Raw genomic sequence first — 144,179 nt, 5'->3', positions numbered from 1 at the left:
GGTAAATGCAGGGACAGGGTAATGCAGCGATTTAAATGCAGGGGTAAATGCAGGGACCGGGTATTGAAGGGGTTAATGGGCATTGGTGGAATATGGCAGGGTAGGGGTAAATGATAATGCAGGGGTAATATTACAGAGAGTAGGGATATATATTGTAGGGGTTAATGCAGGGGTAATATTGCAGGGAGTAGGGATATATATTGTAGGGGTACAATGCAGGGGTTAATATATGTGGGTGGCAGTGGGAAAGGGTTAATAATAATGGGAGCAATACAGGGGTACAGAGGTTAATGATACTCAGGCAATGTTCATAGTCTCTGTTTCTGGAGGGGCTGCTCTGCTCAGCTCATTTCCACTCTTCCATGTGTGAAGTCCTTCCTTTGTTTGTGGTGATGAGCCCTAAAAAAAGAGCCCCTTTGTCATGGCTTGGGCTAATATAAGCCCATAGCAGATTACCTAAGGCGCAGGGATACGACATCATCTTGTGCGTGTGATGGAAGGCATGCACTCAGACTGTAACAGATAACTGCCAATTGGCCCCCAGAAGCTCACTCAGGATCTGTACAGACAAGAGTACAACAGAACAACAGAATTCCTGTCCAATGTGTAAATGAGAGCACCCCCCAGATACACCATGGCACCACACACCCATGTCATTAATCCCTAAACAGAAGAATAACTAGGCTGGTATGTGTAATATATATATATATATATATATATATATATATATATATATATATATATATATATATATATATATATATATTTATCACTCAAAAACGCAAACATTTTTTTGATTGTCATTGTTAAGGGGTGAGGGGCTGTGGAGTTCACTGTTAAGGGGGTGGGGTGCTGTAGAGGTCACTGTTATGGGGGATACGGTTGATAGCTTTTAATGACACACAGAAACATTAAATGAAATAGATGAAATATACCCGTGTGAAGCCTGGTCCTTCTGCTAGTAAAAAAAAAAAATACGTATGTATGTATGTTCCGCGATCACTCAAAAACGCAACCATTGATTTCAACTAAACTTGGTATACACATCCCTTGCTACCTGGAAAGAAATCTTGTGGGGGTCATACGCCCCTACACAGCAGCTGCATGGAGTTTGTATGCTCCAACTGTTTTTGCTACACACACATCAAAAACTCATCAATCAATTTCTACTAAACTTGGTACACATACTATCACTTACTATCTGGGAAAGAATACTGTGGAGGTAACATGCCGATACACAATGAGTTTCCGTCTATATTCTGTCCTATCGTCTTTCTGTTTGTTCTTTACCTAGCGACTGGACCTATCTTCACCAAATTTGGAACACAGGTACATCAGGTGTCCGGTAAGGTTTTAGACCGGGTCTCAGCTCTCAAGGATGTACCGTTCCTGAGATATTCCCAAAAAATGACCTGCATTAGCCAATACAAGCCTGCAAGTCTTTCTCTTCATATCCCAACTGCCATACATACACGGTCACATGTCCCTTATCAGCCAATAGAAGTTCGCAGGCCTTTAGTCTCCACATACACACAGTTTTACTCCAGGTTTCCATAACAACCCAGCCATTTTTCTTCACTGCTGTAGGTCAGCTTTAGGCGAAGGCTACACGACGACATGTGTCGCACGACACATAGGGCAAAACTACACTGCTACATGTGTTGCACGAAATTGATGTTGCGCGACAATTTTTATAATGATATAGTCTATGGTGTTGCACTGTGACCTGTGACATGCTGTGACTACTCAATACACAACGGACCCCATCTAGCCCAGAACATATTAATTCATATTAAGGTTTCAATAGCCACAAGCTATCACATTTCTGTTTTTGGCCTTTATTTTACCATTTAAAATATAAAAACATATAAGAACGACCTATCAGAGCCACATGGAAATTATACCAAACCTACAAACTAGATGTGCATACCCAAGTCATGAAACTACACACGACCGTTTTATTAACAAAAAATCTTTATTGAATACAATTAATAAAAACATATATTGGCGTTAACATGATTCAATGGAATATAACATACAGAAGAGAGAGACCAATTTAAGTGTCACAAAGATTAAATATTTAGTTTTTCAGTTTAACTCATGGATGGCATTGTTTCTCAGGGCTCTTTTGATCACTGTAAACAATCTCGGACACCTGTGATAATTAGATTGGCAGGTGAGCCTAATTTAAGGAAAAACTACTAAAGGAGGGTGTTCCACATTATTAAGCAGAACACCATTTTCAAGCAATATGGGGAAGAAAAAGTGAAATAGTTCAATGCCTTGGACGAGGTATGAAAACATTAGATATTTCACGAAAACTTCAGCGTGATCATGGCACTAGTAAGAGATTTGTAGCTGATTCAGAGCACAGATGGGTTTGTGCAGATAAAGGCACATTGAGGAAGATTTCTGCCAGATCCATGCATCGGATCAAGAGAGCAGCCGTTAAAATACCATTACATAGCAGCAAAACGATATTTGAAGCTGCTGGTGTCTCTGGAGTCCCACAGACATCAAGGTGTAGAGTCCTCCAGAGTCTTGCAACTGTGCATAAACCTATTCGGCCACCACTAACCAATGCTCACAAGCAAAAAATGCTGCATTGGGCAGAAAAATACATGAAGACTAATTTTCAAACAGTCCTGTTCACTGAGTGCAGTGCAACCCTGGATTGTCCAGATGGATGGAGTAGTGGATGGTTAGTGAACGGCCATCCTGTTCCAACAAGGCTGCGACGTCAGCAAAGCGGTCATGTTTTGGGCCGGAATCATGGGAAGAGAGCTTGTCGGCCCCTTTAGAGTCCCCAAAGGTGTAAAGATGACCTCTGCAAAGTATGTGGAGTTTCTGACTGACCACTTTCTTCCCTGGTACAGAAGGAAGAACTATGCTTTTCGTAATAAAATCATCCTCATGCATGACAATGCATCATTTCATGCTGCAAAGAATATCTCTGCATCAATGGCTGCTATGGGGATAAAAGGAGAGCAAGTCATGGTGTGGCCTCCATCCTCCCCTGACCTCAATCCTATTGAAAACCTTTGGAACATCCTCAAGCAAAAGATCTGAGGGTGGGGGGCAGTATACATCCAAACAGCTGCTCTGGGAGGCTATTCTGACATCTTGCAAACAAATTCAAGCAGAAACTGTCCAAAAACTCACAAGTTCAATGGATGCAAGACTTGTGAAGCTGCTATCAAATAAGGGGTCCTATATTAAAATGTAACGTGACCTGTTAAAATGTTGTTAAAAGTTTAATTGAAAAAGCTTTTAATTTCAGTAAAAATGCTTCAAACACAACTAATGACAAATTAATGACAAATTTCTGTTCTTTACAACCCATAAAGTGTTTTGAAACTTCCATAATAATTTGGAACAGTGCATTGTAAGTTTTTCTTTTTTATGTTTAAAAAAAAAAATACTGTTATCATTAGGGGGTTTGTTCAATAAAATTTGAATTGTACTCTTCATAGTTGATAACCTAAGAATTATGCTGTTATTTACATCAATTATTTAGGTAAATGAGAAAAATATAATTTGCATAATAATTCGGATAAACATCAATAAACATAATTTCCACAAAGGTGCATACAAGGTAATCTTTAAAGATATTTGTTAGTAGTAAATAAAATACAAAAACTATCTCCAACACAAACAGTGCATACAGAGGCTTCTAATCAGCTAAAGAGCATAATAATAGTGCCGAGGAGACCACAAGTATCATAAGCCTCCTCCAAAGTTCATGGAAACAGTATAACAGCCAAAACACCCATCCCAGTGTCCCCCACTTACCCAACACGTTTCTCCAGATGGCTTCGTCAGGGGAAGCAAGGAGCAGTGGAATGGCTGCGAGATATATATATATATATATATATATATATATATATATATATATATATATATATATATGAGTTGCAAGAAAAAGTATGTGAACCCTTTGGAATGATATGGATTTCTGCACAAATTGGTCATAAAATGTGATCTGATCTTCATTTAAGTCACAACAATAGACAATCAGTCTGCTTAAACTAATAACACACAAATAATTAAATGTTACCATGTGTTTATTGAACACCATGTAAACATTCACAGTGCAGGTGGAAAAAGTATGTGAACCCTTGGATTTAATAACTGGTTGAACCTCCTTTTGGCAGCAATAACTTCAACCAAACGTTTCCTGTAGTTGCAGATCAGACGTGCACAACGGCCAGGAGTAATTCTTGACAATTCCTCTTTACAGAACTGTTTCAGTTCAGCAATATTCTTGGGATGTCTGGTGTGAATCGCTTTCTTGAGGTCATGCCACAGCATCTCAATCGGGTTGAGGTTAGGACTCTGACTGGGCCACTCCAGAAGGCGTATTTTCTTCTGTTTAAGCCATCCATATGTACTTCTATGCTTTGGGTCGTTGTCCTGTTGCAACACCCATCTTCTGTTGAGCTTCAGCTGGTGGACAGATGGCCTTAAGTTCTCCTGCAAAATGTCTTGATAAACTTGGGAATTCATTTTTCCTTCGATGATAGCAATCCATCCAGGCCCTGACGCAGCCAAGCAGCCCCAAACCATGATGCCCCCACCACCATTCTTCACAGTTGGGATGAGGTTTTGATGTTGGTGTGCTGTGCCTCTTTTTCTCTGTGTTGTGTGTTTCTTCCAAACAACTCAACTTTGGTTTCATCTGTCCACAGAATATTTTGCCAGTACTGCTGTGGAACATCCAGGTGCTCTTGTGCAAACTGTAAACGTGCAGCAATGTGTTTTTTTTTGGACAGTAGTGGCTTTCTCTGTGGTATACTCCCATGAAATCCATTCTTGTTTAGTGTTTTACGTATCGTAGATTTGCTAACAGGGATGTTAGCATATGCCAGAGACTTTTGTAAGTCTTTAGCTGACACTCTAGGATTCTTCTTCACCTCATTGAGCAGTCTGCGCTGTGCTCTTGCATTCATCTTTACAGGACGGCCACTCCTAGGGAGAGTAGCAGCAGTGCTGAACTTTCTCCATTTATAGACAATTTGTCTTACCGTGGACTGATGAACAGCAAGGCTTTTGGAGATACTTTTATAACCCTTTCCAGCTTTATGCAAGTCAACAATTTTTAATCCTAGGTCTTCTGAGAGCTCTTTTGTGCGAGGCATCATTCACATCAGGCAATGCTTCTTGTGAAAAGCAAACCCAGAACTAGTGTGTGTTTTTTTTATAGGAGCAGGGCAGCTGTAACCAACACCTCCAATCTCATCTCATTGATTGGACTCCAGTTGGCTGACACCTCACTCCAATTAGCTCTTGGAGATGTCATTAGTCTAGGGGTTCACATACTTTTTCCACCTGCACAGGCAACAAGCTGAGAGAGCCTTTTCACTGCCCCAGTGAAACAGCTCTTCCTCAGCCCGGGTATACTGCCACCAGTTTTTTGTTTGACATAAGCTCGGTCCACTAACAGGATTATATAGGGTAAGAAACCAACCTGCGGTAGCGCATTACTAGGCCGAAACACGGACGTGGGGATTCGTGATCGAGATACAAGGACAGCACAAGATTAAATTATATATTTAATTGCCTTAAGGGCGCACTAGACCTAACACAATATACACAGAAAATTATATATAGTGGTCTGAGTGGTAAATACAGAGGGCGTGGTACAAACAGGGTTAAGCAGAACAAAAGGTCAGTTTACCAGGTATATGAGTCCTTTGGGTTGTGATGAGTTCTTAGCTGTAGTCACATGGGAAGCAGTAATGTCAGCCGGTTGCAGGTCCCTCTAAACACATGACACGTGTGACCTCCCTTCAGACAGAAGACACGCCCACTTGCTGGCACAGGCCTTTTAACCTGTAGCTGGTCCACTCCCACTCTGCTGGGCTGGCAGCACATAAGCCACAAAACCGATTAGGGTTCATGGCTCCAGACCAGAATGTCTCAGGGAGGTGGTTCTGGGACCAATGGGTCTGCCTGGGTTCCGGCTACCAGTAGAGTCCAAGCATGGTACAGTTATTTGGTTTCTATGGGGAGATATGTATATCTCCCTTCCCTGGCATCCCACCACCAAACTATGACCACGGGCCTGTTCATCGTTGCCACTGGGACACAAATATGCATCTGGTTTATGTCTGTGATGGACGGGCGATTCATAATTCCTTATGAATAGCCGGTTCTATGATGTCTGATAATGTTCATTGAACTAGGGAATGGCCTAGACCCACTAGAGAGGTTTTTCCTGTTCCATTAGCTGGGTTCCTGGCTGGCTGAATGGAGGTGAGAAATTGTAAACAATGGTGGCCTGCTAGAGGTTCTCTGCCATTTGGCTGGGCTTTGAAGCAGGGCCCCCCTGTGGAGTTCACTACTTCTGCTACCTGACAGCTGATGGCTGGTGTGGGAACATGGCTGACATAAAATAATAATCCATATTCCTCACAGTAGCAATTAGAGCATCAGGGATCAATAATCTAAGATGTATCAAATATGTAAATGACTAAAACTATGAACAGACATGCATCAGTAGTTGGATTATTAAAAAATAGTACCAGCTGCTCCTAACCCCTGAAGATGCCGTGTATTCAGCGAAACATGTTGGGGGAGTGTGTATTTAGTTTTTAAATTGTCAGTTTGAGCACCCAGCAGTAGTGGATCGAAGGGACGTACTGCAGGTACAGGATCCAGGCTCAGAGATTGTGATTTAGACAGGGATAGAAGCAAGGATAGGCGTAAAAAAAAACTATATATCAGAATAGGGATGGTCATGTAGCTAGGAAAGTATCAAGATGAGAAATTTCTGAGCCACAAGTGATATAAAATAACAATCTGAGATCGATACGCTAATGTATTTTCTCTATTGCTGGAATAGTAAACTTTAATGAGAAGACAGTTACAATTCATATAAGTAGAGAGGTATGAATTAAATACCCTTATAGACCTAACCTTACCTTGCAATATACTACCATTATAAAAATACATTAATAAAACTAGGTGGTCCACTGAGATTTTTAAATCACAAGAGCACAAAATTTTGGTTCACACAATTATCTTAACATAAATAAGTAATAAAAGTTATATTTTAAATGGTAAAATAAAGGGCAAAAACAGAAATGTGATAGCCTGTGGCTATTGAAACCTTTTTATGCTGCGACTACGGCATGACAGTCTCAGAAAAAAATTTCTTGGGTGGATTTTTGGCGACTTTCGTGTCGCAGTCGCAGCATGTCACATGTGGCAGTGTGACACCATAGCCTATCATTATAAAAATTGTTGAGACAAAATGTCGCGCGACACTTGTCATCGTGTAGCCCTAGCATTAAAGGGGCAGGGCACTGTGAAGGTCACTGTTAAGGGGGCAGGGGCCACTATTAAAGGGGCAACTGCTGTGGAGGTCACTGTTAAGGCAGCAGGGTACTTAGAGGTCTCTGTTAAGGGAGCGGGGTACTGTGGAGGTCACTGTTAAGGGGCGGGCCCCTGATGAGGTCACTGTCAAGGGTGGGGGGATCTAAAACTCACTGTTAAACGGGCAGGCTGCTGTGGAAGTGGTGGGGCACTGTGGGGGGGGTTAGTGTTAAGGGGTGGGGGATTGTGGAGTTCACTGTTGTAGAGATGACTGTTATGGGGGATACTGTCGATATCTTTTAACGACACACACAAACATTAAATTAAATAGATGAAATATACCCCTGCGAAGCCGGGTCCTTCTGCTAGTACACTCACCTAAAGAATTATTAGAAACACCTGTTCTATTTCTCATTAATGCAATTATCTAGTCAACCAATCACATGACAGTTGCTTCAATGCATTTAGGGGTGTGGTCCTGGTCAAGACAATCTCCTGAACTCCAAACTGAATGTCAGAATGGGAAAGAAAGGTGATTTAAGCAATTTTGAGCGTGGCATAGTTGTTGGTGCCAGACGGGCCGGTCTGAGTATTTCACAATCTGCTCAGTTACTGGGATTTTCACGCACAACCATTTCTAGGGTTTACAAAGAATGTTGTGAAAAGGGAAAAACATCCAGTATGCGGCAGTCCTGTGGGCAAAAATGCCTTGTGGATGCTAGAGGTTAGAGGAGAATGGGCCGACTGATTCAAGCTGATAGAAGAGCAAGGTTGACTGAAATAACCACTCGTTACAACCGAGGTATGCAGCAAAGCATTTGTGAAGCCACAACACGCACAACCTTGAGGCGGATGGGCTACAACAGCAGAAGACCCCACCGGGTACCACTCATCTCCACTACAAATAGGAAAAAGAGGCTACAATTTGCACGAGCTAATCAAAATTGGACTGTTGAAGACTGGAAAAATGTTGCCTGGTCTGATGAGTCTCGATTTCTGTTGAGACATTCAAATGGTAGAGTCCGAATTTGGCGTAAACAGAATAAGAACATGTATCCATCATGCCTTGTTACCACTGTGCAGGCTGGTGGTGGTGGTGTAATGGTGTGGGGGATGTTTTCTGGGCACACTTTAGGCCCCTTAGTGCCAATTGGGCATCGTTTAAATGCCACAGGCTACCTGAGCATTGTTTCTGACCATGTCCATTCCTTCATGACCACCATGTACCCATCCCCTGATGTCTATTTCCAGCAGGATAATGCACCATGTCACCAAGCTCGAATAATTTCAAATTGGTTTCTTGAACATGACAATGAGTTCACTGTAATAAAATGGCCCCACAGTCACCAGATCTCAACCCAATAGAGCATCTTTGGGATGTGATGGAACGGGAGCTTCGTGCCCTGGATGTGCATCCCTCAAATCTCCATCAACTGCAAGATGCTATGCTATCAATATGGGCCAACATTTCTAAAGAATGCTATCAGCACCTTGTTGAATCAATGCCACGTAGAATTAAGGCAGTTCTGAAGGCAAAAGGGGGTCCAACACCGTATTAGTATGGTGTTCCTAATAATTCTTTAGGTGAGTGTATATACAGTATATATGCACTCTCCTCTACAAAACCTAACTCTGTATTTTTGCCTATTCTCTCCTTATGTAAAGGGTTTTTCTAGGACTGTAATATTGATAGCGTACCCTAAGGATTAGTGACAGTTTAACTCCCAGGGCATTAATATTGATTGGTGGGGTCCAAATCCCAGTCCCAGGTTATCTCATTGGTGGTGGTCTGTCTACCCAACACAGAGATATACATTTGGCAGCTGATGGGTCTGGTACTGAAAATCACATCGGCAGATTGTAAGTTCTTGCAAACAGGGCCCTCAATCCAGTTGTTTAAGTTATCGATTTAATTTGGCAGTTTGTACTTTTACCCTCTGATTGTAAGTCACTGAGGAATATGTTGGTGCAATATCAATAAAGCTACTTACTGTATTTGTCACTCTGTAAGATGCATCTTGGTTTAAGACAAAGAAAAATAAGAAAAAAAATATATTCTTCATCATACCTTAGATCAGACCCCCAATCTTCATCAGAACTCACATCAGACCCCAGATCAGACCACCAATCTTCATCAGAGCACAGATCAGACCCCCAGTCTTCATAAGACCTGAGGTCAAACAAAAAATAAATAAAACAACTTACCTCTCCTGCTCTGGATGGCGCCGCTACTTGTGAGATTCAGCGTGCACCTACACACACTACGACCTGATGCTGTCAGAACACAGCACAGTGCGGCGCCCAGAGAAGAAGACTAGGGAGCAGTGAGTAAAACCAGCACCATGGGGTGCTATATTCACTGCTCCCTGGACCTACTGTACTAATGACTGCTTTCATAATGGAAGCGCTCATTAGTAATGGATGTTAAAATCCCAGCCCTGGATTGCTCTATTCGCTTTAGAAGATGCACTGACAATCCCCCCCCCACAAACACACACACACACACACACACACACACTTTTGGAGGTGTGTCTTATAAAGTGAAAAATGCAATAATGTTATTTATTATCAAGTGGTTTGCCTTTATAAGATAATTGCAAACTAAAAATAGTTGATGTGACAAACTGCCATTTACCACTGGGCATTATAGAAAACTTATGGCTAGCCTCCTGCCCTACGACTATGGCCCCGGGACATTTACCCTTCAAGAACAGTGTAACAGAACTATGCCGCATGTCTACACAGCGGTGTATACTAAAGATTCTGTGGAACTAAAATCGGATGCGCAAATACACGAACACCGCTGACCCTTACCTTCTTCCATACTGAACTTTCAGCTCCAGAGACTAAGTCCCGTTCGAAGATGGGACTTAGTCGTTTCTCTGCATGAAATTGACCGACCGCACAGCCCAAATCTATGGAACTGTTTTGGGCAGGAAATTGTGCTTGCGGTCGGTCATAAAAGACTTCCACTTAACTTTTGATACGCTGGAGGGATTTGTGTGATTTTTGGAAGTGTTTGTTTGATGTATGCTGAGTTTAAATATGTATTTTTTATGGAGATGGAATGTATGGTTTTAAAGTTACAGTGTATGTTTAAAAACTGTATTTTTACTGTCTGTGATAGTTATGTTAATCCATAATTATATCACAGACAGAAGGGAGGATTTTGTGTATTTGGGTGGTGATTCCTGCCCTGTTGTTCCCACATGTGTATTGGTGATTTCCCTTTGTCCTGAGAGATAATTGAATTGCTCTTCGGGTGTCTCCAGGGCAGAGAGGAGGAAACCATGATGCATTGTGGGGATGTGTTGTATCCTGAGTGCTACGTGTCTGTCCTGTATCACAGTCCTCCTTCTGGGCCCCTAGGGGCGTGTACACCAGATGGGGACCTGCATAAATACGGGCGGGTAGCCCTCAATAAAGAGTTCAGTTCAGTTCCTGTTTTTCTAACCCTTCAAAACGCAGCCTTGTCTCGTTATTGGAGGGAATTGCTGCATCACGCTGGGGATTGCTATGCTCTGCATATTCCCTGGAGGAGAGATCTTTCCCACACGGTCCTGAATGCTGGAGGTTCATTCAGGGTGGAAGGAAGGCGGCGCGGCTCCAGTTAAGCTACGGCAGTTGTGGAGTCTGCGGTGGTTGTGGTGTCCAGTGCGGTGCTTGTGGTCCTCGGCGCAAGCTACGAAGCGTCCATTAACGGAAGGGGATCCGTTACATTGGTGGCAAGCAGTGGGATGGCTTCCCTAGTGCGAGGAGCAGCATCCTGGGAACACCAAGCAGAGCTGGAATATTGGTAGTCACGTACGGTTTGACGCTATGCTGAAGAGGCGGTTGGCTATCTACGGGCCCCACCTAACAGAGGAACTTGTACCGGAAGTGAGGAGAGAACTGGCGGAGTATCTGTAGCAGGAAGCAGAATATCGGGCAGAGATAGCAAAGTATTCCGCCCCAGCAAAAGCGTGAGTTACAGGCGGCCGAAGGTGTCGTCCTTCCCCCCCCCCCCCCCAGCGGCAGTGTGTACCCCAGGGGGCCGAAGGTGTCGTCCTTCCCCCCCCCCCCCCAGCGGCAGTGTGAACCCCAGGGAGCTGAAGGTGTCGTCCTTCCTCCCCAGCGGCAGGGTGTGTTACAGGGAGCTGAAGATGCCCTCCTTCCTCCCCAGCGGCAGTGTGTACCCCAGGGGGCCGAAGATGTTGTCCTTCCCCCCCCCCCCAGCGGCAGTGTGTACCCCAGGGAGCTGAAGGTGTCGTCCTTCCTCCCCAGCGGCAGCCTGTGTTTCAGGGAGAGGAGCGCAGCACCCTCTCTCCCCAGCGGCAGCTTACCCTAACAAGGGGAGACACCAATCGCCCAGACGGCGCAGTTGGGACCGTGGTCTCTGCGCCTGACCTACCGGGATGCTGGACAGCCTGTCCAGATCCCCCACTACCCTCACCAGGACAACAGGAGGAGGGGGTAAATACAAATTCCCCTCCCCAGTTAACTCCTAACGTGGCCTCAGGGTTAACAGAGGTGATGTTAACCCCTACTGACTCCCATGTTCCTCTGGCTACTGAGCCGGACTATGGTCTCAGCACCCCAGCAGAAGAGCTGGCAGCTGGGCAGAGTGCAGTCGGCCTCTGCCCTCCCTCAAGTCCCCACAGCATGTTGCCCCATCACCACAGCAAAATACCCAGGTGCAGTAACTGTTTCTTGTGGGTGGGTCACCCTTGTACCTGTTTGTTGTGGGTGGGCTACTCGGGCATTTGGTTACTGTGGGTTGGTGGATCGACTAACGGAGGCACTGACCGACAGAAGGTCAGGTGCCTGGTTAGTCTTCCCCCCCAAAGGGGAGATGTGTGACAAACTGCCATTTGCCACTGGGCATTATAGAAAACTTATGGCTAGCCTCCTGCCCTACGACTATGGCCGCTGGACATTTACCCTTCAAGAACAGTGTAACAGAACTATGCCGCATGTCTGCACTGTTAATAGGACCGAACGCGGTCAGCGGTGTATACTAAAGATTCTGTGGAACTAAAATCGGATGTGCAAATACACGAACACCGCTGACCCTTACCTTCTTCCATACTGAACTTTCAGCTCCAGAGACTAAGTCTCGTTCGAAGATGGGACTTAGTCGTTTTTCTGCATGAAATTGACCGACCGCACAGCCCAAATCTATGGAACTGTTTTGGGCAGGAAATTGTGCTTTCGGTCGGTCATAAAGGACTTCCACTTAACTTTTGATCCCCTGGAGGGATTTGTGTGATTTTTGGAAGTGTTTATGTTTGATGTATGCTGAGTTTAAATTATGTATTTTTTATGGAGATGGAATGTATGGTTTTAAAGTTACAGTGTATGTTTAAAAACTGTATTTTTACTGTCTGTGATAGTTATGTTAATCCATAATTATATCACAGACAGAAGGGAGGATTTTGTGTATTTGGGTGGTGATTCCTGCCCTGTTGTTCCCACATGTGTATTGGTGATTTCCCTTTGTCCTGAGAGATAATTGAATTGCTCTTCGGGTGTCTCCAGGGCAGAGAGGAGGAAACCATGATGCATTGTGGGGATGTGTTGTATCCTGAGTGCTACGTGTCTGTCCTGTATCACAGTCCTCCTTCTGGGCCCCTAGGGGCGTGTACACCAGATGGGGACCTGCATAAATACGGGCGGGTAGCCCTCAATAAAGAGTTCAGTTCAGTTCCTGTTTTTCTAACCCTTCAAAACGCAGCCTTGTCTCGTTATTGGAGGGAATTGCTGCATCACGCTGGGGATTGCTATGCTCTGCATATTCGCTGGAGGAGAGATCTTTCCCACACGGTCCTGAATGCTGGAGGTTCATTCAGGGTGGAAGGAAGACGGCGCGGCTCCAGTTAAGCTACGGCGGTTGTGGAGTCTGCGGTGGTTGTGGTGTCCAGTGCGGTGCTTGTGGTCCTCGGCGCAAGCTAGGAAGCGTCCATTAACGGAAGGGGATCCGTTACAGTTGAACTTTACACATATTCTCTTGCAGTAATTTAAAAGGCTTTTACAGGAGTACAATATTGATGGCCTAGCCTCAAGTTAGGTCATCATTATTTGATCAGTTGGGGTCTGACTCACAGCACTGCCAACAATCAGCTCTCTGAAGAGGCCACGGAAGCCGACTTGCATTACTTTTCTCATGTGCCCTCACTTCAAAATCCAGATTCAGTTTGGAAAAGGTCTCAACATAGACCGAAAAATTGCATATTTGAATCTGGGATTACCATGTATTTCTTTATGCTTAAAAAGAATGCACTTCTTTGTTATATGAATTATTTTCATTAATTTGGATTTAATAAAATGTTTTTTTCCACTTTGCATTAAAAAAAAAAAGTGTGCCGCAATTTTGTCTAGACAATTTGCGGACTGAAGAGCATTTCGGTGAGCACCTTCCATATTAGATTGATGGGCCATCAATATTGAACTCCTGGAAAACCCTTTCAATAAGCTTCATAGTTATAGTACTAAGATGAGGCACAAAACCTTGATGGTTATATTATACGCAAGGTGCAGCTGTCGCTTAAAGTTGCTAAAATTAAAATAAACAGAATATAACCCTTATTAAGGCTGCTTTCACATGTCGTTATTTTACAGTGTCTTTTGCACTAGTACTTTTTTCCCTTTTTTTTCAATGTTATCTAAAGGTCTGTGGGAAATATGAAACGCAAGACAAACGAGTGTTTTTTTTTTTTTCTACTGGTGTCGTTTTTCATCTTTATGGCTTTTTTTTTTAAACGCTACATGCTGTGGCTCTTGGTATTTTTCAGGTGTGTTTCCATCACCTTCTATATAGAAAAACATGCCATGAAGAAGATGCTAGTGATAAGACAGAGTGGGGGAGATTTATCAAACTGGTGTAATGTAAGCCCATAGCAACCAATCAGAATCCACCTTTCACTTTCCAAAGGAGCTCTAAAAAATTAAAGGTGGAATCTGATTGGTTGCTACGGGCAACTAAGCCAGTTCTACTTTACATCAGTTTTGATAACTGTACCCCAGGGTGTGCAAAAAACACTGTAAAAACTGTGGGTGCCAAAAGAAATGGTTGCACTTATTCTGGTGTTTTTAAACTGCTTAAAAACTTGCTAGAGCCAAAATAATGTGTGTAGGTACTCTAAATGAGTTAATTTCTATATTGGGTCCCTGTCAACTGTACAGGAACCCCACTCTAGGACTGTGTTATTTCACACAAGCCTCCATTTGGAATGGACTTACTGCTGAGTAACTGGTGGATAATTTGGAACGTGCGGTCAAACGCCCTTTCTACAGTGTCCCTTCCACTGACTCTGCACCTCAAGACTAAACTATATAGACCACCCCTTAGGCATCCAGGTATCCATGGCCTCCATCACAGTTCTGAGCTGTTCAACAATGATCTGATCTCTATTAGGGACCCTAAGTTTGAGCTTAACACTGCTCACTGGCTCAATCTAAGCCAAAGTCTCTACTGCCACAGCAGAGTTTAAGGGGTTGTGCCATTTATTATGTAGAGAAAGTTAATACTAGCCACTTGCTAATGTTTTGTTATTATCCATATTGCTTCCTTTGCTGGCCATAATTATTCATACCCCTGGCAAATTTTGACTTAAAGTAACTTTTATTCAACCAGCAAGTTTTTTTTAATGGGAAATGACATAGGTGCCTCCCAAAAGATAATAAGACGATGTACAAAAGGCATTATTGTGGGGAAAAAACACTTCTCAGCTTTTATTTACATTTGAGCAAAAAGTGTCTAGTCCAGAATTATTCATACATAATGACACGGTATACACTTAATTAGATGGGTACGGGAAAATAATTCTAGCCCGAAGTTGCAGGGTTAGAAACAGAAACCAGCTACCCCTAGAATCCCTAGAGGTCTGTTGTGCCCAGGGCGGCCCCCTAATGGTGGAGGTTCCCTGTCCCCGAACCTAGTGCTAACCGGTCCCTAGATATCCCTACATATAAAAAATGCTCCAGGATGAAAAAAGTAAAGAATAAATGGTGCTCTATATGGATAAATGTCACCGTTACTCTCTAAAGATCAAAATCTGACAATCACTAGTAATTCCCAAAATGTAATAGTCACTAGTTATCCCAGACGCGTTTCGCCTAATATTTATTAGGTTCATCAGGGGGTAACATGATTTGTGGTACTTAGCTTTGCGACCAGATATCAAGACCACGATACTTTTTTTGCGCCGATCCCCAAGAGGAAGAAATGGACCTCTTTTGTCCCGCTCAGTGGTGCAGGCGGGAGAGATGGGGGTTTTATCCAGGCAGAAAATCGGGCTTTGTGGGTCCAAGCTTTGGAAATGCATCCGTATGTTTTCCGTATCCGTTCCGTTTTTGCGGAACCATCTATTAAAATTGTTATGCCCAGCCCAATTTTTTCTATTCCGTTTTTCCGTATGGCATATACAGTATACAGTAATTACATAGAACAAATTGGGCTGGGCATAACATTTTCAATAGATGGTTCCGCAAAAAACGGAACTGATACGGAAGACATACGGATGCATTTCCGTATGCATTCCTTTTTTTTTGCGGACCAATTGACTTTAATGAAGCCACGGAACGTGATTTGCGGCCAAATATAGGACGTGTTCTATCTTTGCACGGAACGGAGATACGGAAACGGAATGCATACGGAGTACATTCCGTTTTTTGGCGGACCCATTAAAATGAATTGGTTCCGTATACGGAACGCAAAAAGCGGCCCGCAAAACGAAAAAAAAAACGGTAGTGTGAAAGAGGCCTAAAAGTAACCGAATTATTTTTTTTTTATTCATACTTACCTCCTCCATTTGCTCGCTGCCGCCATCTTGCTTGAAGGTCTTGCACAATATCTCACACAGCCCTGGCATGACAACGTCATTTCGCTGGCGTAGTGACGTCACACGTCACCACACACAGGATTTTGTCCAAGATCTTCCATCAAGATGGCGGCGGCCGGCCCGTTGTGAGAAAATGGAGGAAGTAAGTATTTTAGTTTTTTACTGTATTTCAGGTTAAATCGATTTGCTACCACGAAGCACAAGCAAATTCGGCTTTGTGGCGAATCGAATTTATCCTAAAATTCGGATCAAATTCCACTTTATTGGATTTAATTCGCTAATCTCTACTCTCAGCCAGTATATTTTGATCAAAACTGCACACAGAGGTAACTAGGAGCACCAAACTATATGTGCAGGGTCTGCTCTCCTGAATGTAGATGCCTAATGGCATAGGCAGGTTAACACTCAGTTCACACCTGAGCGTTTTACAGAGCGTTCCTACGCGCTGTAAAACGCACAACAAGGAGAAACCAATGCTTCCCTATGGGAATGGTTCTCACCTGGGCGTTTTACAGCGCGTACGATCGCGCTGTAAAACGCCCGACGCTCAAACAAGTACTTGAGCTTCTTTGGGGCGTTTTGTCGCGCGTTCCCGTACATAGACTTTCGGGAACGCGTGACAATGTGTGTTCGCTTGTCTCTGTATGCGCGATTTGTAAACGCCCGTACAATCGCGCATACAGAGCGCTCCTTTCAGAACGCTCAGGTGTGAACCCAGTGTTAGAGTAGGACCTGCCTGACTGAGACCACCTTGGCACTGGTAGGCGGGCACAGATGTGTATTGATCAAAATATATTGGCTGAGAGTCTCAGAATTTATCATATCAGAATGAGGGCTTAGTCCATATATAATATTTGCATCTATTGTATTAGTACATTATTTTATGTGATTTTTCTTTTATAAATGTAGCCATGAACATTGGCAGATTCATTTATTACATCGTGCAAAATGTTTTTTTTTTATCTTTTTCTGTGATTTTTATTTAGTCTGGATTCATCTTTCCATCGCATTATACACTGCTTGTTTCCATGGTTACGGCCACTCTGCAATAAATCAGCGGTGGCCGTGCTTGCATACTATAGGAAAAAGCGCAGGCCTCTCTGGTGGCCAGAACCGTCGGAGTGCACATAGGCTGGAGCTTTTTCTGTAGCGTGCAAGCACGGCTACCACTGATGGATTGCAATGTGGTTGTAGTCATGGAAACAAACAGTGTATAATGTGATGGAAAAATGAATCCATCCAGCAAAGGAGGCAATATGGATAATAACAATACATTAGTCAGTACTGTGTATTAACTTTCTCTACATAATAAATGTTATTTGCTGAAGTGACACAACCCCTAGGTTGATGACACAGCCCATACTGTGCCAACAGGAGCTGTATAAAGCACCGACCACACTCCTTCACAACCAGATCAAAGCAGCTGTACCATTCCCCTCCGGAACTCTTTCAGACACACCAAGCGACCTACTACATAGCTTCTCAGTAGACCTCCTGGCCTCCAGCCCACCTCCAATTTTTCGGTGGGCAAGCTTCTCCAGCCTTGTTCAATTTCTCCCGATAAATAAGCCTTTAACTGCCTTCAGCTAACCACTAACTCCCAGGTGGAAAGCCCTTCGGCATAATTGTCTAAGAGGCCAAAGCAGTTCAGTTTGAACTGTATGTATACCATCCATAACATCTGCCAATGTTGCCAAACATCTTCCTTCTATCCCGTCCTCTCTGCTCCTCCCAAAAGCATAGTGGCACAGCACATTGGCATGACCGCACTCTTCCTAGGTATTTGGTGGTATTTATATTTCGCCCTTCAACTGACAGCCATCAGCAGTATTTCATGGTGGCACCGCAGGGCATCATGACCTGCCATTTGGAGAACCTGCAAAATAAAAGCAAGAGATATACAAATATGTACAAAGCAGAAACAAATAAACTACTGTGCACGCTATGAAAACTAGTCCTATCCCTAGTGCAGAATGCTTTAGATTTATCAACCACAGAGCCTGTTAATAAATCTGTAGGTGAAAGACAGCAGCAGGATGGACCTAGGATTGTTTTATGCCACTTTTCTAATCAAAGTGCAGATGATGACTCTGAAGTATCACCAACTTTCTCCAATAAATTTGTATGTTTTTTTTTTTTTTTTTTTTTAAAGTGCCACAGAGTGATGTATGACCCAAACCCTATGTTTTTAATATATTTAGGACAGCACTGTGTACTTAGGGATACTGTAAGCAGTATAAAAGCCTGTAAATTTGTGACTTTATTTTTAGGCCAGATGGATTAATGTACCAGATGTTCAGAAGTCAATACCTTTCTTTCTCCATTTACCAAAGTACGTACATATCCTTACAAATATTATGTCTCTGAATATCCATTTATCTGGACCACTCTTATTAATATTCCTTTTCTCAATAGGTTTTGTACAGTTCCTGCAGTACTACTATCAAAGTGGTTGTCTGTACAGATTACGTGCTCTTGGGGAGAGGCATAACATGGATCTGACTGTGGGTATGTCAAAGCCATATATTTATCTGGAAGAATTTTATTAATGTCCCCTCCTGGAACCTGTTATAATTGATATACTGACTTGCTCAAAGTAAATTTTACCTAAGAGTAACTCATAAGTTGTATCCTTTAAAAGTACCCATTGATCTAGGCCTAAGGGCATTATCCTCGTGATCCCCCTAGTATTCACCCTTTAACCCCTATTCAGGGATCTGGCGTTCACCGCAAGGCCCACCAGGCCACTAAGTCTTGGAATTGTACTGTTGTAATTGTCAACTGAAACACTGTGGTCAAAGACATCGTTGTGAAGCACCAAGGGCTCAGGCAAAACTCTTAGTCTGTAAACAAGCAGAGGTCAGAACAGGCAGAGTTTGTGCAATTCCATAAGACTAATCTGAGGTCAGGGCAGGCAGCAAAGGGTCAGTATGGTAAACAGACTAAGACCAGGAAAGGCAGCAGAGTATCAAAGTCAGTTAACAGGTAGAAATTCAGTGCAGGGACAGACAATCTGAATAGCACACCTTCATTGGTAAACAAGAACAGTAAGCACATGGAAAGAAGTGAGGGGGCAGTCCACAATTTACAGCAAAAGCTGATTAACAATTAGAATCAGCCATGCAACAGCACACAGAGCATGGAGAGGAGGGGAGTGGTGGTGAAGGCTAAAATGGAAGTAGTAGTAGTCCAGGGAATAAAGTTCATAATAGATGTAGTGGGGCAGCTATGGACACGGTCCTGAATTCTCAAGTTATAAAGAAAAAGGGGGTAATTTGGGGTCCGCCTTTTCTGAATATCCTCTTAATATGGAATTAAATCTGTGTCCTGTATTTTATATTACTTCTCTTTTCCATATAATCATTTTACATAAATGAGAGGAAAGCGGCCACAGTAATTCTCCTAACTGCTTTCCCTAACTTCATCGGCACGACATCCTTGGTTTTCCCCATTGACTGAATACAAGTGAGGTTGTGTCCAGACACACAGGCTGTATAGTCCCTTCTCTCTGTGATCTGTGACACTCTTGGTATAGAACATTAGGCAATACGTTTTTAAATTTTTGCACCAAAACCATATGCACCAAAACATCTCACTGTGATTAACAGTTTAAATTCTGCTTCTATGATTTACCTGTTTCAGAGGGGTTTCAGTCATGGATGTGGAGGGGATTGACCTTTCTGTTACCATTCCTCTTCTTTGGCCAAGTAAGTCTCTGCACAGCAGTAAATCGATATGATAACCACTGTAGTATTTTACATGAAAAGTGTACACTCTCTATGTCACGAATCTCCAAGATGTGATTTCATGGCTGTCATCTAGTAGGCATACAGGACATGGCAGTAGTGGAAAGTTAGGCTAAGAGCTTAAAGAGGACCTTTCACCATAATAAAACCTCTAAACTACCTATACAGACATGTAGAGCGGCGCCCAGGGATCCCCCTGCACTTACTGTTATCCCCGGGCGCCGCTCCGTTCTCCGGTTATAGCCTTCGGTATCTTCATAGTTAGGCTCCACCCAGGGGAACCTGCCGGCGTATCTTTCTCCTATGCTGTAGCGCTGGCCAATCGCAGCGCTCAGCTCATAGCCTGAGAGTTTTTTTTTCTCTCAGGCTATGAGCTGAGCGCTGCGATTGGCCAACGCTACAGCATGGAAGAATGAGACGCCGGCAGGTTCCCCTGGGTGGAGCCTAACTATGAAGATACCGGAGGCTATAACCGGAAAACGGAGCGGTGCCTGGGGATAACAGTAAGTGCAGGGGGATCCCTGGGCGCCGCTCTACGCGTCTGTATAGTTAGTTTAGAGGTTTTATTATGGTGAAAGGTCCTCTTTAAATATACAGTTGCATTACAGCTCTATTAGGGCCTGCACTGTAAAAGTGCATGAGGTCTCAACTTTCATATGCCTCTGTACTAATCTGAGGGGGGAAAAAACATAATTGCATGTTTCATAGGATGCCATGTGTATGAGGTATTTCCCCTAGAAGCTTTGCATAAAACATGTTTGCCTGCATTATTAGATGTATATCAATTGCCAAAACTGACCCATTCACACATGTTGAGACACTTTAACGATCAATATTTACAAATGGTCCAGAGGATCAATGGTTGTCTCTTAATTACATGTGCTACAAGTAATCACATCCTAAAAATGTAACGTTTTAGGATGTAATTACTTGTAGCACATGTAATTAAGAGACAACCATTGATCCTATGGACCATTTGTAAATATTGATAATTATTAGATGTGACTCAATTGTCTTCAGTCTGCTCTGGCAAGGCATTTGGAAGGTGCAGTAGATTGCCCAAGTTGAAACATTTTGAGTATACACAGTGTGTGCAGAGTATGATTGCTGAAGTATCTCTCCCCCCCCCCCCCCACGAGGGGTTTAAAAAGTATTCAGCGGGCCCTGTAGCAGATCTTAAATTAGGTTGGCTCTCCACCATAATCCTCTTTAGCAGCAAGTGAGATCAGGACAGAAAAAGCATATGATTATTTTGGTCTCCTCTTTGTATTTTCCTTATTTCTCCCGTTTCCTTTTCACACTCTCCTTCCATCTCCAATTTATCACTAACTACCATTTTTTAACAGAGCCAGCTCCTAGACTTCTGGGTCCTGTGGCAGCTGTTATGTCTGCTACCTTATGTCCAGGCATGGGATTCAGCAAGTTCCCTCCAGTTCTCCAGATCCGGTTGTTAAAATTACAACTGGATCGGAGAACCGTGTTACCATCTGAGTCCCGATCTGGTGCTCTGGCGGCGGGAGGGCAGCTGGAGATGTTCACTTCCTTTGCTTCGTGCCCCGCTGATAGTTTAGCTCCTTAGTTGGGTGTTATGTTTGTGTAGTGTATGTATGTGTATCATGTATATGGTGTATTTGTGTGTTGCATATATATGGTGTATATATATGTAAACATGTGTCGTGACGCTGTGTGTCCGCCGTTGAGTAGGGAACCTGTTGAAAATTTGAATCCTACCCCTGTTTGTCCCATATACTGAGGCTCTAAATTTATATTCGTACAAAAAAAAATTGATGGGGATAATGGTAATTTTGGCAACCAGCACAGCCTTGTATGTCTGTCTTTTTATTACAGTTCTGGCAGCTCTATAATGCTATCACCCTGTTCCAACTAGCCAGGCATCCAGAGTGCAAGCAATGGCAGGTAAGGAGCCCCATGTCTACTTCTCCTCAGAACAGCAGTCCTCTGCTGCTTCTGTATCTACATGCCTTTTATCAGTGAAAACATCTTGTAAGTATGACACAAGGCACTTTTTCAAGTAGTTTCCAGTTTCCATGTGTAATGGAATGGGAGATTGGTCATCTGTAGGGATGAGTGAACCCGAACTTTACAGGTTCGGCTTTCGGCCAGTGGAGGAATCCCGTTATGGATTCTGTTATAATGAAACATAACAAAATTCTATGATGGAATGCAAAACAGAAGCCTTTGACCTGTTAGGGACATATGACGTACCGATACGGCATGATGTCCGGGTACTTAAGGACACATGACGTACCGGTACGTCATGTGTAGTTCCAATCACTGCCGCAGGGCGGGAGGTGATCGGAACCCGGTGCCTGCTGAAATCAATTAGCAGGCACCGTGGGACAATGCCCAGGGGGGTCCTGTGACCCCTCCCCATGTCGGCGATCGCAGCAAACCGCAGGTCAATTCAGACCTGCGGTTTGCTGCGTTTCCGGGTTATTCGGGTCTCTGATGACCCGATAACCTGGAAAGGACGGTGATCGGTGGTGTGATACACCACCAATCACCATCAGGCACTGTAGTCTGTAGGGACAGGTAGGTATAGGCGATTTCGGCAGGGATTGTGAGGGGGGAATTTTTTAATTTTTTTTTCTAAAGCACTTTTAGCACCTTGATCGGGTGTCTGGGGTCCACAGCACTTAGCTGTGTGACCCTAGACCCCCCCCCAGGGGTGCTGCAACTTGCCTCCCCCACACACTTTTTTTTTGTTTTTCTTTATTTTTTTAGCTGTAGGGCAAAGTTCACGAACACCCGTGCCCCCACACACACGCACACTGAATAAAGATTTACAGACACGCACGCACACACACACACACACGCACACTCCCCTATGGCCCGCCGGATGTTCTCGGCCGAGGAGGCATACGCCCAGCTTGCCTCCAAGTCCGAGATCCTCAGTGAGGACGAGGATGACCCCACTTTCCTGTTGTCATCCGCGTCCTCATCATCTAGCGATGATGATGAGCCCCCAAGGCGGCGGAGACGCCGCCAGGCGGATCAAGGGGACCTCCATGCCAGGGACTCTGTGGCCCATGCTAGTACGAGCAGCTCTGGGGCTCGTACTAGTTTTCCGGCTTACCGAATCAGTCCACCTGAGCCCCCTGCCGGTGAACTTGTCTGGTGTACCCCAGAGCATTTTGAGCCTGCGATTCCTGATTTTGTTGTCCAACCAGGAATCCAGATTTCCACAGTGGACTTCACTGAATACGACTACTTTTTTTCAGTGACCACTTTGTAAATCTGATGGTGTAGCAAACGAACTTGTACGCCCAACAGTTTGTTGCTCAACACCCGGGCTCCCTTTTGGCTAGGGCCGGTGGCTGGACTCCGGTCAGTGCAGCCGAGATGAGGACATTTTGGGGCCTCATGCTGCATATGGGCCTAGTCAAAAAACCTAGTGTCAGGCAGTACTGGAGTGGGGACGTCCTCTACCAGACCCCACTCTACAGTATGGCCATGACACGTACCCGTTTTGAGGCCATCCGGAAATGCCTGCATTATGCAGATAATGCAGCATGTCCCCCCCCCAAGGTGATCCTGCCTATCACCGCCTGTACAAAATCAGGCCGGTCATCGATCACTTTGGGGCCAAATTTGTGCAGGCCTATGTACCTGGAAGGGAGGTCGCGGTTGAGTCTCTCATTGCTTTCAAGGGGAGACTCCTTTTCCGCCAGTATGTTCCCTCTAAGCGGGCGAGGTATGGCGTGAAGCTGTACAAACTTTGTGAGAGTACCTCAGGGTACAATTACAAGTTTCGTGTGTACGAGGGGCGAGATTCCCATATTCAACCCCCCAGAATGTCCCCCCACTCTGGGTGTTAACGGGAAACTTGTGTGGGACCTTATGCACCCACTGCTAGATAAGGGTTACCACCTGTACGTGGATAACTTTTATACTAGTATCCCCTTGTTCCCTTTTTTTTTAAATGATATTGAGTAAAACTAAAAAGTAGACATATTAGGTACCGCCGCGTCTGTAAGAATCTCCTCTATAAAAATACCCCATGACCTAACCCCCCAGATTAACACGGTCAAGAAAAAAAAAAGAAACGTGCAAAAAAAGGTATTTTTTGTCACCTTACATAACAAAAAGTGTAATAGCAAGCGATCAAAAAGTCATATAGCCCCCAAAATAGTGCCAATAAAACGTCCCCTCATCCCGCAAAAAATGAGCCCCTACCTAAGATAATCGGCCAAAAACCAAAAAAAATTATGACTCAGACTATGGAGATACTAAAATGTTTTTTTTTTGGTTTATAAAAGGATAATATAGTGTAAAACCTAAATAAATGTAAAAAAGTTGACATATTATGTATCGCCGCGTCCGTAAGAATCTGCTCTATAAAAATACCCCATGACCTAACCCCCCAGATTAACACTGTCCAAAAAAAAAATATTTAAAACTGTGCCAAAACAGCTATTTTTGGCACATTTTCCATTTTAATCAATTGTTTCCGGTAACAAAGCAAGGGTTAACAGCCAAACAAAACTTTATATTTATTGCCCTGATTCTGCAGTTTACAGAAATGCCCCATATGTGGTCGTAAACTGCTGTATGACCAAACGGCAGGGCGCAAAAGGAAAGGAACGACATATGGTTTCTGGAAGGCAGATTTTGATGGCCTTTTTTTTTTTTTACATCATGTCATATTTGAAGAACCACTGATGCACCCCTAGAGTAGAAACTCCATAAAAGTGACCCCATCTAAGAAACTACACCCCTCAAGGTATGCAAAGCTGATTTTACAAACTTTATTAACCCGTTAGGTGTTCCTCAACAGTTCATGGCAAATGGATATGAAATTTCAGTATTTCTATTTTTGGTAACCTTACCTCACAAAAATGTAATATAGAGCAACTAAAAATCATATGTACCCTTAAAATAGTCCCAACAAAACTGCCACCTTATCCCATAGTTTCCAAAATGGGGTCACTTTTAGGGAGTTTCTACTGTAGGGGGGCATCAGGGGAGCTTCAAATGGGACATGGCATCTAAAAACCAGTCCATCAAAATCTGCCTTCCAAAAACCACACGGCGCTCCTTTCCCTCTACGCCCTGCCGTGTGGCCGTACAGTAGTGTACGACAACATATGGGGTGTTTCTGTTAGCCGCAGAGTCAGGGCAATAAATATAGAGTTTAGTTTGGCTGTTAACCCTTTCTTAGTGGAAAAAATGGATTAAAATGGAAAATTTGGCAAAAAATTGAAATTCAGAAATTTCATCTTCATTTGCCGATAACTCTTGTGGAGCACCTAAAGGGTTAATGATGTTTGTAAAATCAGTTTTGAATACCTTGAGGGTTGCATTTTGGGGTGGTTTCTATTATGTAAGCCTCACAAAGTGACTTCAGACCAGAACTGGTCCCTAAAAATAAGGTTTTTGAAAATTTTCAAGATTTGCTTCTAAACTTCTAAGCTTTGAAATGTCCCCAAAAACTAAAATGGCATTCCCAAAATGATCCAAACATGAAGTAGACATATCATACTGTTATGCAGGACTTCGTTTTTTATCCTGCATAACGGAAACCAGACGGATGCGTTATGCTTGGCCATAGACTTGTATTATGAGGGATCACACCGGAATGCTTCTTAAAGGCTTCCGTTTTGAATTCCGTCTTAGAATTATGTTATAACAGAATCCATAATGGGACTCTTCCACTGCCCGAACGCCGAACTTGTAAAGTTTGGGTTCACTCATTCCTATCCTAGTTATCTGGCTTTGAAACTCAGATTGTCAAAAACCATTCTGTGTTTACTCCGCTCTGCTGTTGCTTTTAGGGTGTCTTCAAATGTGTCTGAAATTTCTGGGACTGAAAATCTATTCCCTTCATGGAAGTGAATGGGGCTTCTTCATTTCAAATAAATGGAATTCATTTTCAGTTGCAGAAATTTCTGCTGCGTGTGAAGGCATGACTAGTGTACAGATATAGTTCTAAACCAATGAGTTAGGCTTTTTTGACATTTGCGGCACAGCCTTCCTGCAGGAATGCCGGGAATTGGCCGCACAAAAAACGTTGCGTGCAATGGTTTTACTTTTCGGCCATATCCTGGCATATTTGCCGAGTAGTGGCTGGATCTCTGCCGAACCCCTTTATAGTTAATGAGACCACTGGCATTCCGGCAATGCCAGGTCTGGAGAACTCCGGCAAGCTTTTCTCTGCTGGAACAGCCTGCTGGAATGCTGAGCCGCAAATGTGAAACAGTATAGAGTACACAGAAAATAAAATTTTGCATACAAATATCGAGCATGTACTGTATACATGTAGGAGATTTTAAATTGTTGACTCTCAATCTTAACTTAACAAAACAGAGAACAATGGAAAACTCCTCCATAAGATATCGTGGAAGATTTATCACAACTGGCGTAAAGTAGAACTGGCTTAGTTGACCATAGCAACCAATCCGATTCCACCTTTAATTTTTTCAGAGTTCCTCTGCAAAATGAAAGGATTCATCTGATTGGTTGCTATGGGCAACTAAGCCAGTTTTCCTTTTTTACCAATTTGATAAATCTCCCCCATCAAGTCTCTTAATATGTGTTGTGATCCTGATATAACTTATTTTCAGGTTATTATGTGTGGAGTGCCATTCCTTGTCCACTTCATGGGAAATTTCTTCACCACTCTTCGAGTTGTCCAACAAAAATTTCAAAAACAAACAGAAGAGAAAAACGACTAATGCCAATTTCCCAGCACAGGCATCGTGGAACCCTTGACTGAACCCTCACTTTTATTCAGCCTAATAGGCTTTACATGAAACAGAAAAGATGACCTGGAAAGTGGCAGTGGTTAAATGCGCCTTGAGAGTCTTCATACACCGCAAGGGTTCTGTTGAGCACAAACTTGTCATTGGTTCCTTGCTTGTATGTAATAACATTGGTTATATGCAGTCCTGCAGAGATTACGGTTGTCAGCCTTTATAGTGCAGGGTATTAAAATAAAGAGCAAGACCATGTTTAAGGGGAATGGAACAATACTGTCTTTAGAGTAAATGTCTAGCTTGTTTTCTTTAAGCTGGCCAGTTCAGGTTTTGTTCATTGACCTGTATATGTTCACCATTACTGATCTGCAATAAACTCCTTTGAGAAATGATTTGGTTTTACCTTTTGTTTTACAGAGATGGAAAAAATGAGATTGGTTACAACTGGTCCATGGGCTATGTCTGGTGTTACAACTCTCTTCACCCTCTGTTGCATCCTATTCCAGTGAATGGAGATGAGCTACAATACCAGACACGGCCAAGGAGACAAGTCTGGCACAGTTTCCAGAAAAAAAATAAAATCCTTTTTTCCCTGACTCCTGGACAACCCTTTCAGTGTTGCCAAGCAGGGCAACAAAGGAGCAGATATGTTAAAATCCAACATGCCTAATTCTTGTTCATCCTGGCAGAAGACATTAGAATTAGCTAACATCAGTAGTGGAATGGGGCAGGAGCGATCGCTGCTCCTGTGAGTGCCCCCTGAGCTTGGCTAAATCAATGTCCTAGGATTTAGCGGAGCAGAAGATTTAGCTCCTGCGCCTGAGCGTCCTCCACTCTACTGAAAGCTCTGAATAGCATAACCTTACAGGAGAGCTTTGCAAGCTCAGGCAGGGCCCCGCTCCACTAAATCCTGGCATAGCACATTGGGTAAGTGCTGTGCCAGTATTTAGCCAAGCTCAGGGGGCAGAGACAGGAGCAGTACAGTGGAATCTGTAAACACACATACACTGCTGACATGTCGTTCATAGTCAGATGTAAAAATTTAATCTACAATATCACCACACATGAAATAAAGTGCAAGTACTTATTAAAAAAAAGATGAATACTTCCCATAAGAACATTACAATCAAAGTGAGATAAGTGGCTGCACCAGCTGTAAAGCGTAATGTATATCTTCTCATACAGGTGAAACTCAAAAAAGTAGAATATCGTGCATAGCTCATTTATTTCAGTAATGCAACTTAAAAGGTGAAACTAACATATGAGATAGACTCATTACATGCAAAGCGAGATATTTCAAGCTTTTATTTGTTATAATTTGGATGATTATGGCTTACAGCTTATGAAACCCCAAAGTCACAATTTTGAGATACCCTTTGCTCTGGGGGTATGGATTAATTAGCTGACTAGAGTGTGACACTTTGAGCCTAGAATATTGAACCTTTTCACAAAATTCTAATTTTAAGCTGCATTAATGCAATTCCTTTCCATTTGCATTACTGAAATAAATGGACTTTTGCACGATATTCAAATTTTCCGAGTTTCACCTGTATATATCTCAAATGAATTAACAAAATAAGGCTCACTGAAGTATGGGCTCATGATGCCTTCAGGGTATTCAGAACACATGCTCGCACCAAGAACGAGTAAGTGCGCAGGCACAGATGCAGATCTCTTGCCCAAACAGAGTGGAGCATCAGCAGCATACAGCGCATGCGTCCACAGTAACCTACATCTACAATGACAAGGTGGTTACTAAGAAACAGATAAAGCTAAGTAAAATATCACTATCCTGTGGTAACCATGGTATACAAAGTCATAGGTGCGCACTGGCAAACATCAAACTGGTGAACAGGAAGGCCATATAAGCAGACAGTATGAAAACCAGCAGAAAGCTGGGGGTGGGTACTGTAATAAAAGCTATGCAAAAGATCACTTAAATGAACCACAGAATAAAGTTGGCTGTGGAATAGCTGTTAGAGGGGGCACACTCCCCAGAGATAACTGAAGATGGGAGCTCCAACCAGGGCAGGAGGGGATACCTTTAGCCGGCCCCGACACACAGCCGCCCATCAGCTTGTTGTGTAATAACAGTCCATAAGGTGAAGGCGGGCTTGTGGAACACATATGTAAGTCCCACATCACATAGCCTGAACCAAGCATAAAGAAATATCCTAAAAATATTGAAAGGAACTAATGCCCCTAGACTACCCAAAAAATATAAAGTATTGGAAAAATCAACTGGCAATGCTGGCCACCTCTGTAAGGACAAGGAGTCCATGCAGAGTGATCATCAATGACAGGAAGAATGGCAAATCATAATGATACAGAACTGAAATAAAAGTAAAAGAGCCGATAGGTCGGTCAAATATCGTAAAGAAGCAAAGTAATTTTCTTCCTGTGGAAAAAAAGAGAAGTGAGAAGAACTGTAAGTATAAGCTAATACAAAACAGAGTAAAATTATGGCATGACCAAACTCCTACCACATCTGCCAACCAGGAAAGGTCATATATCCCCAACCTTGAATTCAACATTAAGACCATAGAGTTTCAAAGTCTTCAATCTATAAATCCACTGAAGCTCCCTCTTCATTAAGAGTGCCTCTCTATCACCACCTCTCTTCAGGGGAGGGATATGGTCAATGATCCTAAATCTTAGATATGTCTGTTTCCCATGTCAGAAAAATGTTTGGGCACTGGGAGATCCTTCCTTTTCTGTCTGATGGTATATCTATGCTGATTGAGTCTTATCTTCAGATCTAGAGTGGTTTCAACTATGCATAACAGTTTAAAAGGGCATAAAAGCATATAAACAACAAAAGTCGAATCAAAAGTCAGAAAATGTCTAATATACAGTAATACTGGACATCAAAAATCGGGTGGATAAACTTGTCTCTTTTACTCATATAAGGGCAGTTAACGCATCCAAGACACGGAAAGCAGCCCACAACCTTGCTGTCAAAATGTGTTTGTACATTTTTAAGTGACTAAGGCCCTGATTTATCATTCCTTCACTCCAGAAATCTGGCTTTAAAACTTGCATTTTTGCAACTTTTTGCAGTTTTGACATGTGGGTGTAGTTAGCTATGTTAATGAGTTTCACTCCAGACTTATCATTGAGACTTTAAAAAGTTGCAATCTCACTCCAGGACTGGAATGGAGTAGGAAGACTAGAGTAGCTTTTAAGACAAAGGTGTTAGGTTCAAGAATAAGACAGATTTATCAAACAAAATACGACATTTGATAAATCTGGCATAAAGTACAACAACGCAGACTCAAACAAAACTGACTTCAAATATTCCCCTCATGATAAATTCCCCCATAAAAATGTATAGGGTGTGCAGCTGGTTTGCAGTCTAAGGCTACATGAATAGGACCGTATGTGTTTTGCGTTCTGCAAAAAAAAACGGATGACATCCGCATGCCATCCGTTTTTTTTGCGGATCCACTGTTTCCAATGCCTAAAACAGACAAGAATAGGACATGTTCTATTTGTTTTGCGGGGCTACGGAACGGACATACGGATGCGGATAGCACACGTTGTGCTGTCCGCATTTTTTGCGGACCCATTGAAATGAATGGGTCCGCATCCTATCCACAAAAAAAAAAACGGAACAGACACGGAAACAAAATATGTTCGTGTGTATGAGGCCTAAGTTCTGCTCACCAATCCATTTGGAGGAAAGTACTCCTTTAGCTCCGGTTAAAAATGTTTGGTCCTGTCCGGAGGACAATGTATATGAGGGCGGTCTGTACTGTTGGCATAACTAAATAAGTCTGCATTGCAAATCCTAGCTAGATGACTAATCTTGGCTCTTAACAGTTAGGATATTAAAGGGGTATTCCAACATTAACAAATTATCACATATCCTCAACTGCTAGATCAAAAGGGGAGGGGGGCTGTCAATAGAGCCCTCATCGGCAGAATGAGTGTCGTGTGTCCCCCCCCACTTGAATGGAGTGAAAACAAGCATGCAAATTGCTCCAAGTCTGTGCACCGAGTCCCATATTCTTTGAATGGAGCAGCACATATGCTTGACTGTTGTTTCATTGAAACAGGGGTCATACCCCCTCTTATGTGGCAATTGTCACATATCTAGTGTATATGTAATAATTTCATATTACAGCAAAATCATTATGAGCCACCTTTCAAAAGCCAGTATACAGAATGCAATTTTCCTGATGAAATGCAAAAGGTACATGAGTGCAAAGGTTTTTTTTTTTTTCTGGGCCCTTTTAACAAACCATACTCCTTTTAAAGCAGGCAATGAACACTTTATGCAATGCTGTGCCACCCACTTATTGTGTGTTTGGAGGCCAGGACCAAGTTTAATGACGTAGTATCCCAACGCTACACCCATGGGTGTTTTATGGTAGGCTTCTGCAGCACCTGGGAAATTTTCCAGCGCGTCGGGGAGTTCTTGAGTATAACATTGGAGGTCAAGCACCTCATCCCAAATAACGTGTGATGATACGCGTATAGCATATGTGTCTGACCTAAAGCAAGCTATCCATAGGCTATAGTGCCCATACCATGCATTTAGCCTAATGCAAAAAACACATGGAAGTGTTTGCATGTTAAAATTGAGGAAGAAGCAGAGAAAAAAGAGCCCAGGTATAACACAGAGAAAAGATTTGGGGTTGACGTGCTGCGTTCATTTCAATTATGATACAATACATTATTATTGTTAAGAGACTATAGAAACACATACCTATTACGTCTCTTCTGATGTAGACATTCTCTTTCCTCATCTTCTCAATTCGGACCAGACAGCCATGACAACTTCTTTCTGCTGCTTCTTGTCACTGCAGAGTTTGACACACAGACATCTTAGATTCCTCCCCCCTGGGTGCCCCATCATTGTGCCCTTGTAGTACTCTTAATAGCAATAATGCTCCCCAAGAGTGCCTCCATTAGTAGCAATGCCCTCCATATTATGCCTAGTAATAATGCCACCATAGTGCCCCCAGCAGTAATAAGGCCCCTCTCAAAGGCTACATTCCCATCTCTGGTGAACATTCCCGGCAGGCTGTTCTGGCAGAAAACAGCCTGCTGCGTTCACCGGATCTGGAATTCAACAGATCCCCAGCCACTTTTCCACATAAATGTCGGGTTTCGGCCAAACTAATACCGATTTTTGTCTGGCCGACAGCTGGGGTTTATGTCGGATCATCTCTAACAGAGATAAGAATGCAGCCTGAGGCACTTCTATAGAGCCCACAGTAGTAATAAGGCCACCTGTCCATAGTGCTCTGGCCTATATTAATGCCCCCCTTGTACTACCCCCTGTATGAGATTGCTCTTCCTATAGAGCTCTGGCTTGTATTAGTGCCCCCAGTATTATAATGCCTCCCCCTGCCCACTAGGGTGACATAAAAAAAAAAAATACCTGTCTTCTGTTCTCAGCCACCATCTGCGAAGCACGGCGCAAACTGCTTCCAGCCTATGACCTGAGTTGCTGTGTCCCAGCACAGGTGGTTGCCATGTAGGGTGGCCACGTGGAGAACCCCAAAAAGGAGGACATCACACCCTGAAAGGGAGGACATGGTGCCGATGACCGTGGCGCTCAATAGTTCAATACTACAGCATGCAAGATACTACAGAATACATGTACAGATACTATTATCAAGAGAGAGAGACAGGAGCGGACGCTGTATATAATTATATATGTACAGCTGGTATAACCTGGGTATCTCCTGTATTTAATTATATATGTACAGCTGGTATAAGTTATACACTTTCTGGTATATAATATACTAGAAGATGTATAACTTATAACATATAAGTACAATATGTACATATATAATTATATACAGGAGATGCCTAGGTTATACCAGAATGGTTCATAACACTATATACAAGAAGATGTGTAACTTCTACCAGCTGTACATATATAATTATATACAGGAGATGCCCGGGTTATACCGGCATGATCCATAACACTATATAAAAGAAGATGTATAACTTATACCAGCTGTAAATATATAATTATATACAGAAGATACCCAGGCTATACCGGCATGGTCCAAAACACTATATATAAGATGTATAATTTATACCGGCCGTACATTTATAATTATATACAGGAGATACCCAGGTTATACCAGCATAGTCCATATCATTATGTACAATAAGATGTATAACTTATACAATCTGTACATATATAATTATATACAGGAGATGCCCAGGTTATAGCAGCATGGTCCATTACTATATACATGATGATGTTATACGGTATAATATCTTCTTGTATATAGTGATATAGACCACACTGATGATATAACCTGGGTATCTCCTGTATATAATTATATATGTGTATATACAAGAAACAGAACTGGATCGCACATCCTCAATACTATGCTTTTAATCTAACTGCTTCTCAGCATAATAAACATCACTTCTCAGCATAATTAATCGTATACCTACCCCTATGCTGCATGCTAACATAAGAGTATGTGATGGGGTTGGTTCTACACCTGTTCACATGGTGCAGTACTGCACAGCGTGTACAAAAAAAGAGCAAGGATTTAACAAGGTAAAAAAATCTCATTTTATTAATTATAAATCACATGAACATTACAGGTGAGACTCAAAAGGGACAGAACATGGAGACTGGGCCACAAAAGGGCTCTGCAATGTGGCCTTTGGTGCTGTCCTGGTGGGTCGGTGGGGCCCGGTGCCAGGATGGCTTTGTCATACAGCGGGGGCGCTGTTTGACTGCTGGGTCCTGCTGCCTGCTGGGGTGGTGCTGCGGCATCTGCGATCGCCGTGCAGTGCTGCGCCAAATTTAGAATAGGGTCCCATTCAAAGAGGCAACCTTGTCGTGGTGAGTGGGCCTATGCTTTTTGATCAAATTGTATACTAATGCCTCATGTTAGCATGCAGCGTTAGGGGTAAGTATATGATAAATTACGCTGAAAAGCAATGTTTATTATGCTGAGAAGCAGTTAGATAAAAGCATAGTATTAAGGATGTGCGATCCAGTTCTGTTTCTTGTATTTACATATAATTATATACAGTCTTGTGAAAAAATTAGGACACCCTTTGAAAGCATGTGGTTTTTTGTAACATTTTTAATAAATGGTTATTTCATCTCCGTTTCAACAATACAGAGAGATTAAAGTAATCCGACTAAACAAAGAAAACTGAAGAAAAGTCTTTTCAAGATCTTCTGTAAATGTCATTCTACAAAAATGCCTATTCTAACTGAGGAAAAAGATAGGACACCCTTGCCCCTAATAGCGAGTGTTACCTCCTTTGGCTGAAATAACTGCAGTGAGACGGTTCTTGTAGCCATCTACCAGTCTTCGACATCGGTCTGAGGAAATTTTACCCCACTCCTCAATGCAGAACTTTTTCAGCTGTGAGATGTTTGAGGGGTTTCTTGCACGTACAGCCCTTTTCAAGTCACCCCACAGCATCTCAATGGGATTCAAATCTGGACTTTGACTTGGCCATTCCAGGACTCTCCATTTCTTCTTTTTCAGCCAATCTTTGGTTGATTTACTAGTATGTTTTGGGTCATTGTCATGTTGCATGGTCCAGTTCCGCTTCAGCTTTAATTTTCTAACTGATGGTCTCACATGTTCTTCAAGCACCTTCTGATACACAGTAGAATTCATCGTGGATTCTATGATGGTGAGCTGACCAGGTCCTGCTGCAGCAAAGCAGCCCCAAACCATGACACTTCCACCTCCATGCTTCACAGTTGGTATGAGGTTCTTTTCTTGGAATGCTGTGTTTGGTTTACGCCAAACATGTCCTCTGCTGTTGTGTCCAAATAATTCAATTTTGGACTCATCTGTCCAAAGAACATTATTCCAGAAGTCCTGGTCTTTGTCAACTTTATCGCTGGCAAATGTCAGTCTGGCCTCGATGTTTCTCTTGGAAAGCAAAGGTTTCCTCCTTGCACACCTCCCATGCAAGTTAAACTTGTACAGTCTCTTTCTGATTGTAGAGGCATGTACTTCTACATCAACAGTAGCCAGAGCCTGCTGTAGTTCTCGAGATGACACTTTAGGGTTTTTGGATACCTCTTTTAGCATCTTGCGGTCTGCTCTTGGGGTGAACTTGCTGGGGCGACCAGTCCTGGGCATGTTGGCAGTTGTTTTGAAAGCCCTCCACTTGTAGACTATCTTCCGGACAGTGGAATGGCTGATTTCAAAATCTTTTGAGATCTTTTTAAATCCCTTCCCAGACTCATAGGCTGCTACAATCTTTTTTCTGAAGTCCTCTGACAGCTCTTTTGCTCTCACCATGGTGCTCACTCTCACTTCAACAGTCAGGAGCACACCAAACTAAATGTCTGAGGTTTAAATAGGGCAAGCCTCATTCAACATGCAGAGTAACGATCTACTAATTATGTGCACCTGGTGTGATATACCTGTGTGAGATCTGAGCCAATTTAAGAGGGAATACATGTGAGGGTGTCCTATCTTTTTCCTCAGTTAGAATAGGCATTTTTGTAGAATGACATTTACAGAAGATCTTGAAAAGACTTTTCTTCAGTTTTCTTTGTTTAGTTGGATTACTTTAATCTCTCTGTATTGTTGAAACGGAGATGAAATAACCATTTATTAAAAATGTTACAAAAAACCACATGCTTTCAAAGGGTGTCCTAATTTTTTCACATGACTGTATGTACTACTGGTAAGTTATACATCTTCTGTATATAGTGATATGGGCCATGTTTTAACCTGGGTATCTCCTTATATGATTATATATGTACAGCTGGTATAAGTTATACATGTTAATATACCAGAAGATGTATAACTTATACCAGACCAGCTCATATATAATAATATACAGCAGTTACCAAGGCCAGATGATAACTAGTAGTACCTGTGCCTAGGCCCTAGTGCCTAGTGGGCTGGCTGGCTCAAGCTGAATTCTGCTGAATCGACTTGGCAGTGGTGGCTTGTAGTGACTGAGACGCTGAGTGACTCAGAGTGAGTGCTGCCGCTGCGACTGGCTGGCAGAGAGAGAGAGCGAGGGCGATGGGGGCGAGTCCGTCCAGAAGTCCTCCTTTCTTGTTGTTATTGGTGATGGGACGGCGAGTCCGCTTAGGCATAGTCACTTTAAGTACCAATTGGCAAAAGGCAGGGCCTGGCCGTAAGTTCGGATCAACTGCGCGCTTACGTGACGTCACAACGTTATCAGCGCTGCAGCTGCATCCGCCAATTCTGGTTTGTGCAGGTGGGAACAGAGGAGCGTGGGACAGGACCTCACCGCGGTGTGCCACTGCCCAGTGCCCACAGTAGATTCTATACTACACAGTGACTCACCCCCATCGCTCTCTCTCTGCCAGCCAGTCGCAGCGGCAGCACTCACTCTGAGTCACTCAGCATCTCAGCCACCTCAAACCTCAGCCAGCCTCCAGGCTTGTGCCACTGGCCCACTGCCAAGTCGATTCAGCAGCATTCAGCCTGAGCCAGCCAGTCCACTGGGCACTACGGCCTAGGCACTACTAGTTATCAACTGGCCTTAGTAACTTCTGTATATTATATATGAGCTGGCCTGTTATAAGTTATACATCTTCTGGTATATTAACATGTATAACTTATACCAGCTGTACATATATAATCATATACCGAGATACCCACGTTATACAAGAATGGTTCATATCACTATATACAGAAGATGTATAACTTACCAGTAGTACATATATAATTATATACAGGATATACCCAGGTTATGTTATCAGCGTGGTCCATATCACTATATACAAGAAGATATACCGTATAACATCTTTCTGTATATAGTGATATGAACCATGCTGGTATAACCCGGGCATCTCCTGTATATAATTATATACAGGGTATGTATGGCTGGTATTAGGCTACTTTCACACTAGCGGTGTTTGAATCCGGCGTTCAATTCAGTCACCGGAACTGCCCACCGGATCCGGAAAAACGTGTGAAAACGGATTACATTTGAATCCTGATCAGGATTTTGATCACAATGAAAAAATGCATTGGAAAAAACAGATCCGCCATTTATGGACTTTAACTTTTTTCTCACATTTTTCTGGTTTAACATGCAAAAGCCGGATCCGGTTTGACAGAACAAACGGCGCCTGATCCGGCGTTAATGCAAGTCAATGGGAAAAAGGCCGGATCCGGCGTTCAGTCAAAGTGTTCCGGATTTTTGGCCAGAGGTAAAAATACAACATGCTACGGTTTTCTGAAAAGCCTGATCAGTCAAAAAGACTGAACTGAAGACATCCTGATGCATCCTGAACGGATTACTCTCCAATCAGAATGCATGGGGATAAAACTGATCAGTTCTTTTCCAGATTTGAGCCCCTAGGACGGAACTCATCGCCGGAAAAGAAAAACGCTAGTGTGAAAGTACCTTAAGGGCTCTTTCACACCTGCGTTCTTGTCTTCCGGCATAGAGTTCCGTCGTCGGGGCTCTATGCCGGAAGAATCCTGATCAGGATTATCCTAATGCATTCTGAATGGAGAGAAATCCGTTCAGGATGCATCAGGATGTCTTCAGTTCCGGAACGGAACGTTTTTTGGCCGGAGAAAATACCGCAGCATGCTGTGCTTTTTGCTCCAGCCAAAAATCCGGAACACTTGCCGCAAGGCCGGACCTGGAATGAATGCCCATTGAAAGGCATTGATCCGGATCCGGCCTTAAGCTAAACGTCGTTTCGGCGCATTGCCGGAGCCGACATTTAGCTTTTTCTGAATGGTTACCATGGCTGCCGGGACGCTAAAGTCCTGGCAGCCATGGTAAAGTAGAGCGGGGAGCGGGGGAGCAGTATACTTACCGTCCGTGCGGCTCCCCGGGTGCTCCAGAGTGACGTCAGGGCGCCCCAAGCGCATGGATCACATGATCGCATGGATCACGTCATCCATGCGCATGGGGCGCTCTGACGTCATTCTGGAGCGCCCCGGGAGCCGCACGGACTGTAAGTATACCGCTCCCCGCTCCTACTATGGCAACCAGGACTTTAATAGCGTCCTGGCTGCCATAGTAACACTGAAAGCATTTGCAAGACGGTTCCGTCTTCAAATGCTTTCAGTACACTTGCGTTTTTCCGGATCCGGTGGGCACCTCCGGCAACGGAAGTGCACGCCGGATCCCAACAACGCAAGTGTGAAAGAGGCCTAAGTTATACATCTTCTTGTATATAGTGTTATGGATCATGCCGGTATAACCTGGGTATCTCCTGTAGATAATTATTATATGTACCCTGTACATATTGAACGTATATGGTATCAGTTATACATCTTCTAGTATATTATATACCAGAAAGTGTATAACTTATACCAGCTGTACATATATAATTAAATACAGGAGATACCCAGGTTATACCAGTTGTACATATACACTGCTCAAAAAAATAAAGGGAACACTTAAACAACACAATGTAACTCCAAGTCAATCACACTTCTGTGAAATCAAACTGTCCACTTAGGAAGCAACACTGAGTGACAATCAATTTCACATGCTGTTGTGCAAATGGGATAGACAACAGGTGGAAATTATAGGCAATTAGCAAGACACCCCCAATAAAGGAGTGGTTCTGCAGGTGGTGACCACAGATCACTTCTCAGTTCCTATGCTTCCTGGCTGATGTTTTGGTCACTTTTGAATGCTGGCGGTGCTTTCACTCTAGTGGTAGCATGAGACGGAGTCTACAACCCACACAAGTGGCTCAGGTAGTGCAGCTTATCCAGGGTGGCACATCAATGCGAGCTGTGGCAAGAAGGTTTGCTGTGTCTGTCAGCGTAGTGTCCAGAGCATGGAGGCGCTACCAGGAGACAGGCCAGTACCTCAGGAGACGTGGAGGAGGCCGTAGGAGGGCAACAACCCAGCAGCAGGACCGCTACCTTCGCCTTTGTGCAAGGGGGAACAGGAGGAGCACTGCCAGAGCCCTGCAAAATGACCTCCAGCCGGCCACAAATGTGCATGTGTCTGCTCAAACGGTCAGAAACAGACTCCATGAGGGTGATATGAGGGCCCGACGTCCACAGGTGGGGGTTGTGCTTACAGCCCAACACCGTGCAGGACGTTTGGCATTTTCCAGAGAACACCAATATTGGCAAATTCGCCACTGGCGCCCTGTGCTCTTCACAGATGAAAGCAGGTTCACACTGAGCACATGTGACAGGCGTGACAGTCTTGAGACGCCGTGGAGAACGTTCTGTTGCCTGCAACATCCTCCAGTATGACCGGTTTGGCATTGGGTCAGTAATGGTGTGGGGTGGCATTTCTTTGGAGGGCCGCACAGCCCTCCATGTGCTCGCCAGAGGTAGTCTGACTGCCATTAGGTACCGAGATGAGATCCTCAGACCCCTTGTGAGACCATATGCTGGTGCTGTTGGCCCTGGGTTCCTCCTAATGCAAGACAATGCTAGACCTCATGTGGCTGGAGTGTGTCAGCAGTTCCTGCAAGACGAAGGCATTGATGCTATGGACTGGCCCGCCCGTTCCCCAGACCTGGATCCAATTGAGCACAACTGGGACATCATGTCTCGCTCTATCCACGAACGTCACGTTGCACCACAGACTGTCCAGGAGTTGGCAGATGCTTTAGTCCAGGTCTGGGAAGAGATCCCTCAGGAGACCGTCCGCCACCTCATCAGGAGCATGCACAGGCGTTGTAGGGAGGTCATACAGGCACGTGGAGGCCACACACACTACTGAGCCTCATTTTGACTTGTTTTAAGGACATTACATCAAAGTTGGATCAGCCTGTAGTGTGTTTTTCCACTTTAATTTTGAGGGTGACTCCAAATCCAGACCTCCATGGGCTGAAAAATTTGATTTCCATTTTTTTTATTATTGTGTGATTTTGTTGTCAGCACATTCAACTATGTAAAGAACTAAGTATTTCAGAAGAATATTTAATTAATTCAGATCTAGGATGTGTTATTTTTGTGTTCCCTTTATTTTTTTGAGCAGTGTATAATTATATACAGCCTCAGCTCCTCTCTCTCTCTCTCTTCATAATAGTATCTGTACATGTATTCTGTATAATGTATTATCTTGCATGCTGTCCTCCCTTTCGTGGTGTGATGTCCTCCTTTTTGGGGTTCTCTACGGGCCACCCTACTGTGTAGTATAGAGTCTACTGTGGGCACTGGGCAGTGGCAGACTAGTAGTGTGGCGGTGAGGTCCTGTCCTGCGCTCCTCTGTTTCTGACTTCCCGCCTGCCCAAAGCAGAATTGGCCGATGCAGCTGCAGCGCTTATAACGTTGTGACGTCACGTAAGTGAGCAGTGTGATACAAACGTGCTGCCAGGCCCTGCCTCCTGCTAATTGGTACTTAAAGTGATCATGCCTGGGGGACCCGCCGTTCCGTCACCAATAACAAGAAAAAAGGAGGACTTCTGGCAGTCTGCCCTGGCCTTGCGCTGGACCAGGAGTCTAAAAACCGGACGTCTGGCCACCCTATTGCCATGACATCAACGCAACCTACTGCGCCGTGTTTTGCACGATCACGCGAGACCCAGCTCAAGAGCTCTACTGCTCTAGGCTTCAGGCCTAGTGGCCTATAAGGCTGAACGGTGTGGACGGGAGCCATAGGCTCCCATGGTGCGCTGTGAAATGACAGGGTCAAGAGCCGCATTCAGCCTGCATGTTTGAGACCCCTTGTCTATCCTAAAAACAGTAGAATCTTTATCAAATTGGTGTGAAGTAGAACTGCATTAGTTACCCATAGCAACCAGATTCCACCTTTCATTTTTGACAGCAGTTTGATAAATGACCCCATTTGTTTCAATGTTTATAAAGACACCTCTTGAGGGATATTGTTATATTAACAGAGTATATCCAAGCACAGAGACTAGCAGGAGTGCAAGTTATCCAGAATCTAACAGCTGCTTTTCTAGCATGGTATTGGTACAGGGTCTCAGAGGAATGCGGTCAGCTGTAGAAGGAAATTTCTACAGGTCAATAAACAATAGCCAGGTCTTGGTAGTCATCTGGTACTGCAACATCCATGACGTCCCAAAGAAATAATCTCCCAGTACAGGATTACAATAACAAGGGGCCGTTACCATTCCATCTAGTGCACAAATTTGGTGAGGATTACGCACCAAAAGCTACTAGGCAGCCATGTATTTATCTTCCCATTTAGTAACATAGTACATAAGGCCAAAAAAAAGACATTTGTCCATCCAGTTCGGCCTGTTATCCTGCAAGTTGATCCAGAGGAAGGTAACAACCCCTCAAAAGGCGAGGCGGGGGTAGCTGCCGTTCATGTTCTTTCTTGTGCTCTTCATTCTCCATGTCAGTACGAATACTGAAAAAACGAATAAATTTTTTTTTTTCTTTTTATCGCCATATTCTGACCCCCATAACTTTTTATGTCTATGGAGTTGTGTGAAGGCTTATTTTTTGCGAGATGATCTTTAGTTTTTATTAATACCATTTTGGGGTGTTTATGACCTTTTGTAAAAAAAATTTGGGAGGTAAAGAGAAAAAAAAACAGCAAATCGCCATTCACCATACGGGATGTTTTTTATATTTTAATAGAATGGGCGTTTTCGCACGTGGCAATGTCCATGATGTTCATTTTTTTTATGGTTTCTTTATTTTGATTTTGGGGGGGGGGGGGGGTGATTTGAATTTTAATATTTTTTTTGAGATTGCAATTTGTATAAAGGAATGGAATTTTCTCCATTACGCTGTATAGAAATTGCTATATTACAATTCAGTGCTGCTGGCCTGAATTGTAATATACAAGTAATGCTTCTAGAAGTCTAGTACAGGCTTTGGCTAATTACTTACAAGGAACGCCTTCTCAGATCTCCACTCAGGGTTGGCATTCCTGCCCGGGAAGTGCGCGCTTCCAGATTTTAGGCCTTTCAGATGCAGAAGTCACAATTGACCACAGCATCTGAGGGGTTAAATGCAACAGACATTACTGCTGATCACGGACATTGGCCATGGGTGTCTGTTGTGTGAAACAGCAGTCACCTGGTTGCTACAATGCCCGCTCTGCTCTGGAGTGGGCACCATCTTTAAAAAGACTTGAAACCCGCGTACATGTACAGAGGATGTTGGGAAGTGGTTAAAGAGGACCTTTCACTTGTAAAAACAATGTGAACTAAGTATGCTGACATGTAGAGCGGCGCCCGGGGATCTCACTGCACTTACTATTACCCCCGGGCGCCGCTCCGTTCTCCCCTCCGGTACCTTTGCTCTGTAAGTTATAGTAGGCGGTGTCTTCCCTTGTCCTGTGGGCGTCTCCTTCTCCTAGGCTGCAGCGCTGGCCAATCGCAGCGCACAGCACACAGCCTGGGAGGTTGGAGCGGCGCCCGGGGATAATAGTAAGTGCAGTGAGATCCCTGGGCGCCGCACTATATGTCAGCATACTCAGTTCACATTGTTTTTACAAGTGAAAGGTCTTCTTTAAGCATCCATTATGCTCAGTTATGCAGTTTAGCCATTTCCATCTGAGATCTGTTATTTTAGATAGAAAAAAAAAAAGTCCTGTATGCAAATGGCTAAAACAGATGCAAAATGTGCGGAACTGATGCTTAAAATACAGGATTCTTTTTTTGTTCTAACGGATCAGAAGAATAGAAAACTAAATGATAATGTGAACCCGGTCTAAGTATCATTTCCAACTCGAGTCCAGCCACAATGGAGTGGTGTTGGCAGAAAAGGTCCCCAGGGATGAACAACCTCTGACTAAAGACTGTTTTATCTTGTGGTACAGAGGATCAAGGTCTACACCTGTGAATGTGTACACGGGGATAGGAAAGCTGTCAGCCTTAGGCCTCCTGCACACGAACGTGTGCTTCCCGTTGCCGTATTGCGGACCTCATTTGTGGATCCGCAATACACGGACGCCGTTCTGTGGCCATTCCGCATCACGATGCCGACCCATTCACTTCAATGGGTCCGGAAATCCGGAGATGCGTAATGGAAGCAAGGAACGGAACCCTAGGGGAGCACTACAGAGTGCTTCCGTGGGGTTTCGTCCAGTACTTCCGTTCCGTAAAAAGATAGGATATGTTCTATCTTTTTGCGGAACGGCCGGATCAAGGACCCATTAAAGTGAATGGGTCCGCGATCCGCTGCGGCTGCCCCACGGACGGCGTTAGTGCATTGTGGGCCGCAGCACAACCACGGGGCGCACATGTTCGTGTGCAGGAGGCCTTAGAGCTCATGCACACGACCGAATGTATTTTGCTGTCCGCAGAAAAAACGGATCTGCAAATAATATGGATGGCATCCATGTGCATTCTGTATTTTTCGGAACGGAACAGCTGTCCCCTAATAGAACAGTACTATCCTTGTCCGTAATACGGACAATAATAGGACGTGTTATATTTTTTTGCGGAACTGGCATATGGAAATAGAATGCACATGGAGTAACTTCCATTTTTTTTGCGGACCCATTTATATACGGTCCACAAAAAACAAAATAAAAGACATTCATGTGCATGAGCCCTTAGGGTGCCTTCACACACTGCGTATTTGGTTGCAGAATTTTCCGCGACTAAAGATCAGTTCCATTTACATGAATGGGGCAGCAAGCACATTGATTTCTGCAACCCCCATTCAAGTGGATGGAGCCGATTTTCAGTCACAGAAGATTCTGCAACAAAATCTGCACTGTCTAACGGCACCGTTAAGGTGGATTTAAATAGGGCGATATTCGGGCAAATTGTCGGGAACAAACGTTAATGTGTACACTTGTTCGCAACAATCTACCTGTCTAAAGAGGGTCACCCAATGAGTGAAACTGTTGTTAGTGCTTGCAAATAACTTGTTTCTGGGCAACAGATTGTGCCGTCTATACCGTGATCTGCTGCCAAAAAACAATGCAGCTGTATCAGGACGAGCGATCACTATAGGGTTTATTCGTGTTCATACTGTGGAGGTGATCACTGAATGTAAATACAGCGTTTCACCTCCACTTAACGAGCAGCCAGCTAAACAAGGATTGCTTCCTTCCCGACAAGGGGCTTCTAGTCCCCTGTGTCAACAGTATATGAGTTATTAGGGTGGAAGAAACACACAAGACAGACATGAGTGCACATTTCAGGTGTATATTTTATTTCAAAGGTTAATGCATATTTAAAATTATTTACAATCACTGACAATATTGTTTTATTAAACACTCATTTCGAAAAGGCAAAAAAATAAATCTGAATGTACTTTTTAAACACAATGCACACAGGAGGACAAGTTACCAATTTATGATGGAACCTCAACAGACCATAGAGATAGCACAAAAAAAAAAAAACAACCTGTGATGACAGCACCAATAAATTCCCAATGCCGCCTACAATGATCCTGCCTATTCCTATCTGGGATCACCTTTCTTTAAGGTGACTTATGTGGTAGACATTGGTACAGCTCATTGGCTACAATACTAGTAAATGTGATTTCTACGTCTGTAAAAGCAGCATTCACTTCAACATTTCTCCTGGTTTAGGTATGATCTGTACATCCCATCAGGGAGAAGTAGAAAAATAAAGCCACACCTTTGTCAATGATGGATATTCTTTTTGTAAAGATGTGCAAAATCTATGTAGACCACCAAACCATGTGAATGTAGAAAAAAAAAAATCCAAAATTTACTATCAGTTCTGCATAGTTTTCTTTTGTTGAGAGGCCATGCCCCCTATTACAGTGCTATATTCCGACTACACACTGCCCCAATCCATATTATGGCTGCAGATACGTGATATCTAGATCCCTCTGTTGTACACACTGTGCCTGCACTAGTTTTGGTGATGCAGTGTGTTAATACACAGGAGGCAAAATGGCGTCGCTGGTCATGCTCCTCCATCAGATTAGGGCCAGAAGATATGCCAGTCATAACAAGGGTGTAGGTACTCAACGAACGAAAACGGTGCATTAGTTAACATTTTCCTAAAGTGACCAACCTCTAACCAACGATGTCCACCACACTGCAGACGAGCCACTTACGCACTATCTACATTACTGTTGTGACCTCAAAAGTCTCCTGAATCGAGTTACTCAATAGCAAACTGCCTCAAGAATATCCTATTGAAGAGTATTAACTCTTCATCCAAAAGTACTTAAAATACAAGGTTTCATGGAATAAATAAGGTGCAGAGGATGGGTATCTACAACTGCTGGTATTCTGGAATAATGGGTTACAAAGTCTGCTTTTGAGCATTTGATGAAGGACCCGACAATATATCTGTAAAGTTAAGGCATGGAATTATAAGGTCTGTGTATGGTAAAATCTATATGCAGCAAAGGTCAGCATAGAACCCAGCCATTCCCCTGCAGCTCATCTACTTGATCCCATACATCATCTCTGCCTGTTATACAAGATGGACCTACCTCGGCTTCACAGGGAAAATGCTCCAGAGGGGCGGCTATAACATTTGCAGAAGTAATGAACACTGTAAGAACTACTGGCTTGTAATGTAACAAACTCATCTGATGGGCCCATATTCGTACTGAAGAAAAGCCTTGTACATTTAAGGCACATTTTAATGAATTACCTGTGATTTATTTTGTAGGCTGGGGGCTAGAGAACATAGAACATAGGAGGTTCTCTCTCTACGTCCAAGCCACAAATAGTTTCCAGTTCATCTAGATGAACTGGTATCCTCAAGGCTTTGTATTTAACCATTATCAAAGCTTCACATAAAGTAAGAATTGTATAACTATTAGTGAAATTAGCTTAACTAGCAAAAGTCAAAATACAACAGATGCTTCAATGTAGAATATATTGCAGCTCATCCACTAATAACCGACAAATACAAGAAAGCAGCCACATGATATGAGAAGTGAGCAGTATATAAAACGGTCTTCGATGTTAACCATGATTATGCTCCTGCTTGTACCTCAAGAGAAAAGGCAAGCACAAAAAAAGAAAAAGATTTGATTTCCTGAACGGCATATCCTTTGACAATAAAGGCTACAAAGTCCATTTCACACTGACTGACCATGGATATCTTACTGGTTTGGACAGTTTATTGACTGGTACTGTTCAAAACATAATTGGAGAGAATTATATTTGGAATAGTACTACACCTTTGTCGCTGCATCTCTTAAAAACGAATCTAAAAGATAAAGTCTAACAGATTAATCTGAACGGGCTCATGCAGATCTCCAACAGTAGCTCTAGACAGTCCTCTTATTGCAGGCCTTGCGTGCTTTAACTCCAGACATCTTGGGAGTAACGGCCCTTGGTCATTAGCTTCTTGATGTAATCTACTGCCTGACTGTGATCCATCTTGCCATACTCTTCAACAATGTCATAGAAAGTGTTATGCACGTCACGAGCCATATTGCGGGCATCACTGTAAGAAGGAAATAAAACCAATGAATAAAAGGTGACCAATGACCTCACAGGACTGCAGGGTATTAATGAGCAATGGCCGAGAATGTGCACAATGTGAGGGTGCAGATTGGGGCCTGAATGATATATACAGGAGTTGTAACCTCCCTTATTCTCATACAAATGTAAAGAGGAACGGAGGTTTCCATTCACTGTGCTGCCACAAACAGATTGCACGGTTCAATGGGTTGGTTTAATTATAGGTTTAAAAACTGTGAAACATGGTTTCGCCCCAAATATGCCCCCTAAAAAAATAAAACCCAATTATGTTTAGCCCCAAATTCTACTAATTCAGGGAAAAAAAAGTTCTCTTGAAGCTACATCAACTCTAAAAAGAAGTTCTGGCTCTAGGAATGTGGTGATGAAAACATTTTTACTGTGAAAACGTAGTGAAATTACTACATACGGTACATTATATAGAACTATACATTTCTGGTACTGGTGTAAATGTAACAACCCGCAGAATAATGTTACAATGTTATTTATACTGTACGAATGGCATAAAAAAAATTATTCAATGGATGATTTATTCTTTTATTGGTATTCCTTTCTTGCCTCCAAAAAATTAACAAAAGTGAATCAATTGTTTGGAATCACCAAAGATGGTACCATTGAAAAATCTAACTCTCTCTGTAGAAAAACAAGCCCCCATGAACCGACCCAGACAAACATAATGAGATAAATGGGCTGTCCGCTTTATTTATATTGATGACACCTAAGCTGTCCCATTCCCTATGAAGGAGCTATCCTTCAGAAGTGAATGGGACAGCTTCTTGTAGTTACACCTGCTCAGCACTGCGGTTGCGGCGGGCGACCAGGTAAAGAATGAGGAGAAGGCAGCGCTTGAATGGAGGGCAGGCTCCTCTTCAAACAGCTGATCGATAGCTGAGTATAGGTCATCAATATAAATAAAGCGGACAACCCCTTGAAGGCTCTAGGAACAAAAAAAATTTCCTATGAAAAAGGTTGTAACTGAGCAAAAGTAAAATGCTAACAAAACTACACATATCTGGTACTGCCATAGACAACCTGTTAAAATGTTGTTTACAACATACAATGAACACTGTAAAAAAGAAAATCCTCTATCCATCCATCCTTGGCTAAGCGTGCATGTGTTCTCAACAGGGAGAGGGGAGATAGCTGCTCCCAGAATCCTCTGCTTATACCTCCAAGAACAAAAGGATCAGACATGTTGAAACCCAACAGCCCAATTCTCAAATCCCTGACATCTCTGGCTAGGTAGGCTGTCTAGTGGTGCATTGAGCCCCAGGATGACTATGCAGACAACTTTCAATTACAATAATGTGATGAAATGAAACATATCACCATGTGTGTTCCAACATGTGTAAGGACATATCAGACATTAAAATGGAAAAAAAACTTCACTTCAGTGGGAAACCTGTGTATGACAACACAGACACTCGCTTGTGGGATATATAGGAATCATCTCCTACCAAATGTAACCACACAGCACCAGAAAATGGACATGGAAGCAACAGTTCTTCTCTGACTTCCATACGGAATGAAGACGTAGGCATAAGAAACTTACCCGCACACATAGATGTGACCGTTTTCCTCATTTATCAGCTTCCAGATATTTTCCTTGTTTTTCTTCAGAAGATGCTGAACATAAACCTGTAAGATGAGAAATGGATCTATCAAATCCTTTAATTATACAGGCTATACCTGGATTCACCCAATCATGACCTACTAATGTAACAAAGTAAGATAAAACATTTTGAGATCAGCAATACTGAAAATTGATTGATGTCCAAATAAAGAGGCTCCCACATTCATTACTACTGAGGTCATGGTCACTGAAATTACACCAAATGCGTTGCTCAGGATGGACAGATTGTGTGCTGGTTTTGGAAGAAAGCAGCCACGTTCTAATTCTGAGCAACCTCTTTAAACGTGTCTTCCAAGAAGTCTCTGAAGTACCACCAGACTGGAAAATAATGACCTGTGTGAGCCCCTTCTCTCGGAAATTCTGCTATGGTCCCGCCCTACTCTACAGTTTTGTTTCCCACACTATGCGGCAGATTCATGATTGTTTTTATGCTACTTTATGGCATAAAAAAAGTTGCAAAATTATTTTTTAAACTGGCAAGAAAAGTGAGTGGAGCTTAGCAGGAGGAGGTTGCCACCTCACAACCTGACAGATTTACTATACATTTAAGCCAAACACTGTCATAAGTTATTGTTATACTCTATGGCCACTCATAGATGGCGTATATTTGATTTTCTGGTGCCAGAAAAAGCAGCAACTTTATTAAAAGGGCATCTGTCAGCAGATTTGTATCTATGACACTGGCTGACCTGTTACATGTGTACTTGTCAGCTGAAGGTATCTGTGTTGGTCCCGTGTTCGTATGTGCCCATATTGGTGAAAAAAAGATGTTTTAATATATGCAAATGAGCCTCTAGGAGCAATGGGGGTGTTACCGTTACACCTAAAGGATCTGCTCTCTCTGCAACTGCGGCTCCCTCTGCACTTTGACTTGAGGAGGAGTCAATGCCAGGTGTGATGACTAGGGATGAGCGAATCGACTTCAAATGAAACATCTGAAGTTGATTCGCACAATACCTCGTTCCAATACTGTATGGAGCAGGAGCTCCAGACAGTATTATTATGTATTGGCTCAGATGAGCAAAAGTTATTGCCTCACGAAGTCTCGAGAAACTTCGGGTAATAACTTCATAAATTAATTTGTACTGTAAAAAAAAAAAAAAAAACATTTCCCGAATTCGGTAAGATTACTTAACCTGGCATACGGCTGTAGGAATTGTCAATGTGTCCCCTATTGATAATAAATTATCTTCCAGGAATAGGAGGACAGTACAGGATGTTCTGTGTCCAAATAAAGGTCCAACTACAACAGTTATTTATTACCTTTTCTTTCTGGTCCCGGGAGAAGGCAACATGCAGCTGGGTGAGGACGCCATCTTTATGAAATTTAGCAAGTTCTTCCTTGTACAGATAATCTTCATGTTCATGCCGGCAGCCGTAATACAGGACAGTTTCTCCAACCTCCTTACCTATAAAAGGTCACACAATCTCTTATGGTTCACAAAATCGTAAGCCAACTACAGAGACTGTATAAAAGGTACATTTACGCTGAGCACTTTTCGACTGGAAATTTCTGCAAATGTTCAATTCATCTATATGGGGTTTGCAGAGGCCTGTGCACCTGCTGCAGAAATATCCTCATTCAGATGAAGGAAACAGATTTTTGGTTGCAGAAATGTCTGTAACAAATTTGCAGCATGCTTAACCCTTTCACTGCCAGGGCATTTACACTAGTCCTCACGTTAAGTTGCATCACAAACTGACAAATGTCCACGGGGTCAGTGTATGTGTAACTGCTTATTCTCTAAATTCTTTGGTAGAACTAAAAAGACTCCCCTCCCAAGTGTCACTGAGGGAACATATACTGCCAGACTGGTAAAGTTCCTGTATCCCACACCCCCGGGGTCACTGGAGGCTGCACAGAGGAAGTGTGGACAGGGCCAGACGGTGATCTTTGTTCCCGATGTCATTAGCAGCTTCCGCCGAACACCCCTTACTTACACACACAACCAGGGAGTAAAAGTTTTCATGCTGCTTCCTCACTTTAAATGAGTGCTACATCTTCAATATTGCATCTAGAATTCTAAGTTTCTGGGCTTTAATATAATACAAAAATCCAGTCCTAGTAGTCTTGCTGTGGGGAAATTTGAGAGTAATGCTCTTTGCAATGAAAGGGTTAAAAGGGTATTGTGTTAAATTAGTATTTAGGCTACTAATTACTGTCAGTTTTTCATGGACATTTTTCAACCATTTGTGCATCCATTTTCTGGCCTTCTGGCTGTTTTGGATCGGTTTTTCATACATAAAATAGATACATTTCATTGACTTTTTTCTTATTTAAATCCCAACTCCTGCAGTACACATAATGTACTCCAGCAGTAATAATGCCCCCCATAGTGGACCCCAGCTGTAATAAGGTCATCTACAGTGGCCCCCAGCAGTGCTAATGTCCCCCACAATGATCCTCAGCTGCAATGTTTGTTTCTAGCAGAAGACGCTCAGAGTCAGTCACTCCTCTCTTGATTCTGAAGGACCTGCACTCGAGCGTGATGACATCACCGTGCGCTCCCAGCATGATTGAGTGTTGACATCATCACACCCGAGCGCAGGTCTTTTGGCAGGTCCCTCAGAATCGAGAGAAGAGACGACCTCTGTGTGTGCAAGTGGATGAGGTTTGAGATGAGGACAGCCATGTGAATAGCCCCATAGACTGTAATGGTTCTGAATAATTGGCATGTGACATCCGTAAAAAGAAAACGTCTGTCACAAAGCAGTCGTGTCAATGTAGCCTTAGGCCTTATTCACACATGTGGATTTTCACGGACCACGGTCCGTGAAAACCTGTCCTGCCGAGTGCACGGCGTCATTGGTTGCTATGACGCCGTGCGCTTGTGCTGCCGTTGCTGTACTGTGATGCACTTGTATGATCTATACAAGTGTATTACTGTACAGCAGCGGCGGCACAATGTGCATGGCGTCATAGCAACCAATGACACCGTGCGATCGTGCACTCAGCAGGATGGTGGGCTTTATTTTCACGGACAGTGGTCTGTGAAAATCCAGGTATGTGTGAGTGAGGCCTTAACGGATGACAGAAAAGGAACTTTCGTTTCTGTACCAGTCAGACAACTGTCTTGTCAGCATATTCATATACCTTAGATGAGGTCACAAATAAAAAATAAATAAATTAAATAAAAAAAGTATAGCCGTGGCCCACGTTCTAAAAATTAAATACTATGGAACACTGCATCTAGATTGAGACCATCCCTCACCTTGCTGCTTCAGCCATTCTCGCTCTTGGATGAATCCCACAAATGGGGCAATACCAGTGCCAGGCCCAATCATGATAACTGGCGTGGTGGGTTTGAATGGAAGTCGGAACTGAGATTTGCGGACGTACATGGGCACAGACGATTTGTGCCCATTGTCAGTTGGCTGTTTGTTTCTGAGCCAGTTTGTGGTGACACCTTTGTTGAATCGTCCAGTCTTGGTTTCATATTCTACTACAACTGCGCAAATGTGTATGGAATGGGAATGGACCTATAACACAATGCAAAGGGGGAAACGTTGATCAATACAAAAAATAACAATAATACTAATACAATATTGATGCTCAACCAATAAGTCCTATAAATAAAGCTTCATATTTAAAACATTTATTAAAAACCTGATTAACATTTATGAATAAGTTCCATTTTTACCCACAGATGTTAAAGATTAAGTCTAATCTTACAACTGGCAGCCTAACTCCTTAACGCCTTATATACATGGGGTTATGCACCCGCGGGTGTATGTGGGGGTGGGGGGGGCCTCTGCAGTGACGGGACGCCCCCGTCATTTAACCCCTCAGGTGCTGCGGGGCTCCGATTGGTTGCCATGGCAGCCTAGACGCTTCTGAAGCGATCCAGACCTCGCCTGCCATTGCTTTCTCCATGCTGAGCTATGCACAAGGCAGAGCTCAGAGTGGAGGGAGTGAAAATTCTATTCACCCTAATAGATCTTTATTAGGCTGAATAGGAGAGGGGATCAAAAGATCCCATGTACGAGGCCCCTATGGGGGCTAATAGTGATTAAAAAAAAGTTTTAAATAAGTTTTAAAAAAAAATGCAAAACAACTCCAATTATATTAAAAGTTTGAATCACCCCCTTTCCCAATTTTACATATAAAAATACATAACCAATAATAAAATAAACATAATGGGCATTGCCGCGTCTAAAAACATCTGAACTATTAACATATATTTTTTTTAATTACTGTGCGGTAAACATCGCAACCGATAAAGAGAAAATGAAAAACACACGATTTGCCAAATTTTTTTTGGTCATATTGTCCCCCCCCCCCCCAAAAGAAAAAATAGAAGGGTGACCAAAACGTTGTATATACTACAAAAATGGTTTTAAAAACTAGTTTGTTACGCAAAAACAAGTGCTTATACAGCTCTGTAGACCAAAATATAAAAAAAAGTGAAGGCTGTCAGAATATAGTGATGCAAAGAAAATTTTGATTTTTCTAAAGGTTTTTATTTTTTAAAAGTAGTAAAAAAAAAATAAAATGTTAGAGTTTGGTATAGCCGCAGAATAAGAATGTCAGGTCATTTTTAGTGCATAGTGAACGCTGTGATGTCAAAACCCCAAAAACCTTGGTGGAATTCAGTTTTTTTATTTTTTTTTATTTTGCCACACAAATCCTGTTTTCTAATAAAAGACATGGTAAATTAAATGGTGGCATAAAAAAAAAAAATGCATCTTGTCCTGCCAAAAATAAGCCCTCATATAGCTATGTGAACGGACAAATCAAGTTATGGCTTTTGGAACATGGAGGAAAAATCTAAAATTTTTAAATGAAAATAGGCCCGGTCTTTAAGGGGTTTCCTGACATTAGAAGATTGATGGCCTATCCTCAGGCTAGACCATCAATATCTGATATGTACGGGTCTGGCTTCTGGCACTGATCAGCTGTTGGCCGCAGCAGTTGTGCGAGTGCTGCAGCCTCTTCAAGGTTTACCCCAGTCCGTCTACCTGCACCAGTCTACTTAGTGGCGGTGCAGGGTATTGCACCTCGGTTTCACTTACAAAGTTGTAATACCCTGCACCGCCACTACTATATGAATGGTAGATGGACTTAGAAACTATGATTAAGGGCTCATTCAGACGGCCGTATGCTATCCGCAAAAATGCGGATCCGTTTTTTTGCGGATTAGATGCTGACCCATTCACTTCTATGGGGCCCTTTTCTATTCCACAGTTCCGCAAAAAAAATGAAACATGTCCTATACTTGTCCGTGAAAATCAGGACATGGCCCCATTGAAGTCTATGGGTCCGCAAAAATACTGAATGCTATCCGTTTTTTTGCAGATCCGTTTTTTTGCGGATCCGCAAAAAAACGGATAGCATTCAGTATTTTTGCGGACAGCATACGGCCGTCTGAATGAGCCCTAACTCACAGAGATGGACATGAATTGTATTCCTCTGTTTTCAACTCAGGTTTACTGATCTAGTGAGAGAACTGTAATATGCATAACAAATGTACTGAATACATGAAAAAAGGACTGAATACACTAAAATATTCCTAAACCTGGTCCGTATATGCCATAGGGCACCTTCTAACCAGCACTAGTCATTTCCATTGTTCTGCTCTGTTAGAGGAGCAAAACAATGAAAACAGAAGTGCCAGATCCAACACGTAACTGACGTAAACAGACCCCACTGACTATAATGGGGTCCATTCAGAAGGCTGCATACAGGACTTTTTCGTCTGCTCTTTTTAGCAGAATCTGCAACAGAGCCTCTGACCCAGATGTGAACAAGCCCTAATGAGAACCTAGAAAACTAGCTGCTAACAGCAGACATACTTTATGTTCATCCCTCTGGTGTTTACAGAAAAGGAATTATTTCTCTCAAGGCAGCAGGAAAATAGAGGGGTGATTTATTAGGACCGGCGTTTTAGTTTTTAGTAGCCTTGCACTAGCGTTGGGCCTGCCGCAGTTACGTAAAGGCGTCGGCCTCTACAGAACTTCGGCGGATCCTTTGCCACTTCTAAATGTAAGACCGCTTCCTTGCTGTCTTACATTTAGACCATTTACTCCCTAAAACACTTTATTAGACTTGTGTGAGGAGGGAGAAGCCGCAGGTTGCAGCGCAAAGGACCTTTGTGCCAAGATCTGCGCCAGAAATACACCTAATTTAGGCGTATTTCTGTTTAATAAATGATGCCCACAGTGTTTTATGCTCTTCTCAGCTGTCTATCCACCAACCCTGGTGTGCTGCAGGGATTATAAAAGCAGGGACCAAGAAACCCAGGCCTTCACTCCAAAACGGCTAACACTTCTATTACTGTCCGTGAGCTGCCAGCTTGTAATTGATTACCCATCTAACTGCACTGACCCTACATGCCTCTAGGGTTGCATCGAGTACCGCATTATCGATACTTTTGTACTCTAATCAATACGATACCGGGATTTGTCATTTACCGATACTAGGCTGCACTACTGCGCAGCCTAGTATCAGAGAACATGGCGCACGCTGTTCTCAGCACGCTCCATGTTCTCTTCAGCAGCACAGGGGAGAAAGAGAGAGTCTCTCCCTCCCTCCCCACTGTGCCACTGCTGCCACCAATGAGAAGAGAGATGGGAGGAGGAGGAGAGGGGCTGTGGCCACTGCGCCACCAATGAAGATAACTAACCCATTAATTCAAATCTAGGTGGCAGAATTACATACCCGGCACCGACCCTCTTTGACAAGGCGCTGCGATCTGTGGCAATTAACCCCTCAGGTGCCGCATTGGCAGCTTCCGATCGGAGCCCCAGCAGTGAAATCGCGGGACTCTGAGGGGGGCTTGGGCACTAGCAGGAGGCGTGCCTGGGCTCCTTCCTGCAAGAATGACGCCCCTCTGGGCACCTTACTGGCTAATTTGCATACCAAATAAACTGGATTTTCAGAAGATAGAAAACATCTATTGCTGGAGCAAAGGCACATCTGGAAATAAGGTACTAAGTGCTATTAGGCCATGGCTTTACTTCAATAGTGATTATCCTGGTGACAGATTTCCTTTAAGTTTAAATCACCCCCAATTTTACATATAAAATATATAAACAATAAACAAACATATTACATATCACCACATCCGAAAAAGTCGAAACTATTAAAATATATCTCCTATGCGGTGAATGCTGTAACAGAAAAAATAAATATAATAAAAACTGCGCGATTCACCATTTTTTAGTCACCTTGTCCCCCCAAAAAATAGGATAGGACTGTTCTATTATGGGCAGGACGTTCCATAAAATGCGGAATGCGCACGGCTATTATTTTTTCACGTGGTATCGAGTATTGCAATACTTTTCTATGGTATTGAGTATTGCAATACTTTTCTATGGTATCGAGTATTGCAATACTTTTCTATGGTATCGAAATTGAATCAAAATTTTGGTATCGTGACAACCCTACATGCATCTACTGTCAATTTCATTAGAGGTCGATTAACAATTAGTGAGTTGTATAGGTGCCGGTACTGATATTTCCTCCTATTGAATTACCACTCCCTCAGGCTCCTCCAGTCTACAGGTTACACATTATGATGATGCGCCAGTGCAGTACTGGCTCAGATCCTGCGGATAGGCATGGACAGCCCACCATCATCATGCTGCTCGGACACACAGGATGCTGCTTGCACGTCCATGACTTGTCTCCAATTTCACAAGTTAACCAATATAACTTCAGTGATCCCTACAAGGCTAGCCTGTATGGATCGTAGTATAAGAAACTTCAGATGCCAGCTACTATCAATATTAGACCTGTGAGGCCAATGCCAATAGAGCTGGCAGTGCTGACATCAACAAACACTTAGTAGGGTGCCCTTATCCTGATGCAGACTGAGTGATGTGCCGACTAGCGTTTCCTGGGAAAGACAAAACTCATGCCCAAACGTCACCATCACAGATAATGACGTGGGTACATCCCACCTACAGATGCATTGCATCAATGACACAGTATGTCGCTGTCAGATTAAAGGAAATTATATTGCGGCACTAGGAGATTGAGCGCGCTGACTGGATATGATGAAACAGGACTCCAGCTAACAAGGAGCTGGGTACTATGACTCATTGTCCTGACAATCTTCTGCATTCAAGTGGAGTAACTGAAGTGATAAATAGAAGCTCTACATGATTGTCACATTCATTTAATGAAGCAATCATATATGACTCAAAACAGGTCAATGTACTCGCAGATAAATAGGTTAGTGGATGATACATACGCCAGGTATAATCAGTATAGCAAAGGGCAAAAATGGAGCAAAGGAAATTATAGGAGAGTAAAAAAAAAAAAAATTCACTACACGTGAATGCAGTGGGTAAACACCAACATGATGCAACGGTATGGGACCAGCAGTAAAGATCGGTGAGCACTCATGAGATCGTAACACCTTTGGGAAGTCAGTTTGTGAAGACGTCTCTCTACTAAGTGGCAGCAGGGAGCAAGGATTATATTCTTGTGTCTATCTTGAGCACTTAAACAGTGCATACTATTCTAAATAGCATGATTCTGGATCAATAAAACTAAGACATCTGCAGTGATCCATAGAGACAGGTGATCACGAAACTTACTTTTGAAGAGGAGGCAATTGAGTAGTAACGGGCCTGCAGACGTGGTAATAATTCACAAAGATGATCAAGTGGTGGACGCAATGAAGGCATATCTTCTAGAATTGCCAGAATATTTCTTCTTGCTTCCAAAACCCAATTCAGATACAAGGCCTGGAAAGAAGGACATACCATGTGTTGACATAGAATTGAATAGCTGTTTAAGCCAAAAATTCTACAACAGCAAACTATACTTCAATATACAAAGTTAACATTTATCTTATCTACAAAATGCCAGCAGAACGAGATATAGTTTACTTGGCACTTACAAATAGTTTGTCAGCATTATGTCCTGGAGTATAACCGTGTACATTGCGCAGTCTGACCTCAATGCATTCGGAAAGTCTTCAGACTCTCACTTTTTTTAAGTTTTCCCACCATCAATCTGCACTCAATACCCCATAATGACAAAGTGAAGACAGAATCTTTAGAAGCTAATTTATTAAAAAGGAAAAATTAACATTTTGTATGGACATAAGTATTCAGACCTGGCCCTCCCATTTCTCTTGCTCATATTTGAGATGTTTCTACACCTTGACACGAGTCCATCTGTGGTAAATTCAGTTGACTGGACACGATTTGGAAAAACACACCTCTTTAAGGTCTCACAGCTGACAATGCACATCAGAGCAAAAATCAGGCCATGAGGAGGGAAGAACTTTCTGTAGAGCCCAGAGACAGGATTGTATGGAAGTACAGATCTGGAGAAGAGTATACAATGTCTGCTGTACTAAGAGTTCCCAAAAGCAGTGGCCTCCATAATTCTTAAATGGAAGAAGTTTGGAACAACCAGGACTCTCCCTAGAGCTATACGGCCCTCCAAACTAAGTAATTGGGGGAGAAGGGCCTTGGTAAAAGAACTGACCAAGAACCCAACTGACACTTTGGCTGAGCTCCAAAGATCTTGTGTGCAGATGGGAGAAACTTCCAGAAGGTCAACCATCACTGAAGCACTCCACCAATATGGTCTTTATGGCAGAGTGACCAGAAAGAAGCATCTTCTCAGTAAAAGGCACATAACAGTCCACCTGGAGTTTGCAAAAATAACCTAAAAAGGACTCTCAGACTGTGAGAAACAAGATTCTCTAATCTGATGACACCAAGACTGATCTTGGCCTCAGTTCTAAGGTACTGCCCAATACCATCACCACAATGAAGCGTGGTGGTGACAGCATCATGCTGTGGGAGTGTTTTTCAGCAACTGGGACAGACAAACTGGTCAGGTTGAGGAAATGCTGAATGGAGCAAACTACAGAGATATTTTCTTAATTAAAACCTAATTCAGAGTGCTCTGGACCTCAAACTGGGCCGACAGTTAACTTCCATCAAGACAACTCTGTGAATGGCCTTGAGTGATGCAGCCAGAGCCCTGACTTGATCCCAATCAAACATCTCTGGAAAGACGGGAAAATGGTTGTCCACCAACGATCACCATCCCACCTGACAGAGCTTGAGAAGATCTGCAGAGAAGAATGGCAGGAAATCCCCAAATCCAGGTGTGCAAACCTTGTGGCATCATACCCAAGAAGACTGGAGACTGTAATCACTGCCAAAGGTGCTTCATCTACGTACCGAGTAAAGACTCTGAATACTTAAAGACTCAGTGAAATATTTTCGTTTTTCCTTTTCAATAGATCATCAGATTTCGAACATTCTGTTTTCACTTTCTCATTATGGGGGACTGAGTGCAGAACGATGGGGGGGAAAAAACGTGATTTTCTTTCTAATTTTAGCACGTAGCTGCAACATAACAAAATGTGAAAAAAGTAAAAGGGTCTGAACACTTTTCCGAATGCCAACCATGGAGACACAGATCTATATAGATCTACCTAGGAGCTGTAGATCCAAAATAGCAAAACATTTTTAATTAAGGGTACTTTCACACTTGCGTTGTTGGATTCCGGCAGGCAGTTACGGCGTCTCAAATGCATTGCAATATCGGATCCGTCTCTCCAGTTGTCATCCGGAAAAATGGATCCGGTATTTATCTTTTTCACAATTTTAAAAGGTCTGCGCATTCGCAGACCGCAAAACCGGATCCGTTTTTCCGGAACACTAATTAATGCATTTCAATGGAAAATAATGCCGGATCCAGCATTCCAGCAAGTGTTCCGGAACTTTGGACAGAGAAAATACCGCAGCATGCTGCGGTATTTTCTCAGTCGAGAAACTGTACAGTGACTGAATTGCTTTCCATTCAGAATGCATTAGGATAAAACTGATCAGTTTTTTTCCGGTATCAGAAAAGTTTAACGCAAGTGTGAAAGTACCCTAAGACCTACTGTAAAGTTGCTTCATTTCATATTGTAGACTGGGCAATAAAAAACACAGCATGACCGTAAACGAATATAAGTGACGTGTAACGTCTTACAGCCCAGAATCTTTTCATCCACTTAAACAGTAGTAGTTATAGAATATCTAATAAACTACATTGGATTTCTGAGCTAAATTGATCCAGCTCTAAAACGGGAGGGAAAAATACAACTTCAAAGGAGGTTCCCCCCCAGGAACATTTATTAACTAATCATAAATGATAGGTGTTAGAGCTTCAAGTTTGGACACAGAGATAAAAAGTGACTATAAGAGCAGAGGAGATGAATGAAGCTGGCACACATATGGAGTACACTCTGGTCAAAACAGAAATGCTTGAGACTATAGTTGGGCATGTCCAACCTCTGCTCCATTCATCTTCCCTTGTGCCAAACGTACAGTTTTCTTGTGACTGGTGGTTCCACCGCATCCAAACTACCATAAAGTACTATATATGTAGAAAAAAAAAAATATATATGAATATGCCTTTAATTGATGAAAGGCATTTATGAACATTAAATATTTAAGGGAAGGGGGGGGGGGGGGGGTATTTCATCACAGACAACCACTTTAATATGAGAGTCACAGGCAGCTCTGACTCCTGAAACTCCCAGAAGTCGAATTTTGGATTCGGACAACTATACATTTCCTTTGCAGGAGTGTGAATGGAGTATGACATGGTGGTCAGTGGCCTTTCATGTCAATACATCAGGGATGCTCAACCTGCAGCCCTCCTATGCCCTGCTGTAGGTTGATAGCTGTAGGCTGTCCAGGCATGCTGGGCGTTGTAGTTTTGCAACAGCTGGAGGGCCGCAAGTTGAGCATCCCTGCAATACATGAATGCTCTAGCCTGGGCATATGGCAAGGCCCTCTTAATATCGATACATCCACCTATAAGTAAAATTATTTTAGGAACGCTGTGGCGTATACATGCATAATACAAGCAACACACAGTACAATATTACACTGCCAATTATTTCCCAGGATCCTGGCTTACTTTGCCATCAGATGATGAAGAGGCCATTTTACGCAGATTCTCTTGCTCTTTAGGATCGGTGGCATACTGGGCAAGCTCATAAAGTACATTGGTACGAGGTGGATTGGTGATATCCAAGTAATAGGTAAGAGCTGTGCGATAAGAGGTAGGACAAGGGAATGGATGCTTCTTGTTTGATTCCTCTGCAAGAACAATAAATGATGCCAGGATATTAGATCAATTTCAAAGCATTGAATGAAAATGAAGCTGGTTACCATGGTTTAGGAAATTCATCATTATTTCCAGGGGAAGCTGGGGCCATGTATTTGCAGAATGAACTCACACAACAGTGTCAGAATAAGGGCTCATTCACACGACTGTATGAATGAGTCCACATCCGTTTCACAATTTTGCAGAATGGGTGTGGACCAATTTATTTCATGGGGCTGCAAAAGATGCGGACATCACACCGTGTGCTGTCCGCATCCATAGTTCCGTTCTGCGGCCCCACAAAAAATATAAAGCATGTCCTATTCTTGTCTACAATTTCATTTTCTATGATAGCGGACCAGCGGTGGCCATGTGCGGTCTGCAAATTGCGGAACGCACACGGGCCGGTATCCGTGTTTTGCAGATCCACTACTTTTTTGCAGTGTGGACAGTCGGATGCGGATCGCAGACCCCATTCAAGTTCTGCGATCCGCATGCAGCGGCCCCACTGTCGGTGCCTGTGCATTGCGGACCGCAATTTGCGATCCGATACATGGGCCCGGCCAGCACACATTCGTGTGTATGAGGCCTTACATGAACTTTTTTCCACTGCTCCACAAAGAGAGAGAAGCACAAAGTTACAAAGTACCAGCAGAAGGCACAAAGTCTGGGCAATCTATTCTTATCTCAGTTTCACAGAAAAGCATACACCATCCAGAACATCACGTGTAGCAATGTGTTCCCTGCCGGTGTGTTAAGCTATGAGGTCAGGGACAAAGTATACCTTAAAACCGCATTGCTTAGAAAAACGTACCATCAAGATTGTTCAAAGATATCACAGTGTCAAGGTCTACTCCCAGAAGTTCTCCGAGTTTGTTAACTATTGAGGATTCATTAGCTGGATAAACTGCCACGTGATCTCCTGACTCGTACCTAAAGGGAAATGGACAGACTTTAGGAAATCACATTTTGATTGCTTTTCAAATCAGAAATATGATAGCAAAAATACAATAGCAAAGCAAAGTTATAGATGATTCAGGCTTCAGAGCTGCAATTCCTCAGCTAGATCAGTTGCTCAGGTTATTTACATTCTAAGACGTTACATCATCCGATATAGGAAAAACAAATTTATGGAATTAGGTCTTTTTTCAACCGTATTAACTATGTAACTATTCCACTATATTATACAGTCCAAGTCAATGGGACAAAGTTACAGTACCCAAGGTAGCCACTATTATACGTGTACAGCATTGCAGGCTATGGAGCAATGTAAACGACGACAGTCCACAGCACCACTGCCTCAAACGGATCATCCAATTATATGCAATTTAAACATTAGAAGTAAAACATAAAATTACCTGATTTTTGAGTCCGTGATATCAAGTTCCAGATGCATCAAATGCCTCTCTCCACCTTGGTTAAGTTTTCGGTTAGCAGTTACACTGGACAGGAATGGATTTTTTGCATCAAAAGGTCTGTTGGTAAAGGATAATATTCACTCAAATTTTATTTTTAAAGAAATACTGAATACTTAATAAAAATAAAAAAAAAGCCAATCATTCTCCTTTACAAGGGGGTTGTGCCAAGTATCCACAGGATAGAAGTTAAATGATCTCTGGGGACCTGCCTGCTAGAATCCCCACTGATCCCAAAAAACAGGGTCCCATGTCCCTGTCCTGAGGCACCATTCATTCTCACTGCTCAGCTATTTATGGCTGTCACACAGACAATGAATGGAGCGGCAGAGCCAGGACGGGGACATGGGACCCTGTTCTCAGGATGGGTGGGGGTACCAGTCGGCAGACCCCTGGGGGTAACAAAAAAAAACACCGGAACACAGAAAAACACCTTGTTATAAAAAATTAAAAGCATTTAGGAATTTACAATGGGTCATTTTGAAGAATAAAAACTGCTGCTGTCAAATTCTTCAGGAATCCATCCTAATCTGTGCCAAAGTGCACAGCACAAAGGAGCCATATCTAAAGGCCCCTTCACACTGCCTTACATAAGCATTCCTTCCCAGCAATCGCCTGCTCGTCATCGCTCTTCATGATACAGAATCATTGTTTGCTGGCAGTAGAGCGTGTTTAGACAGCACAATCTGCTGCCGGGAAACAATGATTTAGGTGTCCGCACCAACGATCCTATTACCCGATGAACGTTCATCGGGCAATCTGTGGCACCTTCACATCAGCCGATTATTGCCAACGAGTGTACGTACAAACCCTCGTTAGCGATAATCCCAAACGTCGGCAATCTGCAGGGACCTTGAGCCCTGCTCCCATCTCTGCCTGCGTCAGCACTGTGAAGGACTATATTATGTACAGATCACAGCTGAGATAAGAGCTCATCTATGTCCGTCTGCTTCGGTACACACAAGCTGAAGGGACGAGACACACCGCTGTGGGCGAGGTGTGTCATTAGAAAACACTTCAGCTTGTGTGTAGGTGAGCTCCAGGCACACCGACACAGAGGAGCCCTTATCTCAGCTGTAATCTGTACACCGACAGGGAGAGGAAGGAGCAGGGCTCCAGCTCTGTGCTGTGTAATCTAACACAGGCTGTCCTGCTGTGTGATTAGGACAGATTCCATGTTAAGGAATCTGACAGCAGCCATTGTAATAGCTGCCCCCTAGACAAAACAAGCCATTATAGATAAAGGTATTTAGGAATTTATTTATAAAAACCAGTTTTTTTCCTGCAGAACTCCCTTTAGAATTTGTTGCAGACATTTCTGCAACTCTCCCATTGATCTGAATGGGTCTTAGAGGAATCCTTGTGCTTGCTGCTAAAATGACTCCATTCAGATAAATGGAACAGATTTTCAATTGCAGAGATTTCAATAACAAATATGCCTACCCTTCTAAAACCTCTAAGCGCAGCGCAGAAGTGATTATTTTGTAGAGGACCAAAAAGCACAAAGAAAAGGCACCCCAACGTATATGCATGGTACTGTTCCTCCAAGGAAGCTGGCATGTGGCAGAGAGTGCAGGAGCAGATATAAACCCCATCAAACCCCATTTATAGACATCAGCTGAAATAGAGGGAAAAGCAACTTACGGTTTTTGTATCTCATAGCTCTTAAGACGGCCCATCTCTCCGGTGTACACCTTGTTCATATTCTCGTCTGTGTACACTACAAGTTCATACTGACGAATACTGGCGGAAAAAAAGACAGAGATGGCATTTGATAACTTGGTGTACAACCACACATTCCTTCCTGATATAAGATTTCTATGTGTTTTTTTTTCACATATATGTGCCAGTTAGGCTACTTTCACCCTTTCGGCAGAGTGATCCGGCAAGCAGTTCTATCGCTAGAACTGCCTGCCGGATCCGGCAAAACGTTTGAAAACTGAATGCATTTTAAGACTGATCAGGATCCTGATCCGTCTTAAAAATGCATTGCAAGAACGGATCCGTCTGTCAGTTTGTCGAACGGGTCCGTTTCGATTTTTATTATTTTTTTTATTCCGGTATTTTGAATGCCGGAACTGGCACTAATACATTCCTATGGAAAAAATGCCGAATCCGGCATTAAGGCAAGTCTTCAGTTTTTTTGGCCGGAGATAAAACCGTAGCATGCTGCGGTTTTATCTTTTGCCTGATCAGTCAAAACGACTGAACTGAAGACATCCTGATACATCCTGAACGGATTGCTCTCCATTCAGAATGCATTAGGATAAAACTGATCAGTTCTTTTCCGGTATTGAGCCCTTTTGACGGAACTCAGTGCCGGAAAAGAAAAACGCTGGTGTGAAAGTACCCTTAGTAGATTATTACTCACCATAAGTACCTATACAGTTTTTATTAGTATGCCTTTCTTTATCAAGAAAAGCAAATATAGTATCAATCAAAGCCAAGAATCTGTACTTTGCTATTGCTACGCACCTAGACTACAAAGCCACAGGAGACTAAACAAGCAATTAGTGCTGCAACCTACCTGGATTCATCTCCTGTTGCTTCCACGCCAAAATGTTCGCACACTGCAGGCCAAAACTGCTCACGCCAAGTGATAAAATCTTCTTCCAGGCTGCGAGATAAGAGAGCAGATAATTAGCAATAATGGTGAGGATTCATTTACCATCTTTCAAGAAAATCTAACTTAAAGTGGTATTCTAGTTATGAAAAGTTATCCCTTATCTACAGGACAGGGGATAACTATTAGATTGGTGGATGTCCGGTACCCCCATTGATCAGGAGCGCAGTGACCCCGTACCCTGTAGAGCCTGCTGAAATGAACAGAGCAGCCGGTCAGAAATGCATGCAGCCGCTCCATTCATTTCTACGAGTGCTATACTCTGCTATCTTGGGAACTCCCATTGAAATGAATGGAGCAGCCGCACCAATGCCTGACCGGCAACTCTAACAAGACACTGCAACCGCTTCACTCTAAGGCCCCTTTCACACAAGCGAGTTTTCCGTGCGGATGCAATGCATGAGGTGAACGCATAGGACCTGCACTGAATTCGGACCCATTCATTTCAATGGGTCTGTGTACATGAGCGTTTTTATTTTTTCACGCATCAGTTCTGCATTGTGTGAAAATCACAGCATGTTCTATATTCTGCGTTTTTCACGCAGCCCTGGCCCCATAGAAGCGAATGGGGCTTCAGTGAAAAACGCATTGCATCCGGAAGCAAGTGCGGATGTAATGCGTTTTTCACTGATGGTTGCTAAGAGATGTTTGTAAACCTTCAGTTTTTATCACGCACGTGAAAAACGCATCAAAACGCATTGCACCTGTGTGGAAAAAAACTTAACAACTGAACGCAATCGCAGACAAAACTGACTGAACTTGCTTGCAAAATGGTGCGAGTTTCACTGAACGCACCCAGAGCCAATCCGTCACGCTCGTGTGAAAGAGGCCTGAGGATCAGTGAGGGTCCCGGAGGTCATACCACCATCAATTTTAAAGCGATGGCATAGCCTAGCGATTAGAATAACCCTTTAATGGTGCAATATTGAAATAATGGAAATCAGTACTTGCTCTGAAACAGTTCTGAGCTTCGCAGAGCATTGCAACTCTCGAGTAGACAACTGATGGGGGTTTAGCTCACAGACCCCACTAATGGAATCAACTGACAACTTTCTGTGATATTTAGAAAATGCATTAAAGATGGCCTTTCCTTGTAATATGCACATACATTACATACACTATGAAACAAGGTAATCTATCAGTATGTACAAGGAACAGAAGTACAACATGGGGTACTTACTTGCCATCATCATCTCCCATTCCTAGTTCAAAGATTCTTTCTGCACCCAGCTCTTCTAGTCTTTTATCCAAGTATTTGCCCATGGCATTAAAGTGCTCATATGTCTTATTTCCAAGGCCAAATACCTAATAAAAGGAAGGAGAAACCATTGTGAGGTTCAGAGAGGAAAAGGCAAAAAAGGATGAGATTTCTGGCACTTATTCCAGGCTTTACACCCCTTTTTGCATGTAAATACTTCAAAACTCGAGTGCCAGCCCTCCCCACCCCCATGTCACCCTCTATGTAGACAGACCAGAATTTTTGTCGCCAGATTGCGCTCATTAGCACCTTTCACTATAAACAATCGCACTTACTGCAAACTTTAGACCAGACAGATCAACGTCCGCTTCTTGCAACCAATCATAGAAGTCCTGGGCATTATCTGTAGGGTCCCCTTCACCATATGTAGCCATGCAGAATACAGCAAGAGAGTTTTCAATGTCCTTAAGACGACCAAGATCCACCTGCAGAAAAAAAAAAATGCTATAATTTACTGGGCATGCAAAAAACAGAATTTAAATATACTTTTTTGCATTCATCGGTTAGTGAGCAAAAATTGGGGAAATAAAGAGAAAATCTGGAAACCATTTAGCAGAAATGTTCAGAAAAAAAAAAAAAGAGCATGGCGTTCTGCCTTTTGACACAATTACATTATTCCTGGAATACTAAGACGGCCGCAATATTATAAATTGCCAGAATTTGACTGCCCGGCAATCATAACGTTCGCGATTCCCACCGCACACTAATGAAGCATGCCGATTTGGCCCTAAATGTTACTAATTCAGCCCTGGTTAAAATTCAAGCATGAGTGAAGAATGCCTGTGTCTAGCTTCCACCGTCTGGTCGCCTTCTTTAACATGAGAATAGGTTGCTTTTCAGCGTTTGGATGGTCTCTATAGAGAGGCTGTTTTTAATTACTTCTATTAGCTGCATGCACCGTCCATTGGAGGAGCGCTGTAATTGATTAAACATGCAGTCAGTGGCACAAGGAATCCAGGCAGCTCTGCACACAAGACTCAACAGCCGAACAATCCAGTCTCAAAACACAATTACCACATCACAGTCAAGTTACTGGCGGAGATTTAGCAAAATGCTGTAAAGAAAGACTGGCTTGGTTGGTTGAAATGGGCAAATAAGCCAGTTTTCCTTTACACCAGCTTTGATAAATTTGCTCCATTGTGTTACTTATGTAGAAAAAAGTTAAACATTAAATGCATTTAAAGAGGACCTTTCACCAGAATAAAACCTCTAAACTGACTATACAGACGTGTAGAGCGGCGCCCAAGGATCCCCCTGCACTTACGGTTATACCTGGGCGCCGCTCTGTTCTCCCGGTATAGCCTCCGGTATCTTCATAGTTAGGCCCCACCCAGGGGAACCTGACGGCGTCTCTTTCTCCTATGCTGTAGCGCTGGCCAATCGCAGCGCTCAGCTCATAGCCTGAGAGGTTTTTTTTTCTCTCAGGCTATGAGCTGAGCGCTGCGATTGGCCAGCGCTACAGCATGGGAGAAGGAGACCGCGGCAGGTTCCCCTGGGTGGAGCCTAACATGTGAAGATACCGGAGGCTATACCGGGCAAACGGAGCGGCGCCCAGGTATAACCGTAAGTGCAGGGGGATCCTTGGGCGCCGCTCTACACGTCTGTATAGTCAGTTTAGAGGTTTTATTCTGGTGAAAGGTCCTCTTTAAAGTACAAATAATTCACTTAAAGTGTAACTGCCATTTCACTATCATTCCTAACACGTGATGATGAAGGGAAGATATTCATGAAGCTTTATTGTTCAGTTATTTTTACCTTTCTGATGTCTGTATTCAGCCCTTAGCAACCCTATTTCTCTGTGCCTCTATTTCAGCATCTTCCCAAGATGGCCTCTGCTGCTCTTCCTGTGATGATCTTTGCCCTTCCTTGAGGCCATCCTGTATTTCCCTCACTTCCCATAAGCCCTTGCTCTCCTCACATGAACTAGCAGGACCAATCAGAACGCAGATAACTCCCCACAGTACCCAGAGCAGTGTGTATCCTCACATACAGCTAACCAGAGACAAGCCCTGCAATTACATTAAATCAGTAAGCATTTATTTTAACCTCTTAATAGCCAGCTGTCCCTCATTGTCTTCCAGATTGACAGGGAGGGGGGGGGGGGGGAGCTACTCTAGCTGCTTACATCTCTGGTTTGGTACCAGCTAGAAATATGGACATTCCAAGCTTTCAGACAATACCAGAATTACATACAATCCATTTAGTACACGGGAAGATATCAATGATAGAAATCGGGATGCTGTGAATGAAGCTGAAAGTTAAAGTAAAAGCAGATTTTACCCGCGATTATTCCCGACTATTTCTAACAGTGATTTCTCCTCTGTTGCTTGGACTAGTTGAAAATTTTTTAAAAAAATGCAATAAAAAAATGGTTTTCCTACAAAAAGGTGTATATAGCCTTTAAAAGAGAAACAAACAGTCACCATGGAAATCCAGTACAATCTGCTGGCAGTACATTATAGAGCAGAAGAAGTAAATCAGTAGGATATACTTTTATGGGAAAAGATTCAGCAAAACATGAAATTTATTTAAATCTCTGCTCTTTCTGAACACAGTAGCCATGCGGGCGGTGTTACCAGGAATGAATTGATTCCCTGTAGAAGTGCATACAGATAGGGAAATGTAAATCACTGATAAGACGGCCCTCTTGGCTAATGAGCTCAGAAAGAGCAGAGTTAAATAAATTACAATTTTGCAGAATCATTTCCCATAAAACTATCAATCTGCTCAGCTCCTCCTGCTCTATAACATACTGCACCACATTTTCAAGGTGATAACAGGTCCTCTTAAAGATGGAATTTATCAAGAGGGTAGAGCTCCTGATAAATGACCAATAACAATAAGCTGGTAGTAGATGCTGGTGCCCACTGTATCAGGTGGCGGTAACAAACAGCGTCTGGGCAGGAGGAATTATAAAAACCATCTTGCTACTGCATTACTAGAAACTATCTGTGGAAATGTTCACAGGAACACTCTGACCTCATGAAGAGGAAAGGGCTGCAGACCACTATAAGGATACTATACTAATACTATACTACTACTCATACTAAACTCACCATTTCAAATTCTTCAGGGTCAGCAGACATACCACGCATACCGTAGCGGTGAGCATCCTTAGCAAGACGATTAGAAAACTCTTCTCCAGTTCCTGTCTGAGATCCATAGAATACCACTATATTTTTGCCCTAAAAAAAAAATAAAAAAAATGTTTATTACCGGCAATAAAAGAATGTCTCCATTACACACAAGTTTTCATTTTTAAATATGTACAGGTAATGTGCGGTCAATCCACATTAATTGGTGCGGATTTGTGTGCGTATTCGGTGCAGATTTTCCACATGCGGATTTTACTAAGTGAATGAAGAAAATCCGGTCAGGAAAAATAAAATAAATTGACATGCTGCAGATTTTAAAATCCGCACGCAATCCTGATCGTGTGCATTTAGCCTTAGGGTCCATTCACATGTCCGTGTGCGTTTTGTGGATCCACGGATCCGTGAATCCGCAACACACTGACATCGCCGGCACTTAACAGAAAATGCCTATTCTTGTCCGCAATTGCGGACAAGAATAGGACATGTTCTATTTGTTTTCGGGATCGGAATTGCGGACCCATTGTGCTGCCCCATAGAAATGAATGGGTCCGAAATGCTTTGCGGAACGAAATTGCGGACGTGTGAATAGACCCCTATTGTGACTCCATTCCCTCAGGCTATCTTATCTCCACTTACCATTCTGCTGAATGTTGGGGCCTGGAGGAGGCTAGATCTGCTGGAAAGAAGCGGACTATAGTCTTTCTCAATGGGATTAGAGACTAGAAGAGTATCAGCACCCATAATCACCAAATCTAACATATCTTGCTCCTGGCTTTACATTTAGTGTTCCTTCATGGTTATATGCATGTGGCGTACGTATCTATGCCCACTCATGAAACTTAAGTGTCTAAATTATAATCATTATTACAATAAATGGTCTCCCACTTTCCAGGCTGAATCAGACTATTGACATCACCAGAACTTGAGAACCAGATGGGCTGGATATCCATAAGATTAAGGATCCATTCATACGTCCACAAAATGGGTCCGCATCCGTTCCGCAATTTTGCGGAACAGGTGAAGACCCATTCATTTTCAATGGGGCCGGAATGTGCTGTCCGCATCCGCAATTCCGGATCCACAAAAAATAGAACATGTCCTATTCTTGTCTGCAATTGCGGACAAGAAAAGGCATTTTCTATGAAAGTGCTGGCGATGTGCGGTCCACAAAATGCGGAACGCACATTGCCAGTGTCCGTGCTTTGCGGATCCACAAAACACATACGGACGTGTAAATGGACCCTAAAGGGGTTATCAGGAAGTAATATTGATGCCCTATCCTTTAAAAGGTCTGTTTACACAGACCGATATAACTGGAAATTATAGGGAATAAACTAAACGTTGCCGATAATTTCCAGATCATCACAGGAGGATTGGGCTGCATTTAAATGCAGCAATCGCCTCCGGTGTGTGGGGACAAGTGATCGACACAGTGATCGCTTGTCCCCATAAAGAATTATTGACAACACGATCTGCTACATAGGAACAATCATTTTTGGTGCCAGCCAAAAGATATGATGCTCGTTCATCGGGTGATCGCCGGCCAATTATCTGGAATGAGCCAATAATCGACCTGATTATCCGTCCGCGTATAAGGACCTTTAGTATTAGGCGACAAAATGGACTGTGTTATCATGATTAGACCACTTCTACAACCGTTCAGCTTACCGTCTTTTTCATCTTTTCCACAAAGCTGCTTTCTCGGGAGTTGGATGATGCTCTGCAAATAATAAAATAGCAATGGTTATTGGAGAAGAAACTTTCTTTTGCACCAGTCAGGACTCAAAAAGATGCAGACATTTGGTCCTCAAGAGCATTTGTGGCAATAACCACTGTCCTTATGGTAATAAAACTGGTGTGTACAGTCAGCATCTATGCATCAAACACCCAATAATTCTTCATAACCCGAATAGGATTCAACATGCAGTCAGATATTATGTGTTGTCAATAGGAAACTGTCTCGGCAGAGTTCACATCTGGGTTGGATGAAAGCGTCAAAAATGCAGGATAAAAAAGCGCAGCATGCAGCACTATTTTGTCTGGTAAAATGGCAGACGCCTGGATGGACCAGATTATAGTCAAATCAGATCAGTCATACGGATACTTGTTTTTCCTTTGCTTGCCTTCTCTTTTTCTGTTCTTATGATGGAGAGTTGAGCGAAGCCCAATTCAGTCACACAGAAATACTTTCTTGGTGAAATCACCAAAATGAGTCTCCTTCGAGGATTTAGTCTCTATTCACAGCATAACCTTCCAGGTAGCGAGGACAGTCAGACTGCTGCAGCAAAAAGCTGAATATTGGCTGCAATCTTTCACACTGTATTTATCCTTTGTAATAAGTGGCTGCATTCTAGGGAATTGTACTGAAGTGCACAAAGCTCCATAGGAGGAAGGCATGGTTTTCAGAGACCAGAGAAAGTCAGAAGTTCTGCAACCTTCTACCAAACTTTGTGCATTTTCCTGATCTCTGCTTTCCATCAGTGAATGGAATAAAAGAAACAAAAATATCTAAAAAGCATAAACAAGGCCTAAAAGACATAAGTGGTTTAATTGTGTGGTTGCAATCATAATTCTCCATTTTATGCCTAAAAGACATATTTGGTTCGATTGTGTGGTTGCAATCACAGTCCTGGTGTTTTTTTTAGCTTTATTATATTACGACAAACCTTCTGTACAAACACTGTGGCAGACACATCAATCCGATAAGTGATAAAAGCAAGAATCTCGTTTGCAAAAAAAAAAAGAAAAACATTACATAAAAAGGGGAGTGCAGTGACTGGGCATGCCCGAGCTCAACTCCCAAAGAGAGGAAATATGAGCCTTCTGTTCTCACGAGCAACAAGTTCAAATGGAAACAAAACCAAGAAAACCTGCCCCGCTCCAACTTTCTCAGCTGTATCAATGCCTTCTCCCCACGTTCATACATTATACACTCACCCTACTACAATGACATCCTCCTGAGGGACGGAGCTTAAGCATCCCATCCTTAAAGAGTCCTTCTTGGTTTGCTACTCAAGTCAGGCTAGATTAAAGAGAAGAATCTCCCAGATGCCGGTAGACGGCAATGCAGATGTTGCTTCATTTTCAAGTGCTCAACTTAGTCCGGAAAGAATGAAAAAAATAAAATAAAATCTGAAGACTACACCGAGAAAGCAAATGTTGTTCCAACCATTTACTTGAGTTCTGAGTGCACCCCTCCAGAGAAAAGAGGTCTTGAAAATCACTCTGGCAGCACACAAGAAACACTGGAGGGGGGAAAAAAAAGAAAAGCAAAAGAATCCTTCACATCTGGCAAGAATGAAAAAAGAATGGGAAGGGAGAATGAAAGATCCCAAGAACCACTGCTTCTCAGTTCCCTCTCTACCCCTCCTCCTTTCTTCCTCTTCTCGCTCTTTATCTGTGTGGAACAAGTAAGCCCACACTCCCCTTCCTTCCGCCACCATCTGGTTTCCCAGGAAACTGCTTTGTATCAAAGACGGGATCCTCTTCTTGCTTCAAACACACAAATGCTACTTTCCAACCTGACTTCCGAACCTTAGGGCTGGCTGAAGCAGAGAGAGGTGCACTGAAGTAGACCGCCACAAAAGTTCTAGTGGAAAGCCTCCAAAGAAAACCTGACTGCCGGAAGTTTAACGTGAATGACTTGCTCAAAATAAGGGCTCATGCACACGACTATGTATTTTGCGGACCGCAAAAAATACAGATAACTTCTGTGTGCATTCCGTGTGCATTAAGCTGGCCCTTAATAGAAAAGTACTATCCTTGTCCGTAATACGGACAATAATAGGACATGTTCTATTTTTTGGTGGAACAGAAGTACGGACATACGGAAACAGAATGCACACGGAGTAAGTTCCATTTTTGTTTTGCAAACCCATTGAAATTAATGGTTCCACATACTGTCTGCAAAAAACAAAACAAGAAAAACACGGAACGGACGCTGAAAGAAAATAGGTTTGTGTGCATGACCCAGGGGCGTAACTACCATAACGGCAGACCATGCGACTGCTATGGGGCCCAAGGCAAGAGGGGGCCCAGTTGGGATTATCTCCTCGTCTACTGGGGGTGAAAACTTGGTCAGGACTCTACCTTCTAAAGAAACAACTTTTTAGCAAATAAGGTAGTGGAATAAATGGCTCAAGGGTCATTCAAAAGGGTTTAGGCAGAAACCCTTCTGTCTTGTGTGGGGGCCAGGTTTGATCCTTGCTATGGGGCCCTTACTTCTCTATGTACGCCACTACATGAGCCCTAAGGCAATTTTCACATTTGCGGCACAGCTCTCCGGCAGGCTGTTCTGGCTCTATAAATATATCACATAATCGACCCAGTCCAATAAACACCATAAAAAAAATTTAAAAAAATAACGGTCAAAAAAAGCAATTTTTGTCACCTTACATCACAAAAAGTGCAACACCAAGTGATCAAAAAGGTGTATGTCCCACAAAATGGTACCAATAAAACAGTTACCTCATCCCGCAAAAAATAAGCCCCTACATAAGAAAATCTCTCAAAAAATAAAAAATAACTATAGCTCTCAGAACATGGACACATTAAAACATAATTTTTTTGTTTCAAAAATGCTATTGTGTAAAACTTTAATAAATAAGTATACATATTCGGTATCGCCACGTCCGTAACAATCTGCTCTATGAAAATGTCACTTGACCGAACCCCTCAGGTGAACGCTGTAAAAATAAATAAAAACTGTGCTAAAACAACCAATTTTTTCGTCACCTTGCCCCATAAAGTGTTATAATGAATGATCAAAAAAAATCATATGTACCCCAAAATAGTACCAATAAAACTGGCACCTTATCTCCTCGTTTCCAAAATTGGATCACTTCTTGGGAGTTTCTACTGTAAGGGTGCATCAGGGGGGCTTCAAATGGGACATGGCATCTAAAAACCATGTGGAGTTCCTTTTCTTCTGCGCCCTGCCGTGTGCCCATACAGCAGTTTATGACCACATGTGGGGCGTTTCTGTAAACAGCAGAATCAGGGTAATAAATATTGAGTTTTTTGTTTGGCTGCTAACCCTTGATGTGTTAAAGAAAAAAATGGATTAAAATGGAAAATCTGCCAAAAAAGTAAAATTAAAAAATTTGATCTCTATTTTCCTTTAATTCTTGTGGAACGCCTAAAGGGTTAACAAAGTTTGTAAAATCGGTTTTAAGTAACTTGAGGGGTGTAGTTTCTACAATGGGGTCATTTATGGGGGTATCCACTATGTAGGCCCCACAAAGTGACTTCAGACCTGAACTAGTCCTTAAAAAGTGGGTTTTGGCAATTTTCTTAAAAATTTTAAGAATTGCTTCTAAAAGTCTAAGCCTTCAAACGGCCTAAAAAAATAAAATGACATTTCCAAAATGATGCCAACATAAAGTAGACATATAGGGAATGTTGAGTAATAAATATTTTATGAGGTATCACTTTGTTTTAAAAGCAGAGAAATAGAAACTTTGAAAATTTAGAATTTTTCAAAAATTCGGGATTTTTTTTCATAAATAAAGGTGAAAACTATTGACTCAAATTTATGACCATCATGAAGTACAATGTGTCACGAGAAAACAATCTCTGAATGCTTTGGATAAGTAAAAGCGTTCCAAAGTTATTACCACATAAAGTGAGATATGTCAGATTAGCAAAATTAGGCCTGGTGAGGAAGGGGGCAAATGGCCCGGATGTGAAGTGGTTAAGGCCGTAATTTAGACCTTAAGGCCGAAAGCACACGGCCGTGAGCGGTCCGTGGTATCCCGGCCTGGCATCCTGCTGACAGCAGGAGCGCACGGAGTCATTGGTTGCTATGACACCATGCGCTTCGTGCCGCCGCTGCACTACAGTAATACACTTGTATGATCTATACGAGTGTATTACTGTAGTGCAGCGGTGGCATGAAGCGCACGGCGTCATAGCAAGCCGTGTGCATTCGGCCTAAGGGTAATAGGCCTCAGACAAAATATAATGTCCAGCAGTATTGATCCCTTTAAAACATAACTTTTACTATTCAATTTGTAAAATAATACCACCGTAGTGGTTCACCAGTGAACAATGATAAGACGAACAACAATAATCAAAAGATACAAAATGCTCCTGGGAGCCAGCCGTGGATACACCTGTAAAGTGGTGAGTAAACACAAGGCAGCTAGGGGGAGCAGTGGGTGAAACTGAACTTTCCCTACGCTCGCCCTGGCTAAGACCTCAGCCCAGGGACGTCCCCTGATGGTGGAGACTCCCTGTCCTCGTTCCTGGGCTGACTGCCCTGCGTTTACCCTCCTCTCCAACAATAACAAAATATGCTCCCCAGGAAGCTGACGGGTGTAGTAATGCGTCCCTGGTAACTAAATACCCTCAGGGACACCGATCGATAAAGACCAGATCAATTTGCAGGTGAATTGGATAGATATCACCTATATAAATGTGGGACCAAGCACAGGGGCATCATAACGGTGCGTTCCCAGGCTGGTTCCACAAAAGCCCCTACGCGTTTCCCCTATTGCTAGGTTCATCAGGGGGCATTCACAGTCAGAGATACAACCATCATCAAATGATAAATCAAAGATACTTAGGATATAGTTGAGGCAACAGGACCAGAGACACAGATGATATTAAGCATAGGACCAAGGGACCCGTTTGATATGTCCCACTTAATGTCCTGTGCAATCAGGAGGCTAGAGGGCCCAAAAGATAAGGGCCAGCACTTCACCCAGGAAGATTTGAGCTGCGTCCTGGTAGCGTCCTGGTAGGCCTCAGACAATTCTAGTCCATTTTGCAGGAAGTCTAGTATCTTATTAATCGGCAGAGAAGAAGTGTTCGGATGATCCTCTCCCAGCCAACTGCAAAATCTTTTCCAGACTTTAAGATAAATGGCTGATGTGATTCTCTTCCTGGTTGCCTTAAGGGTAAGGATTACTCTGTCTGAGAGCATGTTCTCCCTAAAGGGTATTTTCCAAGGCTCCTCTAATGCCAACTGTCTCAGGATTGAGAACCAGCTTCTCTTTGGCCAGTGGGGAGCTACTAAGATTACTGTTGTTGTTTCCTTCTGTAATTTTTGTAGTAAGCGATGAATCAGCGGAAAGGGTGGAAACGCATAGATTAGGTCCTACTCCCATATAATTGATAGAGCATCTATTGCCCATGGTCTGTCTCTTGGATTTATTGAACATTAGTGTCGGACCTGGGCATTTTTTCCTGGTGGAAAACAGGTCCATCTCTGGTAGTCCCCATCTGGCGGTGATGTCGTGAAATGTCGCAGTATAATGTCCATTCTCCTGAATCTATTTTTCTTCAGCTTTGGAAGTCCGCCTCTAGGTTCTCTGACCCTTTTAGGTGGACCGCTGTTAAGGAGAGAACATTAGTTTCCGCCCAGGAAAATATTCTTTTTGCTACTTCCACCAGCGGATCAGACTTCATGCACCCCTGGTGTTTCAGGTACGCCACTGTAGTGATATTGTACGAGAGGACCTTCAGATGCCTGTTTTTGAATAGGTGTACTGCTTCTGTGAGCGTCATAAGGACTGCATTCAGTTCTCTGAAATTTTAGGATCTTTCTCTTATGCCGTTTGGCCAATCTCCCTGAAAAAAACTGGTTTGCACCCCAGCCTGAAGTGCTGGCATCGGTTATGACCTGAGCTTCTAGCATTCTGAGCCATTCTATACCCTGGAGCAGATTTTCCTCTTCCTTCCACCAGTCTAGGTCTATTTTGACTTTTGAAGGCACCTGTATCATCCTGTCTAGGGATGACTGCTTCCTGTCCCATTTCTTCAAGATCCATGACTAAATGATTCTTGTGTGGGCCTGACTCCATAGAACAGAGTCTTATCTGGTCTCTGAGAGTTCTTACTTTGTCCTGGGGTAGATAGATTCTGTATCTCAGAGAACCTAACTCTACGCCTACCCATCCTAAATCTGAAAGGGTACTTATAACTTCTTCTGTAGTCCTGGAGGTTTCTTCTTTTCAATTGCCAATTATTAGAAGATCGTCTAGGTAAGGGAAGATATTGGTTCTCTTCCTGCGTAGAAAGGCGATCATTTCCACCATCAGCTTGGTGAATGTTCTTGGGGCAGATGAGATACCAAAGGGGAGGGCTACGTACTGGAAAGGATGGAGGAGTTCCCCAGGATTTCTTATTGCAAACCTTAGATATTTCTGGGAGGCCTGATGAATTGGTATGTGATGGTAGGCGTCCTTTAGATCCAATGACGTCATAAAGGCACCTTTTGAAATCAGCGGAATCGTAGATGCGATTGACTCCATCTTGAATCTTCTGTATACTATAGATCCGTTCAAAGGTTTTAGATTGATTATTGTGCGGAATGTGTTGTCGGGCTTTCTGACTAGAACGAGGCCTGAGTACAACCCTTTCCTCTTTTTGGAGTCTGGTACCTCTATGATTACTCCTGATCTGATTAAGTCCTGAGTTCACTGCCAAATTTTTTCCCGTATACCTCTGTTGTGGGTGGTAACGGATAATTTTTCTGGAGGCGTTGAAGAAAATTCTATTCTGTATTCTATTCTCTGGGCTACGATGTTTAATGCACATGGATTGGACGTAACCAGATTCCACTGGTTTAGAAAAAACTTCAACCTGTCTCCCACTCTGGCGTCATTGTCTATTGTTCCAACTTTTTGGGTAGCTCCAGCGGTCCGTTTTACCTTTACCCCTGCAGAGCTTAGATTGTAAAGGGAATTGACGAAAGGGCCTCTTAAGTTTCTTTCTCCTCCGGAAACCCTTTCTTTTTATCAGCCGCCTTCTCCAGTATTTTATCTAACACTGGGCTAAAAACAAACTCCCCCGAGAAGGCAATAGAGCATAGTTTAGCATTGGAAAGGGATGCATCTCTCGCGGCAAAACGTACAGATTCTGCTGAGGCATCTGCCAGAAAAGCAGTTGCCGATTTGAATAGCGTATGGAATTTATGATATCTCCCCTGGGAGTTTTGTTCTTTAGGTGATCCTCTGACAACCAGAAGTAAATAGCTCTTGCCACGGATGTAGCCGCAATGTTGGTTTTTACACCAAACATAGATGCCTCTCATGCTTTCCTTAATAAAGAATCTGCTTTGCACTCCATTGGATCGCTAAGTTGTGACGCATCCTCAAATGGTAAGGCTGTCTTTTTGACTACCTTTGCCACTTAAATATCAATTTTGGGTATCTTAAAGATTTTACATTCAGTCTGATCAAATAGTAATCTGTTCCTGAACTCTTTGGACACCCCTAGTCTTTTTTCAGGATCAATCCACTCATCCAATATTATCCCTTTGATATGCTCATTAATGGGGAATACTTTGGTTCTTTTAGTACGTAAACCCCCGAACATCTCATCCTGTACCGTACGAGGTTTGGGAGTATCCTCTATGCCCATGGTAGATCTAACTGCTTTCAGTAAATCTTCCATTTTATCCTAGGAAAAAAAGTACTTTTTTATCACCCACAGAAAAGTTCTTCCTCAAGTACTCGTCTAGAGGTAGAGGTATCCTCATCAATGTCCTCAGTATCAGAGGAGGATTGAATGGATAGTCTCGGTTTTTTGGCAGGCGGGATAGGCGTATGAGATGCTAAGGAAGACTTGATCTCATCCTGGATAAACAACTTCATTTCGGACAGGATAGATGGTTGCTCCTCTTAAGACGTCAGAAATGCATTGCTTGCACAACTTCTTTTTATAGTTATCAGGTAGTCTCTTGGCACGGGTAGCGCACTTTAGAGATCTTGACTTAGACTTAGTATCCCTTGCTCCCTAAGGAACAGAGAAGAGCAACCAAATATCAGCTTTTAAGCATTATATCTAAACAAAAGATAACCATACTCCCCATAGGGGAACTCACGGTAGGAGCAGCCGGAGAGGGGTCAGAACCCTCCTGACGGGATCCGGGAGCCTCAGGAGTAGACATAGTGGCGGTGATGCACAGCTCCACGCTGCATGAGCGGCACTTTTAAATATTTCCTGGCATCTGACGTCATCCAGGAGCGCCACCCAGATCTATGCGCTCTGGATCCGCTTCCTCCCGCCTGCCAACCGTAAGTTCAAAGGGACGCCGCTCTCCCAGCTCGCGTCCTAGTGGATCAGGCATCAGCGGTCTGTTTCCGACCCGCAGTGGAAGGGAGATCGTGATATGAGAGGGAGCACAGGTCGGGCATAAGCCGGGGCGAGCGTCCACGTTGCCCACTGCTGCCCAGCCTTAGCTTATGCCGCAGGATGGCAGCAGGGGATGAAGGTAAATTCTTACGGAGCTTCTTTGCTAAACTTCACCTCCCCACAGGGTGGACTCTCTCTGCGTGCTAACCCCATAGGGGCAGGAAACACTGAGGGGGAGGAGGGGTGGGGGCAATTTAAACTCTCTCCTGTATTCCTGCCCCTACAGAGGTCAAAGGTCATCTCTCATTGTGGCCATCATGGTGGATGGAATGGAAATAAAAGATTTGACAATTACCTATTCTGAATGGTGGATTCTGTCTCATCTATACATGGAGGTGATATCTAGAGATGAACTAATTTCATATTTTGAAATTCGTTCACACTTCGTTTGGTAGTAAAAGGTGAATTGCGTTATGGATTCCGTTACCACGGACCATAACGCAATTCCATGACGGAATGCCTTTAGAGGCATTCAGTTATTGATTCTGTCATAATAGAAGTCTATGGGCTGCAAAACGGATCTGTCCCGTTTCAGTTATGCAGGCGAGTCCTCTCCTGCATAACGGAAACGGGACAGATCTGTTTTGCAGCCCATAGACTTCTATTATGAGGAAATGAATAACGGAATGCCTCTAAAAGCATTCCGTTATATAATTGCGCTATGGTCCGTGGTAACGGAATCCATAACACAATTCACCTTTTACCACCAAACGAAGTGTGAACAAATTTCATAAGCAGAAATTCACTCATCTCTAATGTTAAACATAAAAATGGGATTTAAATAGGTCATTTTCTGCTCACACATTCCCGTTACGCCCTCAGGAGGAGCAGGTAAGTTCAGCTTGGTACAGTTTACACACACACCTCCTGTCCCCGCGGGCACAGAGAGGCAACAAGCTGAGAGAGCCTAACAGCATGTTCTCAGCCAGGGAAATCTTCCACCAGCTTCTAGTTTAATATAAGCCCGCTTCGCTAACAGGATTATATAGTGTGAGAAACCAACCCGTGGTAGCTTAGGTCGAAACACGGACGCGGGGAGTCGTGATCGAGATACAAGACATCACAAGATTAAATTATATATTTAATCGCCTTAAAGGCACACTAGATATAACACTATACACACAGAGAATATATACAGTGGTCTGAGGTTACAGATACAGGTGATATAGGTACAACAGAGTTAAGGGGAGCAAAAGTCAGTTACCGGGTAGATGAAAGTTCCTTTGGGTTATGAGGGTAGAATAGTCCTTGGCTGCAGTCACGCGGGGGCAGTGATGTCAGCTGGTTCCCGGTCTCTCCAAAAACATTGGCACGATGTGACCTCCTTGAGAAAAGATACCGCCCGCTGGCTTGCATGGGCTTATGACCTGTAGCCGGCCACTAGCCATCCCTGCCTCTGGGAAGGGTCCACCCCTCTTTCTCTGGTGCTGGCAGCAAATGACCCATAAAACCCCTTAGGGCTCATAGCCCCAGACCAGAATGTCGCAGGAAGATGGTTCCGGCTACAACTAGAGTCCAAGCACGGTACCGTTATTTAGTTTCTGTGGTGAGATATGTATATCTCCCCTACCGGGCATCCTAGCATCAAGCTAGGACCACGTGGATGTTCGGCTTTGCCCCAGGATCGCAAAAAGATAACCGAATTATGCCTGGGATGGACGGACGATTCATAATTCCTTATGAAATGTAGGTGCAAACATGTCTGGGAGGTATCATTGATCCTGGGCAAGGGCTGAGACCTACTGCTGGGGGTTTTCCTGCAGGATTAGCTTGCCTCCAACCTGGCTGGTTGAGGTGTGACTTTATCCACCTAGGCCTCCTTGAAGCCTGGACCCCTGGGGCTTCCTCCCTTGCTACCTGACATCAGATGGTTGGGGGGTGAGAACATATTTTGCATGTACACCGACTGTGTACATGCCAAAAGGTGAATCAAATGACAATCAGGGCTGCCAATAAATGATAATCCATATTCCTCACAAAGTTGTCCCACGAAAAATATTCTACAGTTTTAAAACCAGCTCCTTAATCTAAATACTTTTTTAATTGGATGTAATAAAATTTTTTGTAAAGCTACTAAGATGTTCAATAAAAATGCATCTGTATAGCGCCACCTGCGTTTTTTTTTTTTTCTTATTTCTTTGTCCGGCTCACTGAGAAGGCCGCACATGCTCAGTTTCATCGTTCAATTGGCTCCTGAGCTGTGATAGGGAGAGCATGGACACGCCCCCTTAGCTGCAGCAGAAAAGACACTCCCCTTGAGCTGTCAGCTTGATATAAATCTAGCAGAGCAATGAATGGGGATCTCTCTGGATTTATGTGAGGTACAAGGTGGGTTCTAGCATTGTTAGGCTACTTTCACACTAGCATTTTTTGCAGATCCGTCATGAATCTGCAAAAACGCTTCCGTTACAATAATACAACCGCATGCATCCGTCATGAACGGATCCGGTTGTATTATGTCTTCTATAGCCATGACGGCTCCGTCATGAACACCATTGAAAGTCAATGGGGGACGGATCAGTTTTCTATTGTGTAAGAGAAAATGAATTGGTCCTCATTGACTTACATTGGATCCGTCTTGCTCCACACCACATCACAGACAGAAAAACGCAGCTTGCAGCGTTATTCTGTCCGCGATGTGAGCGCAACCAAATGGAACGGAATGTATTTTGGTGCATTCCGTTTCGTTCAGTTTTGTCCCCATTGACAATGAATGGGGACAAAACTGAAGCGTTTTTATCCGCTATTGAGATCCTATGACTGATCTCAATAGCAGAATTGAAAACGCTAGCGTGAAAGTAGCCTTTAGAAGGAGGGTGTCGTGTACAATAGGATATCTGATTTTCATTTTTTTACATTATTCATGGGATAAACCTTTTAAGGGAATTTAAAGACATGTAATAATCTGGATTATACAGTGAATGGATGAGGTAAAGGAGAGTGACGCCTGCACTGGAAACTGCATGTGAATGCTTTAGAAGCCAGCGTTCCCACATCCTGTAACATGAGCTGCCTTTTGTGAGCAGTTTCTCCCATTCGGCTCAGAAGTTCACATCTGAGCCTTCCCCGCTGGGCCTCCTCGCCCCGAAGGAATCCCTTACACAAACATCTAAAGCTGTGGTGCTCGGCAGGAAGGCCAACACATCTGATCTGTTGACAGGGCTCTGTAATACAAGTACCTTCACAGCTCAGAAACCTGATGAATGCAGGTGAACACAATGGCAGCCAGCAGAGATTAGCTATGGAGCCATTAATAAAAGAGCATAGGCATCAGATCAGCTGTCCTGCTTTGTTTTCAGCCTGGGTTACAGGGGCATTGAACAGAACTGCGCTAGCCTGGCACAGCAATTAGGGATGAGCAAATATACTTCGGATGCTTCATCCAAAGTCAATTCGCATAAAACTTTGTTGTAATACTGTACGGAGCAGGAACTCCGTACAGTATTAGAATGTATTGGCTCTGATGAGATGGAGTTATTACTCGCGAGACTTTGTGTAATAACTTTGTGAATTACTGTAAAAAACCTTCATACCAAGTTTGGTATCAAGGTTTTTTACAGTAATAATTCACAAAGTTATTACACGAAATAATAAACTTTGGCTCATCACAGCCAATACATTCTAATACTGTACGGAGTATTAGAAAGTTTTATGCGAATCCCTAAGATTCGCTCATCCCTAACAGCAATATTTCTACTGGAGACACTGTGTTGGGGCTGGACTGGCTACAAAGACCACTATACCAAGGAGCTTACTATGGAGGTTTATGTGATTTACGGTCGATCGTTTAGCTACAGGATTTGCTCCACTACAATGTACCCTAGAGCCACGTGTGTCATAGGACTTGCTTAAGGGGGTGTCAAACAAAGCTTCGTGTGGCAGTTTTTGAGGCCAAAGCCATAAATGGGTTGAAGGGGACTTGAGAAATATAAAGGAAGGATTTATACTACTTTGCTGGATCCATTTCTTGGTTTGGCAAAAAAAAAAAAAAAAAAAAGGGCACAAATAAAACTGTGTGGTACCCCCCTAATGTACTCCCATTCTATTAAGTAATGGGAATACCCAACTGCACGGAAAACCAGTGAGAGGGCAGCAGAGATCACTCAGATCCACAGTTCCTTCATTCTCAGGATCAGCAGAGATCTCATCAGTCGGATACCCAACAATCATAAGGTGATGCCATAGTCCAGCGCCAAGTTACCAATTTACAAAATGGGAACAACCCTGTTACGCCTCATGCACACAACCATGTCCGTATCGCTGTCGACAAACTACAGATCCACAAAAAACGGACCGTTTCAGTGTGCAATGCGCATTCTGCTCACTCTCCTCACTAGAATAGGACATGTTCTATTATTTTCAGAACGGACATATAGACGGATCACATCCATATGCAGTCTTTTTTCTTTCTTTTTGGAGCTATAGAAATGAATGGGTCCATGTGCTATCTGAAAAAAAATGCGGATTGGACATGGATGCAAAATAACCCTGTACATGAGACATATTATACACATTAAAATTTGAGAATTTCGTTATGAGGGAGCTTGAATGTGTCATATGCTGTGCCTTCTTCAGAACAAGTGTATTTCACATAGAACCAGTTTTTAGTCTGTAATACAAGCAAAAAAAACATAACCTTTCAAGAGCCCCTCAGGATGCTAGAAATTTCAGGCATTGTAACAATTTCTACTAATGAGCAGCTGTAAACATCTTCTGGAGAGTCTCATTAGAATTACCTACAGAAGTACCATGCCGGCAAACAATTACAGGAAGAGATGACCATCTTTGTCTGAACTACCTTTAAAGGGAATCTGAAACTTTCTAACTTAACCCCTTAAGGACCGGGCTCATTTTCACCTTAAGGACTTGGCCATTTTTTGCAAATCTGACCAGTGTCACTTTAAGTGGTGATGACTTTAAAACGCTTTTACTTATTCAGGCCATTCTGAGATAGTTTTTTCGTCACATATTGTATTTCATGTCACTGGTAAAATGAAGTCAAAAAAATTCATATTTATTTACCAAAAATGTTGATAAATTTGCAAGTTTCAATTTCTCTACTTCTATAATACATAGTAATACCTTTAAAAATAGTTATTACTTTACATTCCCCATATGTCTACTTCATGTTTGGATCATTTTGGGAATGACATTTTATTTTTTGGGGACGTTACAAGGCTCAGAAATCTTGACATTTTTCAGAAGTTTCCAAAACCCACTTTTTAAAGGGCCAGTTCAGGTCTGAAGTTACTTTGTGAGGATTACATAATAGAAATCACCAAAAAATTACCCCATTTTAGAAACTACACCCCTCAAGGTATTCAAAACTGATTTTACAAACGTCGTTAACCCTTTAGGTGTTCCACAAGAGTTATTGGCAAATGGAGAAGACATTTCAGAATTTACATTTTTTGGCAAATTTTCCATTTTAATCCATTTTTTCCATTAACAAAGCAATGGTTAACAGTCAAACAAAACTATATTTATGGCCCTGATTCTGTAGTTTACAGAAACACCCCATATGTGGTCGTAAACTGCTGTACGGGCACACGGCAGGGCGCACAAGGAAAGGAATGCCATATAGTTTTTGGAAGGCAGATTTTGCTGGACTGTTTTTTTGACACCATGTACCATTTGAAGCCCCCCTGATGCACCCCTAGAGTAGAAACTCCATAAAAGTGACCCCATCTAAGAAACTACACCCCCCCAAGGTATTCAAAACTGATTTTACAAACTTTGTTTACCCTATATGTGTTCCACAAGATTTATTGGCAAATGGAGATGAATATAGAGTTTTGTTTGACTGTTAACCCTTGCTTTGTTAACGGAAAAAATGGATAAGCCCGGATCCGTCGTGCACTCCATTTGCCGGAGGTGCCCGCCGGATCCATAACACCGCAAGTGAACTGAAAGCATTTGAAGACGGATCCGTCTTCAAAATGCGTTCAGTGTTACTATGGCAGCCAGGACGCTATTAAAGTCCTGGCTGCCATAGTAGTAGTGGGGAGCGGGCTAGCAGTATACTTACTGTCCGTGCGGCTCCCGGGCGCTCCAGAATGACGTCAGAGCGCCCTATGCGCATGGATGACGTGATCCATGCAATCACGTCATCCATGCGCGTGGAGTGCCCTGACGTCACTCTGAAGCGCCCTGGGAGCCGCACGGACGGTAAGTATACTGCTCCCCCGCTCCCCACTTCACTTTACCATGGCAAACAGGACTTTAGCGTCCTGGGAGCCATGGTAACCATCCAGAAAAAGCTAAACGTCGGATCCGGTAATGCGCCGAAACTACGTTTAGCTTAAGGCCGGATCCGGATTAATGCCTTTTAATGGGCATTTAATTCCAGATCCGGCCTTGCAGCAAGTGTTCAGGATTTTTGACCGGAGTAAAAAGCGCAGCATGCTGCGGTATTTTCTCCGGCCAAAAAACGTTCCGTTCCGGAACTGAAGACATCCTGAACGGATTTCTCTCCATTCAGAATGCATGGGGATAATCCTGATCAGGATTCTTCCGGCATAGAGCCCAGACGACGAAACTCTATGCCGGAACAGAACAACGCAAGTGTGAAAGAGCCCTTAAAATGGAAAATTTGGCAAAAAAAATAGCTGTTTTGGCACCGTTTTTTTTTTTTTGGACTGTGTTCATTTGAGGGGTTAGGTCATGTGGTATTTTTATAGAGCAGATTCTTACAGACGCGGCAATACCTAATATGTCTACTTTTTTTAAATTTATTTAGGTTTTACACTATAATATCCTTTTTTAAAAAAAAAAAAAAACATTTTAGTATCTCCATAGTCTGAGAGTCACTTTTTTTTAAAGTCTTTAGCTGATTGTCTTAGGTAGGGGCTCATTTTTTGTGGGATGAGAGTTTTTATTGGCACTATTTTGGGGTGCATATGACTTTTTGATCGCTTGCTATTGCACTTTTTGTGATGTAAGGTGACCAAAAAATGGTTTTTTTAACCCCCTTTTTTTTTTTTTTACTGTGTTCATCCGAGGGGTTAGGTCATGTGGTATCTATAGTTCAGGTTCTTACGGATGTGGTGATACCTAATATGTATACTTTTTTTTAGTTTTACAAAATAATATTTTTGAAAAATAAAAAACTTATTTGTTTTAAAGTCTGCAAAGTCTGAGAGCCATATTTTTTATTTATTTTTTTATGGGCTATTGTCTGTGGCCAAATAGAATTAAAATTGGGGAAGGGGATTATAAATTTAGTACTCCATGGAAGTGTGGTACTCCCTGAAGCAACCGTCAATACAGAGGCCCGGATGATTGGGGAACGTGTCACACTGAGTGGTGGTGTCCTTCCGTATCCCCCTCCTGTGACACACTATGCACCTTTTTTGGGTCTGTCCCTTCTTTCCAGTGTGGGGGACCACACCTGGAAAGTGTTGGCCAGGGACGATCCGGGTGCCTCCAGTTCCCGAGGTACTCCAGCCTGCTCTTTCCCAGTCAGAAAAGATCAGGGCCTTGAGGACTGCCTGAAAGAACTGCAGGAATTTGCCTGTGTTGCCAGCACTCCGGGACAGCACAAAAGAGTTGTACAAGGCAACCTGTACCAGGTAGACCGCAACTTTTTTGTACCATGCCCGGGTTTTGCGCATGGCGTTATATGGCTTGAGGACTTGATAAGAGAGATCAACTCCTCCCATATACAGATTGTAGTCGACGATACAATCGGGCTTGAGGACAGTTACCGCGGTACCTCGCACAGGGACAGGGGTGATGCCGTTACCATGAATTGTGGAACAGGTTTCCACTGGTAAGGGCACGGGTCTCCCCCCTGGGGATAGGTACCTGGAGGGGGTGGGTAGGGCGTTTATTTTTCCGCACGGTCCCACAAGCGAACGTGGATCTGGCGGCGAGGGACTGGAACAAGGGGATACTAGTATAAAAGTTATCCACGTACAGGTGGTAACCCTTATCTAGCAGTGGGTGCATAAGGTCCCACACAAGTTTCCTGCTAACACCCAGAGTGGGGGGACATTCTGGGGGTTCAATACGGAAATCTCGCCCCTCGTACACCCGAAACTTGTAAGTGTACCCTGAGGTACTCTCAAAGTTTGTACCGCTTCACGCCATACCTCGCCCGCTTAGAGGGAACATACTGGCGGAAAATGAGTCTCCCCTTGAAAGCAATGAGAGACTCATCAACTACGACCTCCCTTCCAGATACACAAGCCTCCAAAAATATGGCCCTGAAGTGATCGATGACCGGCCTGATTTTGTACAGGCGGTCATAGGCAGGATCACCTCGGGGGGGGGGGGGGGGAGTACATGCTGCATTATGCAGGCATTTCCGAATGGCCTCAAAACGGGAATGTGTCATGGCCATACAGGAGAGTGGGGTCTGGTAGAGGACGTCCCCACTCCAGTACTGCCTGACACAGTTTTTTTTTGACTAGGCCCATGTGCAGCAGGAGGCCCCAAAACGTCCTCATCTCGGCTGCACTGACCAGAGTCCAGCCACCGGACCTAGCCAAAAAGGAGCCCGGGTGAGCAATGAACTGTTGGGCGTACAAGTTCGTTTGCTCCACCATCAGATTCACAAAGTGAAAAAAAAAAAAAATATTCAGTGAAGCCCACTATGGGAATCTGGATTCCTGGTTGGCCAACAAAGTCAGGAATCACGTGCTCAAAATCCTCTGGGGTACACTAGACAAGTTCACCGGTGGGGGGCTCAGGTGGACTTATCTGGTGGGCCGGAAAACTAGTACGAGCCCCAGGGCAGCTCATACTAGTGTGGGCCACAGGGTCCCTGGCATGGGGGTCCCCTGGCTTCGCCTGGCGGCGTCTCAGCATCATCACTAGATGATGAGGATGCAGATGACAAGAGGAAAGTGGGGTCATCCTCGTCCTCACTGGGGCTCTCGGAGTCTGAGACAAGCAGGGGACGTATGCCTCCTTGGCCGAGAACGTCTGGCGGGCCATAGGGGAGTGTGTGTGTGTGTGCAGCACCCCTGGGGGGGTCTAGGGTTGCACAGCTGAGACTATCCCCCTGAAACTATCCCTCAGTCTCCCTGCCTAATCTAACCTTTCCCTAAACCTGTCCCTGCGAACTTTGGCACTATGGTGGCTCACGTGGGGGTCCTGGGGATGCTGGGCGGTGGACGGACGCTCCTCTCTCCTGGCTCCACGGAAGCAGTGTGGAGGAGGAGAGCAGAGCTGGGGGAAGTTAACCCCTGCCCGCCCATCGAGCCAATAGGATGCGATCCTGAGAGGTGACGTCACCGCCACCTCTCAGGATCAAAGGTTGGTGATTGGTGGTGTATTATCACACCACCGATCATCATCCTATTCCGGGTTATCGGGTCACCGGAATGACCCGGAAACACAGCATATCGCAGGTTTGAATTGACCTGCTGTTTGCTGCGATCGCCGATATGGAAGGGGGGGGGGACGACTTCCTCCTCCCGCTGCTGATTGTCACCTGGATCTGTAAGCAAATAATTCAAGTGCGTAAGGGATGTAACAGGTTCCCTTTAAGTTTTCAAGGTGCCCAAGATTCTTCAAGACCAATCTAAAGAGTGTAATACTGAAACAACATTATGCTTCTTTAAAAAGGACAAAAAAAAAGCCATTTTAAATGATAAATAACAATAATATGCCACCAAAGAAGTGAAAGCTCAAGCTAATAATACTGAAAAAATAGCATGTGGGAAGGAGACCCTTAAAGCGAACCTGTCACCATGATTTTGCGCATAGAGCTGGGGACATGGGCTGCTAGATGGCCACTAGCACATCTGCAGTACCCAGGTCCCATAGCTCTCCGCGCTTTTATTGTGTTAAAAAACAGTTTTGAGTGATATGCAAATTACCTGATATGAGTCCTGTAGCCGGAGATGAGTCAAGCGTCAAGGAGCCCAGCACCGCCCCGCGTCCTCCGAATCTCCTCCTTGCCGGCTGACGTCACAGAGCTGGTGCGCCGAAATCTCGCGATGCGCGAGCTAGCGCATGCGTAGTTCGTTCCCTGTGCTGATGCCAGCACAGGGAATGAACATGATGCCGACACTGCGCATGCGCTAGCTCGCGCATCGCGAGATTTCGGCGCACCAGCTCTGTGACGTCAGCCGGCAAGGAGGAGATTCGGAGGACGCGGGGCGGTGCTGGGCTCCTTGACGCTTGACTCATCTCCGGCTACAGGACTCATATCAGGTAATTTGCATATCACTCAAAACTGTTTTTTAACACAATAAAAGCGCGGAGAGCTATGGGACCTGGGTACTGCAGATGTGCTAGTGGCCATCTAGCAGCCCATGTCCCCAGCTCTATGCGCAAAATCATGGTGACAGGTTCTCTTTAAGCCTCCTGCACACGAACGTGTGCGCCCCGTGGTCATGCTGCAGCCCGCAAAATGCGGGCCGCAATGCACGAACATTGTCCGTGGGGCAGCCGCAGCGGATCGCGGACCGATTAACTTTAATGGGTCCACGGTCTGGCCATTCCGCAAAAAGATAGAACATGTCCTATCTTTTTGCAGAACGGAAGTACAGGACGAGACCCCATAGAAGCACTCTGTAGTGCTTCCGTAGGGTTCCGTTCCGCACTATTCCGCATCTCTGGATTTGCGGACCCATTGAAGTGAATGGGTCCGCATCAGTGATGCGGAACGCACACAATACGGTGCCAGTGTATTGCAGATCTGCAAATGCGGTCCGCAATACGGCCACAGAGCGCACACGTTCGTGTGCAATAGGCCTTAAAGGGGTTCTCCAGGACTTAAGTACTGATGATTTTAGAATAAATCATCAATATCTGATGGGCAGGAGCCAGACTCATGGAAACCCTGTTGATCAGCTAATTGCAAGAACTCTGGCTCTGGAACTACACAGCTCCATCCAATGTGTAGTGGCCATGCCACTGACAGTTACAACTAAAAGAGAGCTGTGCTGCTGTAACCAGCATGGCCACTACACAGTGGACGGAGGTGTTAAGTTTCAGTGTCTGGATCCGGAGCTCTTGCAAACAGCTGATCAGCGGGGGCTCCAGAAGTCAGACCCCTGTCGATTTGATATTGATGACACCTATCCCAAGGACAGCTCATTAATATGTATATTTCATGTTTTGTTTTTTGTGCGACTAGATGTTTTATTTAAGGAAATAGGAATCAAACTACAAACAGTTTTATTTCATATAGTCATATTTTTCCAAACATGTTCTAGCTATGGTGTTTTCACTGGAATTTATCTCCATAAACCTCTCTATAGGAATAAAAAAAAGTTACAGACTAAAAATTTTAAATTCATGGCATTTTTTTTTTTTTTTTACAAGCAAAAACAAAATAACGCTGAAATAAAGTGTGTGAATGAGGACAAAAGCTGGCTCTCTAGTGCCACCTTTTGGATGTCTGTCCCTTTAAAACAGGCCTTGAAACTTTAACTTGGGATATAAGCCAAAGCCAAAATGGTTTCCGAAATATAAAGACATACCCAGAGAGCTCTTTTGGGGGTTTTGCCTCCTCGTTTGCGCAGAAGATAGCAGTCTGGCAAGGTGAGAGGACTTTGACAAGGGTTTGGGGGAATGAAGTTTATCCTCGCAAAGACTGCCAAGTTGGCATAGCGAGTCTTATAGTCCAGGAAGTAGGACAGGCATTTCCCGCTACATGCTCTGCTCTTTCTGGATTCACACAATGTGTAGCAAAACGTTTTGCAACTGTCCCATTCAGCTAAAAGAGGCATGCAGAAATCCAAGCACATTTTTCAGAAACAATTTTCAGAATAGAATGGATCCAGAAAGAAGAAAAGTATAAGGGCTCCTTCAAGCATGTGATGTCAACCTGGTCCATGTACTGGCCACAAAAACAGATGACATCCATGTGCTGTCTGTTTTAATCTCGCACCCATTCAGCTGAATGGGCGATTCCCGAATAAGAATCAGACCTAAATGGAGTGTGCTATGGAAAATCATTCATTTGAATTGGCCCATTGTTCAGTCCATGTGGTACCCGAGTCTAGCCAAGACAGCACAATGCTTGTTTGAATGAGCCCTTAAGGAAAATCGGATCCTGCTCCTCTTTTGTATCCATTCCAACATCAAAACTGTATGTGTTATTCCAGCCTAAGGCCTCTTTCACACGGGCGTTGCGGAAAAAATGTGCGGGTGCGTTGCGGGAACACCCGCGATTTTTCCGCACGTGTGCAAAACATTGTAATGCGTTTTGCACTCGCGTGAGAAAAATCGTGCGTGTTTGGTACCCAAACCCGAACTTCTTCACAGAAGTTCGGGCTTGGGATCGGTGTTCTGTGGATTGTATTATTTTCCCTTATAACATGGTTATAAAGGAAAATAATAGCATTCTGATTACAGAATGCAAAGTAAAATAGCGCTGGAGGGGTTAAAAAAAAATATATGTTTAACTCACCTTAGTCCACTTGATAGCGCAGCCGGCATCTGCTTCTGTCTCCTTTCTTTAGGACCTGGGTAAAGGACCTTTGATGACGTCACTCCGGTCATCACATGGTACGTCACATGATCTTTTACCATGGTGAATCACCATGGTAAAAGATCATGTGACATACCATGTGATGACCGGAGTGACGTCATCACAGGTCCTGTAACTGTATTTAATGCTCACCACAGGTCCTTCAACAAAGGAGACACAAGGAGATGCCGGGCTACGCGAGCAAGTGGATTAAGGTGAGTTAAATGATTTTTTTTTTTTTTTTTTAACCCCTCCAGTGCTATTTTACTTTGCATTCTGTATTCAGAATGCTATTATTTCCCCTTATAACCATGTTATAAGGGAAAATAATAATGATCGGGTCTCCATCCCGATCGTCTCCTAGCAACCATGCGTGAAAATCGCACCACATCCGCACTTGCTTGTGGATGCTTGCGATTTTCACGCAACCCCATTTATTTCTATGGGGCCTGCGTTACGTGAAAAACGCACAAAGAGGAGCATGCTGCGATTTTCATGCAACGCAAAAGTGATGCGTGAAAATCACCGCTCGTGTGCACAGCCCCATAGAAATGAATGAGTCGGTATTCAGTGCGGGTGCAATGAGTTCACATTCCGCATCGCATCCGCGCGGAATACTCGCTCGTGTGAAAGGGGCCTAAAGGATTTGATCTTAAAATGGCTTTCCAGGATCGGACAAACATTACCCAAGAGAAAAGGGGACACTATGGAGATCCGCTAATCTAACAAGTGAAAATAACTGGCTGAAATATCCATAAAATCATAGTTTACACATGTTGAATAATGGACAGAGAGTTCAGCAACATAGGCAAAACAGAAACACTTACACAGGGGTCTGAACTTTAAACTCAATCGTCTCCTCTTTCTTCTTGCGGAAGAAGAACCAATAGGTGAGTAGGCCAACGATGAGCGATAATAAGAACATGTCTGCCATGCTGAACATGGCCTCCTCGGCAACACTGCTACCCTCCTCCGTATGGCACCCATCTTGGTTAACACAGGAATCAGCCATCTTTATACTGGACTCTAAGGTGGTGTGAAAAAAAGAGAAGAGCAAGATTATAATAGAATACAAAAATATGAAAATCTCATCAGTGCGTTACCATTTTCTCTATGTTGAAATTAAGGAATGGAAAATCTCCAGAAGATACCATATGAAGTGAGTAAGGCCTTCACTTCAAGCAGCTGATCGGCGGGGGTGCCAGACTCCTGCCGATCTGATATTGATGACCTATCCTGAGGAAAGCCACTGCGCCACCAATGATTATAGTACTGGGGTGGGGGCGCACTGCGCCACCAATCAATATAATTAAGCCGTTAATACAAAATGTAGGCAGCAGGTGCCGGTCTTATCACACAGCCGGCACCTGGCCTCAATGACAGGGCACGGCGAACCACTGAACCCCGTCCACTAACTCATCAGGTGCGGCACCTGAGGCGTTAATTGACACGGTTCGCGGGATCCCTGTAATGGAGGCTGCTTACATTAGTATTAATGGGTTAATTATATACACTGGTGGTGCAGTGTTAACAGCCCCAACCCCTCCTCTTCAGTACTATCTTCTCACTGGTGGCAATGTCACAGTGGGGAGGGACTCTCTCCTTCTCCACTGTGCTGGCTCAGGAGAACATGGTGCGCGCTGAGAGCAGCACGTGCCATGTTCTCTAACTCAGTGTTTCCCAACCAGCGTGCCTCCAGCTGTTGCAAAACTACAACTCCCAGCATGCTCGGACAGCCTTTGGCTGTGCAGGCATGCTAGGAGGTGTAGTTTTGCAACAGCTGGAGGCACGCTGGTTGGGAAACACTGCTCTAACTGATAGTAGACTGCGCATTAGCACAGCCTAGTATCAGAAAATAGCAATTCCCAGTATCGGATCGATCCGGGTGTAAAAAGTATAGATTGGGTATCAAAAGTTTGATACCCGGTGCAACCCTATTAGGGACTATATATCAGAAATAAAAGATCTCAGACTACTATAAAGATGTATTAAGAAAAGAACCAGCACAAAATGATGGCCTTAAAAACAACATGGTTAAAGCTGGATGGTCACTTTAACCTGATCGTACAAGTTAGAGATCAGTCATAGGGTCTCAATACCAGGAAAAAATACTTCCGTTTTTGACAATGAATGGGGACAAAACTGAATTAAACAGAACGGAATGCTCCAAAATGTATTCCGCTCCATTTGGTTGCGTTCCCATACCGGTGAGCAAACGGCAGCAAGCTGCGGTTTTCCTTCCGTCATGGGATGCAGAGCAAGACGGATCCATCATGACCCACAATGCAAGTCAATAGGGACGGATCCGTTTTCTCTGACACAATAGAAAACGGATCCGTCCCCCTTTCAATGGAGTCTATGACGGATCCGTCTTAGCTATGTTAAAGATAATACAACCGGATCAGCTCATAACGGATGCAGAAGGTTATATTATCAGTGACGGAAGCGTTTTTGCTGAACCCTGCCGGATCCAGCTAAAAATGATAGTGTGAAAGTAGCCTATGAACATTTTTGGTATCTACACTTATTAAAACAATGCTTATATCCCAGATATGCCAGTAATATGGTAGTATAGTGCCTCCTGATGTTTCTAATGAACAGCCTGTTTACGTCCACCATAGTAAGAGTGCTGTGGTGGTCACATGCTCCGTCTTCGCTCTCTCTCTCTCTGTGGAGGAATCCCTGGGGTGGAGAGTCATCTGCTTCTCTACTCATCAGAAGAGATGCTGAGCAAGTGATAAGAGAGTGATATAACATTACTGTAACAGCAGATGTGGCTATTCTAACATTATTCCTGGAATATCTGGGGATTGAAGCATTTTTTTTAATTGTGCTGAATTTAGCTGTAAACAATATTCTTTGTGAGATAACCAGTTTAGCCCAGCAAAACAGAACATTGCAGGGAGCCAAGAAAAAAAAAAATATTATATCACAGAAAATAATGCACTAACACAATAGATGCAAACATTATATATGGACCAAGCCCTTACTCTGAGACTCTCATCCAATATATTTTGATCAAAACACATCTGTGCCCACCTACCAGCACCAAGGTGGTCTCAGTCAGGCAAGTCCTACTCTAAGCCTACCTATGCCGTTAGACATCTACATTCAGGAGCGCAGGCCCTGCACATATAGTGTGCTGCTCCTAGTTACCTCTGTGCATCCAGCAAGGAGGAGCCTGCGCACACCTTTATGTACCACCTAATCAAGGTCACCTGTGGGATAGGTGGGGCAGAAGTGCACAAAAATGCTACTCCCAGAATAGAAGAGCATTCACACCTGAAGGTGCCACATACATTTATCAAAAAGCACAGAAAAAGATACAAAACATTTATAAGGAAAGGCAGGTAAGTTAGTCAGAACCAAGGGCCAGTTTAAAATCCAACCAAGGGGACTTTAGTCGTGACATGTCAAAGGTCAGAAGCAAGGTGGCCATGCATGTAATATACAGCTATGTACACACTTGCACTGTTTTAACCCAGCCCCCAACTCTTTACAATAACAACATACTAAAGGTTGGGGGGGGGGGAATGCCCATCACATAAAATATAAAAATACTGACAGTAGATCAAAGAACAAATTAGAAAAACAAACAAAGCACAAACATAACTCTAGATTAATAGAGCATAAATAGTCACACACTGACTATTCAGTGGCAGATTGAGAAATGATCCTGAAACGTACAGAGCAAGCAAATTGTGCTCAAGTTCAAGGTAGATCACGATTGAAGCAAAGTGCGAAGGTCAGGGTACAGTTCTAGAGAAAATAATCACAGTCAGCGGAGTACGGGCCATCTGAATCATCCGTACTTTACAACCTGTATTATAGCACTTCATAGGCATGGACCTTCTCAGAAAAGCATTAACGAGCCGATACAGGACATGAAGCACATGCAACAAGCCAAAAAGAGGGCAGATCGGATAAAACAGAACTACTGCACAAGGCTACAAGCACACCAACGTTGTTGGTTTCCGTTCCGGTTTTTTTGCGGATAGGATGCGGACCCATCCATTTCAAGGGGTCCACAAAAACCGTATGCTGTCCACATCAGTATGTCCGTTCCGTTGCCCCGCAAAAAAAAATAGTGCATGTCCTATTTTTTTCCTAGTTTGCGGACAAGGATAAGCATTATTACAATGGATCCTCCAAAAAAAAAAAAAACTGATCCGCAAAAAAAATTTGATGCAATACGGAACGTCATCAGTTTTTTTTGCGGATCCGCAATTTGCGGACCGCAAAACACATACGGTCGTGTGCATGTAGCCTTAGGCAATGGAAAGTAAAGACACACACCACAAGAGATCCACAATCTAGTGACTGCTGCCAGAGAAACGTTCAAGATCCCAGCATCCATACAGTAACATTAAGTCTTTATTTCATCCATTACAGGTACACTGTGAATAAGGCTACTTTCACACTTGCGTTTGGTGCGGATCCATCATGGATCTGCACAGACGGATCCGTTCAGATAATACAACCGTCTGCATCTGTTCAGAACGGATCCATTTATATTTAACATGGCCAAGACGGATCCGTCTTGAACACCATTGAAAGTCAATAGGGGACGGATCCGTTTTCTATTGTGCCAGATTGTGTCATAGAAAACTGATCCGTCCCGATTGACTTGCATTGTCTGCCAGGACGGATCAGTTTGGCTCAGTTTCATCAGACTGACACCAGAGCGGAATGCAGACGGAACGGAGGCAAACTGATGCGTTCTGAGCGGATCCTTTTCCATTCAGAATGCATTAGGGCAAAACTGATCCGTTTTGGGCCGCTTGCGAGAGCCCTGAACGGATCTCACAAAGGGAAAGCCAAAACGCCAGTGTGAAAGTAGCCTAACCTACGCGTTTCAGGTGCCCTACTCGCCCTTCCTCATGGTTATAAATAACCCCATAATTACTATTATGCAAGCAAGCCAATGAATTCATCTTGTCACCAAAATTACATCCATCAATTAACTTAACATTTTAGCTTTTTTCATTGATATATATAATTTTAGTTTTAATAATTTTTATACACGTGTTCACATTATACTGCTTGTTTGTGTGGAGTCTTTATAGGGCTAGTTTTCTCTAGAACTTCCTCGACAGTCATCATGTGTGTGATTTGATATGTGACCCCACCACAAGATGACTTACTTGAAGCCCATGCTTATATGAAGTTGTAAGGTTTTCATTCATATTTAGAACCATGAGGAAGGGCGAGTAGTGCACCTGAAACGCGTGCAGGCCCAGTGTACCTGTAAGGGATGTTCTTTACTGGATAAAATAAATACTTCATTTTACTATATGGATGCTGGGATCTTCCATGTTTCTCAGTCTGGGCCCACAGTAGTGACCCCCACCAATATCATACCAGATCTAACAATGCAATCTTTGTTGCTACAACTTACAAAAATCGTCAAATTTGGGTCAGTGATAAATACGGGAAAACAAACGGTTTGTTCACAGCTCCCACACAAAAGCCATGGCCTGCCAAGAAAACCCTGAAAATTGCCAGCTTGACAGCTCCCATTCACTGGTGGTCATCGCTGTGACCTACCTAATGTACTGACACTGTATTACGTGAAAATGAAATTCACCATGCCGCCCTCAAAGGACACTGCAGAAGTACTGAATCATGCTGCATCTTGTAGAAAAATAGGGAAGGGATCCACATGACCACAGACCCAGCACGATTTTCTTGCTGGTGAGACAACCGTTAGAGAAGGATGTGATTTCTGACTGCAACCGTTACTCAGCAAAAGCGTAAAATCACCAGCATTTACACTGATCGTGTCTGACTGTGCAAAAAAGAAAAATCTCTGAAAATCCAAAAAGTACAGAACCAAAGGGGTTATCCCAGGACAAAGATTGGTCACTTGATGGTAAATGTATGATCGGGGGGTTCAACTGCAGGGGGGGGGGCTCCAAACCCAATGTTCGGCGAGCATTTGAACGGAGTGGAGGTCGGGGGGGGGGGGGGGGGGGGGGTCAAGAATGCATCCTGATGCTCCATTCAATACCTATGGGACTGTCCGAAATAGAGATCAGCGACCACACACTTCTCACGTATCCTTATAGGAAAACCCCCTTTTATACTACCTGCATGCAGTGCGGATTTGTATTAAAACAGCATCAGAAATGCAATAAAAACCATAGATTAGGCTGTGTATTTATTGCAGATTTTTCTTTCTATTTTAAAAAACTCCATTGAAGTCGATGGGGAAACTACGCTCTACATAAAAGGTGCAAAATCGCAGAAACAATTGACATGCTGTGGATGTTAAAATCCGCAGGTCAATTTCCATGTGTATAAAATACAGAGGGGGTAATTTATTAAACAGATGTAAAGTAGAACTGACTTAGTTGCCCATAACAACCAATCAGATTCCACCTTTTCTAAAGGAGCTGTCCAAAACGAAAGGTGGAATCTGATTGGGTGCTGTGGGCAACTAAGTCAGTTCTACTTTGCACCAGTTTGATAAATGACCCCCATGATGTGCACATAAGACCTGACATCTCATATAATACAGTATCTGTGGTTCTTCTGCAATGTGTGTAGGTAACCTAAAGCCAAGTCTACATGTGACGGAAAATACTGAGGAAAATGCACTGCAGTTTCTGCTGCTGCATTCACGCAGAAAAAACTGCAAAAATAAAACCCTGTATGTATTACATGCCGTTTTGCCACAGAAAAGCTAGCGGACCTCACGCTCTCTATTGCAAAGGATGAAGTCCACGGAGGAGAACCGCAGTATAAGTTGACATGCTGCAGATTTCAAATCCACACTCCAGGTCAATTTACGCTGCAGGTTTTGTATACAACGTGTGGATAAGACCTCTGAAAATGTCATCCACTTCACTGGTACTGTACGCGCTGAGGATTGGCATCAAGTCCACAGTCAAATCCATGGCTATCGAGTCACATGTGAACCTAGCCTGAGGGTGCTGCTACACAGGTGTATTCCCAAAATCAGGTGCAGATCATAAAAGAGAAAAAGTATTAGGGCTCTTTCACACGAGCGATTGTGCCAGACATGATGATGTTTACACTGCCTGGCCCTGTCAATCCAAGTGCAGAGGGCACAACAGATGCAGAGAGAGCAGAGGCTCTAGGTGTTACCGCAAACCCCCCGTTGCACCTAGAGCAGGGGTGGCCAACCTGAGGCTCTCCAGCTGTTGCAAAACTACAACACCCAGCATGCTCAGACTGCCTACAGCCATCAGTAGGGCATGGCGGGAGTTGTAGTTTTACAACAGCTGGAGAGCCGCAGGTTGGCCATGCCTGACCTAGAGGCTCATTTGCATATATTAAAACATTATTTTTCTCAGCAATGCGGGCACATATGAACATTAGACCAACACAGATGTCTTCAGCTGGCAACAGGTCAGCCAGTTTCATAGGTACAAATCTGCTGACAAATGCCCTTTAAGAAATTATACAACTTCACCTTTTTTGGTGGAAATCTGCTGTGTGAACAATTCCATTTACGGCTACGGGATTTTCAAAAATAGCACAGCAATTTCAAACTTACACATTTAGCGCAGTGTGAACATAGGCATATGGCAATGGTTCTCCACATTTTGTGGTTAAAGGGCTTCTGTCACCCCACTAAAGTCATATTATTTTTTTTGGGCTACTTAAATTCCTTATACTGTGATATATCAATCTATAATGCTCTTACTCATTTTCGTTCAGTAGTTTAATAAAAAAAACGGATTTTTTTAATATGTAAATTACCTCTCTACCAGCAAGTAGGGCGGCTACTTGCTGGTAGCAGCCGCATCCTCCTTTCATAATGACGCCCCCTCCTCATGTTGATTGACAGGGCCAGCGAACGCGCTCGTCCTCTGACTGGCCCTGTCTGCAATTCAAATCCCGCGACTGTCTTGATTCGGCGCAGGCGCTCTGAGAGAAGGAGGCTCGCCTCCTCAGCACTCCCTCAGTGCGCCTGCGCCAATGACGTCTTCTCTTTCGGTGACGTCATCGGCACAGGCGCACTGAGGGAGTGCTGAGGAGGCGAGCCTCCTTCTCTCAGAGCGCCTGCGCCGAATCAAGACAGGCGCGGGATTTGAATTGCAGACAGGGCCAGTCAGAGGATGAGCGCGTTCGCTGGCCCTGTCAATCAACATGAGGAGGGGGCGTCAGGGCAAAGGCATTCTTTGGCGATCCGGTGATGTACCAGGCTCTCCATAGCGACTGCTAGGCAGAGGCTTCCACCTAGCAGTGAGCCCCGTGACATCACCGGCACTAATGGGTGAGCTTTAGCACTGCCCTAGCCTGTAAAACCAGAGTGGTTAAGATGGAGATATGTCTGGGTTCAGCTCTGAACCCAGACAACCCTTTTAAGTAGAATTTTCCAATATGGAATCCAGGTACACACCAGAAAATGTATCAATTCTGTCCTCCAGTATTCAGGCACACACCGGAAAATGTATCAATACTGTCCTCCAGTATTCAGGCACACACCGGAAAATGTATCAATACTGTCCTCCAGTATTCAGGCACACACCCGAGACTATCAAAGGAAAACATTAGTCAAAACTGGTTTAAAAGGAAAACTGGCTTAGTTGCCCATAGCAAACCATCAGATTCCAACTTTCATTTTCCACAGGAGCGCAGAAAAATGAAAGGTGGGATCTGATTGGTTGCTAGGGGCAACTAAGCCAGTTCTACTTTACGCCAGTTTTGATAAATCTCCCTCTCAGTGTTTGGTCCGTGACCAGTTTTTGCTCTGCATGTGTCCTCTGTGTTCCACGAACACTGTACAGCTTAGAGTTAATTTTCAGAATGTCTCCTTTTAAAGAAGTACTCTCGCAAAAAAAAAAAAAAAAGTTATTCTCTGACCTGTTAGAAAGGTACATGATGTAAATTGTAGTGAAGGTACGCGACTGTATTTGTGAGTTATCCCCTCCCTTCTGCTCCTCAGCTGTCATGTGATCAGCACTGACTTTCCAAATAACACAGCATCTTATGTGTGGAGAGGAAGTCAGTTTCTCTATGTATTTCTATGGAAGGCTCAATGTCCGTCTCATAGGAACAAATAGAGAAGAAGGTGCGGAATAATGCCGTTATAGAAGTGCGTAAAAAAAAATAATACTGATTTCCTCTCCTGTGTCAGTTGAAGAGCAGATAGTTGGTCACATGAAAGCTAAAAATTAGAAGGGAGGAGATAACTCACAAATACAGTCACTGGTAAGAAGAGTACCTTCACTACAGATTACATCAGGTACCTTTCTAACAGGTCAGAGAATAAAACATTTTTTTGTGGGAGTTCTACTTTAATGGTCCGTGAAACACAAATGGAATCCTTGTTTTTCACAGACCCCTAGACTACAATGGGCATGATGGATCCGTAAAAAGACAAATAGGGCATGCTTCTATGCTAAAACCACAGATGCTTGAATACACACATTAAAATGAATGCATACGTGTGCATGGAGAACTCAGATGTTCACTGATGTTCGAATGAGGCCTTAAACTGCATGTATAGTCCATTCCAGGCTTTAAACCAAAAAGGTCCAAACTCCTACATTAGGGCACCAAGCATTACCTCTATGCCTCATAAGATGTTCAGTGACCTCCAAGTCCATTCTGTCGATTTATGGCAAATATATCTAGAATCCAAAAAGTCAAGGCTGATAGCAGACACCAAGTCTCCTGCTCCACGGTCTGAGGGATGCGCAATTTCACTTCTACTTTTTCTCCCTCCCAAGATTTATACACAAACCCAACCTCCAAAAAGGAGTGACCAAGGATTACCATACACTAAAAATACAGTACATGTGCTACTTGCCAACCTCACACACCCATGAAACTGATTTCCTAAGTACACTGTCATGATGCTTACTTGGCAGGTCATCTTCGGTTACCTTTGGTCTAGAAGAGCACACAGCCTAACAATCTGTTCTATGCAGCAGAGGTATTATGGAGAGGACTTGGCAATATTACTTGTCTAGGTGCCAAGGACAAGGCTTCTAAAAGGCAGAGTAGAAGACATCAGTGGGTACATTTCTTTCTGGACATTTAGTAACTTTCACTTTGAAGTCAATGGCCTTAATTCAGGGCATCATGCGTGCGACCGTATGCATTTTGCAGCCCACAAAAATACGGATGACGTCCGTGTTGCATCCTTTCTTTGTGCGGACCCATTGACCTCAGTGGGTACGTGCTCTGCTTTTTGCAGCCAACAACAAGACATGGTCTATCTTTTATGGAATGGACATCCAGGGTAGAGTAGGAGCACATAAATGAGTCTAAAGATGTAAGCTACCATGATGTAGACTATGTGAGGCCCCATAACTGACCAGTCAGCTACTAAACCCTGTCTAGATACAAAGATAAAACTGAAGGCAGCAGTAGTGGACATCCATATATGTTTGATAAGGAGCCCCATGGCACAACCATTCACTACCAAGCAAGTTCAGAAAATAGCTTGCTTGGTTAGTTTGAGAACTCCCATATAAGCAGGTGACCACAGTAAACAACTGGCTCTGATTTTTTTTTTTTTTTACAAAAAGTTATCCCACTGGACAACCCCTTTAAATCTGTGCAGATTTTGTCTGCTGCATGTGGGCATTTTCTTAAATCCAATTCATATGCATTTTACAGTAGCAATGTGCAACGTGTGCACATTCCCCAAAATGACTTCCCATGAAGACTATCCTAGTATCTGTGTTTGAACGCGACTGCGGTGTGCGGCGACAGCAGAGGAGAAGTATGGAGATCAGCAATGCTGGAGATTTCAGGAACCTAACCTGCTAAGATTTTTATAAAGGTACCATAGTGACGATTCAGCCCATTTAAGAGAAATTCTATGTCTGTCTATATGTCTATGCAGGGTTACTGCAGAGATAATCTCTGCACCTCATCCCTACACTGAGCATAGGGCAGATTAGAGAGAAGCTGAATGCATGATTACACAACAGCAATCTGGCACAGAATAAGATCTCTGCTGTATGTCACAATATCACTTGGCCTTAAATAAACTGTGTCCAGGCCCCATGAATCACTAAAATATGGAGATATCCAGATACGGGAACTTTTTTTCATTTATTTGAATGTACCTAGCCCTGTACAGTGAATAATCGGTTTCACCACCTTTAGCAGCATGTGCTGCGGAGGAATTCTATAGAACTGCAGACATAGGCGGTTTTTGTGGATGGACCGCTCCGGAGCCATAGCTAGGGTCACTTCAGTGCCCTCCCAGCATCCCGCACCCAGAGCAGAACAGGTCCAGGTTACCAGCAAAGCTACACCCCTGGACTGCGCATTTCAGGTCCTTCTACATCTTATCTACTGGGTTCATGTCAGGACTTTGATTAGGTCAGTGCGCAACGTTTACGTGGTTGCTCCTCACATTCCAATGAACATTTGCTTTGTGGCCTGGATCACTGCCTTGCTATACAAGCCAAGTTTTAGTCTGCATACAAAAGACAGTTTCTACCATAGGACAGAATTTACAGTTTTATCAGTAATGGCAAACTGCACAGGGCCTGAAGCTGGCGATACACATAAGATAGCTGCTGGTCTAACCCTCTCTTCCCACCCCCAACACACATGCATGCTCAGCTCAGAGTGTGCATGTGTCCTGACCGGTGTCAGATTCCTCTGGCAGTGGCTTATCTCCCTGAACACAAAAGGGTGGGGTAGCTGAAATCCTCATCTCTCCAATAACTGAGGCCTCTTTCACACGGGCATGTGCGCCCCGTTGCCGTATTGCGGATCTACACGGGTGCCGTTCCGTGGGCATTCCGCATCATGGAATGCGGACCCATTCACTTCAATGGGCCCGCAAATCCGGGGGGTGCGGAATGGTGCGGAACAGAAAGCATGGAACGGAACTCTACGGAAGCACTACGGAGTGCTTCCGTGGGGTTTCGTCCCATACTTCCGTTCCGCAAAAAGATGAATGAATGGGTCCCCGATCCGCTGCGGCTGCCCCACGGACTGTGCTCGTGCATTGCGGGCCAGACCACAGAGAGTCAGGAGGCCCCCATACACATTACATGGTCAGCCAATCTTGTGTATGGCCAGCGACCCCCACCACCAAACTACCACTATGATGTTACGACTGCCAGCTTAATGCTCACACAGAAGGCCATCTACTTAGTAGTGACTGTGAAATTCATTACTTTGGCCAAGGACATTAAATATGCAATGGATTGAAAAAAAAATATGATGATAGTAGAGAGTCTTACACAGGTTCCCGCCTTGACTGTTCCAGGTCTGCTCAACCTGGAGATGATGGCTCTTAGTAGTGTTCCTAAAACATCAGATGTCTTCGTAACCTCTTCCAGACTGACAATTTGACAAGTTTTACTCATCTCTGTGTAACTACAGTAATTGGTATGAACGTATCCATAAGTGAGGCTTAAAAAATGCTCCTGAGGGACAGACATACAGTGGATATAAAAAGTCTACACACCCCTGTTAAAATGTCAGGTTTCTGTGATGTAAAAAATAAAATAAAAAATGAGACAAAAATAAATCATTTCAGAACTTTTTCCACCTTTCATGTGACCTATAAACTGTACCACTCAATTGAAAAACAAACTGAAATCTTTTAGGTGGAGGGAAAAAAAACTAATAAAAACTAAAATAATGTGGTTGCATAAGTGTGCACACCCTCTTATAACTGGGGATGTAGCTGTGTTCAGAATTAAGCAATCACATTCAAAATCATGTTAAATAGGAGTCAGCATACACCCGCCATCATTTAAAGTGCCTCTGACTAACCCCAAATAAAGTTCAGCTGCTCTAGTTGGTCTTTCCTGAAATTTTCTTAGTCGCATCTAGAGTTGTTGCGATACCAAATTTTTGATTCGGTTTCGATACCATGAAAAAGTATTGCGATACTCGATACCATTCGATACCACGCGAAAAAAATAAACAAAAAAAGCCACGTGCATTCCTCATTTTTAAAAATGGCGAATCGCGCAGTTTTTATTTTATTTTTTCTGTTCCGGCATTCACCACCTAGATTTTTTTTTTATATTTTAATAGTTTGGACTTTTCTGACGTGGCGATGTAATATGTTTATTTATATATTTTATATGTGAAATTGGGAAAAGGGGGGTGATTTATACTTCATATTTTAGTGTTTTTTTTTTTTTTCACTTTTTATTTAATAACTATTTCCCCCCTTAGGGGCTAGAACCTGGGATCTTTCATCCCTTTTCCTATTCACCCTGATAGATCTCTATCAGGGTGAATAGGACTCCACACTGTCCCTGCTGCTCTGTGCTTTGTGCACACAGCATCAGGGATGTTACCATGGCAACCAGGGCTTCTGTAGCGTCCTGGCTGCCATGGTAACCGATCGGAGCCCCAGGCTTACACAGCTGGGGCTCCGATCAGAAGCTGCCACTGCACCACCAATGAGGGGGAGTGGAGAGGTCCCTGTGGCCACTGCCACCAATGATTTTAATACTGGAGGGTTGAGAGGGGCCGGCGCACTGTGCCACCAATGATTTTAATGGGATGGGGGGATTGAGGGGGGGGGCACACTGCACCACCAATGATTTTACCCCTTTATACAGGAGGCGGGTACTAGCAGATCAGCGGCAGTTAACTGCCGCTGATCGCAGCTCCCTGTCAGGGGCAGGGTGCCGGCAATGCGATTCTGCTGCCGGCACCCGCCTCCTGTATGTGTTAAAGACTGACTACTGTATATGAGTCCAGACTTTCACTATTAGGCCACACAGAGCGGCGCCCAGCGATGTCTCAGCACTCACCATTTAGTCCTGGGCGCCGCTCCGTTCGCCCGCAGTGCCCCATTACTGTCTCCTCTCCTGCTCCACATGCTGCTGATTACTATCGGAGCGATGGGAGGAGACATCAGCTTCACTAGTGGGCGTTCCTTCTCCCTGGCTGTAGCGCTGTCCAATCGCAGCGCAGGGAAAAGGAACGCCCACTAGTGAAGCTGATGTCTCCTCCCATCGCTCCGATAGTAATCCTATCATTGGGGGCGCAGTGCGCCCGCCCCTCCTCCGCCCCTCTCTTCTCATTGCCGCCCCTCCTCCACCCCCTCTCTTCTCATTGCCGCCCCTCCTCCGCCCCTCTCTTCTCATTGCCGCCCCTCCTCCGCCCCTCTCTTCTCATTGGTGGCAGCGGCAGCAGCACAGGGGGAGGGAGGACAGCTTCCTTCTCCCCGTGCTGCTGAGAGAGAACATGAGCGCGCCGATAGCAGCGCGCTCATGTTCAGAGATACTAGACTGCGCAGAAGCGCAGCCCAGTATCGAAAAAACGGAAATCCCGGTATCGTATCGATACCGGGACAAAAGTATCGATTGGGTATCGAAATTTCGATACCCGCAACAACCCTAGTCGCATCCCACAGCAAAAGCCATGGTCCACAGAGAGCTTCCAAAGCATCAGAGAGATCTCATTGTTAAAAGGTATCAGTCAGGAGAAGGGTACAAAAGAATTTCCAAGGCATTAGATATACCATGGAACACAGTGAAGACAGTCATCATCAAGTGGAGAAAATATGGCACAACAGTGACATTACCAAGAACTGGATGTCCCTCCAAAATTGATGAAAAGACGAGAAGAAAACTGGTCTGGGAGGCTACCAAGAGGCCTACAGCAACATTAAAGGAGCTGCTGGAATATCTGGCAAGTACTGGCTGTGTGGTACATGTGACAACAATCTCCTGTATTCTTCATATGTCTGGGCTATGGGGTAGAGTGTCAAGATGAAAGCCTTTTCTTACGAAGAAAGACATCCAAGCCAGGCTACATTTTGCAAAAACACATCTGAAGTCTCCCAAAAGCATGTGGGAAAAGGTGTTATGGTCTGATGAAACCAAGGTAGAACTTTTTGGCCATAATTCCAATAGATATGTTTGGTGCAAAAACAACACTGCACATCACCAAAAGAACACCATACCCACAGTGAATTATGGTGGTGGCAGCATCACGCCAAGGGGCTGTTTTTCTTCAGCTGGAACTGGGGCCTTAGTTAAGCGAGAGGGAATTATGAACAGTTCCAAATACCAGTCAATATTGGCACAAAACCTTCAGGCTTCTGCTAGAAAGCTGAACATGAAGAGGAACTTCATCTTTCAGCATGACAACAACCCAAAGCATACATCCAAATCAACAAAGGAAAGGCTTCACCAGAAGAAGATTCAAGTTTTGGAATGGCCCAGCCAGAGCCCAGACCTGAATCCGATTGAAAATCTGTGGGGTGATCTGAAGAGGGCTGTGCACAGGAGATGCCCTCGCAATCGGACAGATTTGGAGTGTTTTTGCAAAGAAGAGTGGGCAAAACTTGCCAAGTCAAAATGTGCCATGCTGATAGACTCATACCCAAAAAGACTAAGTGCTGTAATAAAATCAAAAGGTGATTCAACAAAGTATTAGTTTAAGGGTGTGCACACTTATGCAACCATATTTTATTTTTATATTCTTTCTTCCCTCTACCTAAAAGATTTCAGTTTGTTTTTCAATTGAGTGGTACAGTTTATAGGTCACATTAAAGGTGGAAAAAGTTCTGAAATGATTTATCTTTGTCTCATATTTGTTACAGCACAGAAACCTGACATTTTAACAGGGGTGTGTAGAGTTTGTATATCCACTGTATCTATCATTAGCTTGGTGTTCTTCAAGTCTAATAATTAGGCTGCTCAAATGTAAAGCCACGTAAGAACTTTAGTATACAGGGTTTCATATCTATTGGGCGAGGGGCACCAAAGTGAATCTTAGAGATGGAGATAGACTTTCATCCAAACACATGGGATCAGGCACTCCACCAGATAAGATGAATCAGACTTACAAAGCTCTTCTAAGGCTACTTTCACACTTGCGGCAGAGAGATCCGGCAGGCAGTTCCGTCGCCGGAACTGCCTGCCGGATCAGGCAAAATGTATGCTAACTGATGGCATTAGTAAGACTGATCAGGATCCTGATCAGTCTTAAAAATGCCTGATCAGTCGAAAAAATGCATTGAAATGCCGGATCCGTCTTTCCGGTGTCATCCGGCAAAAACGGATCCGGCATTTATTTTTTCACCTTTTTTTCAGTCTGCGCATGCGCATACCGGAATGACGGATCCGGCATTCCGGTATTCTGAATGCCGGATCCGGCACTAATACATTCCTATGGGAAAAAATGCCTGATCCGGCGTTCAGGCAAGTCTTCAGTTTTTTTAGCCGGAGATAAAACCGTAGCATGCTACGGTTTTCTCTTTTGCCTGATCAGTCAAAACGACTGAACTGAAGACATCCTGATGCAAACTGAACGGATTACTCTCCATTCAGAATGCATGGGGATATGCCTGATCAGTTCTTTTCCGGTATAGAGCCCCTGTGACGGAACTCTATGCCGGAAAAGAACAACGCAAGTGTGAAAGTAGCCTAATCCCTATTCAGGGGCTAAACAATTGCTTGATTTAATGTTGGATTGTGAATGTAAAGAGGGGGTGTGGATAAGGCCTCTTTCACACGACAGTATGTCTTTTTCAGTGTTTTGCGGTCCGTTTTAAACGGATCCATTGTTCCGTTTTTTGTTTCCGTTGTGTTTCCGTTTGGTTTTTCCCGTCCGTTTTTCCGTATGGCATATACAGTGTACAGTAATTTCATAGAAAAAAATTGGGCTGGGAATAACATTTTCAATAGATGGTTCCGCAAAAAACGGAACGGATACGGAAGACATACGGATGCATTTCCGTATGCATTCCGTTTTTTTGCGGACCCATAGACTTTAATGGAGCAACGGAACGTGATTTGCGGCCAAATATAGGACATGTTCTATCTTTGAACGGAAAAACGGAAATACGGAAACGGAATGCATACGGAACACATTCCGTTTTTTTTGCGGAACCATTGAAATGAATGGTTCCATATACGGACCGTATACGGACCGCAAAAAACGGCCCGCAAAACGGGAAAAAAAAACGGCCGTGTGAAAGAGGCCTAAAACAAACAAAGAAGTCTACCTGATAGGCTGGTTTCACACGGGCGTTGCGGGAACATGCGCAATTTTTTTGCGCGAGTGCAAAACATTGTAATGCCTTTTGCACTCGCGTGAGAAAAATTGCGCATGTTTGGTACCCAAACCCGAACTTCTTCACAGAAGTTCGGACTTGGGACCGGTGTTCTGTAGATTGTATTATTTTCCCTTATAACATGGTTATAAGGGAAAATAATAGCATTCTTAATACAGAATGCATAGTACAATAGGGCTGGAGGGGTTAAAAAAATAATAATAATTTAACTCACCTTAATCCACTTGCTCGCGCAGCCGGCATCTCTTCTTTGCTATGTACAGGAAAAGGACATATGGTGACGTCACTCCGGTCATCATGTGATAGACCATGTGATGACCGGAGTGATGTCACCACAGGTCCTGTTCCTGCACACAGCTAAGATGAAGACAGAAGAGAAGCCGGGCTGCGCGAGCAAGTGAATTAAGGGGAGTTAATTTTTTTATTTATTTTTAACCCCTCCAGCGCTATTTTACTTTGCATTCTGTATTCAGAATGCTATTATTTTCCCTTATAACCATGTTATAAGGGAAAATAATAATGATCGGGTCTCCATCCCGATAGTCTCCTAGCAACCGTGCGTGAAAATCGCACCTGCTTGCGATTTTCACGCAACCCCATTCACTTCTATGGGGCCTGCGTTGATTGAAAAACGCTGAATATAGAACATGCTGCGATTTTCACGCAACGCACAAGTGATGCGTGAAAATCACTGCTCATGTGAACAGCCCCATAGAAATGAATGGGTCGGGATTCAGTGCGGGTGCAATGCGTTCAACTCACGCATCGCATCCGTGCGGAATACTCGCCCGTGTGAAAGGGGCCTTAGGCTACTTTCACACTGGCGTTTCTGGGTCCGCCTGTGAGATCCGTTTCAAGGCTCTCACAAGCGGACGAAAACGGATCAGTTCAGCCCCAATGCATTCTGAATGGATAAGGATCCGTTCAGAATGCATCAGTTTGCCTTCGTTCAGCCTCCATTCCGCTCTGGAGGCGGACACCAAAACGCTGCTTGCAGCGTTTTGATGTCCGTCTGACGAAACTGAGCCAAACGGATCCGTCCTGAATTACAATGTAAGTCAATGGGGACGGATCCGTTTTTACTGACACAATATGGTGCAATTGAAAACGGATCCGCCTCCCATTGACTTTCAATGTAAGTCAAAACGGATCAGTTTTTTTTTTTTCATGGTAATGCAAACTGATCCGTTCTGAACGGATACAAGCGTTTGCATTATAGGTGTGGATCCGTCTGTGCAGATACCAGACGGATCCGCACCTAAACGCAGGTGTGAAAGTAGCCTAAAAGTAACGTTCTCTTAGGCAGGTCAACATTACGCCATCCTAAACCACAGAGGAGATGATCGTTTTCTGCACACTTTAGGCTACTTTCACACTAGCGTTTTTGCTGTATCCATCAGGGTTCAGCAAAAATGCTTCCGTTACTGATAATACAACCATCTGCATCCGTTATGAATGGATCCGGTTGTATTATCTTTAACATAGCCAAGACGGATCCGTCATGAACTCCATTGAAAGTCAGTGGGGGGCGGATCCGTTTTCTATTGTGTCAGAGAAAACTGATCCGTCCCCATTGACTTGCACTGTGGATTATGATGGATCTGTCTTGCTCTGCATCCCAGGACGGATCCCATGCTGCGGTTTGCTCTCTAGTATGAGAACGGAATGTATTTTGGAGCATTCCGTTCTGTTCAGTTTTGTCCCGATTGACAATGCATGGGGACAAAACGGAAGCGTTTTTTTCCGGTATTGAGCCCCTACGACGGATCTCAATACCGGAAAACTTAAACGCTAGTGTGAAAGTAGCCTTAAGCAGCTCAGTAAATACCAAAGACCAAACTAACAGGATTACATGGTACATTCAACTCAGTGGGCCTGGGAGGAAAGGTTGATGTCAGTCGAGATAACATGATATCATACATTCCATACATTACATTATTTCTAAGTACACTGTGGCCGAATGCCGTCTAGGGAGTCAAAATGTCACGTTGGCAATAGATGTAAGAGATCAGTCCCCACCCCTCATACTGTACATGTTTCTTTACAGGGGTGAACAATAAGAGCGTTCCTTAACCTCTTAAGGACACATGACGTACCGGTACGTCATGATGTCCTGGTACTTAAGGACACATGACGTACCGGTACGTCATGTGTTGTTCCGATCACTGCCGCCCGGCTGGCAGTGATCGGAACCCAGTGCCTGCTCAAATCATCGAGCAGGCACCTAGGCTAAATGCGCGGGGGGGTCCCGTGACCCCCCCATGTCGGCGATCGCGGCAAACCGCAGGTCAATTCAGACCTGCGGTTTGCTGCGATTTCTGCAGTTTCTGATCCCTGCGGTCCCTGACCGCGGGGATCAGAAACTTTAGTATTCCTAAAATAGATCTGTATCCCTCCCCCTGCACCCCCCGAGTGATTTTAGCCCGGTGGGAGGTGCAGGGGGAGGGTTGCGGGCAGTGCGGGCGGTGCGGGAGGCGGGCGGTGCGGCAGGCGGGATCGCGATCCCCCGCCCGCCTCCCCTTGTATAATCGTTGGTTTCTAGTGGGTATACCAGGGTGCCAGCACATTGCTGGCACCCTGGTATAAACGGCTGACATCTGCGATGCGATGTCAGCCGTTAACCCTTTCCATACAGCGGTCCGTACGGACCGCTGTATGGAAAAGGTTAACAGCGCAGGGAGCTCCCTCCCTCTCCCATCGGGGGGCTGCTGTGCCTTTGCAGCCCCCCGATGGGAGAGGGAGAGAGCCCCCAGAGAGCCCCCCTCAGCCCTGTGCTTACCCTTCCCCGTCTGCGCAGTTCTGAGCAGACGGGGAAGGTTCCCATGGCAACAGGACGCCTCTCAGGCGTCCTGCTGTCCATGGTGCTGAACAGATCTGTGCTGAAAGCATAGATCTGTTCAGTATAAGTAAAATACAGTACAGAACAATATATATTGTACTGTACTGTATTATACAGACATCAGACCCACTGGATCTTCAAGAACCAAGTGGGTCTGGGTCAAAAAACACATTTATCACTGATTAAAAATGAAAAAAATAAAATTCCCTACACATGTTTGGTATCGCCGCATCCGTAACGACCTGATCTATAAAACGGTTATGTTACTTTACCCGAACAGTGAACGCCATAAAAATAAAAAATAAAAAACTATGATGAAATTGAAATTTTGCCCACCTTACTTCCCAAAAAAGGTAATAAAAGTGATCAAAAAAGTCGCATGTACGCCAAAATAGTACCAATCAAACCGTCATCTCATCCCGCAAAAATCATACCCTACCCAAGATAATCGCCCAAAAACTGAAAAAACTATGGCTCTTAGACTATGGAAACACTAAAACATGATTTTTTTTGTTTCAAAAATGAAATCATTGTGTAAAACTTACATAAATAAAAAAAAAAGTATACATATTAGGTATCGCCGCGTCCGTATCGACCGGCTCTATAAAAATATCACATGATCTAACCCCTCAGATGACCACCGTAAAAAAATTAAAATAAAAACGGTGTAAAAAAAGCCATTTTTTGTCATCTTACGTCACAAAAAGTGTAATAGCAAGCAATCAAAAAGTCATATGCACCCCAAAATAGATGACAATCAAACCGTCATTTCATCCCGCAAAAAATGAGACCCTACTTAAGATAATCGCCCAAAAACTGAAAAAACTATGGCTCTTAGACTATGGAGACACTAAAACATTTTTTTTGTTTTAAAAATGAAATCATTGTGTAAAACTTACATAAATAAAAAAAATAGTATACATATTAGGTATCGCCACGTCCGTGACAACCTGCTCTATAAAATTACCACATGATCTAACCTGTCAGATGAATGTTGTCAATGACAAAAAATAAAAACGTGCCAAAAAATCTATTTCTTGTTACCTTGCCGCACAAAAAGTGTAATATAGAGCAACCAAAAATCATATGTACCCTAAACTAGTACCAACAAAACTGCCACCCTATCCCGTAGTTTCTAAAATGGGGTCACTTTTTTGGAGTTTCTACTCTAGGGGTGCATCAGGGGGGCTTCAAATGGGACATGGTGTAAAAAAAAACTGTCCAGCAAAATCTGCCTTCCAAAAACCGTATGGCGTTCCTTTCCTTCTGCGCCCTGCCGTGTGCCCGTACAGCAGTTTACGACCACATATGGGGTGTTTCTGTAAACTACAGAATCAGGGCCATAAATAATGAGTTTTGTTTGGCTGTTAACCCTTGCTTTGTAACTGGAAAAAAAATATTAAAATGGAAAATCTGCCAAAAAAGTGAAATTTTGAAATTGTATCTCTATTTTCCATTAAATCTTGTGCAACACCTAAAGGGTTAACAAAGTTTGTAAAATCAGTTTTGAATACCTTGAGGGGTGTAGTTTCTTAGATGGGGTCACTTTTATGGAGTTTCTACTCCAGGGGTGCATCAGGGGGGCTTCAAATGGGACATGGTGCCAAAAAAACAGTCCAGCAAAATCAGCCCTCCAAAAACCAAACGGCGCACCTTTCACTCTACGCCCCGCTGTGTGCCCGTACAGTAGTTTACGGCCACATATGGGGTGTTTCTGTAAACAGCAGAGTCAGGGCAATAAAGATACAGTCTTGTTTGGCTGTTAACCCTTGCTTTGTTAGTGGAAAAAATGGGTTAAAATGGAAAATTAGGCAAAAAAATGAAATTCTCAAATTTCATCGCCATTTGCCAATAACTCCTGTGCAACACCTAAAGGGTTAACGATGTATGTAAAATCAGTTTTGAATAGCTTGAGGGGTGTAGTTTCTTAGATGGGGTCACTTTTAGGGAGTTTCTCCTCTAGGGGTGCATCAGGGGGCTTCAAATGGGACATGGTGTAAATAAACCAGTCCATAAAAATCAGCCCTCCAAAAACCATACGGCGCACCTTTCACTCTACGCCCCGCTGTGTGGCCGTACAGTAGTTTACGGCCACATATTGGGTGTTTCTGTAAACGGCAGAGTCAGGGCAATAAAGATACAGTCTTGTTTGGCTGTTAACCCTTGATTTGTTAGTGGAAAAAATGGGTTAAAATGAAAAATTAGACAAAAAAAATGAAATTCTCAAATTTCCTCCCCATTTGCCAATAACTCTTGTGCAACACCTAAAGGGTTAACAACGTATGCAAAATCAGTTTTGAATACCTTGAGGGGTGTAGTTTCTTAGATGGGGTCATTTTTGGGTGGTTTCTATAATGTAAGCCTCGCAAAGTGACTTGAGACCTGAACAGGTCCCTAAAAATTGAGTTTTTGTAAATTTCTGAAAAATTTCAAGATTTGCTTCTAAACTTCTAAGCCTTATAACATCCCCAAAAAATAAAATATCATTCCCAAATCAATTCTAACATGAAGTAGACATATGGGGAATGTAAAGTCATCACAATTTTTGGGGGTATTACTATGTATTACAGAAGTAGAGAAACTGAAACTTTGAAATTTGCAAATTTTTCCAAATTTTTTGTTAAATTAGGTATTTTTTGGTGCAAAAAAAATAATTTTTTTGACTTCATTTTACCAGTGTCATGAAGTACAATATGTGACGAAAAAACAATCTCAGAACGGCCTGGATAAGTCAAAGCGTTTTAAAGTTATCAGCACTTAAAGGGACTCTGGTCAGATTTTCAAAAAATGGCCTGGTCCTAAGGTGTAAAAAGGCTGTGTCCTTAAGGGGTTAAAAATCCGAAGCAGTTTGTAGGAAGATGTCCATGTCATCACCCCTTGAGAAAGCGGACCACCAAATTTGCGTTTGGGCGCTGAGATGGTGGTCAGGTTTTGTGTTCTGCCAGGTGACAGGTTGGTATTCAGTGTGACATCATCACTATGGAATTTTTATATATCTTTTCATTCCATTATAAAGTTGTGTACTTTCGTGATAACCACTGTAATCTATTGGATGTTTGGACGGTTTGGGCTTTATATACTTGCTATGTTTTGTAACCTGTCTCTTTGCACTTTAACCACCACTTCTACCGAGCATGTTTTAATTGGGATTATGGTGTTTTTATTGTGATGGCCTCTTGCCCATACTGAATTTATCGCATTAATAAAGATTATATGGTTATCCCGACCACCTAGTGTATTGGTATTTTTGATATTATACCGTGAATAGGTGAGCAGTTTTTGGAAAGGCATTCCCAAAACTTGAAAGCCGGGCACACGTGCCAATAGTCATATGCCTCAAATATAATAGTAGAGCGAAAGCACTAAGGTAATAAAACTTTTGACTTGCACCCAATAAATGTTCTAACAGAACAGGTTGTTGTGGCACAGGTCAGGTCTGTTCATGACATATAATCTCTTACTCAACTGCTCATGAACTCTGTCACCAGTCTATTATCAGGGTACACACAAAAATTGTCATGAACAACTCCACAAAAGTAAAAACACACCTAACCGGCAAGTCGTACATAGTTTATAAGGCTGAAAAAAGACATCCGTCCATCCAGTTCAGCCTGTTATTCTGCAAGTTAATCCAGAGGAATATATAAAAACATGAGGTAGAAGCCAATTTTCCCCACTTTAGGGGAATAAAAAATTCCTTCCCGACTCAAATCAGACAATCAGAATACTCCCTGGATCAACGTCCCCTCTCTAGTAGCTATAGCCTGTAATATTATTATGCTCCAGAAATACATCCAGGCCCCTCTTGAATTCCTTTATTGTACTCACCATCACCACCTCCTCAGGCAGAGAGTTCCATAGTCTCACTGCTCTTACCTTAAAGAATCCTCTTCTATGTTTGTGTACAAACCTTCTTTCCTCCAGACGCAGAGGATGTCTCCTCGTCACAGTTCTGGGGATAAATAGCTGATGGGATAGATCTCTGTACTGACCCCTAATATATTTATACATGGTAATTAGATCTCCCCTCAGTCGTCTTTTTTCTAAAGTGAATAACCCTAATGTTGATAATATTTCAGGGTACTTTAATGTACTTCCCACATAAAATATTTCTGGTTTTGGCTCACAATCACTCATGGAAACCACAGAGCAAACACTGAAGTGTGAACTAGGCCTAAAGGCTCTAGACCTCAGATACGGCCAGACCAAGTCTGTCTATACACATTAGGTAGGTGTCAGCTCAACTTATTCAGGCCAGATAATGTCTGATCCTATCTAGGGTTGTTTCGATACCAAAATTTTGATTCGGTTTCGATACCATAAAAAAGTATTGCAATACTCGATACCATGCGAAAAAAATAAAACACCCAAATTTTTTTTCAAGCGTGCATTCCGCATTTTATGGAATGTCCAGCCCATAATAGAACAGTCCGATACTATTTTTTGGGGGGACAAGATGACCAAAGAAAAAAAAAATGGCGAATAGGTCTGTTTTTTTTTTTTTTCTGTACCAGCGTTCACCGCATAGGACATTTTTTTTATATTTTAAAAGGGAACCTGTCACCGGGATTTTGTGTATAGAGCTGAGGACACGGGTTGCTAGCACATCCACAATAGAACCAGGGCTAGAACCTGGGATTTTTTTCATCCCTTGTCCTATTCACCCTAATAGATCTCTATCAGGGTGAATAAGAGCTCACACTGTCCCTGCTGTTCTGTGCTTTGTGCTCACAGCAGCATGGAGCTTACCATGGCAGCCAGGGCTTCAGTAGCGTCCTGGCTGCCATGGTAGCCGATCGGAGCCCCAGCATTACACAGCTGGGGCTCCGATCAGAAGCTGCCACTGCTACCAATGAGGGGGAGGGGACCCAGTGGCCACAGCCACTAATGATTTTAATACTGCGGGGGGTTGGGGGGGGGGGGGGTGCACTGCACCACCAATGATTTTTATATTGGGTAGGAGGTGGAAGGGCGCAGTGCGCCACCAATGATAATATAATTAACATTTAATACATGCGGCACCTGAGGGGTTAACTGCTGCCAATTGCAGCTCCCCGCCAGCACCCGCCTCCGGGATTTGTATTAAAGAGGACCTTTCATCTGGCAAAAAAATCTGAACTAAGTCCCAAAGCTGGGGGAGCGCGGCATCAGGTGGTTACAGCTGACTCTCTCCTCCGCTGTAACTCCGCCCCCTCATCAATATTCACCTCCATTCATTCTAAAGCTCCTTGCCTGGTGACATCACCGGACTGGCGGGGCGCGATGTCGGCCAGCCTAGTTACCGCCTCTCCATCCACTCTGCATAAATTACTTATGCTGCCAGTGACGTCACCGGGCTCCCTGAGCAGCGGAAGAGGAAGCTTTGCTTGCCTGCCAGGGAGCCGGTACGTCACTGAGGAGAAGAAAATGGGGCTTCAGAAATCTGTGCCAAAGGTACTATATGCTTGTATGTAATGTGTACGCCACACATATATACTGCTATTCCTTGGTGGGAGCTTAGTGAGGAGCTTCACAGCTCTTTGTGCCCACTATTCACATTCAGATTACGGGCATTCTTCCTTTGATAAAATATCCATCATTAACAAAGTTCATGTACTCACTGTTGGTGGATAGTGGTATACCAATCGTGGCGTCCCACGTGATATTACTGCTAGTTACCGCTTGCTCTGCACCACATTGCGGAGCGTTTTTCTGTCCGCGATGGGGACGCAACCAAACGGAATGGAATGCATTCTGGTGCACTCCGTTTCATTCAGTTTTGTCCCCTTTGACAATGAATGGGGACACAACTGAAGCGTTTTCTTCCATTATTGAGATCCTATGACAGATCTCAATAGCGGAATTGAAAACGCAAATGTGAAAGTTGCCTTAGATAAACCAGTACTCACCTGATAAATCCACCACCCACTTTGGTGGTCCTCAAAGTCCTCGTTTAGTCTCCTGTCTTGCATAGGTGATGTGCTGCATATCCTTATGACCTGTCTAAACAGTGCCGCTAGCAAGTACGGCATGAAACCACTGAGACCAGCGATTGGCTGCAGTGGTCATATGGATGGACTGCACATCACTGCTGCAGGCCGGAGAGACCACCGGAGAGGCAGGGGTTTTAATAAGTGAGGTGTTTTTTTTTCCCCATTTGACAATATTTCTTGTTGCTAGCGTCATTTCTTATATTCCTGAACTTCCCCTTTAAGAAGATTCACAGTGTATGGCCCCAGCGTTTTTCATGTAATATTGTGCCTGGGTGAGGTATACAGCAATGGTCATGTAATCACCATCATGCCCACCCAAATAAAAAACACAATATGGTTTTAGGCCAGGGGTGCTCAACCTGTGGCAAAACTACAACTCCCAGTATGCCCTAATAGCTGTAGGCTATCCAGGCATGCTGGGAGTTGTCGTTTTGCAACATCTGGAGGGCCACAGGCTGGGGGGCATCCCTGTTTTAGGCCATTTTCATACGTATCTTGATTAGTGAATGCGAGCCAAAACCAGGAGTGGATCCTAGGTCTAATGGAAAGACCTGCACCAGCCCTGTGTGTCTGACCCTCACCTGGTTTCAGCTCACAATCGCTGACCATTTGGTGACTGTGTGAAAGCGGTCTTACGCGGCTTGTGTCCTGTTGTGCCCGTTCACACATAACCCCCATTGTATCTATAGAAACTGGAGCTCCGGTCCCTGAACAGTCCAGTCGTCCCCAGTTCTCTGCCTTCGTCATCCCAGAAGACATGGTCCCATCGTGAAGGCATGAGGTGGAGAAACCGCCTGGGTGACAAGCTGAGGTCACAGCCAGGAACGGGCCTCCCCTTTCCCACACCTGGTGCCTTATCCTACTGTTTGCATAGGTGCAGGCTAAGTGCAACAGGTGACACTGACTGGTGATGCCCTTAGGCGACATGTCACACTGGTACAGATCGACTGCGCATGGATTCTTAGGGCTGTGTCATGGAATAGGACAGCACGTAGGCAAGCAATGAGCTGTACCGGAGACTGCCTGTAGCGCGCTGGCTTCCAGGTAGGTCTATACAGCAACGAGGCCGCCAAGTACCCCCTCACATACTTCTGCTATGCTTCTAGCATTACTACAGTACCTGAGGAATAAGCAGGAATGCTGATAAGTTTAATGAAACTGGAAAATAATAGTGTAAATCAAAGCAGCCCCTAGGCATGTGCCTAGCTCGCCCACGACAGTGGATGATGTGGGTGTATGCATACATATAGGGAGACTTCACCTGACAATCCCTGCTCCAGTCCACAGTGGCTTGTTATAATAGCTTCTAGCTGCACCCACGGGACTTGTCACACGTCCGCTCACCACCTGACAGCAGTCTGTAAAATCTCAGAGGAGTCGGTGCTAGGACCCTGCAAGGACACGTGAGGTCGTGTCTCCATGACAACGAGCACCGGTACCTCAAGTTACACAGTAAAATATCGCAGTGGAACTTACCGGTACCGGTCCTCTCAGCGGCGCCGTTTGGTAGAAAGGGAACAAGGACCGGAGCTCCCCGGCTTGACACCACAGGCACGTCAGGTGACTCCGGGCCACTGCCAAGTACGTAAGGGAAGAGGCGTATGGGGGTGTCCGGGATTAGCTTAATGCAAAATATTAAGCTTCGTATCGCATTGGAAGGAAAACTTAATTAGAAAAGCAGACTTTATATTAACAGAAGTCCATGACTGGTCAAACAAACTGACCTCCTGCTAGAGACAGGAAGGACGGACGAAATGGTACCCACCCGTCAGAAGCTGTGGTACGGTCCTAAGGCAGCCCACTTCTGTGGCCAGACGTACGGCGCCGAGAGCCTATAGGTGTGGAGGGGCTGGCGGAATGGGGGCGGTGCTTGGGAGTGACGTCATGCTGGGAGAAGTTGGGCAGGGGTGAGGGTTTTGTATAGACTGAGAGGAGAAGACCTGCAATACCGTGCAACCGGGAGTGTGCCCCCATGATGGTGATGGCACTGATTGCCTCAGCCTCACCATGTGTCTGGCTACCTAGCCTTCTCATATTGCCATAGGGACACAAGCAGAATGATTTTCCCATTGACACTCTCCTGCTATGTCACCAGTTCTTGTCCCCATGCCCAGTGAATAAACACCAGCACATGCCCGTACACTGTGTCCTGGCTCCTTACAGCAGCTTGAATGGAAACCGCCCTACGGTAACCAGGCATGGCGGCACACAGTGTACCGTGCTTGGTATCAGCCCCACGGCTTATCGGCGGGCGTGCCGGGATGTCGATTCGTATCCGAAAGATAATTTCACATGAGCGTGTTCAGTCCAGGAAACATTCTCTGACCTGAGCTCACAGCATCATAAGGACTTGCTGTGCCATGTGTTTCTGCCCGACGGTAGGGCTACCGTACTGTACTCAGTGTATTACATTTAGCGCCGTAACTAGAAATGACTGGGCCCCACAGCAAATTTGTTAGCGGGGCCCCCAACCCGAGCAAATTCTTTGCAACCCCCTCCTCCCGTGCAACCCCTCCACTCCTAAGTTACTCTCAGACGAGGCCATCCATTTCCTATAGGGTCACTGTATATAATGTCATTGTATAATACTGTTGAGGGGCCCTGACAATAAAATCTTATAGTCCTCCTCCTGGGTGGGCCCCTTGTGAGTTTGGCCCCCAAAGCAGCTGCTTCCCCTATAGCTACACCTCTGAGTATAGTGTAGTAGACACGCAGGAACTCTCAGCACTATAAGGCCCCTTGCAGACGAGCGTGTCCGGATGCGTTCAGTGAAAACTGCGCGATTTCACAAGCAAGTTCAATTCGTTTTATTTGCGATCAGTTTTTATCGCGCGGGTGCAATGCGCAATGATGCGTTTTTCACACACGTGATAAATAACTGAATGTTTACAAACACCATCTCTTAGCAGCCATCCGTGAAAATCACATCCGCACTTGCTAGCGGATGCTTGCGATTTTCACGCAGCCCCATTCACTTCTATGGGGCCTGCGTTGCGTGAAAAACGCACAATATAGAGCATGCTGCGATTTTCACGCAACACACAAGTGATGCGTGAAAAATAACACTCATGTACACAGACACAGTGAAATAAATGGTCCGGATTCAGTGCGGGACATTGCACCCGCACGGAATACTCGCTCGTCTGCAAGGGGCCTTAGACCTACAGTATTTATAAAAGAATCCACAATCACAAACCTCCTCAATTTCCCTTCTATATCAAGACTACAAATTACTGACAAAACATGGGGGAACCACCTTCAAACTATCCTCCACCTCATCTTTTCTCACTAGGAAGAGTTCACGGTTGGCAGAAATTCGGCTTCCAGTATCGGAACTGTGGTGAGAGCCACCAGTCACGGTATGCAGACTGAATACGTCACAGCTGGTTATCAACCCTAGATGCGAGCTAGCGCATGCGCAGTGTCGTCATCGTGTTCCTTCCCTGTGCTAGCATCACCCTCAAGGAAGGAACTGTGCATGCGCTAGCTTGCGCATCGTGAGATTACGGTGCTCTAGCTTTCTGACATCGGGGAGCAAGGAGAAGATTCGGAGGATGCGGGGCGGTGCTGGGCTACTTCACGCTGGACTCATCTCAGGGACAGGACTCATCTCAGGTTAATTTGCATATGTATCAAATCGTTTTTTTTTACACAATAAAAGCACACAGAGCTATGGGGACTGGGTATTGCGGATGTGCTAGCGGCCATCTAGCAACCCGTGTCCTCAGCTCTATACACAAAATCCCGGTGACAGGTTCCCTTTAAGTCAAACAACCCCTTTAACAGAAAAAAAGTATACTGTGGTGCACAATCAGTAGATTGGTGATGAAATAGCCTTGAAATCATCCTTGAGCTTGAACTCTGTAGGAAAGGAGATACACACCTTAACCTGCCATGCAAAGTCTCACATGACTGTAATGACACATACCTTCTATGGGCAGAGTTCATGTTTGCTCTTCATTCATATTCAGTAGTATATGTCATGTAGATTTAGCAATAAAGCATACAGAGGGATTTCAGTGAAGCATACATAACCTTTCCTCAGGATAGATTATCAATATCAGATCAGTGGTGGAGGTCTGAAAAAACCCTATAAATGGGTTTTCCACCTACACTGTGCTTTTTTCAGACCCCCGCCCACCAACATGGCAGTCACGTGTCACCCACAGTGATGTGACACATTACCGCTGCAGGCAGTCATTGGTTGCAGCGGTGACGTGACGTAGATGGTCACGTGACATGAAGGCACCAGCGATGCACGAGGGGGAGCAATGGAGCTGGAACGCAGCAGAGGGGATCAGGCAAGTATGCTCACCACATTCTTTCCACATAAGGTATACTCATTGCTCCTCACGCTGAAGAAACCGTCAGCCATGGCAAACAATATTCAAGGATATAGACTTCAGCAGTAAAATCCAAAAGGCTTTATTTCATATCACATTGAAAACGGGTACATGGTCTCCCGTCTACGCGTTTCTAAGTACACTTAGCCGTGAAAAAGAAACAGTTTGTTTCGAAACGCGTAGACGGGAGACCATGTACCTGTTTTCAATGTGATATGAAATAAAGCCTTTTGGATTTTACTGCAGAAGTCTATATCCTTAAGGGTGCATTCACACGACCGTATAAATGGATCCGCATCCGTTCCGCAAATTTGCGGAATGGGTGCGGATCCATTCATTTCAATGGGTCTGCAAAACATGCGGACAGCACACCATGTGCTGTCCGCATCCAATGTTCCGTTCCGTGGCCCCGCAAAAAAGATAGAGCATGTCCTATTCTTGTCCGCAACCGCGGACAAGCTTAGGCATTATACAGCGCTGACCATGTGAGGTCCGCTATCTGTGTTTTGCGGATCCGCAGCAGTTTCTCGCAGCTTACCAAGCACAGCGCCGTACATTGTATAGCGGCTGTGCTTGGTATGGCGCTCAGCCCCATTCACTTGAATGGGGTTGAACTGCTCTTAGGCCACGTGACACAAGAACGCAGCGCTCACAGGAGCTGGGTGTCAGTCCCCCACCAATCTGATAATCTATTTTGAGAATATGTCATCAGTATAAAAAACCCAGAAAACCCCTTTAATGCTTAGCGCTGTAATAGGATGGTGCTGTGTCTGCACCATTGCTTGCGGGTGCCAGCTGTATTATGCAGCTAGCACCTTGCTATCCTTCCTGAGATCGGAAATAACTCTGATACCAGCAGCTTAACCCCTCAGATGCCTCAGTCAATAACAACCCTTGCTAAGCAGTTACAAAAAGTGGGCAAGCTCCCTCTGTCTTTTGATCAGCACCCTTACAACACAATTGCGGGGTGCTGAGTGGGTGTTATGGCCGCCCAGAGCATGCCACATTGTGGCAACTATTACACCCTGCCATGATATATCATGTTATATCCTCTAATACCAGAATTGTAATTTTTTGTGGGTCACTTTGCGTTCCCCAAAAGAATGGATAAAACATTATCAAGCGGATGCTTGTATCCTCAAATGGCATCCATAATAACTACAGCCCACCCCACAAAAAATGAGCCCTCAAACAGTTAGGTCAGCTGAAAAATAAGAATATGGAAACACAAAACATTTATATTTTTAACTGTTAAAAAAATAGTAAAACAACAAAGACCATATAAATTTGGTATCTCCATAATCATAATTTTGAACACCGCCAAAACGAAACCCATTCTGTTTCATGAATGCAAAAATTTGTAAAAGTTATATAATTCATTAGATGTAGTCCAAAATGGTGCCATTAAAAAATACTTGCCCTGCAAAAAAGAAGTTAATTTGGTTATATTGACAAAAAATTTAAGAAAATATATCTTTTGAAATGCAGAGATGAGAGAAATGACGGCATCCTGAAGTCCAAAGTAAACTTCGTCCCATTGAACATCTAACCCTAACCTTTCTTGCAGTTGTGTATCCCTGGTTTTCTGTTGAAACACAACTGGGAGAAAAAGTCATCTACTGTACTTACCTGCCTTTCTTAGGTAGCATAAGAACATAGAAATTACTGCAAGTCCGGAGATAAGAGTGGCATGGGGCATATGCTTGTTGCGCACATGAAGCAGATTACAGTACAGTGGTCCCTCAAGATACAATATTAATTGGTTCCAGGACGACCATTGTATGTTGAAACCATTGTAATCTGTTCCAAAGCCCCAAAATGTCATCCAAGATGAGAGAAAATTAAGATTTAAAAAAAAAATGCAGATAACTAAGACAGATAAAACATGTCCTTCCATATAATTGTCATTATATACATGTATACAGTCTGAGACATTGTATGTTGAGTCTGATTTCAACTTATGATGGGTCGGTACTTAGTCCCATCTAGCCATGAAAACAGCGAGATGGAACAATCCTTTTAATTCACATAGATGTGTTTGAGAGCTATGGAATAGGTGTAGAACAGTGAGCTATACTGTTTCCTTAAAGGGGTTCTCCAGGCTTTGGTGATAATCCTTGTGTCTGCTGACCAGTACTTAACCCTCCGTAATGCATGGATTCCACCATTACTGTTGTGCTTAGTTGACCACTGGGTGTTCTGTTCAGGTTCCAACCAGATGAAATCAGGTTAAATCACAATATACACAGTTTTAAGCGCTCCCTAAAAACACATCTTTTTATGGCGGCCTATCACATCACCTGATCTAACCCCTCCTTCATAGATAGACCATTTATCATTTCCTGAACCTGATCCTTCACCAAACTCTCCACCGCACCCATAAGCACTTCATATATCGGCTGGTGACTGGCTCGTGCAGCTTTATATCTACTCTACTATTTAAACATTAGAAACATAGAATGTGTCGGCAGATAAGAAGCATTTGGCCCATTTAGTCCGCCCAATATACTGAATACTATGGATAGCCCCTGGCCCTATCTTATATGAAGGATAGCCTTATGCCTATCCCATGCACGCTTAAACTCCTTCACTGTATTTGCAGCTACCACTTCTGCAGGTAGGCTATTCCATGCATCCTACTCTCTCAGTAAAGTAATACTTCCTGATATTACTTTTAAACCTTTGCCCCTCTAATTTAAAACTATGTCCTCTTGTAGCAGTTTTTCTTATTTTAAATATTCTCTCCTCTTTTACCTTATTGCTTCCCTTTATGTATTTAAAAGTTTCTATCATATCCCCTCTGTCTCGTCTTTCTTCCAAGCTATACATGTTAAGGTACTTTAATCTTTCCTGGTAAGTTTTGTCCTGCAATCCATGTACCAGTTTAGTAGCTCTTCTCTGAACTCTCTCCAAAGTATCAATATCCTTCTGGAGATATGGTCTCCAGTACTGAGCACAATACTCCAAATGAGGTCTCACTAGTGCTCTGTAGAGCGGCATGAGCCCCTCCCTCTTTCTACTGGTAATGCCTCTCCCTATACACCCAAGCATTCTGCTAGCATTTCCTGCTGCTCTATGACATGGTCTGCCTACCTTTAAGTCTTCTGAAATAATGATCCCTAAATCCCTTTCCTCAGATACGGAGGTTAGGACTGTATCACAGATTTTATATTCTGCTCTTGGGTTTTTACGCCCCAGGTGCATTATCTTGCACTTATCAACATTAAATTTTAGTTGCCAGATTTTTGACCATTCCTCTAGTTTTCCTAAATCCTTTTCCATTTGGTGTATCCCTCCAGGAACATCAACCCTGTTACAAATCTTTGTGTCATCAGCAAAAAGACACACCTTACCATCGAGGCCTTCTGCAATTTCACTGATAAAGATATTAAACAATATGGGTCCCAGAACAGATCCCTGAGGTACCCCACTAGTAACAAGACCATGGTCTGAATATACTCCATTTACTACAACCCTCTGTCGTCTGTCCCTCAGCCACTGCCTAATCCATTCAACAATATGGGAGTCCACGCTCAAAGACTGCAACTTATTGATAAGCCTTCTATGTGGGACAGTATCAAAAGCCTTACTAAAGTCTAGATAAGCGATGTCTACTGCACCTCCTCCATCTATTATTTTAGTCACCTAAAGATGGCTGGACCATCGTACAAAATAAGCACGTTTACCTTCTGTGTCACCCCTATCTCCTCGTAAATTGTAAGCTCTTGCGAGCAGTGTCCTCATTCCTCTTGTAATTATTCACTTGTTTGTAGATATGTTATTTATGACTGTATATGAACCCCTGAACTGTAAAGCGCTGTGGAATATGTTGGCGCTATATAAATAAAGATTATTATGTATTCGCTAGTCTTCCTGCTCAGTTGCATAGTGTAAAACAAAGTTGCAAAGTTGAACAGGAAGACTCAGGAACACATACAGCAGGAACCAGAGTGGAACAGCCCGCATACCGTCCCTGTGGTCACGTGAGCACCGCAGAGATGGTGGAATCAACAGCACAACGTAGGTACGTACCGAACAGACTATCTTCCCTCCACAGATCAGCACACATGCAGATTTTCGCTAAAGGCCAGAGAACCCTTTACTCTGGAGCTACAGACAGTGTAGCTACATAACATTTCTATGGGTCTTATTTATTTTTGTAACCCTGGCCAAGTCTGTTCCTCACATACAAAAGGGAGACCATCCTAAATAAATGCTCATCCGACATCATTGTCCTTAGTATTGAATTCCTACAAAAATCAATACAGGAATCGAAGAAAAAACTTACAACCATTAAAGCACTACTACTGTCAACTACTTCAACCACTGACTGGGCGGAAATAAAGAAAAAAACTGATAAAATATTGGAAGAACATAAGAAAAACTTGGAAAACACCAAACGTACAAAATTCATCCGCGATACCGAGGACTACCAATTAAACAGGGTCTATCGATGGCAGTGGCAGGACACAACCAGAGGATACAACTATACCTCTCCCGCCGGCTACGTATCCCCCTCCTCAGGCAGTGAAAGATCAACAAGCCAACATCGACAACGTTTTTTCCCAGGCGCAACTACAGACCACCAAGAAGAAGAAACTACACATACGCCGAGGGATGGGCACCCACCGACCCAAGTACCACAGGCATACAGACCCGATCGCAGACAATGACCCCACTCAGCCAGGCTTGTTATGTACCTTAAACAAAATTGGTCTACTCTCTACTCCCACCGGACCCTCCTATTGTTCAACTGTACTCATACGGACACACCGGGGACGCATCCAGATATTCCTATAGCATACTCCTATAGCATACTTCAGGAATACCTAATCTGTATATCGCTCCCCTATATAGTATGCCTATATGCAAAACTGACATGAATGAATAATATGCCTCTATGCAAAACTGACATGAGTTAACAATGTTAAAAAATTAACTGCCACCTTATATGATACCATTTGACGCTGACGACTGCAATGTATGTACTTTTTTACCTTTCTGTAAATATACTTATATGCTCTTTGTACTCTATATTCATACCAGGCCGTGACCAAGGTCTAGTGTTGACCGAAACGTTGGCCAGTAAATTTGTATTCACCTTCTGGACGAATGCCATAATGATCAACTAATAAAAAAAAGTATATTTGATACACCAGCAACTGAGTCCCGTTGTCTATCTTCTATTATATGAACGTTAAAATTACCACTGAGGGGGGCGTGGCTAACTGCCGACATGAGCGCACGCACTTGAAGTCTGCTCCGTACCCCGATCTGAATCCTTCAACATCCTGATATACTGGCTGAACAGAAGGACGAGTGGCAGGTACAGAGGAGGAAGAGAAGATCTGGGAAGGCAATAATGGGCCCCAGTAAGGCACAGTCAGCAGCTGAAAAGCTCAAAGAATATGTGAGGCAAGAGGCCCAAAATGGCGCCGCCTCTCCTGCTACACCGCGAGCAGCGGTAACGCGAGGTCAAGCTGCGCAGCAGACAGAGGCGGAAGGATCGGAGGAGCCAAAGGTAACCCTAAAAACTGTTTCTCACCAGCCCCTAACCGTAATCTCCACCTGCCAGACATCACTTACCTGCAAGATAGAGGAAGTGAAGGTGGATTTGGGCCTGCTGAGGCAAGATGTGCAGCAGCTCAGAGAGCGTGTGCGCTATACAGAGGACAGGGTCTCGGCTCCAGAAGACCTTACTAGGCCGCTTGCAAGCAGAGTGCATGATGTGGAGAGGTCTGTGAGCTTATGGCAGCAAAAGTGTGATGACCTCGAGAATAGAGCCAGACGCAACAACGTCAGGATCCTGGGGCTACCTGAGAGAGCGGAGGGCTCCGATCCGGCTACGTTCTTGGAACTTTGGTTCAAGGCACAATTCCCTGAAGCGCCATTTTCTGGAGCATACGCAGTTGAAAGAGCGCATCGGGTTCCCGCCAGGCCTCCCCCTCCAGGAGCTCCCCCAAGGCCCCTACTGGCGCGAATGCTCAATTGGAAAGATAGAGATCTTATCCTGAGTCAAGCAAGGAACAAGCGCGACATTAAACATGAAAGCGCAAATATATCGCTGTTTCCTGATTTCTCAGCTGAGCTGCAAAAGAAGAGAGCCACCTTCATTTCTGTTAAGCGTCGACTCCGTGATATGAATCTACAGTATTCCATGGCCTATCCGTCACGTCTTCGGGTGATAGATGGAGACGGTCTTCTATGTGGATCCTAAGGAGGCGGAAGAATGGATTTCCAAGAGGCCAAGTCGTCCAGGCCCCCGCTGACACTTTTATCACCACAGATGCCGCAAGTATCCTGTTTGTAATGATGCACTTACCTGATACATGAGTTCTGCTGACTTTAATATCATGGTCCGGGACTAGGGAGGAACTCCCTCATTGTACGCTGGTGACGTGATTGAGTCTACGGGATTTTGCGTTGATGTGTTGGTGGAGACGCCATTATCCTTCCATCTGCTTGTCCCCTATTCCTCATTGCTTGACCCCCTTTCCTCCCCTCCTCTGTTCTTCTTCTTCTTTTCATTATTGTTACATGTAAACGCATTATCCAGTGTTATCCCATTGTGACGGGGTTGAGCAGATACCTGCATAGGTTTAACACCATATTGCACTATGCAGGTCTCCGGTAACTCAGCCATATTACCGGATGGCAGGGAAGTAATCATTTACAGGTTTATTTACTTATCTGTTATTCTACAATTAAGTTGTATACTGTTTATACTGTTAAAGGCATGGTGCGCTAAGTACATTACTGCAACGCAAGGGGTATGCAAGAGAAGGCCTGAGGTAATGGGCCTTGATTTTCATGGAGGTGAGGTGCTGAATTGTCAGGAGAATAGGCCGCTGAGTCAAAAATGGCAGACTTTAATGTTGTATCTTGGAATGTGAGGGGACTGGGTAGCCCTAGGAAAAGAATTGCTGTATTCTCTCATCTCCGGCAATACAGCCCCCATATCTTGGGACTGCAGGAGACCCACCTGACTCCAGAAACAGGGAATAGAATTAAGAAACCATGGGTTCATAGGTCTTTCAATGCGTTCAGGTCTACGCATTCCAGAGGGGTGGCTATACTTGTTTACAAGAACATTAGATGGAAGGTCCAACAATCGGTGGTAGATCCTAAGGGGCAGTATATTCTGGTGTATGCATTCATCAATTGTACTCCATATGTTGTGGTTAATATATATATAACCCCCCCCGCCACTATAACCATATTCCAGGTGGTGATGAGTTTTGCTGTGCAATATCCCAATGCTAAACTCCTCTGCATGGGGGATTTCAATTTAGTGATGCATGATGACATGGATAGGTATCGCTCAGAGGTGAGAGAGGGTGAGCACACTCAGCACACCACTAATCTATCTACTGTAGAATGGTTACTGAACTTGGATGGCTGGATATGTGGAGGCTGCGGCATCCACTTCAGAGGGATTACTCCTGCTTCACTCCAGCCAGGGGCACACTGTCCAGAATAGATTATATTCTTGGCAATGCTGCAGTATACACAGATCTTAAAGATATTGGATATGGATCACAGGGGCCCTCGGACCATGCACCGGTTCTTGCTCAATTTAGACTTTATGATGGTATTAAACAGAGTGCCAAAATGTGTGTACACCCATTCTCTTATGTCCTCGAACGATAGAATTCCTGATCAGCTTCAGATGTTTCTGGAAGTGCAGGATGAGATGACTGATAATTTGCTACTTTGGGAGACATTAAAAGCCTACTTGAGGGGTTGCCTCAAATCATCCATATCCTATATTAAAAGAGATTCAGCACGCAAAGAACTAGAATTACATGCTAATTGCAAAGAGGCGGAGAACACCTTCAGGTCTGATCCCACTGAGGTGAATAGGCAGGACTGGATGCTTAAAGGAAGGCTCTATATGATGCACCTCAGGGTAAATTATTCTTTTTAAAGCAGCAGTCCTTTGAATCTGGCAATCAGGCAGGTAAATTACTTGCTCATATTGTGCGCAGTAATAGTATGTCCCCTCTGGTCCGGCGCGGTGGTAGAATCAGTTGGCGATATACTCGGAAGCTTCAAAGGGTTCTATCAAGATCTCTACAAGTCAGCGGCTCACTACACCACCCAGGAGTTGAGGCTTTATCTAGCGCAGGTAGCACATTCCCAGCTCAGTGATGAGGATAGGAACCTACTAGAGGCTGATATTTCTCTAGACGAAATTCAAATGGCAATAAAGGAGCTGCCAGCGGGAGAAGCGCCTGGCCCGGACGGAATTCTGGTAGAAGTGTACACTAAATATGCTGATGTATTGGGGCCCGAACTTCTTAAACTATATTTAGCTTCTCAGCAAAGACATTGGCTACCAGAATCGATGTATGATGCTACTATAGTGGTGATCCTGAAGCCAGATAAAGACCCTCTGGAGTGTGGGTCTTATAGACCGATATCGCTCCTGAACATAGATTATAAAATACTCACAAGACTACTGGCTTCCAGACTAAACAAGGTAATCACCACTATAGTACACAAAGATCAGTCTGGGTTTATACCGGGTAGATCGATATCTGATAACATCAGGAGGGCGCAAGCCATAGCGCAGATAGGTGTGGCAAGGCATAAGCACTGGGCCCTGGCCTCGCTGGACACAGCTAAAGCCTTTGACTCAGTGGAATGGGTGTACTTAATAGAAGTGCTGCAGAGTTTTGGATTTGGCCCTAAGTTTGTCAAGTGGGTGGAGATACTATACCAACTTCCCAAAGCTAACATACTGGTGAACGGATCGCTCTCTGAGTCCTTTAAACTTCATAGAGGCACTAGGCAAGGGTGTCCCCTGTCGCCGCTTTTGTTCGCCATAGCGATAGTGCATCTTGCCCTAAGAGTCAGGCAAGATCAGGTCTTTAAAGGGGTGTGCATGGGAGACAGGACAGATAAAGTTGGACTATACGCGGATGATCTCCTTCTCTTTATGGATGAATCTAAAACTACGCTCCCCAGAGCAATTGATATAATAGGAAGGTTCAGGGAATACTCGGGTTTGCACATAAATTGGACGAAATCAGCACTTATGCCCCTATGGACGCATACGTGGCCCTCACAATACTGTAATTTGCCAGTTGTAGACCAGTATCTGGGGATTGTGATTACCAGGGACCCCCAATTGGCATATTCACTAAATATTGCACCCCTGGAACCCCTGTTCATTGATAAATTCAAAATATGGAGGACCCTGCCGTTATCAACCATGGGAAGATTAAATCTGGTTAAAATGATCCTTTTACCTAAAGGGCTATATCTCCTAGCGCATCCATGCACACCGGTATCACAGGGATTATTTGGTCGTATCCATTCACTGGTGGCTAATTTCATCTGGGGGGAGTCCAGACGGAAACTATCCCTTAGTGTCCTGCAGAGATCCAAGCTAGAGGGTGGTGCTGCCCTGCCTGATTTCTTTCTATACTACCTAGCTGGGCAGTTGAAATTCCTAATCCCCTGGATCCTATTGTCAGAATTGCCAAATGCAGAATACTACCTCAGGGAATATTTAAGCATGACCTCCCTGTGGCCAGTACTGGAAGGATCACGTTCTGTTCCTATGCGCTTGCTCCCCATTCATAAATTGGCCCACCAGGTATGGAGTGCTGCCAAGATGCAATCGTTTAAGGATCTCCCAGATGATATACCAATATGGGATAACCCTATGTTTGCCCATCTGAAAGAATTGGAGGGGGTAAATTTGTGGAAGGCCCATGGTGTCCTTACCTTGAGTAATCTATATGTTGGGGGCAATCTATGCTCCTTTTTGCAATTGCAGGAAAAGTTTGAACTACCTCGAAACCTTTTCTTTAGATATCTACAACTGAGGCACGCGTTAACAGCACAATTTGGGGCAGGTGACCGGAAAATATCAAGATATCCTTTAATAGGGGTTCTCAGGTCACAGGGTCCGAGAGGTATTATTTCTGTGCTTTATACGCATCTGCTCAACAATCGAATGCTGATGAACCCTCTTGCTGTTGAGGGGAAGTAGAGAAACTCAATACCTTCACTAACGGCTGATGATTGGAATGAAGCCCTGATGACTCAAACAAGGGTTTCTCCATCAATTAACAATCGGCTGATCCAGCTGTTTATTTTGCACAGAAGTTATCTCACGCCTACCAGGCTACACAAAATGGGCAGAATAGAACACAATAGATGCCATAGATGCCTTCAGGATGGTGCTGATTTCTGGCATCTCATGTGGGACTGTACATATTTAAAAAAAACTTCTGGAAAACAGTAACAGAAGTGCTGTCGACTATGGTTCCAACTGCAGTGCCGTTATGCCCTAAAAGTTGTGTTCTTGGAATACTAGATGAGGAGGTCTGGGGGCATCACCACAGGATTTTTTTAAGTGAAACTCTATTCTTTGCTAGGAAAGCCATTGCTCTGAGATGGATGGCTGATAGAGCACCTACAATAGGTCAATGGAAATCATTGGTCAATCACGCTGTTAGGCTGGGTTCACACGAGCGGATGCCGTGCGTGACATCCGCTCCGTGAATGATAGCCAAGACCCGATGCAGACTGCAGAGGCACGGAGCATTAACATGACTGATAATCCTCCATGCCTCTCTGTAATCTCTTTACTACGAAATCACAGTGACAACTGTGATTTCGTAGTAAAGAGATCACAGAGAGGCACGGAGCATTATCAATCATGTTAATGCTCCGTGCCTCTGCAGTCTGCATCGGGTCTTGGCTGTCATTCACGGAGCGGATGTCACGCACGGCATCCGCTCGTGTGAACCCAGCCTTAGCATGGAAAAAATTGTCTTTATTCATAGAAAATGCCCACAAAAGTTTGATAAGGTGTGGGGTGAGTGGTGCGCATCTCCTTTGACATTTCATAATGCATGTATGTATTCTGTGGCCGATGTGTGATAATATGTGGACTTCGAGCCCTGGACCAATGTTTCATTAACCCCACTGATTCTTGATGCTGATTGAGATGAGGTTTCTTTTCAGACCTGTTGCAAGATTCTCGAGTTGTACTATGATATCAATGTATCCCCTGCGCGGGATTTACCCCTGATTTATTCTGATGTAACATGCCTTTCTTGTTAAACTTCAATAAAACGAGTAAAAAAAAAAAAATTACCACTGAGCACCAACCGCACAAAAAGAAGAGGTGTGCCGTTCTCTTCCTGTTCTTCACATACAGCTTGAAGATGGGAGTACTCCTTTAAAGTTGGCTGTCATAGAAAGGTGTCAGAACACATAGGGGGACATTTATTAAGACTGGCGTTTTAGACCCCAGTCTTAAAAAAGACCCATAGCTAGCGGTGGTTCCGCCGAAGTTATGAAGGCCTCTCCATAACTTTGGCGCATCCAGCGCCAGTTCTAAATGTAAGACAGCTTCCTAGCTGGCGTGGGCGGGGAGAAGTCGCAGATTAGTAAATGACCCCCATAGTGAATCACAGATTGCTGCGTATGAGACTAAGTAGACTCATGTTGACCCTTGTCTACCTCTAATAGGCACATGTTATGAGAACTGAACCATAGAACTAAAGAAGATAGCAGCCTGGTCTGATAAATCACATTTTGTTTTACATCCACATGTGGATGCCTGGGCGTATGTACATTGCTTACTTGGGAAAATGGTATTAGGAGTGACCTTGGCAGCACAAGACAAACCTACATAATAGTAGGCAATAGTATGGCTGATCAGTGTGTCTGTGAACCTCCCCTAGATACAGTATAAGCTGATCCCCATCAGTCTGAGACAAGTTCTACCGTAAAAAGTTCATTCAGGTCATTAGTGCCAGACACCTGGGCCAACTTGACAGATGTTGGCAAATACCCATCAGTCCCTGGAAGTCATAAAGTGCCATATCCTAACATTACCAATAACTTATATTATTGCTATTTTTGGGCTTAGCTGTTCATTACTGCTGGCCATATTCAATCATATCACTTGATCAATGACGTGGATGGCCTCACTTTTGAAGGGCAGTTTAGTTTATTAAGTCTAATAGCAGAACCTTGTGTGAACTTTGCTTTCCACATGCAATGTGCAAATGATGATTCATTCCACTCATTCACAGAGCCAAGAAACTCAAGTCACCTCGGAATTCAAACTCAGATGTCCTACAACTGGTGAAAGACTGTAGTAAACAGGCTAACCGTTTAATAGTATCAAAAAGCAACCCTCAGGAGTTAATGAAGATGTAAGGAGCATTACATATTGCATTATATACAGTATAATAGTAACTTTATAAGTGACAAAAGCAGTAGAAAAACCGCAAGCAATAAATCTGTGGTCTGCTATTCAAAAAGAAATTTTCAATCATAATGGATTCTTTCTCAAGCAAATTCCACTCAATACACATTAGTCTGAAGATTGTATTTTCCACAAAATTGACAGTGCATAACTAACTTTATTTAATTATAGGAAGAATTCCAGCAAGGCAAAACACTAAAATGTATGTATACACGAGGTAATCATTCCAGCATTCAGCTCTCCCACTGCGCATGCGCCGATAAGAAGCTCTTACGACGTTCGATGTGCGATAAAACTGACCAGTTACTTTTATTCTACAGGTGAGTACGAATCCAGGAATACCTTATATGTTTAGTTTTTTTTTTGCGATTTGATACTGATAAAATAATTTAAAAAAACTTAAAATCTGTTTTATTTTTTCATCACCATATTTTGACCACTATAACTATTTAGTAATTATGTGCACAGAGCTGTGTGAGGGCTCATTTTTTGGGAGCGATCTGTACTTTTCATTGATACCATTCTGGGGTGTGTATGACTATGACCACGGCATCTGAAGTGTTAAATGTTAGCGACCGCCATTTCCGCCGGTTGCGGACATTAGCCGCGGGTGTCTGCTGTATTAAACATCTTTACAGACGGCCCTGGAAAACAAAAACAAAGAAAGGCCCCATGTTGTAGGTGGAGCCAAATTGACAGAAGGCGGGGCAACACAAGTAGGCAGGGACAGCAATATCTTAGAGCCACATAAAATACCCCCCTGGCAGAACGAAATATCAGAGTGCAGTAAAACATACTGCCTCCCCCGCCGCAGAATTTAACTGTATCACTGCCCTGTGGATGGCGATATTGTTGAATTCAAAAGGGGACCTATGGCCACCTGCCAGGTGTATAAGTACCTAATGCTTTTAGTAGTAATTAATGCTGAGAGCGTCAGATCGTTTTGTACCCAGCTGGCAGCTGTGAGGAGAGGCGATCCAACAGGAAATTTCCCTGCAGGGTTTGTCGCCAGTCTGCCCCTGCCATCTGCAAAGTATTTTTGATTAGCTGAAACACCCCTTTTATAATGATGAGCATATAGTCTTTAATGGGTTGCCACCAAATACCCTGGTTAATCAATATACTAATATTGAATGATTTTATACATGAGTAATATGATCCCAAGAGAATATTCACCTGCTGGTGTTATTGCATTTTATTGCAGAACTTTTGTACAAATCGCATCAAAAACTTATGGCAATGTAGTGGTCTTTAGAGTGGATTGCAATAGAACCAGTAATAACTCCATAGTAGAATGAATCTTACTTACCTGGATGTTGTCTCTGCAATCAGTGCTTTCAAACAACCAAATTTCGTTTGATTCCCTCAGTCTTTATGCTTATGCCACGTTACATCATGCTGAATGCTAACAGGATTAATGTTAATCTGCTGTCTGTTGTGCAATGCCTTTGCAGCCCTGCCTTGTACATGTCTGGAGGAAAGGCGTTGTAAGGCGGAGAAATGGATTCTAAAAGTCGTTCTGCAAGTAATTATAAAAGAGCAATGGCGGTGTGTATCGATATGCCACATAAACGTGTACTGAATGCACTACAATGTCTTCCTTGCTATAAGGTGTGGAAGATTTAATTGGAATGTATATTAAAGGGCATCTGTCAGCAGCTTTGCACCTATGACACTGGCTGACCTGTTTTAATATATTCAATTGAGCCTCTAGTAGCAATGGAGGCGTTGCCATTACACCTAAAGGCTCTTAAAAGGCCGCACCTTCTCCACTTTGATTAAGGCCCCTTTCACACGAGTGAGTTTTCCGCGCGGGTGCAATGCGTGACGTGAACGCATTGCACCCGCACTGTTCCTGACCCATTTATTTCAATGGGGCTGTGTACATGTGCTTTCACGCAATTGTGCTTTGTGTGATAATCGCAGCATGTCCTATATTCTGCATTTTTCACGCCGCAACACAGGCCCCATAGAAGTGAATGGGGCTGCGTGAAAAAGGCAGTGCCTCCGGATGCACTGCGTTGCGTTGTGTTATGAATGCAAGTAACTAAGCAACAGGAAGTTCGGTTCCTCAGTGGCTGGCTTCAGGCTGTGCAGTGAGAAACGTGTGCTTTGAGAGTCACCTGCCCTTGCGGAACGAAATAAGCATGTCCAAAGGCTCAAAACCTATGGATGTTGAGAAGCTCATTTTCCTTGTGCAGGAGAGGCCCTGCATTTGGGACAACCGTTCGGGGAAATACCTGGACCGCTCTAAGAAGGACGCCGCATGGGTGCAAGTAGCCCAGGAGGTCTTTTCGGCAATATGGGAGCAAAGTAAAGGCCAAAGTCGACAGAGGTTGGGTAAGTGGCCAATCTAAACATGTGTGATCTACGCTGTCCTCCCTTGCCTAGCACATGGCATACGCTGCCCTCTGTAGTATAGTATTCTTTGGTAAATGTTCCTTTCTTGTATTTTTTTCACAAAGTTGATGAAGTTAAGAACCGCTGGCGGAGCTGCCTTGACCAATTCCAGAAGGAGCTAATTCAAGGCCGCAGTTGTTCGGCCACTTCCAGAAAAAGGCCCTATATGTATCGGGCACAGCTCATGTTCCTGCGTCCGATCATCAATCAGCGTCCGTAAGTTATTATTAAAACCATGACCACTACATGTTTATCCATGCACACTGTATGTTGACTATGTTGGTAATGTAATATTTTACATTGCGTAAATTAGAGATGTCATATTTGGCGATAGCAACAAAGCCGAATCCTCCTTTCTTTTTCAAATGTAGGTGAACAACATTCCCAAGGGTAATGCGATAATTTGCTAAGGCCAGCTATGCCACTTTTAATTTCTCTAATGTTTCTACATGACCACATATGTAATATGTTGGTTATTTAAACAGGATCTGTCACCACTACTGACATGCCTGTTTGAATAGCTTCATCCATTCCCTATTTCATAACAATTCTGGAGCATCTATTCTTATGAATCTATGTAGTGTCCTCCCTTTATTATTCCTGCTAAAAGTTATAATTTAATTGATATTAGCCTTCAATACGGGTACAGAGGGGTACTAAGAAGTTGTGGGTGTCTAATTATAACTTCTAGCAGGAATAATGAAGGGACGACACTACATAGATTCATAAGAATAGATGCTCCAGAATTGTTATGAAATAGGGAATGCATGAAGCTATTCAAACAGGAATGTCAGAAGTGGTGACAGGTCCTCTTTACTGTAGTACTATGTGGTAAATGTATTTTAATGATGGTAGTAGGATGTAACATGACTCATTTTATTACAACAGTGTGTTCATATATTAATTATTTTATGGGTTTTTTTATTGTTAGAATGGAGGACAACCTTGAAGAGAAAGGTGATGAGTCTGCACCACAGCACTCGAGCACCTGTGAGGAGGAGAGTGGAGACTACATCTGGCCCACCTGTAGAAAGTGCGGAGACATCCACATGATCAAAAGCCATGCGTTCCTTTACCTCTGGACAGGGTCAAACGCCCCCCCCCCCCCACTTTGTCCATAAGCAGCCGGCCCAGAAGACGCCCCATGCAGGAGGACCATTCGGACCATTTTGCTAAAAGTCTGGCGCATCATTTGAGGAGTGTGCCACCACACCTTTTGCTGAGAACTGAGGTGGCTCTTGGCATTGTTGTGGATGCTGCCATTCCTCCTCATGATCCGTCAGACATATTTTTTGCCCTGGAAAATTGGAGATCATATGGGCACATGTCTGGCCCCCAGCCAATTTCCCAGGTTCCACAGGTGCCGCCACAATACCTATGATCACTATGGGCCACAAAGTAGGCCATACAGGCAACCGTATGGCGATACTACATATGGCCATCCTGGCCCCTCCGCCTCCCAAGCTGCTACATCCCAGCACTCTATCCCTCCTTCCCAAAGCACCTACCATGGGTCACATTTTCAGGCTGCACCGGGTTCACCCAGACGTTATCTTAATTTGTAATTTGTGATGTCTATTTTTTGTTTATGTTATTTTTTTCAAAAAAGTTTCCTTAACCCCTTCCTGAAATGTGACGTACTATAACATCATTGAAGTCAGTGACTTCCCGCATTTTGATGTATTAGTACATCATGGTGATCGGGCGGGCACCTGAGCGGTGCGCGCCCGATCACTGCAGAGGTCCAGTAGTCCCTGGTAGCCGGGCCCCTGCTGTATCCGCCGACATCGCTGTCTACAGAGATGCCGGCAGATTAACCCCCTTCTATGCCGCGGTCAGCGCTGACCACGACATAGTAGTGGTTTGCGGCGGGTGAAGGAGCGCATCGAGTCCCCGTGCTGCTTTGGCGGGGACCCGATGCGTGACAAGGCAGCCTGATGCCATGCAGAGGCTGCCCAGTGCCTTGCACGGCATCGGGACCTGCCTTCTACGGGTGCCCAGGAGATCCAGCCTCAGGCTGCATCTCCTAGGCAACCTGTTAATGTATTACTCTGTGTAATACACTAACAGGCAATGCGTTACAATACAGATGTATTGTAATGCATTGCAGAGGGGATCAAACCCCCAAAAGTTGAAGTCCCAGAGTGGGACAGAAATAAAGTGTAAAAAAAAAAGTTTAAAAAAAGTGTTTTTAATAAAAAAAAAATAAGTTTCAAGTAAAAAAAAAGATTAAAAACGCCCCTTTCTCCAGATTCCATTGAAAAAAATCGAAAAAAATGGAAAAACACACATATTAGGTATCGCCGCGTCCGTAACGACCGACTCTATAAATATATCACATGATCCACCCCATCTGATAAACACCATTAAAAAAAAAAAAAGCGGTGTCAAAAAAAGCCTTACATCACAAAAAGTGCAACACCAAGCGATCAAAAAGGCATATGTCGAACAAAATGGTACCAATAAAACCGACACCTTATCCCGCAAAAAATGAGACCCTACATAAGAAAATCGCTCAAAAAATAAAAAAAAATATAGCTCTCAGAACATGGAGACAGTAAAACATCATTATTTTCTTTCAAATAAGCTATTATTGTGTTAAAGTGAAATAATATATTGACTCAAATTTATGACTATCATGAAGTACAACGTGTCACGAGAAAACAGTCTCAGAATGGCTTGGATAAATAAAAGTGTTCCAAAGTTATTACCACATAAAGTGACATGTCAGGTTTGCAAAAAAATGACTTGGGCAGAAGGGCGAAAACTGGCCTGGGTAGAAGGGGTTAAGTATTCTGTGCAAAAATTGAGTTTTATTTTCATTTATTTCCTTGTTTGCAGTCTTTCTTATACACATGAAATAATTAAATGTATTTAGCACAAACAGATAGAACACAATAATTGTACACGTTTCCTATACATTTATAGAACCGAAATACACGTTACTATATAAAAATGATTTATAAATCATTTTGAATTAAAACTATATTAACCAATTGAATGACTTTATTCGACATTTGCCAATTTATTATACATATCTTCCAAATAAACTTACAAACATTTTAATGTCCATTATGCACACAATAGTCTAGACAATACGGATGTAGTTTAGTGACATGACACATGTAATGATAGTTGTTAATAATTGATAATGATGCCAACTACTACTTTCTTAATTATGATGGTGATACTGGCATACATTTGTAGTGTCCCACTAGGTAATTGTGGGCACTACACAAGGGTAAATTGGGCCACGTTGTTTTCCACCACCTGTGGAACAGGGCCATTGTATTTGATATGTCATTTTAAGGTATAATGTCATTTTATTCATGTTATTTATGCATATTTCCCCTGTTATCAGTGTACCAGGCCTGTAGGGGTGTAGTACCTCCTCCTAGACGTTAGAGGGAGCTAGGGACCCCCTAGTATAAATAGCCAGGTCTAGACAAGAGAGGGAGTGCAAAGTCAGTGAGGGCTGTGGATTCCTGAAGTCAGTAAGCACCCTAGGCAGAGGGTAGCTGGGATCCAGCCTCTGATATGCAGATAGACAGCCCAGGCTTCTAGTTGTCCCCAGGGGAAGAGTTACCTCCTGAGAAACCTGCAGTTCCTACAAAGTACAGTACAAAGCAGAGCAGAAGTTGTTTCCAGCCAAACAAGAGAGCTGAAGGGCAGAAGAGTCTATTCAATGCAAGGAGATATATACCTAAGGAAGTTTCTTTACCAAGGATAAAGCCACCAATAGGGCATATGGGCCTTGGGATTAAGACAGACAGGAGTTCTGAGGAATAGTGCACAGGATTTCTGAGGAAAAGGTGCAGCCTGATCTGTGAGTGTATTTAACCCTCTGAGTATCTTACAAGAACATTGTTGCCTGCCATCATTGTATAAGCCTGCTTAAGACTGCTTCCGTCATATGGAACTGAACCTAAATGAACTGTAAATAGTTAACCGTTTCAGTAAACAAAAGTTTTGGTTCACTACAAACTGTCTTCCTCAATTATTCCTATTACCAATCGGTGTGCCACCGTTACCGGCACTGGCGTCACGAACTTAAAGGGACTTTGCCACCGGCACATTAAACTTGCAACACCCAGGGCACCTCACCTACCATCGGCCTGGTCCCTATATACAGAGAGTGCCCCAGAGGACTTCTGTGCCAGCCTCTCCCTCACTGCTGTACGTCTGCCCAGGGTCTCCCTATAAACTGTGAGTAACCAAGAGCAACCCTCGATTGCCTAGTAACCGTGACCTCACCATCGCAATACCCTGCAGGGCTGCGTACTGCATATTTTGGCGTCACGAACAGGATGCGATCATTCCTACGCCATTGTGAAATATAAACTGTGTGCCAATATTGCCCATAAAGTGATAAAGCCCTATCCGTTTATTTGGAAAATTGCTGGGTCAAAGAACTGTAAAAACTGCGGTGTGAAAATCGTATTTTGTGGACTGTTTGCCGTTTTTAAGTCACCGCTCAAAGATGGCCGCCTAAGCTGACTGAAATAAGTACTGCGTTATCTTTGCACTGTATTGGCGGGAAAAATTGGCGCCTTCTGCTAGAAGAGCGGGAAAGACTGTATGTCCGCGCCACCGCCTTATCTTGAAATTTGCATGTCTGCTATGACGGACTCCGCCTCCCCATGTTGGAGTACCTAGGAGGCGGCCTCCCGGAGCAATGGGAGGTCTTGTCCGAAATAATGTGTGCCGCCCTATTGCTCTCCAGAGAAGGATCGAGCATGTTGCAGAGCAAGGACTGCTCTGATGTAATGGCTGCACCTGCCGTCCAGATAATGGAGCCTACCCAGTTAGAGCAAGAAGAAGCTCCACCGGCTTATACTCCGGGACCGGAGAGACCACCCTGCCTGCCAAGGGGATCGCAGCCTGAGCCATACTTCGGCTCGTGGAAAGATTTCGCGCGACCCACGGCGCAATGGTCTGTGCTGATGGCGGAAATTCGAGAAGCTGCCATACAGAAGACCACGCGCAAGAAAATTTATTTTGAGGAATTGGCCAAGACCATCTATGAGCGCCACACTGAAACTCAACCCTGCCTGGAAAGGAGGATGGGGGTAGTGGTAGCCGTTGATAAGGAACGGGGCTTCGGCTTCATAAAAGACTATTCGACCGGCAGAGACTTATATGTAAACCGGAGGTCTGTCAAGCGCAGTTACCTGCCGGACCACCTGCACAACCTCCGCGAAGGAGAGGAGGTGGAGTTTATCCCTGCCGAGGGCCTGAGAGGCCCCTACGCTACAGCTATAAGCCGTCCCAAGCCGGGACTCGAAGATTGGGAAGAGCCCGATGAGCCCACCAGTCCGGGACGCGAACCGGAGCGCCTGATGGAGCCAATGCATAATACGTACCAGGAGCGGGGTTCCTTTACCGGTCCCAACATGTTTTGGCAACCCACAGTCTTGGAAAAGTGGGTAAGCCCGTACCCTTCACCTGAGTTGCCCCGCCGGGAAAAGACTCTGAAAGAGATCGAGAACTTAGAAAAGTTCCATGCAGCATTGGATAACATACGGCGAGGAAAGAGTGCAGACGCGGCGCCGGAACCTGCCGCGACCGTGCCCGAGAATCCAGATCCTGTACCTGAATCGGCTGCAACTGTCACAGATCCCAGTAGTGACGCAGCATCCGAAAGTCTGGAGGAACAGATTGTGAGATTGGAGCTTCACCTTCGTGGCCTGCGCCAACTTGCTGCATCCCGAGTGGTAACTCCGCCACCCGAGGAAGAAGATCCACCAAAGGACTCAGACGCCCCTGAGCCAGAGGTCAGGGTTCCCGTCCCCGCCAGTTGGGCGACCCCTGTAACTGCACCCGCTGTCGCGGCACCAGAGAGACTCTGTTATACAAGGAGTCGGGTCCGCCGCTTGCCTTCAGTGTCTCCCCGACCCATGGAGCCTCCTGCCGTATGCGCTCCCAGACCCGCGGAGCCTCCTACATTATCCAACCCCAGACCTATGGGGCCTATGCCAGTGAGAGGCCCATTTCTGATTCAACTGCCCATTGACACTATATTGTGGGCCCAGCCAATCATGGATCCTCGTTTTCGGCCAAGACCCAGAGCAGAGCCAAGGTGTACAACTGATGACCAGTGTGAATTTGACACCTATTTGTGAGTAGGCCTGCCAGGCCATGTTTTGATTTTTGCTGAGGGACCCTTACAGTGGATTTAACCCTTACAGGACAGGAGTCCTTTGTTTTTTTTTGGCACCATTGAGCTACTGCCAGTTCCCCACGGCCCAGTGGTGGTTGCATGACCACTGAGAAGTCCATTGCTCTGCTGCCATACTGTTTACAGGACCCCCTGCCTGCTTCAAGTTCCAGGACTTAAGCTAAGTTGTGCCTGTTGTTTATTCTTGCACCTTAACCCTTTTTAACCCCCTTTTCAGGTTGAATAGGGACATTGCAGCACTATTTTATAGGCCATTTTAATAATGTGGACTTTTCGTGCTGTGACTTTTATATGCAAATCTTGATTCAAGAAATGTGCCCAGAGATGACCCCAGCGTATGTGGGGCTCTGAGATGCTGTTTTATGGGACTATTGTGTTTAATTACTATGGACTATCCTGGTTATCCCTGATACGCTGTACCAGGTCAGCGCCCCCTGTTCCCGATACTATCCTGAGTGAAGAGAACGACGCCCCTTTTCACCAGACTTGTTCCATTGCCAGCGGAGCTGCCTGATATATACACTCACCTGAAGAATTATTAGGAACACCATACTAATACGGTGTTGGACCCCCTTTTGCCTTCAGAACTGCCTTAATTCTACGTGGCATTGATTCAACAAGGTGCTGATAACATTCTTTAGAAATGTTGGCCCATATTGATAGGATAGCATCTTGCAGTTGATGGAGATTTGAGGGATGCACATCCAGGGCACGAAGCTCCCGTTCCACCACATCCCAAAGATGCTCTATTGGGTTGAGATCTGGTGACTGTGGGGGCCATTTTAGTACAGTGAACTCATTGTCATGTTCAAGAAACCAATTTGAAATGATTCGAGCTTTGTGACATGGTGCATTATCCTGCTGGAAGTAGCCATCAGAGGATGGATACATGTTCTCATTCTGTTTACGCCAAATTCGGACTCTACCATTTGAATGTCTCAACAGAAATCGAGACTCAGACCAAGCAACATTTTTCCAGTCTTCAACAGTCCAATTTTGGTGAGCTCGTGCAAATTGTAGCCTATTTTTCCTATTTGTAGTGGAATGAGTGGTACCCGGTGGGGTCTTCTGCTGTTGTAGCCCATCCGCCTCAAGGTTGTGCGTGTTGTGGCTTCACAAATGCTTTGCTGCATACCTCGGTTGTAACGAGTGGTTATTTCAGTCAACGTTCCTCTTCTATCAGCTTGAATCAGTCAGCCAATTCTCCTCTGACCTCTAGCATCCACAAGGCATTTTTGCCCACAGGACTGCCGCATACTGGATGTTTTTCCCTTTTCACACCATTCTTTGTAAACCCTAGAAATGGTTGTGCGTGAAAATCCCAGTAACTGAGCAGATTGTGAAATACTCAGACCGGCCCGTCTGGCACCAACAACCATGCCACGCTCAAAATTGCTTAAATCACCTTTCTTTCCCATTCTGACATTCAGTTTGGAGTTCAGGAGATTGTCTTGACCAGGACCACACCCCTAAATGCATTGAAGCAACTGCCATGTGATTGGTTGACTAGATAATTGCATTAATGAGAAATAGAACAGGTGTTCCTAATAATTCTTTAGGTGAGTGTATATATGTACTGAAAATGTAGATGTGTGTTCCTGCTTTGCACTTTTTGTCTTTCAGGTGACAGTATCCAGCTGGGCAGGGCCCCTTGTGTTGCGCCGAGGACAGTCAACGTTAAAGCAACGGGGTATGTAGTGTCCCACTAGGTAATTGTGGGCACTACACAAGGGTCAATTGGGCCACGTTGTTCTCCACCACCTGTGGAACAGGGCTATTGTATTTGATATGTCATTTTAAGGTATAATGTTATTTTATTCATGTTATTTATGCATATTTCCCCTGTTATCAGTGTACCAGGCCTGTAGGGATGTAGTTCCTCCTCCTAGATGTTAGAGGGAGCTAGGGACCCCCTAGTATAAATAGCCAGGTCTAGACAAGAGAGGGAGTGCAAAGTCAGTGAGGGCTGTGGATCCCTGAAGTCAGTGAGCACCCTAGGCAGAGGGTAGCTGGGATCCAGCCTCTGATATGCAGATAGACAGCCCAGGCTTCTAGTTGTCCCCAGGGGAAGAGTTACCTCCTGAGAAACCTGCAGTTCCTACAAAGTACAGTACAGAGACGAGAACAGAAGTTGTTTCCAGCCAAACAAGAGAGCTGAAGGGCAGAAAAGTCTATTCAATGCAAGGAGATATATACCTGAGGAAGTTTCTTTACCAAGGATATAGCTACCAATAGGGCATACGGGCCTTGGGATTAAGACAGACAGGAGTTCTGAGGAATAGTGCACAGGATTTCTGAGGAAAAGGTGCAGCCTGATCTGTGAGTGTATTTAACCCTCTGAGTATCTTGCAAGAACATTGTTGCCTGCCATCATTGTATAAGCCTGCTTAAGACTGCTTCCGTCATATGGAACTGAACCTAAAAGAACTGTAAATAGTTAACCGTTTCAGTAAACAAAAGTTTTGGTTCACTACAAACTGTGTTCCTCAATTATTCCTATTACCAATCGGTGTGCCACCGTTACCGGCACTGGCGTCACAAACTTTTCCACCGGCATATTAAACCTGCAACACCCAGGGCACCTCACCTACCATCGGCCTGGTTCCTATATACAGAGAGTGCCCCAGAGGACTTCTATGCCAGCCTCTC

At 43.9% G+C, this 144,179-nt stretch overlaps 2 protein-coding genes and 1 long non-coding RNA gene across 7 annotated transcripts in view; 1 reads left to right on the top strand and 2 right to left on the bottom strand.

The window, feature by feature from the left end:
• Positions 1-26,990, top strand: part of TMEM120A (transmembrane protein 120A) — a 58,918-nt gene extending 31,928 nt beyond the window's left edge. Inside the window, exons 8-12 of the mRNA XM_040424717.1 lie at positions 18,407-18,468; positions 18,552-18,644; positions 19,779-19,843; positions 21,731-21,799; positions 26,467-26,990. Coding sequence (XP_040280651.1) covers positions 18,407-18,468; positions 18,552-18,644; positions 19,779-19,843; positions 21,731-21,799; positions 26,467-26,577 — 400 coding nt within the window. The 3' untranslated portion in view covers positions 26,578-26,990. The remainder of the gene's footprint in view (positions 1-18,406; positions 18,469-18,551; positions 18,645-19,778; positions 19,844-21,730; positions 21,800-26,466) is intronic.
• Positions 26,991-43,602: 16,612 nt separating this feature from the next.
• LOC120995476 lies at positions 43,603-45,084 on the bottom strand. The gene is made up of 2 exons (XR_005777600.1): positions 44,204-45,084; positions 43,603-44,173 (listed from the first exon to the last, which is right to left on the bottom strand). It is a non-coding gene; the product is annotated as an uncharacterized LOC120995476 (long non-coding RNA).
• Positions 45,085-45,122: 38 nt separating this feature from the next.
• LOC120995475 (NADPH--cytochrome P450 reductase) lies at positions 45,123-134,282 on the bottom strand. Of its 5 annotated transcripts, none has more exons than XM_040424711.1 (16): positions 100,103-100,197; positions 91,389-91,587; positions 69,660-69,711; positions 67,953-68,081; positions 65,172-65,321; positions 64,819-64,943; positions 63,543-63,632; positions 62,660-62,758; positions 60,959-61,075; positions 60,415-60,533; positions 59,412-59,593; positions 56,069-56,218; positions 50,737-51,004; positions 48,788-48,933; positions 47,444-47,529; positions 45,123-45,856 (listed from the first exon to the last, which is right to left on the bottom strand). In XM_040424711.1, exons 1-16 carry the CDS (start codon positions 100,140-100,142, stop codon positions 45,712-45,714), a joined length of 2,097 nt encoding a protein of 698 aa, XP_040280645.1. In that variant the 5' UTR covers positions 100,143-100,197; the 3' UTR covers positions 45,123-45,711. The 5 variants fall into 5 exon arrangements, with proteins under 5 accessions (XP_040280645.1, XP_040280650.1, XP_040280649.1 ...); XM_040424716.1 differs by lacking the exon at positions 100,103-100,197 and adding an exon at positions 134,262-134,282 and having other exon boundaries at positions 45,712-45,856; XM_040424715.1 differs by lacking the exon at positions 100,103-100,197 and adding an exon at positions 118,137-118,246 and having other exon boundaries at positions 45,712-45,856.
• Between the last annotated feature and the right edge of the window lie 9,897 nt (positions 134,283-144,179).

The sequence above is a fragment of the Bufo bufo genome, chromosome 3, assembly GCF_905171765.1.
Source record: "Bufo bufo chromosome 3, aBufBuf1.1, whole genome shotgun sequence".
In the NCBI taxonomy this organism is placed as follows: Eukaryota; Metazoa; Chordata; class Amphibia; order Anura; family Bufonidae; genus Bufo; species Bufo bufo.
Note: the sequence above shows the minus strand (reverse complement) of the source record. Positions and strands in the feature narration are given on the sequence as shown.

Excerpts from the sequence above, each read along its gene's own strand:
- LOC120995475 (XM_040424711.1), bottom strand. The coding sequence starts at position 100,142 with ATGGACTTGGAGGTCACTGAACATCTTATGAGGCATAGAG. Across the intron at positions 68,082-69,659 it reads TGGAAAAGATGAAAAAGACG|GGCAAAAATATAGTGGTATT; the intron begins GTAAGCTGAACG and ends TTTTTTTTTTAG. Across the intron at positions 60,534-60,958 it reads ATCACGGACTCAAAAATCAG|GTACGAGTCAGGAGATCACG; the intron begins GTAATTTTATGT and ends ATTTCCCTTTAG.